Below are 144179 nucleotides of genomic sequence, written 5' to 3'. Positions count from 1 at the left end.
CTCCTGAAGTCACAAGTCACATCTTCCTTACCATAAGGGCAGGAAGTGTACACCAGGAAGTTCCCCCCGTGCCGGGTAAAGATCCTGTCTGGCGTTGTGTTGTCATCACTGTCACTGTCAAAACAGTCCTTGGGGATTGGTCCTAACAGTTAATTTCCTAAATCAATGGAGAAATGTCAGTCATCAACCGCCATTCCAATAGGGGTGCCTGCGGCTAGAGTAATACTCTTTAAGTCGCTGTTATCCACCTCTATTGGAATGGTGTCATGTTCTATGTTGACTAATGGTGCTGGGTTTACCCCCAACCCTTGCTGTTGGAGAGAAGCATTTAGATGATTAGAAGCATAAGTGTTTTTCAATTTTTGTCCTCTTTTAACTTTCACTTCCAGGGAGAATTGTCGGGTCCTTTCTGGGATGGTGACTTCCTCTTTAACCTGAATTTCAACTGCATAAGGTAGCAATTGAGCTGACCTAAATGCTTTTTCTGGATCATCAAAGCCCATGGGATTATCCGCTAATCGGGACCAAGCTTTGAAGTTTATTAGGTCCAAACTAATGGCAAAGCGATTGAGAATGTCACTGCCTAAGTAAAAGGCGGCAGTGACGTCTCGCACGACCCAACAATTATGGACTATGCTCTTGTTGCCAATGGAGATTTTGAGCATACACCTGCTTGGCAGCAGATTTTTGGAATTGGGTGCTTCCAGGTCCATTTCCCATTTGTCTATCAGTTTGAATGTTGGTATGGCTGGATCTTTTGGGAGTTGGCGGAACATGGCTTCGCTGATGAAGCTCTTACAGTTGTACACACACACTCGGGCGAGAACAGAGTACTTCTCATCATTTAACTGAACAGGGATGAACAACTGCTCTCCAATTTGCTGAATATCAGCCAGGCTCTGAGCTGATTTCACATCTTCTGGACTATCGGAGTGGGAATGTCTGATTGTGGATTAGTAAAGAATTTCAGAGTGTTTCCTTCCAGTGTGGAATAGCACCTTAAACTGGAAGGAAGGTTGATTTTCAGAAATAGAGAGGACCCCCCATCACCAGTCTTTTGTCCTACTGCTATTACTGTCACGTCTGGAATTTGGTTGTTCTGGAAGTGAAATTCTACTTGGTCAGATTTTTGTTCAACCATGTGGCAGGTACCGTTTAAACTAACATGGTTGACGCTCTGTTTTAATTTTATTGGTCGGCTAGCCTGGGTCCAGAGAACCTTGTTTATGCAATCGATTAGGGGTGACAACCTTCTCAGGAGGTCATTCGCTAGTAAACAAGGGGTGCCCTCTGGAGTCACTACTATGACTGGGTGTTTCACCTTGTGTCGCCCAATTTTGATGTCTAAATCTGCAGTCCCCTCGACGGGAATTTCCTTCCTGCCAAAGTTCTGAAGTTGTCCCGGAAGAGAGGTGAGAGGAATACGGTAATTCTCCCCCCTTCCTGCATTTAGTTCATCAAAGGCCCTTTTGGACAGAAGAGTAGCTTGGGATCCAGTGTCCACCAGTGCCAACATTGTACCCTGCCCCTGTACTTGTACTGGGGCATAGTATCTTCCCTCCATCTCCTCAAGGTGGCACAGATAATGCACATTTTTGGACAACTGGCGGGCTAATTTTCTGGTTTTGGACATTGAGAGAGAAGAGATCTGGGCAGAGTTCGGCAGGGAGTTTTGGGAATCTGAAAGAAAAAGTTGGCAATCGGATAAGGATGCGGTTCTGGGTTCCCCTGGTTCCGGTTCTGGGCGCCCCCCCCTTTTTGGAGGCAGTCCTCAGGATGAGTTTGAACCAGGGGTTTTCGGTATTGTTGGTTCTGGGATAGAATGATAGGCGGCAACAGCTCAATCCCCACATCTACCCAGTCTGGGTTGGAATCCCTTGGGACCCATTTTTCCTTGGGAGGAGTTCCCCCATCTCTGAAGGAGAAGATCCTTTTCCCAGGATCCTCTGAGGATACCTCTCCCTCAAATTGGAAGATCTGTACCTCGTCCACAAAATGGGTCTGTTTGGGTCCTTTGTTTCTCCTACCTCCTCTCTGCTCCTTGGGTGGCAGACTTTCAGGGGTAAAAGATTTTGTTTCTGGTTCCTGGGTTTCCAGGGGCTGTTTACAAGTGGGGAAGGAAGCTTCCTCCAAGGCTTTATACCCCCCTTCCCCTTGTGCTTCCTCCGTGGGAACCGGTGGGTTATCGGGGTGCTGCCCCCATCATTGTTCTGGAGCACCAGGCCCAGAGTTCGGTGCATTCTGTGCCGGCATGCCCATCTGAGGGTTCTGTTGAGCCCTTAGGACGCGACCCAGCTCCTGTGCCATATTTTGGACCTGGCGCTCAAGTTGGGAAACCCGCTCAGGCTGATACGGGGTTCTATTCTCTCCCCTGAACTGATCCTGGGAAGGGTAGCTATCCCTTCTCTGGTAGTACCCCGGGTTGGGAAGATTTGAGTACCCCTCCACCCTTGGCCTCCCCTCTCCCGGATTAGGTTGTCTGGGCTCTGGGAATTGGGGAAAGAAGGATGGATGATTTTGGGGCAGGAAATTGGGTGGATACATGGGAAAAAAGTTCTGCCCAGGGTTTGGTGAAATTCTGCCCTCCTGTGGGAAGTTAGGAGGGAGGTTCCCTGGGTTGGGTGCCTTGTTGGATCCCCCCCCCTTGGGCTGGAGGAGTCCGCACATACCCCAGGATGGGTCTGTTTCCCTTGTAGCAGGGACTTACATAATCAGGGGAGCGAGGGACCCCATTTGTGGGACTACCTCCTTGACTCCCTGTCTGTGACTGGCCCGAGGGCCTTCTGGGCTTTGAATTATTTGGTGCAGGCAGGTTTTTAGGTCCCCCCATCTCCAAATCTAAAACGGGGGCAACCTTTACCTCTGCTACCTTGGCAGCAGCAGGGGCGCTGTTGGTTTTGGGGTTTTTGGGCTGATTCTTATTTTCCACCGGTTTCTGCACCTCATAGATGCGGGTGGCTTGCTCAATGACCCAGTCTAAAGATCTTTTCTTGCGAAAATCTCTCACGAGCTGGGTCATTATGTATTTGGGTAAGGCATGGAAAAACGTATTAACAAATTCTTTACTGTGCGTGCGTACCCTTTTTGTAGTCTGCGCAATTTCGTGTGGGGCCTGATCCTCCCCACATTGCAAATTGTAGGCTGCCTTGCGAGCCTCTTGGGGATTTCTGTGAACAGAAAAATGTTTCAAGATGGCTGCCCTGTAGGTGGACCATCTTGAATGATTTTGGTCCTCCAGCCCCGCAAAGAAACTGGAGTATTCTGGGGAGAATGTCCATTTCACATACTGAATGCAGCTACTGCTGTCCTTCAAATGGAAAGTCTCCATCATTTGCTCATAAAGCTCCAAGTGTTCACAAACAGAATACTTGGCGTTCTTGTGATAAGGCGTGATGACACTCCTTATTACCTTAATCTGTTTTAAGGGATCCTTAAGCAAGGCCCTTTTTGCCTTATTGGCAAAAATAAGCCAATAAGGCAAAAAGGGCCTTGCCCTTCATCCTCTGAAGGGCAAGGCCCTTTTTGCCTTATTCATGGTCCATTCATCCTCTGACTCAGAAGCACTGCTCCCAGAGGTGCCCGTCTGGTCTTCCAGGTTTTCCCGGATTCTGCAAGCCTGGGAATGGCTGTCAGAATGTGGGGACCTAGTCTCCTGTGTCCTGCGCCGCTCAGAGGAGTCTTCAGATCCCTCCTTGCTGCCAGGATTTGATGGGTACCCCCTCCACTGACCTAACTGGGCAAATGTTTTCAGGATGCCCTTAGTGGGCCTACTCTCCTTGGGTTCCCCACTAAATTGCACTGTACTTAGGTGCCCATACCCGTATGCCCGCCCATCCATTCCTGGGTGGTACTGGCCTATGAGCCCCATACTTTTGGCTGGATAGTAATCCGCCATCCCTGTGGCCCTGTGTTCATGTGCGCCAGGGGCCATGGGGGTGGCCGAGTCGAAGGACTGGGAGAGATGAAGGCCTCTGGTACTAGGGCTCCTGAGGTTATGCTCAGGTGTTTCCCTTTCCCAGCGAACTTCATCTCTGTCAGCCCCTGCTCCCTGTTGCAATGCAAGAGCCTGCGCTTTCAGTTCCTCAGTTAAGGCCTTGCTAGACTCTATCAGTCTCACCTGCATGGCTACCTGTTGCTGGAGCCTATTATTATGCTGACAGAGAGCCTCATTTTCTCTCTGCGCTTCCTGGTTGGTCCTGGAATACTGGGCCAGTCTTTGCTGCAGGAGGGTTACCTCCTGAGTCCCATCCCAACTGGCCTGTTCCTTTCTTGCCAGAGCATCTTCCACCCTCCTGGTGTGCTCTAGCAAGTCCTGATGCTCTTTTTGGAGGTCACCCAGCCCCTGGAGGGCCCGGTTATTTTCTTCAATTCTTTCTTTTAATTGGCAGACTTCCTGGCCTAAGGTGTCCCTTTCCTGACTAAGAGCCTGCATCTGTGCAGCCAGGTCGTCCCTCTGCCTTTTAAGGGCCCCAGCTTTCTGGCGCTCTTATTCAAATTGTGCCTGGGTATCCAGGTCTTTCAGAATCAGTTTATTGCTCTCCTCTTTTTCTCTATCCAATTGGCTTTGCAGGGTGGCTACCTGCTTTGTGCATGCCCTGTTGAAATCTATCTGTTGCTCCAGCTTTTTCTGGCTCTGCTGTAGGGAGTCCAAACCTTCTTGGTACTCCTTCTGCAAGGCCAGAAATCTGGTATCCTGGTCAGACTTTTCCTGTTGCAGGATACCCATATCTTCTTTTATTTTAATAATATACTGCCTACTATCATTTTCTGACTCCTGGCTCCTCTGCAGCCTCTGCTCAGAAGAGACCAGGTCAGATTGGGCCTTCTCTAATGCCATCAGTTGCCTATTTGCCAGATCTTGGCCTTCAGCACATTTGTCCTGTATGGCTCCCATATATAAATATAAATATGCCGCTACCCTGGCAATCTTGTTGTGCTCATCCTTGGCCTTAGGGGCCATATATAGTTCACTCAGGGCCACATGTAAGGGACCCTGATCTCTCCATATATCTGACCCTGTTTCAGTGATGTGGGGTGCGATTGCCTGCAACCAGACCGCCTGGTCCTGATGAGCCCACTCACCTCTCACAAATAGCTTATGTAAGAGGTGTTCTCTGGCTATTTTGATATCTACCAAGGTCGTCATTCTGGAAATTGATTTCCTTCCTGAATTACAGAAGTTTGTATTTTATTTTATAAAACAGACCGTTTCCTTAGAGCGTTCCTTTGAGGGGTGTTTTTACAGTGTAACACGGCGTGGTGATCCAACGGGATTTATATATCCTATCAGCTAGCACACTGTATTAATCTGCACAAGTGATATGTCTAATCCAGAATCCCCGGCTCGAGCCCCCAATCTGTTAAGTGACTTCAATTCAGCAATCCCACTAAGTCAGTGCCTCGTCTGAGACGCCCAAGGGAAGCCCTTATTTATATATTTTTATGACAAGTTATACTCTGGATGATAAACCCTTATATAACGCCCCTCTCTTTGAATCCCCCTGACCTCACTGAGCCAAGAAGTAGGTGTGTTTTGCAATTTAAAAGATTTATTGGAAAAATTAAACAATATATATATATATATCACACTTTTATAATAAATTAATATTTGATATCACACTTAAGATATGACAGTGATCAACAATGGATAATGTTACACTAGCACACTGATTTAATTACTTAGGAGTTAGTATAGGGAGGATAAGGTAGCTGAGAATACTTTTATGATTTCAAGGAAATGCAATGATGGAAAGAATGCAGTACAGAAATAACTGATAGGGTTTCCCAAGAGATAATATGTTCACTTTTCCCCTGGTGGCAATTCACTCCCCCCCTATGCAATAGAAGGAGATGGAATGAGAGCACACAATTTTCAGGAATACAAACAAAATGCAATACAAAGTTACAGTTCCCCCCAGCGAGCTTAGAAGAAAACAGGTATGATTTTAAAGCAGGCAAATCCTTTTAAATGTGGTGGCAATGAAGTAAAATATGCTAAAAATGCTTTTAATTCCCTATAGGAGGTTCAGGGTAGGAGATAGCTATTTAATATTAGTTCAAGTCACACTTGCAATGCTCAATGAGGGATTAGCAGGTTGAAAGCGAATTTTAGCAGTTCAAGCAAAAGACGGCTATCTTTGACAGGAGTTAATTTTTCAATTTGCGGCAATTTTTCCGAATGCTTCGGAATATCTATATGGAACATAAAGTCTTGGAAAGCTTAGATTCTTAGCTTTAAAATGAAAGTTAAATCTCGTTCCTAGCCCACACGGTTCCAAAGATACGGACGATTTTGTGGAGATAGATTTTCAGAAATGAAATTAAAGTTTCAGAATGACAGATGCGCTGTGGAAGGTTTTGGATCAACAGGATGGACACACAATTCTATGATGCAGTTCTAGATAGGTGGAAATGGTTTGAATTAGATTATTTTAAACTAAGGGATTGGTTTGCACAGTTCTGGCTGACTACTCACACTATAAATCTGAAATAGGCCGTCAAGGTCTGATCAGGTTTGGACTGGACTCCTGGCGGGTGGTTCTGAAGTCAGAGCTCTGTGGGTCAGCTCTGCTCTGCACTTCACAGCGGTCTGGCTCTGGTTCTGGCAAAAGTTCTTGGCACTGCTGAAAAAGTTCTGAAGTCTGGATTCTAAGTTCTGGAGATGGTCCTTCTGGATATTGTCTGGTCTGGCAAAATGCTTCGCAAGAAAGTGGAAAGTGAATGTCTTGCCTAGCCAAAGCAGTCTCTTTTTATGTGTTTTGAAAATGGGTGTGTGCGTGGGCATAACTAAGCCTGCCCCTCACAACTTATCATTGGCCAAGCTCTCCTCTCTCCCTTGATTGGGGGAAGGAATGGAGTGTCATCAGGCATTAATTTTATGGCATACAGAAAGAACACTGCCCTTGTCAATTTGCACCCAAATCTATTTTTGATCCAAATACATATTAATCTATGTTCCATTTTTCTAATATTATATGTCCAGTTAACATATTTTCTGTAGCACCAAACATTCCGATCCCTGTCTTTGTAAGATGTCGTGTCCACTTATCACAGAAGTCTGCCCTTTTCATCAAGAACACAACCTTTAAACTTTTCCAGAATTTACACAAACATGCACAAGGAATATGGGCATCAGATGATTAGTCGATTCATGGAATTAATGTGCGCCGAAAATTCCCACGCAGAGGTGCCAAAAAGTGCGATTCGCAGTAAAAGTGCGAAAATCGCAGTGCAAGTGCGAAAATCGCAGGAAAACCAGTGCACATCGATTCATGGAAGTTCGTGCGTGAGAAAAACATTGGATGTGCGCTAAAAATGTGCACCGCGCACGCCGGCGCACAGGTCATCCAACAGCGTGCGCCACGGCCACTGCGAAATCGCACATAGCGCGGCGCACATCACAAAAGTAGGCGGAATACGGGGCGTAACACTCGGAATGGGTAACAACGCGTGAAGTACAGGAGGCAAGTGCGCGGAACGCCCACACGCTCGCCTACAAACCGTATTCATAGGGCAAACCAGCGCACGGTCAAAGACGCGCACAGGGCCAAACAAGTACGCCGCAAGAAAGCAGGCGGTAGCGCCCCTGCGCCTGACAAAAATGTGCGCCAAAATGTGCGCTAACAAAAAGCACCCATATACAGCCATGATGAATGGTCCATACAGTGGCCCTCTAGGACAAATGAGGTGCAAAGGGGTACCGACAAACACAGACACCCGCTGTGTGAAAAATAGCGTGTGTTCCTGGGTGCAGGGAAGTTCCACACGCGACTGGCCTGGGTATGTGTACTTCGGGGTGCGCGGGAAGTTCCACACGCGATTAGCCTGGGTACGTGTACTACGAGGTACGCGGGAAGTTCCACACGCGATTAGCCTGGGTACGTGTGTTTCGGGGTGCGCGGGAAGTTCCACACGCGATTGGCCTGGGTACGTGTACTTCAGGGTGCGCAGGAAGTTCCACACGCGATTAGCCTGGGTACGTGTACTACGGGGTGCGCGGGAAGTTCCACAGGCGATTAGCCTGGGTACCTGTGTTTCGGGGTGCGTCGGAAGTTCCACACGTGATTGGCCTGGGTACGTGTACTTCGGGGTGCACGGGAAGTTCCACACGCGATTGTCCTGGGTACGTGTACTTCGGGATGCGCGTGAAGTTCCACACACGATTGTCCTGGGTACGTGTACTTCGGGTGCCGGGAAGTTCCACACGCGATTGGCCTGGGTACGTGTATTCTGAGGTGCGCGGGAAGATTCACACGCGATTTCAGCAGGGTACATGTATTTCGGTGGTGCCGGGGAATGCTACACGTGATTTGGCCGTGTGGGTCCTCCCAGGTGTTCCCTCTACACCCTCCACGGCCCCTGCAGGCAGCCCACACCACAGGGGACTACCCTGCACCCCTGCTCATGTCCCACAGGCAACCCATCCACCATGGCCATGCCCACCAGCCAACCCACATGTCACCTTGCACTACTGATCACCAACGCATGTCCCCCTGCATCCCCACCCCCCAGCAGTCAGGGGCACCCTCCACCAGGCCCTCACTCATGTCCCCCTGCGCCCCCACCCACCAGCAGTCAGGGGCACCCTCCACCAGGCCCCCACTCATGTCCCTCTGCACCCCCACCCACCAGCATCCAGGGGCACCCTCTAAAAGGCCCCCACACATGTCTCCCATCACCACCACCCCCCAGCAGTGCAGGGCACCCTCCACCATGCCCCCACTCATGTCCCCCTGCACCCCCACCCACCAGCATCCAGGGGCACCCTCCACCAGGCCCCCACACATGTCTCCCATCACCCCCACCCCCCAGCAGGGCAGGGCACCCTCCACCAGGACCCCACTCATATCCAACTCATGTCTCCCACCACCCCCACCCCCCAGCCACCAGGGGCACCCTCCACCAGGCCCCCACTCATGTCTCCCACCACCCCCACCCCCCAGCAGTGCAGGGGCACCCTCCACCAGGACCCCACTCATGTCTCCCACCACCCCCACCCCCCAGCCACCAGGGACACCCTCCACCAGGACCCCACTCATGTCTCCCATCACCCCCACCCCCCAGGAGTGCAGGGGCAGCCTCCACCAGGACCCCACTCATGTCCAACTCATGTCTCCCTGCACCCCCACCCCCCAGCCAACAGAGGCACCCTCCACCAGGCCCCCACTCATGTCTCCCACCACCCCCACCCCCCAGCAGTGCAGGGGCACCCTCCACCAGGACCCCACTCATGTCTACCACCCCCCCACCCCCCAGGCAGTGCAGGGGCACCCTCCACCAGCCCCCCACTCATGTCTACCACCACCACCACCCCCCAGCATCCAGGGGCACCCTCCACCAGGCCCCCACTCATGTCTCCCACCAGCCCCACCCCCCAGCAGTGCAGGGGCACCCTCCACCAGGACCCCACTCATGTCTACCACCACCCCCCAGCATCCAGGGGCACGCTCCACCAGGCCCCCACTCATGTCTCCCATCACCCCCACCCCCCAGCCACCAGGGGCACCCTCCACGAGGCCCCCACTCATGTCTCCCATCACCCCACCCCCCAGCAGTGCAGGGGCAGCCTCCACCAGCCCCACACTCATGTCTCCCACCACCCCCACCCCCCAGCAGTGCAGGGGCAGCCTCCACCAGGCCCCCACTCATGTCTCCCACCACCCCCACCCCCAGCCACCAGGGGCACCCTCCACCAGGCCCCCACTCATGTCTACCATCACCCCCACCCCCAGCAGTGCAGGGGCAGCCTCCACCAGGCCCCCACTCATGTCTCCCACCACCCCCACCCCCCAGCCACCAGGGGCAGCCTCCACCAGGCCCACACTCATGTCCAACTCATGTCTCCCTGCACCTCCATCCCCCAGCAGTGCAGGGGCACCCTCCACCAGGCCCCCAACCATGTCTCCCACCACCCCCATCCTCCAGCAGTGCAGGGGCACCCTCCACCAGGACTCCACTCATGTCTACCACCACCCCCACCCCCCAGCAGTGCAGGGGCACCCTCCACCAGTCCCCCACTCATGTCCCCTATCACCCCCACCCCCCAGCAGTGCAGGGGCAGCCTCCACCAGGACCCCACTCATGTCCAATTCATGTCTCCCATCACGCCCACCCCCCAGCCACCAGGGGCAGCCTCCACCAGGCCCCCACTCATGTCTTCCACCACCCCTACCCCCCAGCCACCAGGGGTACCCTCCACCAGGCCCCCACTCATGTATCCCACCACCCCCACCCCCCAGCAGTGCAGGGGCACCCTCCACCAGGCCCCCACTCATGTCTACCACCACCCCCACCCCCAGCAGTGCAGGGGCAGCCTCCACCAGGCCCCCACTCATGTCTCCCACCACCCCCACCCCCCAGAAGTCCAGGGGCACCCTCCACCAGGACCCCACTTATGTCCAACTCATGTCTCCCTGCACCCCCACCCCCCAGCCACTAGGGGCACCCTCCACCAGGCCCCCACGCATGTCTCCCACCACCCCCACCCCCAGCAGTGCAGGGGCACCCTCCACCAGGACCCCACTCATGTCTACCACCACCCCCACCCCCCAGCAGTGCAGGGTGTTAGGGAGAATTCTCTGTTTAGGCTGAATTTCCTAACCTAGTGAGTCCCCCAGCAGCTTTGCTGGATTTCTGGAGTTAGTTTTTTTTCCATCCTGCCAAGAGTGAGACTCTTTTCCTCCCACTCTTGGACATGAATGTGTGTAATTCCTTTGAATGTCAATGTGTTCTATGGGCTATGGGGTCTTTTACTCCATAGGGTCTCATATGTTTTTCTATGTGTGTTACACCGCACCCTAAGTGCCGTAACACTGGGGGATCCTAGCGGACCTCCACCATAGACTCCATACCCGGGGACTGACTACTGTCTTCCCGGGCATGTAAAGTCACCATTGGCTTTACTAGACCTAAATTTACAGACAGAACTATGACAAACCATCTTATTGTGGACGTGCTAGTAGGGGTAATTCGATTACTCCTAGATCTGTTACTCGAGGTGGCACTGTCCCGTCCCCCCTCGTCGAGTTTTGGCTGGTGGCAGTGGAAGCTACTTGTTATGTTCAACCCCGAACATAACCCTATGGGATTCGTCCCATTGTTGGAGATTGATACTTTTCCTCGTTAATCTCTAACGTACCACCGGTCTACTTATCTTAAATAAGTTTATCGGATGGTATTTTCTGCCAGAACTCAGTTTTTAAAATGGCGTCTGTGTTCGTCTCTGTGAATCCTAAACCAAAGGTTGAGCCCTTTGTTCCACTTTTGGCGGGCCTCTGTACAGAGACCCTCCAAAGTGGTGCCATTCTGTCTGGGTTACCACAGGGGTGTGGGAGGGAGTTTAGGCACCCTGGACCGAGTTGCCTTGCCAACTCTGGTCGCACTCTGGTGTGATTGGCCCAAGTGGTGAGCCTCCCAGCTCACCACTTAGCGAGTGTTGATTGACAGCTAGGCTGAATGAATGGGGGTTTTCTGCATAAAAGCAGGGCTTTTGGGACTGGATCTTCAGAAGTCGCCACAGGACCTAAGAATCCGACGAGAGTAACGCTGAGCCGACCTGCAACGACGACACCTCCGGTGGAGCCCTGCTGAAACGACTCACCACTTCCCGACGACAGAGGAGATCTCCCTGCCCGAGAGTCTCTTCCCCTGACTGGTAGGAACAACCAGTCCCCTTTGCTTTTTCTTCGCCTCAGGATGCAGTGGTCGAATTGCCCGTGCAGAGCACCCCGGCAACCGGATAGCCACTACCCCTGTACCGCGACCAAAAGGTGGTGCCTTGTGACGGAGCACTCCGCGGCTGGTCTCTTCCCTGGTGGTGCACTGGACTTCACTTTTCTTCGACGACGAGATCATCTCTACTCTTGGCAAAGACCCGACGTGCATCCACCACCAGGAACAACTGCCCCCGCCGGAGCTGTCTCTCCACAAACAAGGTACCGTGTCCGCCTGGCTTCCCTTTCGATCGGTTCGAGTGAGGTGTCTTAATCCTCTCCTTTCCGTTGGGTCGCCTCCAAGCTTTTTCTAACGTATTGTTCTTAACTGGTTCAATCTGCCGATAACAATTTGCTACAAAGACTCGAACGCATTTCCACTAAGAGACTTTTTGGGACATATCGCCTTGCCTCTCTCCGAGTGGGCCTGGCCTCTGAACTTTATGATCTATTGTGGTTCTTGCATTCTTGCCTTGCATTTTTCCCGTGAAGTATTGAACTGTGTTGATTTCGTAACCTGCCTATTTTTCTCTCCCATCCTAACTGATATTAGAGTGCCATCTAGGTTGAGGTATACACCTCTGTCTGAAAATAAGTGATACCGGTAGTACCTAGACTTGTCGAAATATTGTTAGGGGGATTGATCGTTTTCTTCTTCGTAGAGTAATTGTAATTGAAGTGTTTGCAGTGATAGTGCCATAGTGTTTTCGATAGATGTTCCGTTATAAATAAATACCTTAATATCTTTACACTAAAGCCTCGTTGCGTGTTTGCTTGTCTTACTGTGAAGAATTGGCCTATATTGTATACTCCACATACTGCTTAACTCTTCTTGAGAGAAGTCTGACTGCTCAGCCACAGCTACCAAGTGAATCTGTGTGGTACAGACTGCTACCAAGTGGGTTTACTGCCAAACACCTGTAGTCCTAAATCTTTTGAAGTGGTCCCAGAGGGAACTGCACAGGTTTCCGCCTAACACTGGTGTACAGCGGTGGGATTTGTATCGAGTATACAGTTTAGAGTGCTTTTCGACACTTTAGGATAACTAACCACGAAGCTTAGCACTAAGAAAGCAACTTTCAAAAACATGTCTACGATGGAAACTTACAGTCAAGAATCCTTGTCAGGTGAAAATACTGAGAGTTTGCGAGCTCTCTGTAGGCAAGAGAATCTTTCTGTAAGAGGCAAGAAGTTAGAACTAATAGAGAGATTGCCGGCGAATCAAAGTCTGGGTACTGGTTCAGAGGAACCAATTTCTCCAGCAACTGTAGATAACAGTGATGGTGTTGATCTGAATCGTAATTCTGATGATAGCGATGAAGAGGCTGACGAGGACGGAGAGGCTAACGAAACTGTCTCTACCTGCCTTACCAGCTGTGCCTACGGGGCCCATACCAGGTCCCACAAGTAACCCTGCTTATTTTGAACTTGAAAAAATGAAGCTCGAATTAGAATACAAACGGTTCTTGGCTCAATCTGAACAAAACCAAGAGCTCGAGTTCAGACGGATGAATGCCCAGGCTGAGCAGAAGCAAGCTGAGTTAAGATTCAGGGAAATAGAACTTAATCACGAGTTAGAAATGAAAAAGTTGTCTATGGAAAATGCTTCTCTCTCCTCTGGTTCCTCTAGGAGCTCCAGTCCCAAAAGACCCCGGATGCCAAAGGAATTAGTGGGTATGTATGAACCGAGATTGGATGTGTTGGATTGGTTAAAACTGTTTGAGTACAATCATGGGCTCCAGGACATCACCGGGAATGATTTACTTCCCTGGTTGTTCTCTAGGCTCCCTCCTGTTGCGACTGATGTGGTAATGGAGTTGGGGGAGGCGGATAAGACGGATTACGAAAGTGTGAAACTAGCTTTGATAGCTAGATTGGGGAAGACCCCTTCCCAGTATCTTAAGAGGTTTAGAACCCTCAAAAAGCATGATGGTACCCCTTGGGCTACCTGGGTGAGTGAAGGGTTGAAAAACTTAGAGGGATGGATTAAGTGTTACAAAGTGAACACTTATGAGGGTATGAAGAATCTTTTTATGTTGGAGTTGATTTATGATGCCTGTTCTCCTGAGCTCAGACAGCACTTGGCTGATTCAAAGGAATTGGATTCCCGGACGCTAGCTAAGGCTGCTGACTTGTGGGTTGCCAACAGGGCTACTCACAAGGATTCTGGGGCAACTCAGAAAAAGGATGAGGGAAAACAGCCTAAAAAAGACTCAAAAGAGAATTCGAATAACTCAAATTCCAAAGAGGGCCCCAAACAAAACCAAAAGGGTAAGCCACCGAGAAAACCACAGCAGAATAGTGTGTCTTCTGGTGCCAAACCGGAAGGAGGTCAGAACAAGCCGCCATTCCAAAAAGCATTCGATAAATGCTTTGTTTGTGGCTCGACTGACCACGTGAAAGGAGATCCCAGATGTAAGGGTAAACCTTCAGGGGTCCAGCTTGTCTCCTTAGCCTTCGCTCCAGAGGAGGAAGTCCAAATGGCAAGTGGAAACTTTCTACTGCTAGCTGACGAACCCATTGGAGTCTCAGCCAGCATTTCTTTAGTATCTCTGGGGTTGTGGGAACAACAGAATTTAGATGTCTATAATTCTATCCCCGATAATACTAAAGAGTATTATAAGGACAGTGTCCAGGTGTATGGTCAGGAGACTCCTGCCGTTAGGGACACTGGGGCCAGCATAACTGTGGTGGATAAATTGTTTTTTCAGGCTGAGGATGTTGCTAAGGCACCCAAATGCCTCACCAAGTTAGCTGGAGGGCCTGTGCAGATGCTTCCCCAATTACCAGTTCTCATCCAGTGTAACAACATGACTGTGAAGATACCTGTCAGCATACAGAGTGAGGTACCAGGACGCGTACTGTTGGGTAATGATTTGAAAACTCTCGGAGTTGTATCGCATACTCCCAGACCTCCTAGTAAACGGTTACAGGAGCTAACCAGACCCGCAAGAGAGAGGACCATGCGCGGTACTCTCCAGGAGATGATGAAGAAAGAAATCACTCCTGCTCCACTGGAATTGTCGGCAGCTGTCTCAAAGAAATCAGAAGCGAACGGGAAACCTAAGACTTCGATCCCGAAACTAGCAGCCAGCATTTCAGTGCAGCCAACACGGACTTCCCCGCGGTTGTCCAAAGTTACACCCGTAACTCCACCTCCAGCTGAGGCTGAGAGGGAGGTACGACCCTGTGTGGTAGTATTGGACTCTGAGGAAGAGCTAATGGAAGGCCAGGAACTCATTGGAGATCTGGATCCTGTTGACCATCCTGAGCTGCAGTCTTTACTGGCAGAAGGTGGACCCAGCAGGGCAGACTTCAGTAAGGGACAGAGAGAATGTCCAACTCTGGAAGGTCTTCGCCACCAAGCAGAAGCACAGGCTGAAGGGCAAGAACCTTGGAAATACAGGTTGCACTGGGAAGATGGCCTCTTCTACAGTGAACCGACCGAGTCTGCACCTGGAGACTACAAACGACTTGTAGTACCCCAAGAGAACAGACCACAGTTCTTGCAGTTAGCCCACGAGATTCCTTTGGCTGGTCACTTGAGCTTCAAGAAGACTAAGGAAAGGCTCTCTCTCTACTTCTATTGGCCGAAGATGGGGGCCGAAGTAGAAAAACACTGCAGGAGCTGCCACACCTGCCAGACCTCTGGTAAGGTTGGCTCCAAGAATGTGGCACCTTTAGTGCCTCTCCCAGTTGTGGGCGTCCCGCCTGAGAGAGTAGGGATTGACATTGTTGGTCCCCTTGATCCTTCAACCTCCTCAGGCAACAGGTTTATACTTGTTGTAGTAGACCATGCTACTAGGTATCCTGAGGCAATTCCTATGAGGACTGTTACAGCTCTGGCTGTGGCTAAGGCCCTCCTTGGTATTTTTACAAGGGTCGGGTTTCCTAAGGAAGTAATCTCTGACAGGGGGTCAAACTTTATGTCCCACTACATGAAAGCCATGTGGAAAACCTGTGGAGTTACTTACAAGTTCTCAACAGCTTACCACCCACAAACCAATGGGTTGGTAGAACGGTTCAACCGAACCATGAAGAGCATGATAGGTGCTTTAGAAGAACCCCTTAAGCGTAAGTGGGACCTTCTACTGCCATGCCTTCTCTTTGCTTATGGAGAAGTCCCTCAGGTGGGAGTAGGTTACTCTCCCTTCGAACTTCTCTATGGTCATCCCGTCAGAGGTCCATTGGCCCTGATTAAGGAGGGGTTGAAGAGTGCTCCTTCCCCCAAGCCAGTCAGAGTGACTGACTACGTGATAGGTCTCCGGAGGAGAATGTCGCACATGATGACGGAAGCAAGCGATAACTTGAAAGCTGGACAAGCATTGGTCAAGCACTGGCACGATCAAAAGGCTAACATGGTTGAGTTCGCTCAAGACCAGCTCATTCTCGTTATGATCCCAACAAGGCAGAGGGCCTTGCAAGATAAATGGATGGGACCCTTCAGAGTTGTGGGTAAACTCGGAGAGGTTAACTATCTGGTGGACTTGGGCAATCCCAAGGAGGCTCCGACCGTCTTCCACACCAACCCCCTCAAAGCGTATGTCTCACGACCTGATGTTGGAGCATTGCTTCTAGCATCATCCGAGGAAGAAGAAGAGAGTGATGCTCTTCCGGATCTCCTCAGAGGCTTACCTTTAGACGAAAAAATTGAAGGAGTAAATCTCTCCTCCAATCTGACACCTGAGCAACAAGAAGAGTGCAAATCCATGTTGAATCAGTTTGCCTCCCTGTTCTCGCTCTCACCAGGCTTGACCCCTTGGGGCCAGCATGACATACTCACTGGTGACTGTCTGCCAGTCAAAAGCAGAGGATATAGAATGTCAGAAAACGTACGAACCCACATCAAAGGTGAGGTCAGCAAGATGCTTGATCTCGGGGTAATAGAGCCCTCTACTAGTCCATGGTCTAGCCGAGTTGTGTTAGTACCAAAGGCCGGATCTAAAGAGCTTAGATTCTGCGTGGATTATAGAGCTCTTAATGCAGTCACCAAGACTGATGCCCACCCTTTGCCAAGAACAGATGAGCTGGTGGATAAACTTGGCCCCGCCAAGTTCCTTAGCACATTTGACTTGACGTCAGGCTATTGGCAAATAGCCCTGACAGACCATGCCAAGGAGAAAACTGCATTTTCTACCCCGTTGGCTTATACCAGTTTAAGGTAATGCCTTTCGGATTGAAGAATGCACCTGCTACGTTTCAACGGATGGTAAAACAGGTTCTGAATGGGATGGAGGACTTCTGCATGGCATACTTGGATGACATTGCAGTGTTCAGCAATTCCTGGGAAGAACATGTAACCCACCTAAGAGATGTTTTGCAGGCTCTTGGACGAGCCAATCTGACCATAAAGGCGAGTAAATGCCAAATTGGACAGAGTAAGGTAGTCTATCTTGGACATGAGGTAGCAGGTGGAGAAATAAGGCATTTGCTCAGTAAGATTGAAGCTGTGCAAAATTGGACAACACCTAGTACTCAAACCCAAGTGAGAGCCTTCCTAGGCCTCACTGGGTATTACAGGAATTTCATAGAGAACTATGGGACCATAGCTTCTCCACTGAATGTCATCTCCTCGGCCAAATTTCCTAAAAAGGTTAAATGGAACGAGGAGTGCAATCAGGCTTTTGAAAACCTGAAAAAGGCTCTTTGCCAAGCCCCAGTACTCAGAGCTCCTGATTACCGCCAACACTTCATTGTGCAGACAGATGCTTCAAATGTAGGGATAGGTGCCGTACTCAGTCAACTGGATGGGAAAGGTAGGGAGCACCCCGTTTGCTTCATCAGCCGCAAGCTGAAGGATCCTGAAACAAGGTGGGCAACAATCGAAAGAGAGTGCTTTGCTATCGTGTGGGCTCTGAAGAAGTTTAGGCCGTACTTGTATGGTTCGACTTTTGTCATTCAGACTGACCACCAACCCTTGAGATGATTAATACAAATGAAAGGGGAAAACCCAAAACTATTGAGATGGTCGATCTGCTTGCAAGGGTTTGATTTCACCATTGAGCACAGGTCAGGATGTCACCACCAAAATGCTGATGGTCTCTCTAGGATGTATGTCATCGACTAGAGGTATGAGATTCATCCAGGAGTGGATTAAATCCTCCTGTCCCTTAGTCTGGGGGGGGGCGAGTGTTAGGGAGAATTCTCTGTTTAGGCTGAATTTCCTAACCTAGTGAGTCCCCCAGCAGCTTTGCTGGATTTCTGGAGTTTGTTTTTTTTTCCATCCTGCCAAGAGTGAGACTATTTTCCTCCCACTCTTGGACATGAATGTGTGTAATTCCTTTGAATGTCAATGTGTTCTATGGGCTATGGGGTCTTTTACTCCATAGGGTCTCATATGTTTTTCTATGTGTGTTACACCGCACCCTATGTGCCGTAACACTGGGGCGTCCTAGCGGACCTCCACCATAGACTCCATACCCGGGGACTGACTACTGTCTCCCCGGGCATGTAAAGTCACCATTGGCTTTACTAGACCTAAATTTACTAACAGAACTAGTACAAACCATCTTATTGTGGACGTGCTAGTAGGGGTAATTCAATTACTCCTAGATCTGTTACTCGAGGGGGCACTGTCCCGTCCCCCCTCGTCGAGTTTTGGCTGGTGGCAGTGGAAACTACTTGTTATGTTTGACCCCGAACATAACCCTATGGGATTCGTCCCATTGTTGGAGATTGATACTTTTCCTCGTTAATCTCTAACGTACCACCGGTCTACTTATCTTAAATAAGTTTATCGGATGGTATTTTCTGCCAGAACTCGGTTTTTAAAATGGCGTCTGTGTACGTCTCTGTGATTCCTAAACCAAAGGTTGAGCCCTTTGTTCCACTTTTGGCGGGCCTCTGTACAGAGACCCTCCAAAGTGGTGCCATTCTGTCTGGGTTACCACAGGGGTGTGGGAGGGGGTTTAGGCACCCTGGACCGAGTTGCCTTGCCAACTCTGGTCGCACTCTGGTGTGATTGGCCCAAGTGGTGAGCCTCCCCGCTCACCACTTAGCGAGTGTTGATTGACAGCTAGGCTGAATGAATGGGGGTTTTCTGCATAAAAGCAGGGCTTTTGGGACTGGATCTTCAGAAGTCGCCACAGGACCTAAGAATCCGACGAGGGTAACGCTGAGCCGACCTGCAACGACGACACCGACGGTGGAGCCCTGCTGAACCGACTCACCACTTCCCGACGACAGAGGAGATCTCCCTGCCGGAGAGTCTCTTCCCCTGACTGGTGGGAACAACCAGTCCCCTTTGCTTTTTCTTCGCCTCAGGACGCAGTGGTCGAATTGCCCGTGCAGAGCACCCCGGCAACCGGATAGCCACTACCCCTGTACCGTGACCAAAAGGTGGTGCCTTGTGACGGAGCACTCCGCGGCTGGTCTCTTCCCTGGTGGTGCACCGGACTTCACTTTTCTTCGACGACGAGATCATCTCTACTCTTGGCAAAGACCCGACGTGCATCCACCACCAGGAACAACTGCCCCCGCCGGAGCTGTCTCTCCACAAACAAGGTACCGTGTCCGCCTGGCTTCCCTTTCGATCGGTTCGAGTGAGGTGTCTTAATCCTCTCCTTTCCGTTGGGTCGCCTCCAAGCTTTTTCTAACGTATTGTTCTGAACTGGTTCAATCTGCCGATAACAATTTGCTACAAAGACTCGAACGCATTTTCACTAAGAGACTTTTTGGGACATATCGCCTTGCCTCTCTCCGAGTGGGCCTGGCCTCTGAACTTTATGATCTATTGTGGTTCTTGCCTCCTTGCCTTGCATTTTTCCCGTGAAGTATTGAACTGTGTTGATTTCGTAACCTGCCTATTTTTCGCTCCCATCCTAACTGATTTTAGAGTGCCATCTAGGTTGAGGTATACACCTCTGTCTGAAAATAAGTGATACCGGTAGAACCTAGACTTGTCGAAATATTGTTAGGGGGATTGATCGTTTTCTTCTTTGTAGAGTAATTGTAATTGAAGTGTTTGCCGTGATAGTGCCATAGTGTTTTCGATAGATGTTCCGTTATAAATAAATACCTTAATATCTTTACACTAAAGCCTCGTTGCGTGTTTGCTTGTCTTACTGTGAAGAATTGCCCTATATTGTATACTCCACATACTGCTTAACTCTTCTTGAGAGAAGTCTGACTGCTCAGCCACAGCTACCAAGTGAATCTGTGTGGTACAGACTGTTACCAAGTGGGTTTACTGCCAAACACCTGTAGTCCTAAATCTTTTGCAGTGGTCCCAGAGGGAACTGCACAGGTTTCCGCCTAACACAGGGGCAGCCTCCACCAGGCCCCCACTCATGTCCCCTATCACCCCCACCCCCCAGCAGTGCAGGGGCAGCCTCCACCAGGCCCACACTCATGTCCAACTCATGTCTCCCTGCACCCCCACCCCCCAGCAGTGCAGGGGCACCCTCTACCAGGCCCCCAACCATGTATCCCACCACCCCCACCCCCGAGCAGTGCAGGGGCACCCTCCACCAGGACCCCACTCATGTCTACCACCACCCCCACACCCCAGCAGTGCAGGGGCACCCTCCACCAGGCCCCCACTCATGTCCCCTATCACCCCCACCCCCCAGCAGTGCAGGGGCAGCCTCCACCAGGACCCCACTCATGTCCAACTCATGTCTCCCATCACCCCCACCCCCCAGCTACCAGGGGCACCCTCCACCAGGCCCCCACTCATGTCTCCCACCACCCCCACCCCCCAGCCACCAGGGGTACCCTCCACCAGGCCCCCACTCATGTCTCCCACCACCCCCACCCCCCAGCAGTGCAGGGGCACCCTCCACTAGGCCCCCACTCATGTCTACCACCACCCCCACCCCCCAGCAGTCCAGGGGCACCCTCCACCAGGACCCCACTCATGTCTCCCATCACCCCCACCCCCCAGCAGTGCAGGGGCAGCCTCCACCAGGACCCCACTCATGTCCAACTCATGTCTCCCTGCACCCCCACCCCCAGCCACCAGGGGCACCGTCCACCAGGCCCCCACTCATGTCTCCCACCACCCCCACCCCCCAGCAGTGCAGGGGCACCCTCCACCAGGACCCCACTCATGTCTACCACCACCCCCACCCCTCAGCAGTGCAGGGGCACCCTCCACCAGGCCCCCACTCATGTCTACCACCACCCCCACCCCCCTGCCACCAGGGGCAGCCTCCACCATGCCCCCACTCATGTCTCCCACCACCCCCACCCCCCAGCAGTGCAGGGGCACCCTCCACCAGGCCCCCACTCATGTCTCCCACCACCCCCACCCCCCAGCAATGCAAGGGCAGCCTCCACCAGGACCCCACTCATGTCCAACTCATGTCTCCCTGCACCCCCACCCCCCAGCAGTGCAGAAGCACCCTCCACTAGGCCCCCAACCATGTCTCCCACCACCCCCACCCCCCCAGCAGTGCAGGGGCAGCCTCCACCAGGACCCCACTCATGTCCAACTCATGTCTCCCACCACCCCCACCCCCCAGCCACCAGGGGCACCCTCCACCAGGCCTCCACTCATGTCTCCCACCACCCCCACCCCCCAGCAGTGCAGGGGCACCCTCCACCCGGACCCCACTCATGTCTCCCATCACCCCCACCCCTCAGCAGTGCAGGGGTGCCCTCCACCAGGCCCCCACTCATGTCTCCCACCACCCCCACCCCCCAGCCACCAGGGGCACTCTCCATCATGCCACCACTTATGTCTACCACCACCCTCACCCCCCAGCCGTGCGATTTGCCTGGGTACGTGTATTCCTGGGGTGCGTGGGTAGTCTCCCATGCAATACCATCAGGGTATGTGTATTATGGGTCCGCGTGAACTTCCACACGCGATACCAGCGGGCTACGTGTTTTACGGGGTTCGCGGGAAGTTCCACACGCGATTGCCCTGGGTACGTGTATTTCGGGCTGCTCTTGAACTTCCACACGCGACTGGGCCTGTGAGAGTGGGGTACGTGTATTCCAGGGGTGGGCGGAAATATTTACTCGCGACTGGGCCTGTGAGAGTGGGGTACGTGTATTCCAGGGGTGGGCGGAAATATTTACTTGCGACTGGGCCTGGGAGAGCGTGCTACGTGTATTCCTGGGGTGGGTGGGAAGATTCACACGTTCGCCTACGACGCGCCGAAAAATAAATGGTCCAATCCTGAAACACGTACGCCAGCATGAAGCAGGCGTACGCCGACCCGCGCAGCATAAAAGTGCGCACAAACAACAAACAAGCTCAGACGCCAGGATGAATATACCGTTCCCAGCAGCAGTGGCCGTGGGTTACCAAAGGAGGAGGAGGAGGATAGGGAGGGCCCGAATTTTCACTCCCAGAACCAGCCTTTTTGGGACGCCTGATGACCAGGTGTATGGGAGGTACAGGTTTCCACCACACATAATAATGGACCTGGTCAGTGAGTGGGAAGATGACCTCACATCACCCACCCTGTGCTCCCAAGCACTCAGCCCCCTGGAGAAGGTCCTCAATGTACTGCACTTCTTGGCCACAGGATCATTTCAGCGGACAAGTGCCATAGTGGGTGGGGTGTCACAGGCCACGCAGTCACGCTGCCTACACCAGGTCTTGAACATCATCACTGCACGCCCATCAGTCCGTAGGCACATATACCTGCCCAGGACACCTGCAGAAAGGCAGGCTGCCACCCTCGATTTCTACGGTGTGGCACAATTCCAAAAGTGCTATGTGCCATTGACTGCACCCATGTGGCACTACGTCCCCCCAGGGCATCTGAGCACATCTATAGGAACCGCAAGCACTGGCATTCCATCAACGTGCAGGTAGTATGTAATGCCAAGGGAATCATCACCTCATTATATGCCAACTATCCAGGGTCTACCCACGACAGCTTCATTTACCGAATGTCTACCCTAAGCCGGGACGTAGAAGCTGGGCGGCATGGCGATACAGGGCTGCTTGGTGAGTATGAATGTCACTGCACATGCATGCATGTCAGATGCAGAGTTATGTCACTACCCCACTAATGATACCCATCACCTCCTCACCAGGGGACAGTGCCTACCCTCTGAGCACCCACATGATGACGCCAATTCGGAACCCCATCACGCCTCCAGAGGTAAGATACAACACAGCCCATATTGCAACCTGGGGCATAGTGGAGCGCACATTCGGAGTGCTCAAGTCACGCTTTCGCTCCCTTGACCGTTCACGCGGGCAGCTGTTATATGCGCTCCCAGTAGTGTGCAGGATCATAGTGGCAGCATGTGTCCTGCACAATGTTGCAACACGCCGGGGCCTGGCTGTGGACATGGTGGGGCCCCCACATCCCCAACCACATGCACACCTGCTGTGCATGGGAGGGGAGAGGGCACGGGTGAGGCAGCCCATACGCAGCTGGTGGCTAATTACTTCACATAGAAATCACACCCCTGGGGAGTGCACACAGCCCTGGCACATACCATCTGATAAGCAATGATGACTCGACCTGACAATTATGACGAACAAAGGGACAGTCAACTGTCAGAACCATAGCAGCCTGAGATTGTTCATGTGGAAGTGTCACAATGTGTGCATCCCTACCTACACAAACACCACCAATGCAGTGTCATCAAAAGACACACTTCCATTGTGCAGAAATGAATACCCACTTGCAAAATACTACATGAAAACAGTGCCATGTCACCCAACCCCTCCCCGGCACGGCCACACAACACACCATGGCATGTCATGCAATGTGAGAGGAAACAAATTAATCCCCACAACATGCCCCAAGTGTCACCAGCTACAGTGTCCCTAATGGAAACATGGCCACACATGAAATGCTCACAGTAATGCAGGACCTACAACACACATTACCAAATACTTACCAAGAATACCAAACACCTACACAACCTCCAACCTACCTTAAACATGACATTACAGACTTAAAAATTTGCTAGCCTCACTACCTGATGATTCCAGCACTCCGAACACTTCCAAGTATACAGTGTTAGCGCCACGCAAGAGTGTAGGTGCACTGCTTACAACATGGACTCCAGTTCCAAGGTGGACCGCCTTGTGAAGACATGGGAAATGGACCTGCAAATTAGGAGTATGAGATGGATGCAGAGGCACATATCAATACACCATGCAGTGTACAATACAACAACAATATGCACTATGAATGTATACACAGTATTGACTACAGACTGCCCACACATCGAATGGGAGTCCAATGTCACCATGTACGTCAATGTCACTTGGACACACCCTTTGCAAGCCCATGGAAACGGGAAGCAGGAGGGGTGTGTGTCACAAAAATCCAAGCATCTGAACCAAATTCATGACAAGGCTGCATGTGCCCAGCCACAGTGCAGCGTATGCCCACGGGAGCCCCACACAAGGCAACACACTGTTCAAAAAAAAAAAAAAATGGCCATTAATAGGGGGTGGAGGCCACCCAGGAGGTCCGAGGACAGGGTGCACACCAAAACCCACCTGTGTGGATCTTGCGGAAAAAAAACACCTCCATGAGCTCATGGCCTACACGGCTACCCTATTGTGGGAGAATCACTGCTGTCGCTCTCCTCACCCTCTGCAGCTGCATCAGGAGGTGGTGGCACTATGGGAGGCAGCCCTTGCAAAGCCCTAGTCTGTTCCTCCATGGCTGCAAGCATGCGGGTGTGGTAGGCCTCGTTCTTGGAGATAATTGTGCGGAGGTCCCCATGCAACAACTCACGGGATGCCCGGACCTCCGCCCTAGTTGCCTGCATCTCAGCTGAGAGCGTACGGGTGAGACGCTCCAGCTGCTGTACTGTCCTTCTGTTTGTTGAAGCCTCAAGCTCAACAAGAGTCGTCCTGAGGTGAAGGAGTTCCACCCTCAGGGCTTCCCTGTGGCCCTGGGACTCTATGGAAATGGCTTCCTGCAGAGTCGCCAGTGCCGCCCGCCTGTCCCTGTCGGACGCCAACATGTCCTCCCTATGTGACTGGCAGATGGAGTCTGTTGCCTGCTGTAATAATAATAATAATAATAATAATAATAATAATAATAATAATAATAATAATAATAATAATAATAATTTGGCATTTATATAGCGCTACGAACCCTCAGGTATCTGAGCGCTGCTTATTATTACCCACGGTGTGTGGTGCTCATTTATCGACCTCGGAAGGATGAAAGGCTGAGTTTGGCCCTGCCGGGATTCGAGCCTGCGTTAGCAGGCTCTGCACGGGTGTCAAAGCGAGCGCTCTACTCGCTGTGCCACTTGACCGGCATAGTAGTCGCTCCATCAGCCTTTCGGGGGGACAATGGAAGTGGCCACCCTATCCATGGCCTGAGCCATCATCTCTGATGATGCTGCCTGTTGGGTTGCCATACCGTATATAGATTGCTCCCATGCGGTATTGCCAGGTGGCTGACGGCCACCACGTCGGCGGGCACCACACCTGTCTGGGGCAAGGCGAACTGCGCCTTGCTGTGCCGGCACTGCCTGAGGCTGCAGGACTGCATTCCCCCTCTGATCTGCTGGCCCAGGAACAGGATCAGATGTCGCAGAGTGTGACCCTGCATCCGTAACCACCAAAGGCGTACCTGCCAACACTGACATCCCCATTGAGCCTAGCAGTGGCATCACACATTGGCCAGTGATTGGCAGGTCAAATACACATGCCATCACACAGATGGCATGTACCCTAGCCATGAAGTGAAGAGGGAGAGGAGGGCACCAATTGTTCATTCAGTCCAGTTTGCTCATGAAATTGATTTTTACATTGAAATGGTTCAAATGTTTAACCTGGAGCTGCCAGTCCAAAATGGTCCTATAGCACAGGGACATGTCTAAACAAATCATGTTCAGGAAACAAAGCCAGTCCACTGTACCATAGCCATGTCAGACATGTGACCATAGGACTGAGAAATCCCGAGTAAAAGTGGTGGTATGCAAACAATCTGCCTGAATAAACAGAGGTAAATAAGCAACAATGTTGTGGCAAGATGACACTCCAAGGGCAACTGGCGTGGTGTTGGGCTGGATGTCTAATGTTGGCAGAAGGGATGCTGCTATACCCAAATGCTTGTGCGCAGAATGTATAGGATGAGGCACATGGGTGACCCAAACCACTCATGCACACACACCCTCACCTGGCACCCAAACAGAAGCCCTCCCACACACACCATGCACATGGATGACACACACATGCATGTGCACTCACCGGACAATGCCTCGTAATCTGCCAGTTCTCCCACGCCTTGGATCTGTTCCTCCGTGACGTAGGTCCCAGCAACCTGCTCATGTGGAGTGAGTTCTATGTCCTCTGCTGGAGACCCACCTCCAGTCACTAGAGTTGCGGCATGACTTGAGGCCAGTTTATTCTTTGCCCTGCGCTTCAGGTCATTCCAGCGCTTGTAGCATTCAGTAGCTGTGTGCCTCACGATTCCAAGGGCACTTATGATGTCCGCAATGGTCTGCCAGTGTGCCTGACGTTGTGCAGGTGGGGTCTTGGATCCTGCAACAATCACCATTTCGCGGTCATGTGCGGACACATACTCTATGTGCGGACTCAAGTGCATTCAGTTCGGCCTCATTGAAGCTGGGCTTCCTTGACGGTCCGGACTGTGTAGCCGTGTCTGGGGCATCAGCCTCTACTGGACAAGCACTCTTCCTCTTCCGCTTGGAAGGTGGTGGGGATCCTGAGTGTCCTACGCCGCTCTGGACACTAGGGGCAGGAGCCCCAGTGGACTCTGTACTAGGAGTGTGGGATTGCACACTCAGCATGGGAGTTGGTGCAGGCATTAGCTCAAGTGTGATGGTGTCAGGGGGAATGTCAGAATGATGGACTTGGACCGACACTGTCCTGGCTGGGTGTGTGAGAGGTGGGGTGGATGGAGCCGCAGCTGCCCCTGCAGCCTCCCCAGCCTGCCTACGCGGGGCAGCAGATGACCTAGCTGCCCCTGATCCACGTGGCCTGATGACACCAACGTTCACCGGCGCACGTGGCCTAGACCTGCTGACCTGGAAGTCAGCCATGGAGTCACCCTGTGCCAGGTCTGGTTCCACAGTGGGCTGGTCCAACAAGGGCTGAGCATGGATGGTGTCAGCCACGTTAACCTCAACCAGGCGGGGGGGGCATGGGTGTCCCTGACTGCTCCTCCACACATGGGGGGCTAGGGGCACCCTGCAAGTCACGGCCACGTCCCCTTCCGGATCCACCACGGCCACCACTTGGGGCTCGGCCACCTTTGCCACCCTTACGGCTTGTTCGCCTCCCAGCCATGGCACTGATGTTATTGTGCGTATGGGAGTCGATGTGAACTATTGTCCTGGGCAATTGGGGGTGATAGGGGTTGGGTACCAGATGGTAATCGTACCCTAGTGCTCTAGCAAGGCTGTATGTCACCCCTGGGGAAAGATGATGGGTCACGCAACGCACAGGCTCCCCAAAAAAGGGAAGTAAGGTGCACGCAACCCCTCCTAGACCACGTGCGTGGAAAAATAAACCTGCACTACGCTGTGGCACCCAGAAACACAAGAATGAACGTATGCGTGTCACACACAGCCTAGAATGACCTCTGAAGGGGTACGCGACACACGGGGCAAGCACAGATGTTAAATACGTGCGCGACTCACCGTCTGCCAGGAACAAAAGCGTGAAAAATATGCGCGTGTGCGCATTGGCAACACCCCCGCCAAAAGAAGAATTGTATGCTGTCTGAGGAGACAGGACAACAGTAGAAGGGAACGCTGTTTGAGGAAACAGGCCCAGGAAAAAGAGAAAAAGAGAAAAAGCTGTCAGAGGTAACAGGGAGTATGAACTGGAAACGCCGTGAAGTAAATCGCGTGTGAACCGACAAGAAGTACAGATTTCACCCACTCGCTCTCCACGAAAAGCACGTACAAGGAAATGGCGTTCTACACGTACCTTTTATACACACGTCACAGACGCGCATACGCGATGAGGCCATTTCCACCAATTACATGCTTTGACACTCGGACGTGTATCTTTTTTTTTTACACGCGCCATTCTCTACGGCCATGCGCGTGACATCACAGCTGCGCATGGGGCCTTTGGGCCAATGAAATCGCGTATGCGTGCAGACGCACTTACGTGCTAAGGGCCTTTCCTCGAATTACACGCAGACGTGCAGGACTTTTCACGTGCCAAATCACTCTGTATCAAGCTGGCCACGCGTAAGCACACGGAAGACCACGCTCCTGCCCAGAAAGCTGATTTACTGCCCCCCAGAGCCCTGAGCATGCTCCCACCTGCCATCTGCTGCTGCTGACTGCCAGCTGCCCACGTGCCCTGCCATTTGCGGCCTGCACATCAGCCAGGGGTGCTGTTGCTGTGACCACCCCTGCTGGAACCGAAGACTCCCGACTGGGATTCCATCGCTCCACAGCCCAGCCCCAGGACCCAGTTGCCCACCCACTCCTGCCTCTGGGGTTGTCATGTCGGGCACTGCAACATCTGGCACCACTGACAACCCCCCGGCCAGAGAGGCAGAGGGACACCAGCTTCAGTGCCAGGGAAGTTGGTGTCCTGGTGGAGCAAGTCCTGGTGCAGTATGATGCCCTCTACGGAAGGGTGCGCGCCGACAAGGAAGGACGGACTCGGATCTGGACGGACATCGTGACTGCCATCAACGCGGAGGGGGTGGCAGTCCGCGACTTCCAACATGTCAAGAAGCGCTGGGAGGACTTCAGGTCCAGGACCCTCAGCAAGGCCTGGCGCCTCTTGAAGGCAGCGGATGCTAAGGGGCGCCGGGGCCACTTGTCGGAAGATCAGATGAGGGCCCTGGAACGCATATCCCCAGCGCTCCACGTCCAGGTCCTTGAGAGGCAGACCCGTCTGGAGTCGAGCTGTAAGTGTACATGCATCATGATTGTAAGCTCTGCGTGTGGTGATGTGCCAGTAGTGTGCCGGTTGCACATCTGTTTGTATGGGGCCGAGTATGGGTGGGGGTGTACAGGGCCGTGAGGCTAACACATGCGAGGGCTGTCATGTGTGAGACATGGATGGTTCTTGTGTGTGTAGGCTTGCATGCCAAATGCAGTTGTGTGGGCACACATGTTTGGATGAATGTGTATGTAAGTAGGCATGTTTGTGATGTCACGCATGTATGTTGTTTTCAGCTGCATGTATCAGCACTGTGTACATGTGCATGTGTGTGTATTTGACAAGGGTGCAATAGTGATGCAACATGGATGCATGTGATAGCGGGATGTGGAAGCCTGATTGGCAGATGTGACATGGATGCCCATCGGAATACTGCGACAGTTGGCTGAGGTGTACACATGCATGCAAGTGTGGTGGTGTGCGTGCATGTGTAGTGCACTCCCTGTGTTGCATGTGATGTCTGGCTCACCTTTGCCTGCTCATGCTGTTCTATGCGTATGGATGGTGCTGGCAGTTGCGATGTGGCTGTGGTATGGCTCATGTGTACATGTAGAAATGACATGTGTGTTGCCAATTGTGATGCCATGTCTGGGGTTTGCCAATGCCACTCATGTGCAACTGTCATGTGTGTATGTGTCCATTGTACAGTGCCCTGATGCCTGTGTTTTATTTCTCCCTGTCTGCAGCGTCAACTGATGAAGAGGGCGGAGAAGGTGCTGTGGAGCACAGCGGCGGGGATCGCACTGCCAGCCGGAGACGCAAGGCCCGGCTCCCCTCCCAGGTTGTGATCTCGTCGGGGAGTGAGGAGTCCGGTGCCGCGTCCCAGGCCGCAGCTGCCGGGGGGAGGTCCAAGAGGCAGAGGTTGGAGTTGGACTCCTCGGCAGCAGAAGGGGCAGCTGGGACCCCACAGGGCCCAACGGGGGAAGATGGCACGGAGTCATCCAGGTTGGTGGGGGGTTTGGTTGAGGAGGAGGTCGTGCAAGCAACAGAGACGGGGTCTGGAGTTGGGGATTCCACTGGTGCTAGTGGTGCAGTGCTGGACCAGGGACAGGAGGCAGCACAGGTCGCCGCGGAGGTGCCTGTGTGCAATCCTGTCCCTGATCCTGTCACTGCATCATCTTGCACCAGCACGTATGCCTACGTCCAGACCCGTTTTCAGGCAGGGGATGAGCTCACGACAACTTGCCTTCCTCTGCCTGCGGACGTGGCTATCCGGTTCCGGGTTGAGCCTGTCCTGACTGGTGTGGCGTTGCGTCAACGGGCCATGCGAGGTGACCTGCAGTCTTTTCATGAGGAGACTGCACGTCATCTCGAATGGCTCGTTGACTGCGTCGGCCTACTGGGACAGGTCACCCAGGCCGGATTCCTCCGTTTGATGGGGCTTGCTCAGACCCCCTCCTCAACTGAACCCCCTATGCGCCAGTCGTCCTCCGTGCCATCTTCCCACCCATCAGTCACCTGGGTGCCCTGTGGAGCTGCCTCTGACAATGCGGCCAGGCTGGTGGAGGAGACATCCCTGCCACAGTCGGGAGTCGGACGTCCAGCAGGGGTGGCCACATCAACGACTGCACCCCAGCCAGCGGAGGATGTGCAGGCAGCAGGAGGCAGTGCACGGGCAGAGGCGCAGCAGCAGCAGCAACGTGGTGGGAGCCATGATGGCTCTGGGGCCTTCGACATCGGAGGGGCAGGCATCGGCCGGAGGGCAGAAGGACCCAGGACGGGAAGTGTCTTCCGTGTGGCAGCGGTTGGGCCACGCCATAGATGCAGAGTGGCAGCGGGCGGAAGAGGCATGGCTCACGATGGTCAGGGCGGAGAACTCCATGCGGAGGGCCCTGAGGCGGGCCGAGTGCCTCGAGGCAATCCGCAGGGAGTTTGGGGGGAACATGTGGACGGCCCTGCAGACCCTCGGGGCCATGGAGGAGGAGCGCCTCTGGGACATTGAGAAGGAGTTCGTGATGCCCTGTCCCGGAACATCCCGAAGTGAGCCGTCGGATGCCCTCTGCCCTTGTAAATAGTTCTGTAGTTAGTGTTAGGTTTCCTTTGGTTTAGCATTTTTTTTGGACCTTTTGGACAATGGGCCACGATTTTGTATATATATTTTTTTTTAGGTAGTGTTATTAGATAGGTTTCATTTCTTCGGTTGGGATCATGGACCATGGATTGTTTCTATGTATATAGTTGACTTTTGGATTTTCATTTTTTTTTATGATTTCCCCATGGAGCAATGGTTTTCGATTTTAATTTTCCATTGGATTTACTTTTGTGGACTGTGACTTTGGACACCTTTCGTTTGCATTATGATTTGTGGTTTTGCATTATTTCACGTACCTACTGGATTTTTTTGGTCAAATTTCCATTATTGTTTGTTTATTTTTGATTCAATTTATGTTGCGTTTAATACATATTTTTTCTTCAAACTTCAATGTGTAGTATCATCTCATTGGTTTCATGCATATCATGATATGGGTTTTGACATTCACTGACACCCATTGGGGGTATGTGAGGGACATGTGTTCATTTCAAAACTTGCAATTGGGGTTATATCATGTTTTTGCCATTTCTAAGTGGGTGGATGCAATACTCAGGTGGGTGTTTGGCATTTGGAGGCTGACCATAAGGGCCAGGGATCTAGATTGTGGTGACATGTTGGCTGGGGGACATGAGTGGGGGCCTGGTGGAGGCTGCCCCTGCACTATTGGGGGGTGGGGGTGATGGTAGACATGAGTGGGGGCCTGGTGGAGGCTGCCCCTGCACTGCTGAGGGGTGGGGGTGATGGTAGACATGAGTGGGGGCCTGGTGGAGGCTGCCTCTGGTGGCTGGGGTGTGGGGGTGCAGGGAGACATGAGTGGGGGCCTGGTGGAGGCTGCCCCTGCACTGCTGGGGGGTGGGGGTGATAGGGGACATGAGTGGGGGCCTGGTGGAGGCTGCCCCTGCACTGCTGGGGGGTGGGGGTGATAGGGGACATGAGTGGGGGCCTGGTGGAGGCTGCCCCTGCACTGCTGGGGGGTGGGGGTGATGGTAGACATGAGTGGGGGCCTGGTGGAGGCTGCCCCTGCACTGCTGGGGGGTGGGGGTGATGGTAGACATGAGTGGGGGCCTGGTGGAGGGTGCCCCTGGTGGCTGGGGGGTGGCGGTGGTGGGAGACATGAGTGGGGGCCTGGTGGAGGCTGCCCCTGCACTGCTGGGGGGTGGGAGTGATAGGGGACATGAGTGGGGGCCTGGTGGAGGCTGCCCCTGCACTGCGGGGGGTGGGGGTGATGGGAGACATGAGTGGGGGCCTGGTGGAGGGTGCCCCTGGTGGCTGGGGGGTGGGAGTGGTGGTAGACATGAGTGGGGGCCTGGTGGAGGATGCCCCTGCACTGCTGGGGGGTGGGGTGATAGGGGACATGAGTGGGGGGCCTGGTGGAGGCTGCTCCTGCACTGCTGGAGGGGGGGTGATGGGAGACATGAGTGGGGGCCTGGTGGAGGGTGCCCCTGGTGGCTGGGGGGTGGGGGTGGTGGGAGACATGAGTGGGGGCCTGGTGGAGGCTGCCCCTGCACTGCTGGGGGATGGGCGTGATGGGAGACATGAGTGGGGGCCTGGTGGAGGCTGCCCCTGGGGGGTGGGGGTGGTGGGAGACATGAGTGGGGGCCTGGTGGAGGCTGCCCCTGGATGCTGGGGGGTGGGGGTGATGGTAGACATGAGTGGGGGCCTGGTGGAGGCTGCCCCTGCACTGCTGGGGGCTGGGGGTTATATGGGACATGAGTGGGGGCCTGGTGGAGGCTGCCCCTGCACTGCTGGGGGCTGGGGGTGATGGTAGACATGAGTGGGAGCCTGGTGGAGGCTGCCCCTGCACTGCTGGGGGGTGGCGGTGATAGGGGACATGAGTGGGGGCCTGGTGGAGGCTGCCCCTGCACTGCTGGGGGGTGGGGGTGATGGGAGACATGGGTGGGGGCCTGGTGGAGGCTGCCCCTGCACTGCTGGGGGGTGGGGGTGATGGTAGACATGAGCGGGGGCCTGGTGGAGGCTGCCCCTGGTGGCTGGTGGGGTGACGGTGCAGGGAGACATGAGTGGGGGCCTGGTGGAGGCTGCCCCTGCACTGCTGGGGGGTGGGGGTGATAGGAGACATGAGTGGGGCCCTGGTGGAGGCTGCCCCTGCACTGCCGGGGGTGGGGGTGATGGTAGACATGTGTGGGGGCCTGGTGGAGGGTGCCCCTGGTGGCTGGGGGGTGGGGGTGGTGGGAGACATGAGTGGGGGCCTGGTGGAGGCTGCCCCTGGTGGCTGGGACGTGGGGGTGGTGGGAGACATGAGTGGGGGCCTGGTGGAGGCTGCCCCATGCACTGCTGGGGGGTGGGGGTGATAGGGGACATGAGTGGGGGCCTGGTGGAGGCTGCCCCTGCACTGCTGGGGGGTGGGGGTGATGGGAGACATGAGTGGGGGCCTGGTGGAGGGTGCCCCTGGTGGCTGGGGGGTGGGGGTGGTGGTAGACATGAGTGGGGGCCTGGTGGAGGGTGCCCCTGCACTGCTGGGGGGTGGGGGTGATAGGGGACATGAGTGGGGGCCTGGTGGAGGCTGCCCCTGCACTGCTGGGGGGTGGGGGTGATAGGGGACATGAGTGGGGGCCTGGTGGAGGCTGCCCCTGCACTGCTGGGGGGTGGGGGTGATGGTAGACATGAGTGGGGGCCTGGTGGAGGCTGCCCCTGGTGGCTGGGGGGTGGGGGTGCAGGGAGACATGAGTGGGGGCCTGGTGGAGGCTGCCCCTGCACTGCTGGGGGGTGGGGGTGATAGGGGACATGAGTGGGGGCCTGGTGGAGGCTGCCCCTGCACTGCTGGGGGGTGGGGGTGATGGTAGACATGAATGGGGGCCTGGTGGAGGGTGCCCCTGGTGGCTGGGGGGTGGGGGTGGTGGGAGACATGAGTGGGGGCCTGGTGGAGGCTGCCCCTGCACTGCTGGGGGGTGGGGGTGATCGGGGGCATGAGTGGGGGCCTGGTGGAGGCTGCTCCTGCACTGCTGGGGGGTGGGGGTGATGGTAGACATGAGTGGGGGCCTGGTGGAGGCTGCCCCTGCACTGCTGGGGGGTGGGGGTGATGGTAGACATGAGTGGGGGCCTGGTGGAGGCTGCCCCTGCACTGCTGGGGGGTTTGGGGTGATGGTAGACATGAGTGGGGGCCTGGTGGAGGGTGCCCCTGGTGGCTGGGGGGTGGCGGTGGTGGGAGACAGGAGTGGGGGCCTGGTGGAGGCTGCCCCTGCACTGCTGGGGGGTGGGAGTGATAGGGGACATGAGTGGGGGCCTGGTGGAGGCTGCCCCTGCACTGCTGGGGGGTGGGGGTGATGGGAGACATGAGTGGTGGCCTGGTGGAGGGTGCCCCTGTTGGCTGGTGGGTGGGAGTGGTGGGAGACAGGAGTGGGGGCCTGGTGGAGGCTGCCCCTGCACTGCTGGGGGGTGGGAGTGATAGGGGACATGAGTGGGGGCCTGGTGGAGGCTGCCCCTGCACTGCTGGGGGGTGGGGGTGATGGGAGACATGAGTGGGGGCCTGGTGGAGGGATGCCCCTGCACTGCTGGGGGGTGGGGGTGATAGGGGACATGAGTGAGGGGCCTGGTGGAGGCTGCCCCTGCACTGCTGGGGGGTGCGGGTGATGGGAGACATGAGTGGGGGCCTGGTGGAGGGTGCCCCTGGTGGCTGGGGGGTGGGGGTGATGGGAGACATGAGTGGGGGCCTGGTGGAGGCTGCCCCTGCACTGCTGGGGGGTGGGGGTGATGGGAGACATGAGTGGGGGCTGGTGGAGGCTGCCCCTGGTGGCTGGGGGGTGGGGGTGGTGGGAGACATGAGTGGGGGCCTGGTGGAGGCTGCCCCTGGATGCTGGGGGGTGGGGTGATGGTAGACATGAGTGGGGGCCTGGTGGAGGCTGCCCCTGCACTGCTGGGGGGTGGGGGTTATAGGGGACATGAGTGGGGGCCTGGTGGAGGCTGCCCCTGCACTGCTGGGGGGTGGGGGTGATGGTAGACATGAGTGGGGGCCTGTTGGAGGCTGCCCCTGCACTGCTGGGGGGTGGCGGTGATAGGGGACATGAGTGGGGCCTGGTGAAGGCTGCCCCTGCACTGCTGGGGGGTGGGGGTGATGGGAGACATGAGTGGGGGCCTGGTGGAGGCTGCCCCTGCACTGCTGGGGGGTGGGGGTGATGGTAGACATGAGTGGGGGCCTGGTGGAGGCTGCCCCTGGTGGCTGGGGGGTGGGGGTGCAGGGAGACATGAGTGGGGGCCTGGTGGAGGCTGCCCCTGCACTGCTGGGGGGTGGAGGTGATAGGGGACATGAGTGGGGGCCTGATGGAGGCTGCCCCTGCACTGCAGGGGGGTGTGGGTGATGGTAGACATGAGTGGGGGCCTGGTGGAGGGTGCCCCTGGTGGCTGGGGGGTGGGGGTGGTGGGAGACATGAGTGGGGGCCTGGTGGAGGCTGCCCCTGCACTGCTGGGGGGTGGGGGTGATAGGGGACATGAGTGGGGGCCTGGTAGAGGCTGCCCCTGCACTGCTGGGGGGTGGGGGTGATGGTAGACATGAGTGGGGGCCTGGTGGAGGCTGCCCCTGCACTGCTGGGGGGTGGGGGTGATGGTAGACATGAGTGGGGGCCTGGTGGAGGCTGCCCCTGCACTGCTGGGTGGTGGGGGTGATGGTAGACATGAGTGGGGGCCTGGTGGAGGGTGCCCCTGGTGGCTGGGGGGTGGGGGTGATGGGAGACATGAGTGGGGGCCTGGTGGAGGGTGCCCCTGGTGGCTGGGGGGTGGGGGTGGTGGTAGACATGAGTGGGGGCCTGCTGGAGGGTGCCCCTGCACTGCTGGGGGTGGGGGTGATAGGGGACATGAGTGGGGGCCTGGTGGAGGCTGCCCCTGCACTGCCGGGGGGTGGGGGTGATGGTAGACATGAGTGGGGGCCTGGTGGAGGGTTCCCCTGGTGGCTGGGGGTGGGGGTGGTGGGAGACATGAGTGGGGGCCTGGTGGAGGCTGCCCCTGCACTGCTGGGGGGTGGGGGTGGTGGGAGACATGAATGTGGGCCTGGTGGAGGCTGCCCCTGCACTGCTGGGGGGTGGGGGCGATGGTAGACATGAGTGGGGGCCTGGTGGAGGCTGCCCCTGCAGTGCTGGGGGGTGGGGGTGATAGGGGACATGAGTGGGGGCCTGGTGGAGGCTGCCCCTGCACTGCTGGGGGATGGGGGTGATGGTAGACATGAGTGGGGGCCTGGTGGAGGCTGCCCCTGCACTGCTGGGGGGTGGGGGTGGTGGGAGACATGAGTGTGGGCCTGGTGGAGGCTGCCCCTGCACTGCTGGGGGGTGGGGGTGATGGTAGACATGAGTGGGGGCCTGGTGGAGGCTGCCCCTGCACTGCTGGGGGGTGGGGGTGATAGGGGACATGAGTGGGGGCCTGGTGGAGGCTGCCCCTGCACTGCTGGGGGGTGGGGGTGCAGGGAGACATGAGTGGGGGCCTGGTGGAGGCTGCCCCTGGTGGCTGGGGGGTGGGGGTGCAGGGAGACATGAGTGGGGGCCTGGTTGAGGCTGCCCTGCACTGCTGGGGGGTGGGGGTGATGGTAGACATAAGTGGGGGCCTGGTGGAGGCTGCCCTGCACTGCTGGGGGGTGGGGGTGCAGGGAGACATGAGTTGGACATGAGTGGGGTCCTGGTGGAGGGTGCCCCTGTACTGCTGGGGGGTGGTGCTGGTGGTAGACATGAGTGGGGGCCTGGTGGAGGCTGCCCCTGCACTGCTGGGGGCTGGGGGTTATAGGGGACATGAGTGGGGGCCTGGTGGAGGCTGCCCCTGCACTGCTGGGGGCTCGGGGTGATGGTAGACATGAGTGGGGGCCTGGTGGAGGCTGCCCCTGCACTGCTGGGGGGTGGCGGTGATAGGGGACATGAGTGGGGGCCTGGTGGAGGCTGCCCCTTCACTGCTGGGGGTGGGGGTGATGGGAGACATGGGTGGGGGCCTGGTGGAGGCTGCCCCTGCACTGCTGGGGGGTGGGGGTGATGGTAGACATGAGTGGGGGCCTGGTGGAGGCTGCCCCTGGTGGCTGGGGGTGGGGGTGCAGGGAGACATGAGTGGGGGCCTGGTGGAGGCTGCCCCTGCACTGCTGGGGGGAGGGGGTGATAGGAGACATGAGTGGGGCCCTGGTGGAGGCTGCCCCTGCACTGCTAGGGGTGGGGGTGATGGTAGACATGTGTGGGGGCCTGGTGGAGGGTGCCCCTGGTGGCTGGGGGGAGGGGGTGGTGGGAGACATGAGTGGGGGCCTGGTGGAGGCTGCCCCTGCACTGCTGGGGGGTGGGGGTGATAGGGGACATGAGTGGGGGCCTGGTGGAGGCTGCCCCTGCACTGATGGGGGGTGGAGGTGATGGTAGACATGAGTGGGGGCCTGGTGGAGGGTGCCCCTGGTGGCTGGGAGGTGGGGTGGTGGGAGACATGAGTGGGGGCCTGGTGGAGGCTGCCCCTGGTGGCTGGGGGTTGGGTGTGCAGGGAGACATGAGTGGGGGCCTGGTGGAGGCTGCCCCTGCACTGCTGGGGGGTGGAGGTGATGGTAGACATGAGTGGGGGCCTGGTGGAGGCTGCCCCTGCACTGCTGGAGGGTGGGGGTGATGGTAGACATGAGTGGGGGCCTGGTGGAGGCTGCCCCTGCACTGCTGGGTGGTGGGGGTGATGGTAGACATGAGTGGGGGCCTGGTGGAGGGTGCCCCTGGTGGCTGGGGGTGGGGGTGATGGGAGACATGAGTGGGGGCCTGGTGGAGGGTGCCCCTGGTGGCTGGGGGGTGGGGGTGGTGGTAGACATGAGTGGGGGCCTGGTGGAGGGTGCGCCTGCACTGCTGGGGGGTGGGGGTGATAGGGGACATGAGTGGGGGCCTGGTGGAGGCTGCCCCTGCACTGCCGGGGGGTGGGGGTGATGGTAGACATGAGTGGGGGCCTGGTGGAGGGTGCCCCTGGTGGCTGGGGGTGGGGGTGGTGGGAGACATGAGTGGGGGCCTGGTGGAGGCTGCCCCTGCACTGCTGGGGGGTGGGAGTGGTGGGAGACATGAGTGTGGGCCTGGTGGAGGCTGCCCCTGCACTGCTGGGGGGTGGGGGTGATGGTAGACATGAGTGGGGGCCTGGTGGAGGCTGCCCCTGCACTGCTGGGGGGTGGGGGTGATAGGGGACATGAGTTGGGGCCTGGTGGAGGCTGCCCCTGCATTGCTGGGGGGTGGGGGTGATGGTAGACATGAGTGGGGGCCTGGTGGAGGCTGCCCCTGCACTGCTGGGGGGTGGGGGTGCAGGGAGACATGAGTGGGGGCCTGGTGGAGGCTGCCCCTGGTGGCTGGGGGGTGGGGGTGCAGGGAGACATGAGTGGGGGCCTGGTTGAGGCTGCCCTGCACTGCTGGGGGGTGGGGGTGATGGTAGACATAAGTGGGGGCCTTGTGGAGGCTGCCCTGCACTGCTGGGGAGTGGGGGTGCAGGGAGACATGAGTTGGACATGAGTGGGGTCCTGGTGGAGGGTGCCCCTGCACTGCTGGGGGGTGGTGGTGGTGGTAGACATGAGTGGGGGCCTGGTGGAGGCTGCCCCTGCACTGCTGGGGGCTGGGGGTTATAGGGGACATGAGTGGGGGCCTGGTGGAGGCTGCCCCTGCACTGCTGGGGGGTGGCGGTGATAGGGGACATGAGTGGGGGCCTGGTGGAGGCTGCCCCTGCACTGCTGGGGGGTGGCGGTGATAGGGGACATGGGTGGGGGCCTGGTGGAGGCTGCCCCTGCACTGCTGGGGGTGGGGGTGATGGTAGACATGTGTGGGGGCCTGGTGGAGGCTGCCCCTGGTGGCTGGGGGGTGGGGGTGCAGGGAGACATGAGTGGGGGCCTGGTGGAGGCTGCCCCTGCACTGCTGGGGGGTGGGGGTGATAGGAGACATGAGTGGGGCCCTGGTGGAGGCTGCCCCTGCACTGCTAGGGGTGGGGGTGATGGTAGACATGTGTGGGGGCCTGGTGGAGGGTGCCCCTGGTGGCTGGGGGGTGGGGGTGGTGGGAGACATGAGTGGGGGCCTGGTGGAGGCTGCCCCTGCACTGCTGGGGGGTGGGGGTGATAGGGGACATGAGTGGGGGTCTGGTGGAGGCTGCCCCTGCACTGCTGGGGGGTGGGGGTGATGGTAGACATGAGTGGGGGCCTTGTAGAGGCTGCCCCTGCACTGCTGGGGGGTGGAGGTGATGGTAGACATGAGTAGGGGCCTGGTGGAGGGTGCCCCTGGTGGCTGGGAGGTGGGGGTGGTGGGAGACATGAGTGGGGGCCTGGTGGAGGCTGCCCCATGCACTGCTGGGGGGTGGGGTGATAGGGGACATGAGTGGGGGCCTGGTGGAGGCTGCCCCTGCTCTGCTGGGGGGTGGGGGTGATGGGAGACATGAGTGGGGGCATGGTGGAGGGTGCCCCTGGTGGCTGGGGGGTGGGGGTGGTGGTAGACATGAGTGAGGGCCTGGTGGAGGGTGCCCCTGCACTGCTGGGGGGTGGGGGTGATAGGGGACATGAGTGGGGGTCTGGTGGAGGCTGCCCCTGCACTGCTGGGGGGTGGGGGTGATAGGGGACATGAGTGGGGGCCTGGTGGAGGCTGCCCCTGCACTGCTGGGGGGTGGGGGTGATGGTAGACATGAGTGGGGGCCTGGTGGAGGCTGCCCCTGGGGGGTGGGGGTGCAGGGAGACATGAGTGGGGGCCTGGTGGAGGCTGCCCCTGCACTGCTGGGGGGTGGGGGTGATAGGGGACATGAGTGGGGGCCTGGTGGAGGCTGCCCCTGCACTGCTGGGGGGTGGGGGTGATGGTAGACATGAATGGGGGCCTGGTGGAGGGTGCCCCTGGTGGCTGAGGGGTGGGGGTGGTGGGAGACATGAGTGGGGGCCTGGTGGAGGCTGCCCCTGCACTGCTGGGGGGTGGGGGTGATCGGGGGCATGAGTGGGGGCCTGGTGGAGGCTGCCCCTGCACCGCTGGGGGGTGGAGGTGATGGTAGACATGAGTGGGGGCCTGGTGGAGGCTGCCCCTGCACTGCTGGGGGGTGGGGGTGATGGTAGACATGAGTGGGGGCCTGGTGGAGGCTGCCCCTGCACTGCTGGGGGGTTTGGTGTGATGGTAGACATGAGTGGGGGCCTGGTGGAGGGTGCCCCTGGTGGCTGGGGGGTGGCGGTGGTGGGAGACAGGATTGGGGGCCTGGTGGAGGCTGCCCCTGCACTGCTGGGGGGTGGGATTGATAGGGGACATGAGTGGGGGCCTGGTGGAGGCTGCCCCTGCACTGCTGGGGGGTGGGGGTGATGGGAGACATGAGTGGTGGCCTGGTGGAGGGTGCTCCTGTTGGCTGGGGGGTGGGAGTGGTGGTAGACATGAGTGGGGGCCTGGTGGAGGGATGCCCCTGCACTGCTGGGGGGTGGGGGTGATAGGGGACATGAGTGAGGGGCCTGGTGGAGGCTGCCCCTGGACTGCTGGGGGGTGCGGGTGATGGGAGACATGAGTGGGGGCCTGGTGGAGGGTGCCCCTGGTGGCTGGGGGGTGGGGGTGGTGGGAGACATGAGTGGGGGCCTGGTGGAGGCTGCCCCTGCACTGCTGGGGGGTGGGGGTGATGGGAGACATGAGTGGGGGCCTGGTGGAGGCTGCCCCTGGTGGCTGGGGGTGGTGGGAGACATGAGTGGGGGTCTGGTGGAGGCTGCCCCTGAATGCTGGGGGGTGGGGTGATGGTAGACATGAGTGGGGGCCTGGTGGAGGCTGCCCCTGCACTGCTGGGGGGTGGGGGTTATAGGGGACATGAGTGGGGGCCTGGTGGAGGCTGCCCCTGCACTGCTGGGGGTTGGGGGTGATGGTAGACATGAGTGGGGGCCTGGTGGAGGCTGCCCCTGCACTGCTGGGGGGTGGCGGTGATAGGGGACATGAGTGGGGGCCTGGTGGAGGCTGCCCCTGTACTGCTGGGGGGTGGGGTGATGGTAGACATGAGTGGGGGCCTTGTGGAGGCTGCCCCTGGTGGCTGGGGGGTGGGGGTGCAGCGAGACATGAGTGGGGGCCTGGTGGAGGCTGCCCCTACACTGCTGGGGGGTGGAGGTGATAGGGGACATGAGTGGGGGCCTGGTGGAGGCTGCCCCTGCACTGCAGGGGGGTGGGGGTGATGGTAGACATGAGTGGGGACCTGGTGGAGAGTGCCCCTGGTGGCTGGGGGGCGGGGGTGGTGGGAGACATGAGTGGGGGCCTGGTGGAGGCTGCCCCTGCACTGCTGGGGGGTGGGGGTGATGGTAGACATGAGTGGGGGCCTGGTGGAGGCTGCCCCTGCACTGCTGGGGGGTGGGGGTGATGGTAGACATGAGTGGGGGCCTGGTGGAGGGTGCCCCTGGTGGCTGGGGGGTGGGGGTGATGGGAGACACGAGTGGGGGCCTAGTGGAGGGTGCCCCTGGTGGCTGGGGGGTGCTGGTGGTGGTAGACATGAGTGGGGGCCTGGTGGAGGGTGCCCCTGCACTGCTGGGGGGGTGGGGGTGATAGGGGACATGAGTGGGGGCCTGGTGGAGGCTGCCCCTGCACTGCGGGGGGGTGGGGGTGATGGTAGACATGAGTGGGGGCCTGGTGGAGGGTGCCCCTGGTGGCTGGGGGTGGGGGTGGTGGGAGACATGAGTGGGGCCTGGTGGAGGCTGCCCCTGCACTGCTGGGGGGTGGGGTGGTGGGAGACATGAGTGTGGGCCTGGTGGAGGCTGCCCCTGCACTGCTGGGGGGTGGGGGTGATGGTAGACATGAGTGGGGGCCTGGTGGAGGCTGCCCCTGCACTGCTGGGGGGTGGGGGTGATAGGGGACATGAGTGGGGGCCTGGTGGAGGCTGCCCCTGCACTGCTGGGGGGTGGGGGTGATAGGGGAAATGAGTGGGGGCCTGGTGGAGGCTGCCCCTGCACTGCTGGGGGGTGGGGGTGATGGTAGACATGAGTGGGGGCCTGGTGGAGGCTGCCCCTGCACTGCTGGGGGGTGGGGGTGCAGGGAGACATGAGTGGGGGCCTGGTGGAGGCTGACCCGGTTGGCTGGGGGGTGGGGGTGCAGGGAGACATGAGTGGGGGCCTGGTTGACGCTGCCCTGCACTGCTGGGGGGTGGGGGTGATGGTAGACATAAGTGGGGGCCTGGTGGAGGCTGCCCCTGCACTGCTGGGGGGTGGGGGTGCAGGGAGACATGAGTTGGACATGAGTGGGGTCCTGGTGGAGGGTGCCCCTGCACTGCTGGGTGGTGGGGGTGGTGGGAGACATGAGTGGGGGCCTGGTGGAGGCTGCCCCTGCACTGCTGGGGGGTGGGGGTGATAGGGGACATGAGTGGGGGCCTGGTGGAGGGTGCCCCTGCACTGCTGGGGGGTGGGGTGATGGTAGACATGAGTGGGGGCCTGGTGGAGGCTGCCCCTGCACTGCTGGGGGGTGGGGGTGATGGTAGACATGAGTGGGGGCCTGGTGGAGGGTGCCCCTGGTGGCTGGGGGGTGGCGGTGGTGGGAGACATGAGTGGGGGCCTGGTGGAGGCTGCCCCTGCACTGCTGGGGGGTGGGAGTGATAGGGGACATGAGTGGAGGCCTGGTGGAGGCTGCCCCTGCACTGCTGAGGGGTGGGGGTGATGGTAGACATGAGTGGGGGCCTGGTGGAGGCTGCCCCTGGTGGCTGGGGGGGTGGGGGTGCAGGGAGACATGAGTGGGGGCCTGGTGGAGGCTGCCCCTGGTGGCTGGGGCGCAGGGGGACATGCGTTGGTGGGCAGTAGTGCAAGGTGACATGTGGGTTGGCTGGGGGGCATGGCCATGGTGGATGGGGTGCCTGCGGGACATGGTCAGGGTAGGCCCCTGTGGTGTGGGCCACCTGCAGGGGCCATGGAGGGTGTAGAGGGAACACCTGGGAGGACCTACATGTGCAATTCACGTGTGGTGCTCCTCGCGCATCCCTGGAATACACGTACCCTGATGGAATCGCGTGTGATACTTCCTGCGCACCCCTGAAATACACGTACCCTGCTGCTTTTGCATGTGATACTTCCCGCGCACCCCTGGAATACACGTACCCTGATGGAATTGCGTGTGATACTTCCCGCGCAGCCCTGAAATACACGTACCCTGCTGCTTTTGCGTGTGATACTTCCCGCGCACCCCTGAAATACACGTACCCTGCTGCTTTTGCGTTTGATACTTCCGGCGCACCCCTGGAATACACGTACCCTGCTGTTTTTGCGTGTCATACTTCACGCGCACCCCTGGAATACACGTGCCCTGATGGAATCGCGTGTGTTACTTCCCACGCACCCCTGATGTACACGTACCCAGGACAATCGCGTGGGAACCACTGAAATACACGTTCCCCGCTTGGCGTTTGCTGTTTGCCAGCCCTGTGAACTGGTCCAGGGTTAGCGCAGCCCTTTGCGATGATTTGGGGATTTTGAAGGCTTTTCCTTGCGCGAGGGCGTTCTTGGGGGCGTAACTGGCGCTGCTGCAGGGTCGCTGCGCCACTCTGCGCCACGGCTGGTTTCGGAGGCTAAAATCCATGAATACGCTGTGCGATGAAAAGGATTTTTTCGCCCGCGGCTGGCGCAGTGTATCGCACGGGGACACTGTGCGCCAGCCACGTGCGCCATTTTTGTGCGAATTTCTATGAATTACCCTGAAAGTGTCAGATTTTTAACATACAGACATTCGGAGTAATACCTTATTTTCCGCTACTACCCCCAGAACATATCACAGAGTCCTAACACCTCTTAGAATGTGCACAGAAAAATCACAAGAATAATGATATTAATTATATAATTTTGACAAGTCCGTACTATGAATTATCCATCTTTTTAAAATTATGCTTTGGCCCAGAGGGGTGTGGTTTCCCAAAGCACATGGTGGAATTTCTGGTTTGTCCACTTCCTCCAACTCAAGTTGCTCACAGAGCCACTGCTCCTCCCAGTTTCTCCCAAGAGGAAGCCATTTACGACCCCCCATAATTTACCATTTGCCTGAGCCAAGGAAGGCTTATTGTTCTGTTTCCCTGCTCCCAGGTACTCCGCCCCTGATTCAATCAGAGAGGTGTAATCTCCTTTTGTTGGGAACAGCAGAAGGCAGCCAGGCCTGCGAATGCAGTGGCTGAGCAAGTTTCAACTCCTGTCGGGGGTTGTTGCCGGGCAGAATTCAATCTCTTCCAGGCTTCAGCCAAATGTCACTTTTGTTCCCAGTTTTTCTTAATTCAAATCAAACTTTCAATTTCTACACATGCAGCTAGAATGCTGATTCTAAGTTCAAAACTATGACATTTAAACAGTTGCAACCTATGTGACACTCAAAGTAGGTCACTCATTTATTTTAAACATTTCGATTTTAGTGGCTTTAAGTCCAATTTCACTTCAGCTGCTGACATCCACAGCTCAGCCAGTTTGGTTATAAACATTGTTTTAGGCTCTTCATCTTTCCAGATTTTGTATGCATACAAGACTACATTCTGCCAAATGTCTGCTGGTGTTCAGTGAGATTTTTGAATATCTTGCAATGTTTACATTGACATTTTTAGCTTGCATTTCACAGAAACAAAGGTGATTTCAAAGCGCTTTTGAGCTAACAGGCACTGCTGTTTTTCCTTTGGCACCACGTTTCACTCATGGCGCTTCTGGCCCATCACGCTCGCACTGGTGGGTGGTAGGTCAGGTGACCATTTTGGTGTGCGCAAAACTGCGCGGTTTTCCTGGATTCTGGCGCAAATGTGGGCTTTTCGGCCATCTTGGATTTTCTAAGCCCACAGCACCAAATGTGGCAGCATAATAACTTGAACGTGGGTCAAGACAACCAACAGCGCCCTGACACCTATGGCTGAGCGGTACGTTATAAAAATTATAATAAGGAATAATATTAAGGAAGAGGTTTGTGTTGTAAAGCAGAGACAGACCGAGGAAGACCACTCTTGGATCACAGACCTGCAGATTGCAACCAATGCAGACATTTCTCTAACTTGAGAGGAAAAGAATCCACATGTGAGTGTTTCTGTTACGGCAGCTGAAACCATCTAGTCAATGACGGATCGTGCCCAGCCACTGACAAAGAGTGCATGGAGTGCCATGAGATAGGAAATGTTGTGGCCATGTGTGATTTCAGATCCCGCCTCACAGCTGCAGCGATAACAGAAACCTCAGAGGAAGAAGAACTGACCTAACAACTATAGGACTTAGTTCTGTGAATCCGGGATAACACCAGACCACCAGACCTTGGCGGAGGCCTTCATGCAATGTCACAATTGATGGAGCAATGATCAAGTTACTTGCTGACTCTGGGTCTGATGTCACAATCCTGAACCAAGATAGGGACTTTATGTTGTTTCCCAGATTACATATGTAGGCATTGCCCCTGGTGCCTACAGAAGTACAAACAGATTTGCTAGACAACTTCTGCTTCAAAGACCAGTCAGCCATTCTTGAAGTCTACCTGTCGATGAACAATCCAGGAACGACCCAGCAACCTGATATAGGATGACCATGGACTGTTAGAGATACATTTAGAGTCATGCTCCACCAAGCAAGTATTCTCCTTTCAGCACATAACAGTGCCTCATTGTCAGGAGTGGCACTCTATTAAGAGTGGCACAGGACACCCAGGAAGGGTTTCGGTGGTTGTGCCAAATAAAGTGGACAGATAAGAACACACACAGCGGAAAGGAAAGAGAACGAAGAGTAAGCAAGAGTAGCAAGGGAAAAGATACAGAATGAATACCCTCTTGGGGTGTATGCAGATATAGGAAAAGAGTATTCCACGAACCTTGGAAATACTCTAGCCTTCTGCACAGTTTGCTATAACAGAGGCCCACGCTGTTTGCTCATGACTTTGAACAGCAGCTCTGGGTGTCTGTAATGTAGAAACAGGACAAGGGAAGGGGCAGAGGTTGACTGATGGGAACCAACAGACAAGCTCTGTACAAAAGGGTCTACAAACAGTACAAGAGAAGATACTACAGACAAATCCAGGTAAGGAGGTGATAGCAAACTAGCAGAAGGAAATGAAGGGAAAGTCGTGTAACAGGATAGGATAGCAGAGGACAGTAAGGAACAAGGTTGAGAGCAGGAAAGCAATGAGTAAGCCCACAGGAGTAGGACTGTAAGGTAGAAAGCCCAGAGGAAAAGGGCTTAGGGCAGCAGAGTAAAGCAGGCTGCACAGCAAGGATCCCATAAGGGCCGGGCAGTAAGGAGTGAACCCTGAGGGACAGGGCCGCTGAACGTAGAAGGTAGCAGAGGACTGTAGAGGGCTGCTAGGCTGAGAACCCAGCGGAAAAGGTAGGTAGTAGGCAGCGGAGCGTGATAAGCTGCAAAGTAGGAAGGCCCAGAGGACAAGGGCTAAGGCAGCCAGAGAGAGGTAGGCTGCAGAGCAGGGAGCCCCAGAGGACAAGGGCTAAGGCAGCCGGAGTGAGACAGGCTGCAGAGCAGGGGAGCCCAGAAGACAAGGGCTGAAGGCAGCCGGAGTGAGGCAGGCTGCAGGGCAGGGAGCCCAGAGGGCAAGGGCTGAGGCAGGAAAGCAGCAGAGCGTGATCAGCTGCAATGTGGAGAGCCCGGCAGGGCAAGGGCGGAGGCTGGAAGGCAGCAGAGCGTGATCGGCTGCAATGTGGAGAGCCTGGCAGGGCAAGGGCGAAGGCTGGAAAGCAGCAGAGCGTGATCGGCTGCAATGTGGAGAGCCCGGCAGGGCAAGGGCGGAGGCTGGAAGGCAGCAGAACGTGATCCGCTGCAATGTGGAGAGCCTGGCAGGGCAAGGGCGGAGACTGGAAGGCAGCAGAGCGTGATCGGCTGCAATGTGGAGAGCCCGGCAGGGCAAGGGCGAAGGCTGGAAAGCAGCAGAGCGTGATCAGCTGCAATGTGGAGAGCCCGGCAGGGCAAGGGCGAAGGCTGGAAAGCAGCAGAGCGTGATCGGCTGCAATGTGGAGAGCTCGGCAGGGCAAGGGCGGAGGCTGGAAGGCAGCAGAGCGTGATCGGCTGCAATGTGGAGAGCCCGGCAGGGCAAGGGCGGAGACTGGAAGGCAGCAGAGCGTGATCGGCTGCAATGTGGAGAGCCCGGCAGGGCAAGGGCGAAGGCAGGAAAGCAGCAGAGCGTGATCAGCTGCAGTGTGGAGAGCCCAGAGGAGCAGGGCTGTAAGGCAGGGAGCCTGGCAGGCTATGGCTGGAGGCAGCAGGGTGGAGCAAGCAACAAGGCAGGGTCCAAGCAGGAGTGAAGGTAAGCAGCAAACAAGATCCGTAGGAAGAAGCAAAAGGTGGAGGAAGGACTCTCAGATGCAAGAGGCTGAGCCACTGCAGGCAGCAGCCTTTATACTGCCTAGCCCAGCACAGAGGCAGGCTAATTGGTTGCACCTGGCTAAACACACCTGCAGGCAATCGGCCACCTCCCTTTCTGTTCCTGGGCTGATGGAAGCAGGGCAAGTCTCTAGGGCTTCTGGGGGGTGTAGTTCCATTGATAACCAATAGGAACAGCCAGGAATCAATGCTTGTAGCCAGGTGCATTATGGTATGTGTAGTTTGTTGGAAATAATAATTAAGCAGCAAAGTCTCGCAAATGGGAAATAAAGTTTCCAAAGTAAATATAGATAGATCCAAGAGTCTGTTGTAAATAAATGATAAACATATAGTCCAAATTGAGCGTAAATGGATGCGCCCATGGCGCGGGCATGACACTCATCTCCTCATTAGCCATTAAAATGTGTTCCGCAAGGCTTTGGGAGATGCCGCAACAGTACATACACAATGAGTATATGCTAGTCACAAAGCACACCTCGTTTGAATTCAAAATATCGCAAACTGTTTCTTGACCATCTCCTACGACAAAACATCATCAAACCAGTAGAAGTCACTGAATGGCTCATCCCTGGTTGTCTCAATAAAAAGCAGGATGTGAAACCGTCTTTGCGTCAACCTCTGCAAATTTAGCATTAACAGTCACGGGCTCATACCCACTGCCGAACAGCAGAGAGTTGCTTGTATTGTTCCAAGAAGTCAAGTTCTGCTCAAAGCTGGACCATAAAAGGGCATACCACCAAGTCAGACTCGACCCTCATTCGAAGGTGTGTTCGTATTTCATCACACCAAAAGGTACATTTCAGTACACCAAGGTGCCACTTACACTAAGTAAATATGTGGCATCATATTCTTTCAGGACAATATCCTTGTCCATGGTCAAGACAGGGAGTGTCACTGTGTCACTTTGGGTAGAGTGCTACAGAAGAATGAAGACCGTGGTCTAACGCTCATGAAGGAACAATGCTCGTCGAGTATCTGCCAAACATTTCCTTTGTTGATCCCATTGCCAAAGCTCCCTGTCCCACAATGAATGACCCGCCTCCCGGGTTGCAAGCATTTTTTGACAACCAGCGCCAGCCGTACGACACTCCCCCTGGCTTCTGACCTCACCATTGGTCTGACACAGCGTACACACCGCCGTCACGTGAGCCGGTCTATGGCCTCTCATTGGATATTCCACTCTCTGGAGGCATTTTTTCCTCCACATCGTTGCCTGACGTATAGCCTGGTTGCTCGGACAACCGCTACCTTGCCTCTACTTCACAGCTACAGCCTGCATTTGTGCTGCCGGCGCCCGTGAGGCCTGACGTACAGGGACGACTTCACCCTCCCTCACTTCATGTGAACACCAGCAGACCTGATACATTCTGCTTACCCTGCACAGGTAACAACGTGGGTCCCATGACACGTTTCCAATTCGGCCCCATGTTTTCGTAGAATTTTGATAACTTATTTCCTCCTTGGTTCACTGTCCCGCCCCATCATACAGCCACGCGCCCAGGGATCACCACTTCGAGACGCACCGACCAAGGCAACCCTCAGGCGGACATCTGTTCTTCTGGGCTCTGCTCTCCCAAATCTTCTGTTTTCCCAACGGCAGACTGCCTTGACAAGACACCCCAGCAGGTAATCATTCACGCGCCTTCTATGGCCCCAAGGGTAGAACAATATTTATTACTTCTGCACCAAGTTCTGAAGCCTTTCTTTTCTATTTGACTTCTCCAATATAGGCATATTTTCTGCCCATATCGTAGTCGGTCCATTGGACCTACGACATGAATCCATGAACTTCACGAACATCTTGAGAAGAAAATTTTGAAATCTTTGTGACCTAATACAACCACCCATCTTCACGTGCTCCACAGAGACACATTTTACCACAACAATAGCCTTCCAGAATCACTCTCAATCGATGGAAGCCCATTGTGGTGAGTGCCTGTTCTATCACATCCCATCTCTCCTTCCTCTCTCTCCCTCCTCTCTCCTCCCCCCTACCCTCCCCCCTTATGTACCGCCGGACCGTCAGGTCTACACGGAGACCCTTGCATTGCATGTCCGAAGGGGACCCAATACCAGTATCTTGTTGTGTTTTTAGGAGGGGTAGTTCCATCAGCATCATCTGAGGACTCCTTACATTTATAAACATGTAGACCTGGTAATGTGAGACAAAAGGCAGACAAGGCTAATGTCTTCTGCTCTGCCCATATTTTAGCATGACACTCTAGTCTATATGCAGATTTTTGATGTACAAATTTGTTACCCTTTACTTGTTCTTACAATTCTGTACAACACCTTTATATCCTGTCTTTTTCTCTCCATTTAACTGGCTCTCCCCCTTTTCACAATTACAGGGTCCTGCTATTTATTGCCCTGACGAAGGCGGAGTTTTCTCTCCAGACATACAGATCATTATTCTTTTGAAGTCTGTACCGCCGAAACACATTGCTAACCAGAGGGGATACAAGGTCCATCACACAACACTGTGACATCTAGGACCCTTTCTTGTTTGTAACCACCAATCGAAGGACAAGGATACTTTTTCTATAAAGCTCCTTTTTTGTCAATTTGTTTTTGTTACTTCTTCCCCCTGATGCGTAGGCAGACCCAATCCAAAAACTAATTTATTTGTTTTATCACAACTGTACAACAATAAGGGGCATCTGTTTTCCTTATGACCAACTAGCAAAAAACACAGTTTATCATTAACACAACTGTTTTTTCAACTTTATACTTTCATTTGTTCAGATTTCATTTGTTATCCAAAAGTGACGAAGAACAAATTTATGTTAATGTTTCCCATTAAGTGTTCTCACTCTGTTAATGAATCTATACCAAATAATTTGTATTTACCATTCATATTACTGATTTCATATGTTTTTACATGTTAGACCTCACCATGTATGTTATTTTTTATTTTGTTTTTCTCGACATAAAACTTTTACTTTGCACTTTCAAGAATGTTTATGTCTCATTTGTGAAGGAATGACTTTGACTTCTAACCGCATGTAATATGTACAAATGACACTAGCTATTTAGGGTTTGGACCACATAAATAATTTTAATTCATTTATACCTTATATAGGCTAACCCTTTGATGCACCAGGACCTTGTTTTGTTGTAACATATAGACGTTTCTTGACCCCCCTGGTGTGTCACTCCTGGGTCAGACCACTGCTGCTACATGGTAGCATTCCTCTCTGTACACCCACAATGAATGAGCAGCTTTGCACATTCAGAAGATTTCCAAAGTACTACACCAAGTTCATTAAAGTGTTATCAGACAAGACAGAACCGGTGTGATGTACCCTCAGGAAGAGGGCTCCCTACAAGTGGTTGGAACACTGGCAAGTAGCTTTGAAAAAATCCAGGAAACAGTCAAGAATAACATCCTGGATGTCCAGATACTTTGCCCGTTCATTCCTGAAAAATCCATCATCATCACAGTGGATGAAAGTACATTCGAACACAGCACCACCAAAATGCAAAAGGTTGAAGTGAAGATTCTGTAGTGCTGTTTGCATCCACAGCCCTCACTGACCTTGAAAAGAAGTACTCAGTGAACAAATAAGAAATGCTTGATTGAGTTTGGCTCACAGAATATTTCAAGAATGTCATTTGAGGCAGATGCTTCACGTTACGCCTGTATCACACACTTATCACACACTTCTACTTCACATATTAATCCTGGGTGGCACCACGAAAGCTGCATGAGTACATGTTTCACGATGGTAGAACAATAAGTGCAGGATTGTCTAGCAAGTGGAGCCTCAAGCTAATGTAGTTGGGTCCTCCGCAGTGACATTAACATCTATAAATGCCCAAACAGTGATGCTGAGTGGGAATTTACAGATTATGGGTAGGCCTTGCCCTCTGTCTACGCCTCTGATGCCTGTTGCGGTTAACCGTGCCAGTTTCACACAACGATGAATGGAATACTGATGAAAGTGTTGTAGCCACTGTACAAGACACAGGAGAAGGCATTTTCACATGCATATCACCAACACAAGGCGAACATTTTCTCAAGGAGACCACAGGCTACAACTCCATGCCTCGCACACTAAACAAGTATGGCCACCAGGGAAAGACCCGCCTCCAGCAATACGTCCATTTGGAAAATTAGCTCCAGAAATTACAGAGGAGGATGGACGGCTCCACAAGAATGGCAAATTAATACCACCTTTGACCCTCATCAGATTATTTCTGTCCTTGGCACATGAAGGACATCCTGTCAAAGCGCTAGCTCACAGAACAGTACAGGTGGCCCAGTATGGGCAGCTACATTGAGAGACACATAACTGCATGTTCGGCTTGCCACAAAGGAGATACATACTTCATCATCACATGCACCCCACCAGTGGAATGGACAGGAATCCCATGGCAGAAAATAGGCATCAACCTTATCAGCCTTTTGGGAAATATGCCTTTTTACCCAAGGTACGCCCTAGTGTTTGTATGTTACTTTTCAAAATGGGTTGAGGCACACTTTCTGCTTACAATGACTACTGCAATAACTATAAAGACTCATCAACGCGCTTCTCAGGGAAAGGTGTTTGGGAACATTAGTGTCCGACAACAGAGTCCAGTTTACTTTGAACGAGATGATAGGTTTCCTACTGAGAAATGGGATAACGCATAATCATGCAGCCCTGTATTATCCCAGAAGAAACAGACAAGTAGAAAGGACAAACAGAACGATCAAGGAAACCATTCAACAGTCCAATGCAAATGGCACTGACTGTCACAAAACTGTCCAGAGGACGCTCTTGGCGCACACAGTGACAACAAACTCAACTAGGAGACCACCCCATTCATTCAAATGATATGGCACATTTGTTGCACCAAACTCAACCCTCACTGGACACACACCCACACATAGAATCAAGACTCTGGGAACTTGGAGAGCCGATTACAAGCACAACATGTTCAGAGGAAGCAAAGAGAAATATTCAATAGAACAAATGCTGTAATAAAGAGACAAGTATAGACAGACTACCAAGGAAACTGAGGTTCAACAATAAAAGCCACAAGGGGATCCCAGTTACATGTGGCAAGGAATCACAAGTGAAAGACCAGAACATCAGGTATAGAACAATCACAGCTGAAAGGGGAAGCCTAGTAAGTTAGACCACATCAGGATGTAAGAAGTTGCAGCGAGTGACTCTGTCTCACATATTGAGGAGGGATAAGAAATGTCTAACCCTCCGAATATTATGGACCAATCAGAGAGAAAGACATCTGTACTGTGAGTTGCAGCCAGTCGGAACTAGATGGAATTGATAAAATGAGCTTTTGTAGCATCAACCCCTTTAAGGGGTGTGTCCACGGCACATCACAGCACATGGGCATCTTTCCCTGCGCTCGTGAGGACATGATTAAAGGGAGTGGCAGAGCAGTGAGAGACGCGAGCAGTGAGCGCAGGGCACCCAGTGCGGAGCATAGCTCCATTTATTGGGACACTGGGTGCTGGTGAGAGAATTAGCATGAGAAATAAATAACGCCAAGAGTGTGCCTGCATTCTATATTTCCTGATCTCCACCATTAAATCTAAATGAACGTGCAGTGCGCATGCAGATGAAGATCAATTCTACTGTGAAATAAGGGACCAATTTGGCTATGCCACATTAGTAGTTAAACTGGTGCTTTAAAGTAATGTTTTTGAGGTTCAGTTCATATGTCTAGGCAAATGACATGGAAATTCTGCTTAATCCCGTGTTTCGAGTCTATAGAAGTGAAGGGGCAGTTAACCATTGAGAAAACAAGCCTCTATAACATATCAGGATTACAATAGTTTAGGCTACTGTCAGATCGTTAGTCAGGGCTATGCAGCCCGCCCACATCGTTGTGTGGGCAGACCGCCGTTGTGGTCTTAGTTCCCGGCAAGGGAAGTGACGTTGGGCTAGGGAGGGGGCGGGACATGGGAAAGGCAGTTGTTCCTGTTGTAAGGGATTAAAGAGGTCGCACTGTTCCCCGGCTCCCGTGTGACTTATTACGCGGTTCGGGGACCCGCGTAAAACCCCACATTTGGCGACGAGGGGTACGCTGTACCCACTCGCAACCCCAGGAACCCGCAGGCGAGCGGGTGCTGCGCATCGGCGCAACGCCTCCACTCAGGCCAGGAGCACCGCGGAGGTCCGCGGTCGAGCGGCGTGGCGCGTCGGCGCACCTCCCGTAAACAAGAACCCGGCGGAGAGGCCGCAGACACGAGCGGCCGCAGCGGTCGAAGCCGCGGGGGAGCGGCTGCATTTGCGCCTGCAAAGGCGAACGCGGGCCCGCAGGCAAACGGCCAGGGTCCCGCCCTCCCAGGGCTGGACTGGGAACCAAAAGTGGCCCTGGACATTTTTTTCAAAGTGGCCCCATAAGAAAATGTTGAATAAAGTTAGTCAAAATGAGTGCATTCAAAGCAGGTTTTAAACATATATGGGGTAAAAAGATATCTTTTAAATATGTTCATGATCAAACAAAGATTATCTTCAATGATAGAGGGACAAACCACGAGTGCAATATCAGTCTGAATAACTTCAATCTTGCCCAGGTTCACTTCAGTTGCCCTCCAATACTCACACCTCTTTGCTTCCCTCCTGGCTTTACTTCTTCCCCTGCCTGCCACCCTCCTTCATCCCATGCATCTGCCCTGCAACCCATAACTCCCGCCCTAAAGCACATTCATGCACTGCATGTGCATGTACTGTTATAAAGGCACGATAATTGCATTCCTGGAATAATCATTCCAAATTGGGGGCAACATCGGTGAATTTTCAATGCCTACTTCCAAAGATACATTTACCACTGAATGAAGGAAAGTAAGAAATGCAGTGATTACAAAATCAGACTGCCTGTCAATCCCTCGCCTTCTCAGAATTCAACCACATCTCACTACCCTTTAAGCCAATTCACTGGCTGCTGCCAATGGAACATTGACAGGGGAATGATTGAAAGGGTGGGCGGGGAGGCGACAGCTCATTCTTAAAGCAGTCCTTAAGAGTCTGGTTTCAGATCACAACTTTGAAGCTGCACCAGAACAGCCTCATTAGATTGTGTAAAGAAGTTAAATGCCCCCACGCACGCTCCCCCGCCCCACCCCACACATTCTCTGAAGTTAACCCTGTTCCCAAAATATGAAGTGTTACACCCCCCACCTACCCTAGAAAGAAGGACTGAGTACACCAGACCCCCGTGATGCCCTAAACTCACATGCTCCATTGAGGGCTTCAAACGTAAAGAAGGCAAAAGAAAGTAAGAAGCAGATTTCTCAGAGCTCTGAGGATTTCTGATTTCTGGAAATGCAGTTTCAGAAGAATGATATTTGTGGTCTACAGTGTTGTGCATGCTATTCAAGTGTTTTAGGCCTTTCTTAAAGTGTTTCTTCCAGTTTAGGGGCAGTCAGTATAGCATTATTTTGATAATTTCTTGTTTGTAGATCTTGCAAAGCTGCCGGTTTGCCGCCAGCATGTGATTTTCAAGCTGGCGGTAATGCCTGCTGTGGAACCCACCTAGATGTACCACCTGGTGGAAGCAGGCGTCATTCCCTAGAAATCGATTGTAAATGTGGCCTGCAATTGGGATTTGTAGAAGGCAAGTATAGTGGTCCTACACTGTTTTATCGAAATTACTCAATTCAATGCGACAGAATTACTTTTCCCATATCCCTTTACCTCCCCCACGACCACTCCTAGCCCCTCATATCCCGCCATAACTCCTAGCCCATCAAAAATAGGTATATTTATTTATTGGGTTTTGATAATGTGTCTATACACAATGGGCCCGATTCGTGGAAATTTTTGCACGGTTCAAAGTGACTTTGCACTGCTGAAAAGTGACTTTGCACTGCTGACACAAACAATGATTCATGGAACTGTGCCAAGTGTATTCTTGCAGTGCAAAGTCTGCGCAAAGTCAATTTGTACTGAAAAAATGACTATGCACTGACATTGCACAGACTTTGCACTGCAAAAATACACGTTTGCACAGTTCGATGAATCAGGGATTTTGTCGCCAGTACAAAATCACTTTTCAGCAGTGTAGTCAATTTTCAGCAGTGCAAAAAATTCCACGAATCAGGCCCAATGTGTTTACATTTACTTCCGCAAGAAGTTATTCTGTTGAAGTGAATTCCAACGGTAGACCTTTACACTTTTCCAAAGCAGAGTGGAAAACACTCACCATACCTTGCAGTCCCATTTTTTATTTGCTTAAAATTCTCTTGTTTAGTCTCCAGGTTTGCTCCGACTGCCCCCACCCCAGCTCTTCCTGCTCTATGTCAGCGGACCTCTCTGTGGTTCTGTCCCACTTCGTTAGGTTATACGTCATACACAACCTACGGGGGTGAATTTCGAATCCCCTGGAGCGCAAAACGTGGTGGCAAAACAGGTGTAAAGTGGTACACCTGTTTCATCACCACTTTTCCCACTCCAAGTGGCAAAACAACCAACATCTCCTAGGCGTGGGCTCACAAAACGGGGTGACCCTGTCTGCTAACCCCGGAAATGTTATACCTGCATTCATATGCATACAGTGTTAGGCAACTGAAATCGTGATGTGGGGTTAGTACTTGCATGCCAGGGGAGAGGAGACCGCTCATTCTCAAAGCAGTCCTTAAGTGTGTGGTTCCAGACTTAAAGGAGAGAGTTAACTGATTGTAACATTGAAGCTGCAAACAAATAGTCTCATTAGAATGCACACAGAAGTTAGATGCCCCCCACACAAATACGTTTGCCCCTCCCTCATCTCTGAAGTTAGCCCCTCTCCCAACATTTAAAGGAGTCGCCCCTCCCACTCCCCCAGGCGCAATGTAGGTTGTGTTTCGCCCCTGCTTAGGAACATTTGTAACTGCATTTCACACGCATACGTTTGCACTTCCTTGCAGTATGACCCTGGATCTGCCACTTCACAGTGCAAACAACGAACACTGCACGCAAGTGTGTACGTGCACACTTCAGGCTTCCCCTCCATGCAATGTACACATTTCAGATACATGACCCCATTGGTGTCTGCCGGGGGTCAAGGCCAGCCCTCCACCAGGCTCCCAGGAGCAGATGAGTGCCGGATGGGTGAGCTGTGGCCGGGTAAGGCCCCGCGCCCCGGTGAAGCTGGTGGATACTGCCCAGGGACACAAGATTAACCAGGCAGTTGGCTGGCAGCCTGGCATCCCTTCCCTTTGCTCGTGGACCCATTACAGGTCCTAGGAGCCCTCACAACATCCTCAAAGCGCCCTCTCACTTTTTTCAATTTCAAAATGTAAACAGTGGATGACAGAACGACTCACAGAGGGGAGTGAGGGACACATGGGGCCCATTCCAGGAAGCGATGGGCGTCATGTTCATTCCAGGGAGTGAGAGCGGCAGGGCGCTCATTCCAGGGTGTGAGAGGGACGTGGAGCTCTTTCCTGGGAGTGAGAGAGACGTGCAGCATTTCATGGAGAGATGTTGCGCTTGGCACGCAGGATGGGGGTGATCTTACTCTGCTTCCGGACGTCCCTGTATGCGCCCAGTTAGTTGGAGCTGCTTTTAGGCACTCTCGGGTTTGCCTGAGGATAAAAGAGGCTCAGATGGATCAGCAGATCGCCCAGGATCACACCATGCAGGGCAATAATAGATGCTGGGATTAGGGCTCCCAATTGTGTCCCTCCCCAGCCCCCACGCACGCGCATCTCTTCCCCGGGGTCAACCCCGTTCCCTCTTATGGCAAGGAGTCCCAAATGCCCTCCATTCTACCGCCCCCACTGGCAACAGACCGGGGAATCCCCACTCGCTTAGACTCACCTACCTGGCGGTTTCCGGCACCCCACTGTGCGTGGTCCTCTGGGGCAGTCCTCGGTTTGGTGATCACCTTAAATTGAGGGGTACTTCGGCCAGCAGAATTTTGCAGACCCCGTATGGTCACAGGGGGCTGCCATCCTGCCTGACACGGCGACACCCACTTCTATTTAGATATCTTTTTGTGCCAGTAAACGTGCTGAGTTCAGAGCCGGAGACTGTATAGCCAGTGTAATGCCAAGTCACTCACTGCTTGTTGCTTGACGATCTGTTTCACTTTATTCCACAGCCCTTCGGTTAATTTAGCAAACTCGGATCACAGTCAGCCTAGTTGGGCAGATTAACAAAAGTGACTATTTCCTATGATCCGTGTGGACAGGCCGGTTGAGCTGTGTCACTTGAGTGATTGTGCAGCCTGTCACAGCCTATACCGAAGTTGGCACTGGGCGAGAATCAATGCCTTAATCAGAAGCAGCTCTGGGCCACTCCGATGCATCACACGCAAACAGGCCTCTAATTACATTTAGGGGATACATATCATATACGTAAAATATGCCATAGATATCGGGCAGTGTTGGAAGCCATCATGCGGGATAAGCATAATTCCCCCAGCGGCCCTGGGCCTTGACATGTTCAATACGTGCGCGCGAGGTGTTGCGAGCAGCTGCGAGCAGCGTTATACGGCTGATTGAGTTATGACAGCTCCAAAGGCAACAGGGGAGCCATCACTATGGCCTCGAAAATATGGGGGGACAGCGTCCACCTAATGATTTATGTATGCTTCTGCCAAAGACCGAAGCAAGAAAAGAGGCCCTATGCCCCGAGGCCCACCGGGGGAAGTCCCGGTGTCCCGGTGGGCCAGTCCAGCACTGCACCCCCCCTCCCCCCCACATCAACCCGCGATCGGCGGGCGGCCCGGAGTCGGCCCCAAGGCCCAAGACATAAGGCCAAATACAAGCACCTGTCCAGGGAGGACCCGAGACGGCCAGTAGGTCCAGGAAACAAGGCCAAGCACACGCACCAGCCCGTGAGGGGCACAAGGACAAGCCAAAGCCAGTGAAGAGGCTGCTCACCGCCTACACGTGCCGCGGGCTGCCACATTGCACAACACAAAGCGGCACAGAGGTGCCTGGTGTCCACCACCGTCGCACCGGACATGTCGGCCCCAGCGAGCCCCGTAGCCTCCTCGTCGGACGGATCTGGAGCCGCGAATGATGGCAATCAACAGGCACCAACGTCAGGTACCGCCGCTCATAATTTACCACTACCGGGCCCCTTTGATGTGAGAGACACATCCAACCTAGGACCCAGATGGGTCATATGGCTCAGGGACTTCAAATTCTACACGGGGGCAATAGGTCTGACAGACAATGCGATGCTAAAAAACACCCTCTTCATGACAGTAGGCCCCGCTGTCAGGGACATCGCAGGCGAACTGATGAACGTAGACACTGTCACATATGCGGAACTACATGGGAGGCTATCAGAATATTTCACGCCCCATACAAACATTGACTACGAGCGCCACGTCTTTCACACTACGAGACAGGAGAAAGGAGAGTCTCTCGACAACTTCGTGATGCGCCTACACATCAAGCTAAAGTACTGTGAGATCCATAGGTACTCTAATGACGAGGCACTAAGATCTCAAGTCATAGCAGGCTGCATCTCACAGCCATTCAGGAAACAGCTTCTCCAGAAACAAAGGTCCCTGGAGGAAATCCTTGCACTTGCCAGGATGGAAGCAGCAGTTGAGTCGCAACTCGACAGTCTAGGCAAAGTCACCATTCAACACCCGCCACCGACTGCGGAGACCATTAATAAACTGTACACCGCGCCCTCACCGAGTGGGAAAGGAACAGACGCCACGTGCTACAGATGTGGATTTGAGTATCCGCACGCGGGTGACTGCCCTGCGGTAGGACAAAAGTGCGCCGCATGTGGCGGAATGGACCACTACAGAGCCGTCTGCAAAAATCCACCGGGACAGGGACCCAGCAGAACGAGACAACAAGAGAGAAGGAGGAGCTCGCGATATAGCCCACCAGCAGGCAGAGGAGATGAAGACCAGCCGGGACCCAGGATAGAAGAAAAACCACGAAGGAGCGCCTACGCCAGAGACGACAGAAGGCCTTCGGACGGATCGAGGGGATCGCAAAGAAGACGGTTCGTCCAGTACATTGAGATGAGATCCCCATCAGGCAGTGAATCCCAGTCATCAGAGGATGATCAACGGAAAAAAGGGTACGTGTGGGCTCTCAACAACGCCACAGCCACCCAGCACAGTCCAACGCTCCTGCTCCAAGTCAACAGCACACCGTTAGAATTCCTCATAGACACGGGGGCAACTGTCAATATAATAAGCGAACAGGCGTACAACTCACTCCCCAGCCCCCCAAAGATCCGAAAGGCGTCAGTGGATATATACCCCTACGGCGCCACGACCCCGCTGCCATGCAAAGGAACTATATCTGCATGGTGCGTGCATAAATCGCACGCCGCAAAAATCACGCTACACATCCTGAAGACGGAAGCCAACAGCGGGTGCATTCTCAGTTTTAAGACAGCCGTCGAGATGGGTTTGGTGCACATCCTGTATCAGTTAATGGCCCATAAATACTTTGCCAGACCGGATGCCATCGAGCAAACATTCCCCAACCTATTCAAAGACCTAGGAAAACTAAAGCACCGGAAGGTACAGTTGCACATAAACCCGATGATACCACCCGTCGCCCAGCACTACAGGGGCATTCGGATAAATATACAACACCAGGTCGAAGAGGAGTTGGACAAGCTAATCAAACTCAACGTTATTGAACCAGTCTCAGGGCCCACTCCATGGGTGTCCCCCATCGTTCCCGTCCCCAAGAAGTCACCGGACGGATCCATACGCCTGTGTGTCGACATGAGGAGAGCCAATGTGGCAATTGAAAGGGAAAGACACCAGGCGCCCAGAATCACCGACATGATACACCTGCTCCACGGGGCCCAGGTCTTCTCGAAACTGGACCTCACCAAAGGCTATCATCAGATTGAGATCGCGCCCAAATCCAGGTACATCACGACATTCGTTACACACCTGGGTCTGTTCCAATATAAAAGGCTTAGTTTTGGGATATCCTCCGCAGCAGACATTTTCCAGGAGGAAATACACAGAGTCATCAGGCACGTGCCCAACTGCCTGAATTACTCGGACGACGTCCTCGTATTTGGAAAGACCAAAGAAGAGCACGACACTGCTCTCCACAGAGTGTGCGCTGCACTGCAAGAGGCAGGACTAACGCTCAACAAAGCCAAATGCGAGTTCGGTAAAGGCTCCCTACGATTTTTCGGCCACATATTCTCGGACAAAGGGATGCGACCAGACCCGGAGAAAGTGGCGGCACTCAACTCAGCCACACCCCCAACGAACACGACGGAGCTTCGCTCTTTCTTGGGACTGGCCAGTTACTGCTCCAGATATCTAAAGGACTACGCAACCATCAGTAACCCGCTGCGCCTCCTAACGTGCAAGGATCAACCCTACACATGGTCCACAGACTGTCAGAAGGCATTCGAGGCGATACGAGACGCCATTTCCAAGGCAGAGGACATGGCATACTATGACGCCAAAAGGCACACCGAGGTGATAGTGGACGCCAGCCCCGTAGGTCTGGGCGCCATACTAACGCAAGTTGACCCACTGGAACCGGCAAATATATACGTGGTCGCATACGCCAGCAGGAGCTTAACCCCGACAGAACAAGCCTACTCACAAGCAGAAAAGGAGAGCCTAGCGGTGGTATGGGCATGCAAGTATTTTCATCTGTTTGTGTACGGCAAGGAGTTCACCATCATCACCGACCACCAGGCACTGACCACAATATATGGAGACCCCAAGTCACGGATGCCGCCCAGAATAGCCAGATGGGGCCTACGACTGCAGGACTACAAATTCGTCATCAAGCACCGGCCTGGAAAAGAAGATAATCCAGCGGATTATCTGTCACGCCACCCGACCGGCCCAGCCACACCACACCCATCCATCGCTGACGAATATCTCAATTACGTGGTGCATCACCTGCAACCGCTACCAGTAGGATGGGCAGACATCATTACACACTCAGAACAGGACCCGGCTCTACGCATCGTGCGACACTGCATACAAGAGGACAGAAGGGCGCACATGCGTCAACAGGCACAGCACGAATCGGAAGAGGTCCGAGAAGACGTCAAACTGATAGACCATGTCCGGGACGAACTCTCCATTGTCGATAACCACGTAATACTCAAAGGGTGCAAAGTGCTCCTCCCGAAGTCGCTACGCACCAGAACAATCCAGGTAGCACATGAAAGTCACCGAGGAGTGGTGGCCACCAAGAGACTACTAAGGGAAAAAGTGTGGTTCCCCAAACTGGACATGATGGTTGAGGAAATCATAGGACAATGCACGACGTGCGCACAGGTAGCACCGCCTCCGCACCCAAACCCACTCCACATGTCGCCACTACCGAGAAACGTATGGGAAGAACTGGCGGTGGACTTCTTTGGACCCCTAAGAAATGGCACATATGTGCTAGTGCTAATGGATGAACACTCCCGATTGCCGGACGCCCAAATCGTGGACAGCACAGCAGCATCCAGCGTTATTCCGGTACTAGACCGTATGTTGTCCACATATGGAATACCCAGGATCATAAAATCTGACAATGGAGCGCCATTCATGAGCACAGACTTCGAAAACTTCGCGAGGTATATGGGCTTCCACCATCGGAAGATAACTCCGCGATGGCCTCAGGCCAATGGAATGGTCGAGAGATTCATGGCCAACATCAAGAGAACCCTGCAAATAGCGACCATCCTCCACAAACCTTTCGAACAAGCACTGTATCAGTTTCTCAGGGACTATCGCCACACTACTATAGTGTACGTGTAGGCTACGTTTGGATCTGCAAATATTATAAGATTATGGAGATGAAGGAAAAACAGTTTGCATTGAACCAAAAGCATCAGAAAATCAGACATGTCCTCAGGCTTTCAGAGGGTAACACCAGGCTCTAAAGGCAGTACTTCATAACCTCATATACATTTAGGGAAGCCACCGTCCCGTCAGTCTCATCAGAGAAAAGACTTGTAAGATGTTGTCAGTGTTCACCAGAACATTCTTGAGTACCATATTGTCTTGTGCTTTACAGTGTCTGGACAGGTGAAGACAAACACGATGAAGCAGAAGCTGTTTGTTATCCCAAAACCTTTGTCACAGTGGTGGTTACTTCATCAGTGGCAGGAGCACAAAATCAGAGGGATTAGTGGGGCTGAGCTACCTGGCTCCTGTAGAGGAGGTCCCAGATATGACCTGCACCCCTGCCCCCCATTGCGAGTTGCCAGTAAGCTACTCGCCGTGGTACCTGACGTATGAGGAGCAAATGAACCAACAGAGAGCCGCACTGGGACTCTGCCCCTTGTACGTAAGTAGATCAATACCGGTTGAAGCAGCCATAACGCGACAACCCTGGGCAGCACCATACCCTATCAGACAGCCATACCAGCCACTGATAGGAAATGAGGAATACCTGCACACGGTCCACGAGGAGACCCCTAAAGCCTTAATGGAAGGCCAATGAAAATAAACCAAGGGCCCGAGCAGCCCGAGAACAAACAGAATTGGCTACTGAAAGCACGAATGCCAGTACTAGTAACTGCAAGGATAATGATAATGGATGCAGGGGAGAGACACTGTTAAAACGTAAGAGAATGGCGCCATAAGACAAGATGTAAGCAACCGCCCTGTTGAATGTGTGTAAATAAGCTTGAAATGCAAGAGGCTAAGAAATCGATACTGCTTGCAATGCCTAGTAGAATAGTAGAGTGGCAAGCGCCAACCATATATCTACCTCAATACTGAACAATGTACATGTGCGACTCCATTTTGTGAAAGCAGAAATGTATCCAAGCGGCCAAAGGCCTGACAGGCCGAGTTAAGAAACCCAGCAAAGACCAGAGAAGGAGCAGAATCGAAACTCAACAAAGAGAGGCTTATGCCGGGGAAATCGAGGTCAACCAGAGAAGGGGAGGTGAGCATGAGCTCAGGAGACTTAAACTACAGAGAATACCAGCCCGCCTGTGAAGGTCAAGAGAAGAGAGGCCCATGCAGGTGGCCAAGCGCACACAGAATTAAATGCACAAAAGTTTGGAAACTGAAGCAGATTCACAGTGAACCAACACGTGACCAGACAGGCGCGAAGATGTACCACTGCCTGATGTCATCCAGAACCAGGGGGTGCCATAACTTTTCCTGATAAGAGACTACAGATCCGAGGCCATACCCAGCCAACTAATTGACACACAGCCCTAAAACACTGATTGATGGAAGGGAGGAAGGGTGAATCTTGGGACACTATGCACCTGAGTGTCTACTCTAAAGCTGCTAATTAAAATGGAGATTTATGTTTAGGGGTGTAACTTGCCCAATCACATGGGACCATGTAATATAGGGTCCTATAGACACTGTAACCAATGAGACATCATACTTGCACTGACGTCAATTACGTGTGGTGTAGAGGGAAGGGCATAGACGCCCACCCGATAAGAGTTATCCAATCCACTTGCATTATTTCCATATACAGATATAGCACCTATACTTAAGTTACCTTTCCCAACCAATTGTATTGCATGATGATTTTTTGTAGAATTAGACGTCAATGATGACGGATTTTGCCCATAAAAGAGGCTGTTGTACTAATGTTCGAGGAAGTCTGGGTGAGGCAGGTGTTCGCGATGCTGCTGATTTCCATAAACTGATGTATGTATCACTAAACGGACTTCCCTTAGCCAATTTACTGAGTCCTGATTATTGAACCTTGCCGGAGTATGTGAATCCTGCACTCTGTCCTCGCATGGTGCAGCTATCTTGTATTACTAGTTTTCGAGGGTGAGTACTGACCAATGGGCCCGTCAGTAATTTCCTCTCCTCATCAACACTTGGTAGCAGAGGATGGTTTCGGCCATCGATTATAGATTATCGATTGATATACTATAAGACACCTTTAGACCAACGGCACGAAGTAACTCTGGGCCTTCGGTTACATCACGAGTCCTTTCGTTATTCCGGCTGAGTAGGCTGAGAAGCTCCCCGTGGACAATGATAGTGTAATCATTCCCAAAAAATCTGCAGTGGGTCTGAAGGAACTCGCCTTTCCAAGCATAACCCTTCTCATTCCCACGGGCAGCGGATCGGACGAAAACCATAAAAGCAGGAAGAGGAAGGGGTGGTGATCCTGAAGTTCCAGAGAGGAAAAGAGGCGATCGGTGAGTGAAAACAACGAAACTCGTTACCTTGGCAAATGTCTTATAGGCCTTAGAGTAAGAAGGGGAAAGGTAACGGAGGGTGGTGGAGAAGATTAATACAGTTAAAAGTAGGAAAGACTGTAGAGATATAAAGTGTAAAAACCCAGGCACCTGAAGTAATTGGGAAAAATACCGGGGGTGCACCCGAGAAAAAAACTGTAAGGAATACCAGGGGGGGGGGGCACCCAAGAAAAAAAACTGTAAGGAATACCGGGGGGCGGGGGCACCCGAGAAAAAACTGTAAGGAATACCGGGGGGGGCACCCGAGAGAAAACTAAAATTCGCCTTGTTCCTGCACTTTAAAGAGTGGTCAGAAGGAACTTGAACCCAGAGCCCACAGAGGGTGGACTTTAGGCTACGATGACGTTTAAAGACGTCATAAAGGGGTTAGTTCAAATCCCATTACGGGGTAACAATTAGAAGGCAGGTATACGTATGACCAGCTGGTGCCCGTCTAGTCTGTCAAGCGTCTGTCCTATATGTCCTGTGTATGCTGAATGTGGAATTATTGTGTTTTTAATTGATGGCAATGTATTTTTGCTTTACGCGATTCTGTAAATTAGAGGGAATCGCCACTGAATTGATGTGTTTTGAGTAAAACTGTTGGTATAAAATTTTGCGGGAACATTGAATTGGAGCTTGCGTATGTGGTGCTTGCTCATAATAGCGTAAAGTAGAAAAACTGTATAAACATTGTTGATGACAAAATTAAGGATGGAAGAAGTTACCCCACTTGCACACTTATGCCAGGAGTGGGTTAAGGGCACCGCAAATAAAATGTTTATGCCATGGCCCCAAAATGGGTCATTGTCAAAGGCTGTTTTACAGCACATGACCACCTTCCTACATGCCACATACAGCGGGAAGAAGCTCGAAAAACACCTTGCTGTTCTCGAGCTTTGGAAAATGTTTGAACAAGCAAAAGACGAAGAACCCCCCGCAGACTGGATATTAAATATATATACGGAGGGGGGTGAGATGCCTACCGCGCCACCTGCCCCGTCGGAACCAGTTGTTGAGGGAAGTAGGTCGGAGGGTCTTTAACCACTAAGAGAGCTTAAGGCAGTCACAGGTTATAGCAACCCTGCATATGAGTCACCTACGTGTAACAGTGATGAGACGAAAGAGAAGGAACAGGAAATTGACTCGGCCTCCACAGTCCCATGGGGAAAAGAGAGGCGAGGTGAGGAAAGGAAGGACCAGGCACAAACGAGTGCACCTCTAGATAGGGAGAGAGAGGGAAAGAAGCAGAAAGGAACCGATGAGTTAACATGTACAAAGGACAAATGGATGGGAGGGCAGATACTGTTGAAGTTAAATGGAAAAGGAAATGATGGTGCAAAGCCGAGTGGACGGTCTGATGAGGCGCAAAGAAAGGAAAGGGAAAAATAAGTGGACATAAGAAACAAAAGGGCAAGAAAGAAGGATAGGTTGCGGCAAGGACAACTATATCGCGAAGAGCAAGGTATACCGCTCAGTCACCCGCAATATGCACCTTATGAAAAGTACAGGCAGAACATGCTTAGGTTAGAAGAAGAGAAGAGAGTGCACGAAAGAAAGGTAAAAAAGTGAGAAGACGAGGAAAATAGAAGGACAAAGGATCGTAGAGATGAACGGATGAGGAAAGTTGATAAGGCTAGAAAGGAAGCGAAGAAGCGAAGAGAAATGGATGAGGAAGCAGAACATAAACGCAGGCAAAGGGTGCGAGATTTAGAATATTTGCAATGGGAAGTGAAAAAACCCAATCCTGTTGTAGACTGGGAAGACATAGAAGAGTTCTTCCCTACAAGCGATGCGGTACCAGGTACAAGCGGGACAATTATTGATGATGACTTCGACACCAGAAGCATTGGGGAAGCGATTGATAAAATATATGATGAGATGGGACTAGAACGAATCTCGCAAGAGGGAAGGGAAGATGAGCGCTTAGAGAGCACTTAGCTATATGACACTGAGGATATCACCCAAAGTAGTGGGAGTAGGGGACGTTCCCTAGATAGATTAGAAGTTGGGCAGAATGAAGTTGATGCAAGAAGCGGTGTAAACTGGGAGTATTCAGAGTCAGACTCCGATGGAGAAGCGGAGGAAGTGGCGTATGACGAAGGGAGGCGGTGCGAAAAGCAGCACCCAGGAACCTGAGAGATACGATGGTCAGATGCAAGTGGGTCCATAGATAGGACACCGAAGTCCGCTGAACAGTCCAGCCGACATGAAGAGACACCCCACGGTCGAAGAGGTGCATCGGTACCTGCCTATATAGATATGTTAAGGGCATTGCCAGGAAGAAGGCAAGGCAGGAACGCCGCCCAGGCAAGAGACTGAGGAGGGATAGAGAAGGAAAAGGAGGATTGCGCATTCCAATTCCCACTGTTAGAAAAGGGGGGAGCAAGACCGCAGTTTATTCCATGCCCACACATGGACCGAGAGAATCTTAAAAATAAGCTTCCAATGCTGACCTCGGGAGCCGGAAATTGGATACATGAGCTAGAGAAAATGACGGGGGGCGTCACTCTAGCCATAGGGGACATTAAGGGTCTTCTAATTGCTATACTTGGTGAAAGAGCAGACGACGTGTGGAAAAGGGCAGGATACCCCAGGGTAACCATAACAAACACCTCTCATGATGGAGCGCCATTTAACAACTGTAGATCAGCAGTGTGGAAAGCACTGCGTACGCTATATCCAGACACATCTGATATGGGAGCTATAATGACTTGAAAAATGAAGGAGTCAAATGATCCTTTGCTTTATATCCAGAATTTTCAAGACACCTGGGTGCTCGAAACACATGAGTCTTGGACAAAATCTATTCCTGCATTCTACCATATATTGTGCCAAGGGTTGCCTGAACCAGTGCAGAAACAGCTAAAGAAATTGGTAGGAGTAGAAGCTAAACCATGGGCTGAAATCCAGTTGACGATTGCCCATTACTGTAGATTGTTGCAAGAAAAGAATCGGAAGAAAGAGGCAACACGTAAGGGAGAGGAGGCGAAACTAGTGCAAAGGAAGCCCTCAAAGTATGCTCTCGAGGGAGCCATGCTAACAAGCCCAGCCGAATCAAGTGTACAATGTGCAACTAACCCGCCGCAGACCAATTAGGGTAACGCGGGATATTACCCGAGAGGAAGGGGATTTGAAGGAAGAGGATGGCAGAGCAATCAGGGAGGCTTTTGTCATGATGCCTGCCCCCGGGCAGCTGGACCAAGCCCATCCGCTCCGGAAGAAGGCATCCAGACATTTGTTTAAACCTCAGAAGCCCCGGCTAGGGGTTATCTGTGTTCAGTTCTGGTGCCTTAGGAGCCAGGCTCATAGTTGGCATCAGTCCTGGCGCCTAAGGCGCCAGGCTCATAGTCATCACTTACCTCAGGCAGACCATGCTGCACATGCATCCAGGCCAACGTGAGACCTGGAAGGGACTATTTTTCCACGAGGACTACTTTTCACTCGGGTGTGGTTCTAGGGACTTCTTACCTGGGACTACTTTTGAAGCTATTTAAACCACGCCCTATCTACAACACACGCTTTGCGTTATTCTGCATTTAGCAGCGTAATGCTCACTGTGCCTGCAAACCTGCATCCAGTCTTCTGCCACGCCCGTCTCGAACACGGATTGTGCACACACCTGCTACCCGAAAAATCCCTTGAACAAAGGCCTGGCAATAGTCACTACTCCAGTCGTGCAGTTACCTCAGGAATACCAAGAATTCCAGGACGTTTTCCAAAAAGAACAGGCAAATACCTTAACGCCACACAGATCATACGATTGTCAAATCAACCTCATACCCGGTGCACAACCCCCATGCAGCAGGATCTACGCCCTCACGGAACCTGAAAACCTGCACCTACGACAATATTTAGACTAATACCTTGCTAATGGCTTCATTCGTCCATGCAAGTCCCCTGTTTCCTCAGCTTTGTTCTTTGTACCGAAAAAGGAAGGTGACCTTAGAACATGTATAGACTACCGCGCATTAAATCAGATTACTGTGAAGAACCGATACCCATTGCCTTTGATCCCCGAGTTACTATACCAGGTAAAGAATGCTTGCATTTACACTAAATTAGATCTCAGAGGGGCGTATCGTTTGGTACGTGTAAAGAAGGGCGACAATTGGAAGACTGCCTTTCGCACCAAATACGGATTGTTCGAATATCAGGTGATGCCCTTCGGGTTGTGCAATGCACCAGCAGCCTTCCAGTATTTTATGGACGATGTCCTTCGTGAACTCATCGATGTTTGCATAGTCGTTTACATTGACGATATTCTAGTGTATTCTTCCACAGAATCAGATCATGTTGAGCACGTTCGAGCAGTCCTTCAGAAACTACGTCAGCACAAGCTATTTGTAAAACTGGAAAAATGTGTTTTTCATACAACAGAAGTAGAATTGCTAGGATTTATCTTGACTCCAAAAGGAGTTTGAATGGACTCTCGAAAAGTGGATGCAATCCTCAAATGGCCATCATCCAATTCAGTTAAAGGAGTACAATGCATGCTCGGATTTGCTAATTTCTACCGCAGATTTATTCCAGATTTCTCACAGGTCGTATACCCCATCAGAGCACTTTTGCGAAAAAGCAAACGCATCTTGTGGACCGAAGAGGATGAAAGAGCCTTCCGAGAGTTGAAGTCGAAATTCACATTAGCACCTGTCTTGAAGCATCCACGTCCCGAACTCCCATACATAGTCGAAACAGATGCGTCCAGTTTAGGCATGGGAGCTCTCCTGTCCCAGAAGGATCCCGAAACCAGTCAACTTCATCCTGTAGCCTTTTGGTCCAGAAAGTTTTCGGTCCCCGAATTAAACTATGCGGTTACCGATAAAGAATTGTTAGCCATCAAATCCGCCTTCAAAGCTTGGAGACATTACTTCTCGGTGCTAGGCACACCATCACAGTAATCACTGATCACAGGAACCTGCAGTATTTAAAAACCGCCAAGGCCCAATCATCCCGTCAACTTCGATGGGCGCTATTCTTTGCCGAATTCGATTTCGTGATTACTTATCGACCTGGTTACAAGAATGGTAAGGCAGATGCCTTATCCCGAAAAGGAATGGGAGAAGCATTTTCGGACCCAGAACCAGTACCCATAATTCCAGGACAAAGAATCCTCGGCGTAACTACTTTACAGACTTTGGAAGATATTCATTTAAAGATCCAACAACCTTTCGATCCAACAGCCCTGCAGGACTGGGTAAAAAAGGGCCCAGATTATTCAGTCATTAATGAGTTACCTCACTATCAAGGGCGTCTGTTTTTTCCACACAATGAACTGCAAGAACTGGTAATCTCCAATTACCATGATGCTTTGATGGAAGGACACCCAGGTATTGCCAAGACTGAAGCTAAAATTAAAAGACAATTCTGGTGGCCCACCTGGCGAAAGGACGTAAAGTCTTTTGTGTTGTCTTGTGGGATCTGCGCCCAAAACAAAAGTCAGAAGAAGAAACCAGCCGGTCTTTTACAGCCTTTGAATGTTCCGCCCACACCTTGGCACATTTTGTCCCTAGACTTTATTACAGATCTACCTCCATGTAATGGGTTTAACACCATTCTAGTAGTTTTTGACCTTTTTTCCAAGATGTCTCACTTTATTCCTTTAAAGGGATTACCTTCCGCTTCAATTTTGGCCAAGGAATTCCTCGAAAACATCATTCGAATACATGGATTTCCTTTTGTTTTGGTGTCAGATCGAGGTAGTCAATTGATTTCGCAATTCTGGAAGAAATTTTCTCAACTAGCGCACATCGACGTGAGATTATCTACTAGTCACCATCCCCAAACCGATGGTCAGACGAAAAGGACCAACCAGACTCTGGAACAATACCTACGTTGCATGTTACATCAGACCGAGGGCAATTGGAAGAATATATTATGGATTGCTGAATACGCTCAGTACATTCAGGAACCGGACAAAGCCCCTTTTATACCATTTATGGTCATCATCCTCGAACCTCAGAACTTGATTCACCCCAGCACTTGGAAATGCCGGCAGTGACCCATCTGCACTCTACTATTACTCAAGGCTTTAAGAAAGCAAATAAACATTTGAAAAAAGCAAAGGAGAAATACAAGAAGAATGCCGATCAGCATAGGAGTGACGCTCCCCATTACCAGATTGGAGATCAAGTTTGGCTGGCTACCAGACACATACCTCTAAAAGGGACTCAAACTTTTAATCCAAGATATTTGGGCCTTATACCATTAAAAACATTATCAACCCGGTAGCAGTTAAATTAGAATTGCCCTCTAGTATGCGGATCCATCCCGTCTTCCATGTTTCACTTCTAAAACCAGTTCAACCCGGAACAAGATTAGCCAAACCACCTGACCCCATTCTAATAGATGGAGAACCTGAATTCAAGGTAAAAGATATCCTGGACTCTAAGATGGTTAAATCTAAACCTTTTTTATTTAATCAATTGGAAAGGTTACGGACCACAGGAAAGGTCATGGGAACCCAGTGACCTCGTCCATGCACCTCGATTAGTGAAGAAATTCCATCGGAACTTCCCAGACAAACCAGGGCCCAGAGGAAGAACAACCTTAGGGGGGCATTGGGGGGGAGTGCTGTCATGATGCCTGCCCCCGGGCAGCTGGACCAAGCCCATCCGCCCCGGAAGCAGGCATCCAGACATTTGTTTAAACCTCAGAAGCTGCGGCTAGGGGATATCTGGGTTCAGTTCTGGCGCCTTAGGCACCAGGCTCATAGTTGCCATGAGTCCTGGCGCCCCGCAACATTGATGTGCCTGCCTTTCTTAATGATCCAGCAAAGAATGCCCAATTGAACAGGCTCCTAAGAGCTATTACATCACAACTCAGAAGCAACTATGGACATCCACAGCTAAGAAGAGCCTTAGAAGGGGGCGTTCCAAAATAAACTTTTTTCATCATCCCCAGCCGGGGACAAGGCAAGAAAACAAAGACACAGTTCTTCATGCTTCCAACATAGGACAGATCGAAAAGAGCAGAAACAAGGATAATTACATCCGTTCTTATTTTTCTTGTTTTGTGTTTTCTATTTGTTTATCATTATCGCGCAGGAGAATAAATGGGTGAGAGAGAGACTGTTCATCAACTCGACCTCAAACGACCAAGTGAAAGGAACTGAGACACGAACATCACTGCCGTGTTTACCTTTTTTAACCTTTTTCTTATTTTTTCCTACCTTTTCATATGTTCACTTTTATTTTTATTTTTATTTTTATATTTTCAATATTTTATTTTTGCGGGATTTGTAGCGAATCCATCTTTTCATGGTGTCACTGCAAACATTGTCCTGCATATCCTCAGGGCCATGACGAGTTGAAAGAGTGCCCTGGGAATGCGGTTCCCACAACAAATGCAGGATCAATGTGATGTGCTGAAAACGGTAGTCTAACCTTTTCCCATAGTCTAGCAAAGGAACTGTACTCCATACTCAGAGACTATCATCATCACTCACAAGAGGGGGGACATTGAACAGCACATGTCACTTTAGTATTTGCTGAACTTTGAACAACGAGATCAGAACAAGGAAATAAATAAATAGTGGACTATGGACTTGATTGAAATGGGGGCCCAAAACAGTAACTTAGTCATGCCACCAGCGGAAGGGTGGCCCCGGTTTCCCGGAAGGAGATGCTGTAAACTATTAGAACTGCATTTTTTATTGGTGCACGAAGCGTCCCAATGTCTGTGCATCCACCAGGTAATGAACATCTGGGGCCCACAAAAGCACCCAGACCTTATATTGTCATCCCTGTTCCAAGAAAAACTGATGATAAAGCAAACGATTTACAGTTGAATGTAATTAGCAGTAACACGCATACACTTGAAGTAATGAATGGTGAGAAAGGCTGGAGACAGGGTCAGCACGGAATGAATGATAGCATAGCACTGTCCACGGCACGCACCCATACACTGAGTGCACACGAACAAGGGCAAGTGCCAATGGCTATGAAACCGCAGGCCAAACCAACTGAAAGAGAGAAATCACCTGTGGAACAAGCAGCTCCAGAAAGCAGGGAGCAACATGAGAAACCGAATCAAAGTGAAATAGCAAAATCACTCAATAGAACAGAGGAAGCAACGAAAGAACTCACTGAGAAAACACAAATGCGGTAGTTGAGTATGTGTTTCCACTCATACTTAAAACAACCACCACAATTGTGATAGTGAGCACGCCAGCTCCAACGCCAGAAGTAACTACCGAGCCTATGACACAGCCACGTGTTAGAAGGATGAAAAATCACATGCGGTGGGTGGAGGTCTACAAAAGAATGCAGGAGGGAAGGAAAAGTAGCGCAAAACCTCCCCCTAATACTTCAGGGCAGGAAATGAAACCTGCCCTTCCAAGGATAACGCCCGAGAGTCTGCCTGAATGAAAGAGCAGTACAGACGCATTCAGAGACATAGTGATGCCAACCACAGAAAAACGCTAAGGATCAAGAGAAGTCCATATGAAACCGATAACGAGTTAAACGATTACTTGGACAGCACGGCCCATCTTGGAAACAACATATGGTACCAGCACATGAATGAAGTTGGATGAAGGCAATCAGAAGGAGAATGTTTCATCTGTGCACTCCTGCCGTACAGCACGGGCAAGTCCAAAATCTTTGTGGCTGTAGAAATAGATGTCCCCATAGCAGACTGCATGTCACATGTGGCAATATGTAACACCAGAGGACAAATCATGGGGAGAGACGCCTTGTTGATATGGGCCAACGAAAAGCACTACCCTGATGAAGACAGATATGTCCAGGACATCAAAACAAGAAACAGGGCACACACCAAGAATCACGTGATTAGATATGAAAACCCTGATGTCAAGGGATCAGAAATAAGGTGGGAAATAAACTCAAGACTGAACGTCCAAGGGAAAAGGGCAGAAGAAGCTCAAATATGGAAGAACTGAGGACAAATGCAGATCTGGGGATCAGTAGTCTCCCCAGACGGATGGGAAGAAGGAGTAGTAATCTGCCGAGCTTGGATGGTCCTTGGAGCCTGCAAAGAATTTATAGAGAACTCACAGAGACTGTGCAGACCATTGTGGCCAAAATTGATGAAGCTGTTGACATGGGTCGAAGACAGAGGAGGACCCTTGCAGATAGTACCGTTTGAAAACCCGTAACTATGCTTTAGAAGCAATGGCACAAGGAAAATGGGGGAGAATCAGAACTGTGAACGAATATATGAAGCCCCAGGGATGATGCAAGGAACCGCAATCTTAATGGACTACTATTGGGCATGTGGATCCAAGGCATACATAAGGCTACTGAGGAACTGGGGAGGCATATGCACACTGGTGAACGTTCACGTTTCAGCACTAGTGATTCCAAAAAATGAACTGAATTTGGACAGTTTCCCAAAAGCGGATGCTCACCTGAGGAAAAGGAGGTCTGTGGGAATAATGTCAAAGATGAAGAGAGAGAATTACTTCTCCGCCAAATCAGAAGACGCATTTTACGCCATTCCCTATGAACACAGGCTGTTCAGCCTAACTTCATCAGTATTTACAACAATACCTTGCTGCATATCCAAGTTGGTGCAAACACCAAGTGGTTGCAGATAATGAGATGGGAGTTACTGCAGACCATCAACACCACAATAAAAGGATTCAATGCGATCAAAGAAGAGCTGAGAGCAGTCAGACTGATGACCGTCCAGAACAGATATGTGCTTGACATGATCACTGCAATGGATGGAGGTGTTTGCACAAAAATTGGAGAATCATGTTGCACATTTGTTCAATCACACGACCAAGAAAATGCAACTCTCACAGAGGCCAGAGACATGTTAACAACCCTGAAAAGCCAGAAGACCGATGAGACAAATGAAGTGGACGACGACAGCTGGTTTGGGAACTTATTCTCATGGGCCCGCAATGGATGGCAGATATATTCAAGTTCCTGTGAGCTTTGCTAGCAATGGTGCTGCTAGGAGTCTGTGTTAAGATAATCATCACACAGTGCCAGAAAACAGCAAAGAAGGCCATTGGGATGACAATTATGGTCGATGTCGAGCCAGGCTGGAAGCCCAGAGACCTGACAGATGAGGAGATAAAGGACTTTGTGAAGGCCAGTGAATTTGCACCAGAAGGAACAAAATTCACTTATCCCAAGAAAAGAAGAAGGCACAAAGGGAAATGGATTCACTGCAGTCCAAATGGACAATGCCAGTTGATGACCTGGAACAAAGATGAGCAAGTGAGAACAGCAGGAAGCTTGAAAGGGGTGATAAAGATATGGACACCAAAATTGCATACTTTCACACCTTTTTGTGTAAACCCAGGAGACGATGAGCAAGAAGCTGAGGAATCAAAGACACTGAATATAAAGGAGGAAGCTGGAGTGGTCGATGAACCGACCAGAGGAGGGGAGTGTAGAGGAGGTCCCAGATATGACCTGCACCCCTGCCCCCCATTGCGAGTTGCCAGTAAGGTACTCACCGTGGTACCTGACGTATGAAGAGCAAATGAACCAACAGAGAGGCGCACAGGGACTCTGCCCCTTCTATGTAAGGAGATCAATACCGGTTGAAGCAGACATAATGCGACAATCCTGGGCAGCACGATACTCTATCAGACAGCCATACCAACCACTGATACGAAATGAGGAATACCTGCACATGGTCCACGAGGAGACCCCTAAAGCCTTAATGGAAGGCCAATGAAAATAAACCAAGGGCCCGAGCAGCCCCAAGAACAAACAGAATTGGCTACTGAAAGCATGAATGCCAGTACTAGTAACTGCAAGGATAATGATAATGGATGCAGGGGAGAGACACTGTTAAAACGTAAGAGAATGGTGCCATAAGACAAGATGGAAGCAACCGCCCTGTTGAATGTGTGTAAATAAGCTTGAAATGCAAGAGGCTAAGAAATCGATACTGCTTGCAATGCCTAGTAGAAGAGAAGAGCGGCAAGCGCCAACCATATATCTACCTCAATACTGAACAATGTACATGTGCGACTCCATTTTGTGAAAGCAGAAATGTATCCAGGTGGCCAAAGGCCTGACAGGCCGAGTTTAGAAACCCAGCAAAGACCAGAGAAGGAGCGGAATTGAAACTCAACAAAGAGAGGCTTATGCCGGGAAGATCGAGGTCAACCAGAGAAGGGGAGGTGAGCATGAGCTCAGGAGACTTAAACTACAGAGAATACCAGTCTGCCTGTGAAGGTCAAGAGAAGAGAGGCCCATGCAGGTGGCCAAGCGCACACAGAATTAAATGCACAAAAGGTTGGAAACTGAAGCAGATTCACGGTGAACCAACACGTGACCAGACAGGCGTGAAGATGTACCACTGCCTGATGTCATCTAGAACCAGGGGGTGCCACAACTTTTCCTGATAAGAGACTACAGATACGAGGCAATACCCAGCCAACTAATTGGCACACAGCCCTAAAACACTGATTGATGGAAGGGAGGAAGGGTGAATCTTGGGACACTAGGCACCTGGGTGTCTACTCTAAAGTTGCTAATTAAAATGGAGATTTATGTTTAGGGGTGTAACTTGCCCAAACACAAGGGACCATGTAATCTAGGGTCCAATAGATGCTGTACTCAATGAGACGTCATACTTGTAGTGACGTCAATTACGTGTGGTGTAGAGAGAAGGGCGTAGATGCCCACCCGATAAGAGTTATCCAATCCACTTGCGTTATTTCCATATACAGATATAGCACCTATACTTAAGTTACCTTTCCCAACCAATTGTATTGCATGATGATTTTTGTAGAATTAGACGTCAATGATGACTGATTTTGCCCATAAAAGAGGCTGTTGGACTAATGTTCGAGGAAGTTGGGGTGAGGCAGGTATTCGTGATGCTGCTTATTTCCATAAGCTGATGTATGTATCATTAAACGTACTTCCCTTTGCCAATTTACTGAGTCCTGATTATTGAACCTTGCCGGAGTATGTTAATCCTGCACTCTGTCCTCGCATGGTGCAGCTATCTTGTATTACAAGTTTTCGAGGGTGAGTACTGACCAATGGGCCTGTCAGTAATTTCCTCTCCTCATCGACACTCCCACAGAAGCTCAATTCTTAGAAGACTGAGAGTAACCCACACCTGCCTACCCCACCAACCCTACATCATGCCTGCCTATCCCCATCCCGCAACCCAACTGACTCTATTCCACACCCGTGTACTCCGCCCCACCACCCTCTCACACACCACCCTCACACCACACACTCCCACCCAAACTTCCCCATTGTATACATACCATGTAACAATCCAGCACCTGATTTAAACCCCATTCACCTTACCACATCCACTCCTGCAGTCCCCTCTCTTCTGCCTACCTCAGCACACCCACCTGAGGTCTTTTCAACCAGCAGCCCACCCAGCCTAGATTTACTTGTTCAATCCCCTGTTGGCACCTATAGCTCACACCTGCCGACCCCTCCTGCCCGGTAAACTATCACCCGATCTCCATCACTTATTTCCTGGGCAAACTCTGGGAAAAGCTGGCCATTTCCCAGCTTAATCTTCACACTGAATTTGTTGGTTGTCTCCATGACCATTAGTCTGGCTTCAGAGCAGCCAGAAGCACAGAAACTGCTCTCCTGAACATCTATGAAGACCTGCTCTCTAACCTTGATTCTAATCTCCCCTCTGTCCTCATCTTACTCAATCTCTCTTCTGCCTTTGACACTGTCAACCATGCCATCCTGCTCAATCATCTCCGTGATAAGCTGGGTATCACTGATCAGACCCTGGCCTGGCTGACCTCGTTCCTCTCTGATCGACCCTCCCAGGTTCAACTTGGGTCCTTCCTTTCCTCTATCTCACTCTCTACCTGTGGTGTTCCCCAGGGGTCTAATCTCTTGCCCCGGCTTTTCAACCAATACCTGGCACCTCTCGCCCACCGCATTGCTGCTCTCTGCTCCTATTTTCAGTGAAATGCAGATGACACTCAGCTTGTTTTCAGGCTCCCCTCTGCCACCTCTTCCCATTCTTTCATCTCTGACTGTCTGTCTGCTATGCAGGAGTGGTGTGCTTGCAACTATCTCTGCCTTAATGCCCGTAAGACTGAGATTCTCCTCATTGGCACACCTGCAACCTCCTTTCTTGCGCTCTCTTGTCGGCCTCTCTTGGCCCTCTTCCTGCTCCCACCTGTGAGGCTAAGAACCTCAGGGTAATCTTAGACTCCACATTCCTATTTTCTCCTCACATCTCTGACAGCTCTAAGAAGTCAAACTACCAACTACACCTCCTCAGAGGTATTCTTCCTTTCCTATCCTTCTCCCAGAAGGTCACTGTCTCTAGAGCTCAGAGCTCTGGTTCTCTCTAGGTTGGACTACTGCAACAGCCCTTTCTAAATCTGCCTGCTTCTACTCGCCGCCCTCTGCAACTCATCCAAAACAGGACTGTGAGACTTTTCCTTGGTCTCAAGACCAGGGATCATATCTATGCCGCACTGAAATCTCTGCATTGGTTCCCAGTAGCTGCAAGGATTAAATTCAAGACCATATGCATTGTCCACAAAGGCCTTCGGGGGCCAGAGGCCTCAATACGTCCAACTCTCTCTTTGGAAATACCTTCCTACTCGAGCTCTTCGCTCCTCCACCTCCAACTCCCTCAGGGTAATTCGCTTCTCCAAGCAACAAGCTGGTGGTAGATCTCTTTCTTCGGCTGGGGCCTCCCTCTGGAACAGCCTCCCTGCCTCTCTGAAACTTGAGGAGAACCATCTCCGGTTCGGGAAGCACCTCAAGAACTTTCTCTTTGCTTCTACCTTCTCTCTTCTTCTCCCCTGCTGATTTCCTGTCTGATACTGCACTGGTCACCTGGCTACCCTCTGATTCGGGCCCAGGTCCCTGCCTGCCAGTTGCACACCAGCACTGCCTGCTGGCAACCCTTGCACTTGGGTCTGTATCTGTAACCCTACAGTCCCCCTAACTGTACTTTTGGACACCTGCTGTCTGAACTTACCCTTGCACCTGCCACCTGCTGGCCGAACTTCTTGTTATTGTTTTGATCCCATGTACTGCCCTTTCCCCTGGCACCTTTCCCCAACCTCCTCCCCTGCACTTTCACGATCTCTATGTCTCTTGGCCTAATAAGATTGTTGTCTCTGCCCTCTCATCGTTAAACTGCCACATATAAAAATCCTGTTTCCACAAAAACTAAGAACCAAAGGCCCATCCCATTGATTACCTTATGAAGAAAAAAGAAAAGCAGTATTCATTTGCATGTGCCACATAACAGAATGCTGTGTTTAAATAAAGTGGAATCTACAGACTGATTGTGCCTTGAATGGCATTGTCAGAACTAAAAACTCAAGAGATACCTTTGATTAAAGTGACTGATGAGAAAGTGGTGCATTGTCAGACTGCTGGGAGATAGATACATATTATGATGGAAAAATGAGCACTCGTAGCAAGATGCAATTAGAAAAAAATATTCTAAGGGCTCATGCCCTAAAAACAATCTGCACACCCTACAAGTGGTTAAAAATAATGCTGTGCACATTATAAAACAAGCACCTTGCGGCTAAAATATGACCTTACATCGAAGGAATCTTCATTGGCTCCCTGTTAAAGCCAGAATTCAATTTAAAGTAGAGGTCCTCACCCACAAAGACGTGTACGCCACTGCCCCAAAATACATAAAGAATAGAATCACCATGTACCAACCAACTAAAACCTTACGATCAAGCAACGCTATGCTGCTAAACTGTCCACGGCCCAAACAGATGAAATCAAATGGGAAATCATTCCTATATATTGCAACTTCTCTTTGGAACATGCTTCCAATGAATCAACAATTGGACGGAAACCTGGCTTCATTTCAAAAGGGATTGAAAACGCATCTGTTTGAATAGTTATTAACATATCCTCACTTTGCTACACAACTCTAGGCTCAGTGTAACTTGTTTTGTTCTGTGTGTTTTATGTGTCAGGTCTTTGGCGCGTAATAGAACTATGTAAAATAAAATAAAATGTATGATCAAAGTGTTATTTAAAATGTGAGGTTTTCATGTGGGGAGCTTCCCCAGCTCAAAAGACATATTCAAGGGAGATTCAAAAACATTCTATGTTCCCCCTCACCAGATGCTAGTTGAAGCTCGGCTCTTGTCTTTTGATGCTCCCAGCTGCAAGTTTTATAAGGTGAATAAGTGACCCCGTAGATAAACAGAAGATCCATTAATGGGAGTAGAGGCTTAAAAATAAAAGGATTAAAATTCATTTCATGGTGAGCCTAGGACAAATGCCAAGTTACATGATGTGAAGAGGGCAGAAAGTTGAAGCACATGGTGTGACCAATAAGATCGTTTCAGCATCCTTTAACCGAGGGGTTGACTTCACAAGAGTGATTGATCAGTTTATTGTAGGCTAAATCAACATTGAGCCCAGACACTGGAGCGGATGCTCTGGACCACATGGTTTCAAGGAAATGGAGAAGTTAAAGTGAGCAAATCTATGTATCAATATATGGCCATTGACTTACATTACAAATGTCATTTTATTCCGTAATCATTGAACCATGATACAAGATCTAATTTTAAAGCTGTTTTCAATGCAATGGTTGTGGATGTGACTGTCATCCAAATGCGATTTGGTGAATTTTAGTTAGAACGTAAAAGGTGTTTCTAGCTTCCTGAATCTTATAGTTGGGGAGCTGATGACTTATTAAATTAAATATCTTGGTTGATAGTGGCACATTCCCAACTATATTAGTTTTTGCATAAAGGACGAAAGACCGTAGCTTGCACGTGCAATAACTTGCTGAAACAAAAATAAGTCCCACATATCTGTCCTGATTAAATGAACATTAATATCTATGTATTATGGCATTCTTTGGTAAATTTCTAAATGTTGCCATATAGGGACTTTTTGAGTGCAAAATCTGTTATGTAAAAGAACTAAATAACAGAAGGGGTGTACCTCTTCACTTCACCATAATCGTACAACTCCAAGGGCCTCTGCCTATCAGCAGAGAGTGGTTGAATCTTGTGGGTAGGAGACAACTGCAGAAATCCAATGAAAATTCAAGGCTAATAAGTTAACACCTGCTTATTTTAATATTTCGTGGGAGAGACTTATACATTAAAATGCTCTTTCTCTATGGAGTAAGGGACAGACAAACCTGCCTAAAACATATTTGATGGAGAGCCGCTAAAACAGTTTGAAGGATTCTTGGGTATAATCAACCTGGGGAATCCTGAGACAGCTGCTTGACCTTACTTGGGTGGAGAGGCCTTAACCTTGATGGAGCCTTAACCTTTAATGGGAGACAGAAACGGGTAAAGCCGAAGGCTGACTGGGCCCTGTTATTAAGTCACGTGGTATGGGTGACTATTTTTTACAGAAGCCTTTTGCCAGACCTGTGCTGTTCCCCAAAGAGGAGCGTTACTGTCTTCCCTTAGTTACCCAAAACAGAGGTTTCCAATGTAAGTAGCTTAACCCAAATGACAACAAATGCCAGGGGATCTGCCTGCCTTAATATCTTCCCATCTTAGTGGGTGGAGGGGCAAATTGTGTAGACCCTTAGTATATTTGACTGAATATTAATTTAATTAACTTCCAAATAGATTGATGCAGGGGGGAGCTCAGATGAGTTTGAAACCTCTGCCCTCTTTCCTAGCGGGAAGTTAAGTTTGTGTCATTCAAGTAATTGGGTGCATTTATTTTTCCTGTCAACCTCAGACTTTTCTAAAGAACAGAGGTGCCCTTGGCCCGAAATGACACTTCCGACTGTCATCACTCCTTAAACCTTGCCTTGAAACCAAGGGATGTTCCTTTCCCAAAACAAAATTCCCAACTGTAACCACTCCTTAAATCTTGCCTTTGGACAAAGGGGTGTTCTTGTCCTAAAATGAACTTCCTAATTGTAATCACTCCCTAGACCTGGCTGTTAAAGAGAGGAATGCTACATATAACTGATGCCTGGGTTTTGGGGGCAGGGGAGAGAAGTGCTTTACAAAGTGAAACCAAGTGTAACTCTCCACTGAAAAATATGCACTCTTTTCTGAGAGTAAGTGACCCTGATAGCAGAACAATTTTATATTGCTTTTAAGGTGAAGAAAAAAGGTTCTAGCAATTAAAAAGTATCTTTAAAGTCTGTGTGTTTTCAAAACGGCTAGCCTTTTCAGTGTGCAGGGAATTGACACGTCCAAAGCACTGCATTATATTGCACTTGCTTTGACAACTGATACTGTTCTTTTTTTATATATGTATACCTTATTAAGTGATATTGACATGGTTATTACAAAAAGGAAAACATGTGTTTTACATTGAATCTTTGTTTTGTGCCACAGAGAAGGTGGCGTGTGTATCCATTGAGTGCACGATTGATTGAACCTATACTTTAAATAAATATATATTCTCTCTATACCCCAGCCTGGTTCTTGGCTCATTGGTGGCATGGATGGTGGGGAGGGGGATCTAGGTGGCTTTATATGAGTCATTGATAGGGCTAGCTGAACCCTGGAATAAATGGTTTATTATGGGCCATTTTAGTTGGTGGGGGAAGCAACTCCCTATGTTAGCGTGGTCTCCCAATACATTGTTACAGTGTGGCTCAGCTAAGCATCGCGAGGAGGAGAATTGCTGTTCAAATGTTGCTCAGGCCTGAATGGATTTAGGAGATCAGATTTATTTGAGAAAGAAAGAGGGATAATATTGGGTTATTAAACCAGAAAGAAACTGGTGCAATAAATGCAAACTGGTAGAAGATTATGTTCCACAATTAGCTCATCTCAGGGGCACTCTATGTCATTACTATATTACACACTTTATCATAGGATTTCAAATCATGTCTTCATTATCATAAAATGGATTTTATTAAACATATATGCACTTGATCATAAAAGCACATATACAAAATATACAGTTAAAAACATACAATAGACAATTATTTCATCTCACACACATATTTTAAAACCCGAAAAATGTGTCAATTTGCACTGTTTTTTCTCAGGTTTTATAAGCCAAATGCACGCAATGTGCAGATTCTCGCTCCTTCACAAGCCCAACTTGTCCAAGTTTCTGTCCTTCAAGATTTGTTACGCTGGACATTCATCAGGGGCTGACATTTTTTTGTATGTATGTTGTGCTCAATTTGTTCAGTGCATCCCAAACTTAGCGTTGTCCCTTGAAATACATAAAACAGTTTCATTTAGTTACTAAGTCTCCAAATGACTTTCTCATAACTCTGTCAATATTCCCTTAGAAACATGATACAGGAAATGAATACTTCATATCTTACCACTCGGTGTAAGAGTTCTCTTTACGATCACCTTCAACTTTAAATGTTGACCATGCTGGTGCGTACTTTAAACTTTGCTAGTCTGCAAAAAAACAACAGAAACCCAATCCTCATTACTCAAATTGATTTTATAATCACATATCTTATGCAGGCATGCACTTGTGAGGATTTACCTTAAACGATCAGTACCCCCATTTTAGTTTCTGTGCCATAGGGCTGTTTAGCGCCGGCTCTTGCTCTAAAAGTAAGCCGTGTGACCTACAGGGGAATAGGTTATTATTAGGCTGGAAAGTAAAGAAGGGGGCCACGGAGTAGCCTTCCATTGTAGCTACCTTACATATGTTCCTCAGATGTAAGCAGGTGTGTCAAAGATGACTTGTTTAACACCTTGCAGGGACTCGATATTTCACCCATAGTCCTCCACATGCGCAGGACAATCCACCATGGTCGCCGCCATAGAATTATCTCTAACAGCACCACGTGACGTCACTGCGTCTAACAGGGACGTAGTAATATCACTGCGTTAGCATATCCCTGTTCATTTCCTTTAGGCTTGTCACCTTACACTCCATGTTGGAAGGGTTAAGTGTGTCAGCCATGCAGAAAAAGATTATGAAACCCTGCTACAATTGTGTAAGGCGCATATTTCCACCTTAACTACTAGAGGGGCTCACTGCCTTAGAGTCTTCTCACTCCATTCCCATAACTCTGCGCGTATAGGCTGACTACCAGTTCACCTACCACAATGCCTGTCCAGATACTAATATTTCCATTGTGATTATAACATCAAACTCAGGCAAAAATGTAAACCCATGCAGCAAACACTGCACCTTGATGTTTAGCATCTTTGCATTATTTTGCGCAAATAAACAACTCTGGGGCAGTAAATATCCTCCTAGGAGCATGCCATATTCCCCATCATAATTCCTACATAGTTCAGTAATTAATATGAAATGCATAATGCATTAATGTCACTTCATTCCCCACGTTGTAAATCTTGATTGATAACAGGGTAAGACTAACGAGACCAAAAGAGCATGGAAGCTGCCCGTCACCTACTATCTCTTCTAGGTCAAATTATGCCACTCAACAGAATCATTAAGTCCAATCAAATGGCTCTCAGTCATAAGGATCAACCTCTGTTCCAAATGTAGGAGTTTTTTTTATTAATATCCTCCTGAGATACCCCTCTGACCTTTTTTAAGAATACCCACTGTAGGTATGTAAAGGTATGACCGTGTTCTCTATAGTGCTTCACGAGGAGTGCCTGCTCAATCCTGTTTTTAATGCAGCTCCTGTGCTCTATTCATCTCATTTTACACTTTCTATTAATCTTTCCAATATAAGTTATGCTTGCATAGGCAAGTAATCAAATAGATGACATTCACTGAATTACAATTGGTATGTTAGCTCATTTCCCATTCTTTGGTTAACCCAATGTTCACAGTCCTTGTTTTTTGGTAAATGGACACATAATGCAATTGCCACAAGGGTGGTGCCATATTACCAGTGGGAGCCCCACAGGTTGTCTTGTTTCGGCCCCATTTCTTGTCTAGCTGCAATATCATTCCTCATTATGATATTCCTATTGTTGGCACTCCTCTTAAAAGCCATCACCGGCATTGGCATTGATTTAGGGAGTATTTTCCTCCAATTTCTACTTATAACATTCCTAATTGTATAGGATAAATTGCTAAAAGTATTGACAAAGACCAATTTTGCATCCTCTTTTTCCTTAGCTGTTGTTCTAGTAAGGCCTCTCTATTGTTTTTGAAAGCTCTCTTTGCAGATTTCTTCACCAGTTTAGTCGGGTAACCTCTATTCAAGAGTTTATCAAAGAGCTTATTGGCTTCTACCTCATAAGAGGTTCTTGTTCTGCTATTGTGTTTTAAGTGGAGGAATTGTCCGAAGGGTAGGTTATCCCTCACATGTTGCGCATGATGGCTCCCGTGATGTTACAGCACATTTCTATCTGTTGCCTTCGTAAATGGTTTTACCAACAGAGTACCTTCTGAGTGAAAAATTGTGAAATCAAGATAGTTGACATCAGTATTGCTGAACGTGGTGGTAAATTTTAGATGTCTATTTTGGTCATTGAGCCAATTAACACAGTCTGTACATTGCTGAACGTGGTGGTACATTTTAGATGTCTATTTTGGTCATTGAGCCAATTAACACAGTCTGTTGCTGCTCTTTGTGTCCCAGAGCACAACATAAAAATGTCATCTATATATCTCAGCCAACATTTAATATGACCTCTGTAGGGAATGATCTCAGAATATACAATAGTCTCTTCGAACATGTCAATTTAAAGGTTTGCCAAGTTAGGAGCCATGGCTGACCCCATAGCTGTCACTTCAATCTGAGCATAGAAATTACCATTCAATTGGAAGAAGTTTTGAGTTAGTACTAACTCTGTGCACCACATGATACAAGAGTTACTGACTGAATGGTCATCATTGCATTTAAGAAGAGTCTCCACAACTACTTCCGGGGTCGCCCTCTATGGGCTATTAGTATATAAAGATTGGATGCCCAGACACATAAGTATTTTAACACATGTCATTTATAACAACTATTAATTTCACAAAGTGATATATGTCAGATTTGCCATAGGTTTTATGATCCACAATGGTTCTTTGGATGCATTTTAGCAGTGATATTCCTTTTGGTAATAACACCAAACTCTTTTACTGCTACTGGAAGGGTCTGCCTGATTTAAAGTAATGTAGGCCAAATTATTATTCACCATTTTGGAGTCTCATTGGTCTCCACAAGGGAAATGCAATATTACTCCACTGCACTGTACTAGCATGGAGAGGTAAATATAACACGTTTTACCGCTACGTCAGTACTCGGAATGAGGCCCCTTGACTTTCTCTTTGGCTACCTTAGCCACAGTCATATTAATTTTACCGATCCCTCGACAATTTAGAATGCAGCTCTCCTTCTTTCCATACACGCCCACTTTGCACTTTGGGAAGAAACGCCTTTTGGTGACAGAGCATGTGAAGTTGCAGATTTCTTTTGAATAAACAGGGCCAGAATCGTTTTCTTGATTATATTGTGTATGCACCGGTATTTTAGGGTTGTAACTTGTTATGGACCGCGGAACACTTGCATATGTATATAAAAACATGTTGCCAGAGCTGGGGCTCACCACTGGTTTTCTCTGCACAGGTGACTTGCAGCAGCGCCCTTAGCATTCTGCAAGCTACTGCATGTGGCATGCGGCCGCTTCTACTTCACCACATTTACTTGAAAAAAACAAACTTTGGAAATCAGGTCATTTCATGTTAGAATTGCTCTGCCATTGTTTGCTTGGTGCATTGCAGTGCCTATGTTCTCATGATGCCATACCCCACATGGAATGTTCTGGCATTCCCAGCTCATTATAGCGAACGCTTTTTACAGAGGAAATGAGGAAATGTTGGCGGTGATCGTGATAAACAGAATTACACAACAAATAATTAAGATTAACTCCTTTGTATTTTGGCTGTTTGTTCAATTCAGGTATAAAATAGCTTAGCTGGTTGAGCTGCTGGATCTGATCTGCAGGTCGCAGGTTCGAATCCCTGCAAAGCCAGCTCAGCTTTTGATCCTTCTGAGGTCGATAAATGAGCACCAATTTCGGTTGGGCGATGTTGTATGTAAATATGTGCTCTGCACAGTGATCTGTGAGTGTAGAATGTAGCCAGTGTATTGAATATGGGGGAATGTAGAATGAAGCCATTGTATGGAATCCAGGTGAATGTAGAATGTATCCAATGCATTGAATCTAGGTGAATGTAGAATGCAGCCAGTATATTGAATCTAGAAGAGTATAGAATTGTGGCCAGTGTATCGAATCTAGGCGAATGTAGAATGCAGCCAGTATATTGAATCTAGAAGAGTATAGAATTGTGGCCAGTGTATCGAATCTAGGCGAATGTAGAGTGCAGCCAGTATATTGAATCTAGAAGAGTATAGAATTGTGGCCAGTGTATCGAATCTAGGCGAATGTAGAACGTGGCCAATGTACTCAATCCAGGTGCATGTAAAATGTAGCCATTGAATTACATCTAGGTGATTCTAGAAGTGTGGTGAATCTAGGCAACTGCTAGAGCAGTAGCCAATGTATTGAAGCTATCACACACCATGTTTATGGAATTTAGACAAAGGCACGGCCGCTGACTCATACACATATGCTATCATATACTACTCTAAGACACTTAGCACAACTTTGCCATAAGAATGCAGCTACCCATCATGCCAAAACATCGATAGGTAGCTACACACATAATGCCTATTGTGCTCTTACACACCCCCTCTAGACTACCTCTCACCGCCTATCCATGTGCCAGCTAGACATGGGTGGCTAGCAGGGACTTGACCACCCCTTCATAGCCACGTATTGGCCAAAATTCACACACGCATACTAGCACTTCCTCGAATTTCCCATACCTGTACTTCGATCCCTCTTAGGGCATTCAACCTACACTGTGTTGTGACTGTACCAATGGCGAAAGGTGCTATACAAATGACGCATTACATTACTATAAGTCTAGAGGACCCTTGTTGTCACAGATGGCCTAAAGAACATGCCAACTCAGAGAGATTGCTCATCAAGACATTTTATTCACATTTTGGCTTGGTGCTAAAGGCCGCCCCTTACTCTCTTATCTAAAGTCTAAAGTAAGCAGTTTCCATCCTGGCCCAGCAGTCCCGACTTCCCTGGTTAGGATATATAGATAATTGGCCCCTAGTTGCAAAGTTCTACCTCGCTGTAAGTGAGGGCATAAAGGCAATCATCTTATCTGTCTAATCTCCCTCCAGGACTTCCTAGGCTAGACCTACCCAAACATTCAGGTTAGTTCTAAGTGTTTGTAAGGTTGTGTCTCCTAGACAGTCAAGTCCCACTTGGTTTTCTTCCTCTCACACTCTAATGTTCCTCTCCTTGTATGTATTACTCTACCTTCCTTCTGCCACTCTCCTCTCTCCAACTCCATCCACTTTCTCTACTGCATCTTCCTCCTCTGTGCCACTGATGTCTATATCGCTCCTTCTACCACCTCCTGCTCCTTCAATGTTACGCCCTCCTACCACTCTCTCCTCTCCACTCTGCTCCTATTCTCCCCTCTCCACACAACTACTAATCTCCCCTCTCCACATCACTACTCTCCCCACTCCACCCTACTAGTCTCCTCTATACACACTACAATTAATTCCACTCTCCACACTTCTAATACTCCTCCTCCCCCTTCTTCTTAGTCACCCTCCTTTCACTCTCTCAATAGCTGCTGACACTTCCTTTACTACTGTCACTCACCCACCTTTGCACGCACACTCACTACACAGTACCACTTGCCCTCTGTTCGGTGTCCTGACCCACGTTTGAGCTATCATGCTGCAACATTTGGTGATGTGGGCTTAGAAAATCCAAGATGGCCAAAAAGCCCACATGTACGCCAGAATAGGAAAACTGTGCATTACTGGCATGGAAAACATCATGATGGCCAGCACTTCCCAGAAAATGCACAGGGAAATGCATGAAGAATAGGCTGCCACCCATTTTTGCCTAGGTTGTGAGCACAGGAGGGCACTGCCTAAAACCACCATTGGGCTACCCACACAGTAGCCTGAAACCATTGGGAATGGCAATGCTGATTGCCAAAAGCAACCTAGAACTGTGGGGAATTCATTTTCTTAAATCCCAAAAATGGTTGCATTACCAGTACTCACCACTATCAGAAAGCCGGCGTTTTAAAACCACCAGACTTTTGTGTAAAACTGAACAAATGAAACAAAACCAGACCAAGGAAAGACTTGCTAAGAGGTGGATACAATGTAAAACTATACTCTGAAATGACTTGAAGGAAGTAATTATTTAATGTGTATGTAAACATCGTAATAGACTTAAACTGGGGGACAAAAAGTGACATTTAGCTGAAACCTGGCTTAATGAAACTGAATTCTGCCTGACATCTACCCCCACAGGAGTTAAAACCTGCTCAGCCACTCTTCCCCTTGCCAAAAGGAGTTGTCACCTCTCTGATTAGATTAGGGGTGGACCAGCTACAGGGAGTTGAACAAAGGCCTGTCCTAGGCCCAGGCAGATGGTTTATTGGGGGGATCGTAAATGGCTTCCTTTTGAACAAAGCCCTTCCTTGACTCAGGCAGAAGTTATATTGGGGGCGTCGTAAAAGTGGCTTCCTCTTGGCAGAAACGGGGAGGGGCAGCCCCCTCTGAGGACAGGCTGAGCTTAAAGAAAGTGGATAGACTGGTTTCTCCACCATGTGACCTGGGAAGACACACCCCTGTTGGCCAGAATATGATTTTAAGAAAGATGTATAACTCATAGTGCGGACTTGTCAAAATTATCTAAATGATACCATAATTCTTGTGATTTTTCTGCCCACATTTTAAGAGGTTTTAGGACCAGGTGGTATGATCTGGGGGGTTGCTAGCGGAAAATAGGGTTTCACTCCAAATGTCTGCATGTTAAAAATCTGACACTTCATCAATTAATGTCCACACTCCTTGCGCACATGTGTGTAAATTTGGGTAAATGTCCGATATTGCAAAACCAGTTAAAAAGTGCAAAATGTTGCCATTTCTGAATGCAAGCACCCAGGAAGAGCAGAGTTTGAACAGAGTATACCTCATGTGATATGTGATGGGTGAATGTAATTTTAAACAACTGTGTATCTGTGCAATATGTATTTGAATCAAATATAGATTTGTGGGCAAACTGACCAGGGGAGGATCCTCTGACCCATAAAACCTACAGCATCACTCTGACTCACATTTCCTTCCCCCAATCATGGGAGAGGGGAGAATTGGGCCAATGACAAGTAGAGAGGGGCAGGCTTAGCTAGGCCCAGGCACACACCCATTTTCAAAACACATAAAAAGAGACTGCTGGGACAGGTAGAGAGATTCAAATACAGTTGCTGCAACGCGCTCTGCCAGACCACACAACATCCAGAAGATACCAGATCCAACACTTAGACTTTAAAACTCCAAAGAACTTGATTCAGAACTCAAAGCAAGGGCCTAAACCCACAAACTGAGAACTCTTCTCAGCAGGCCTCAGCATCCAGCAAACCTAACAGCGGTAGCAGCATCCAGGAGCCGTGCAGATCAGCGCTGTGTCCAGAGAAAGCTGTGCAGAAAGATCCAGGAGCTGTGCACAGACGCTGTACCCAGAGATCCAGGAGCCGGGCCAGGAGCAGTGTCAGACCAGACCAGCAGAGCAGAGACCAGACGCTGTGCGCAGAGACCGTCTGGGGCGAAACCAGAACCGAAGCCATCTTGACCCGATCCGTGAGACCTAGACCTTCCAAATACATTGTGAGTACAGCTAGGACAGTGTGAAACCAAATCTCTTAGTTTACAGTGATATAATTCAATCTATTTAATCTAAGTAGAACTGCCTACTAACTCACTTGTCAATTCTGCAGCCGCATAGCTGTCACCTGTCATTTTTAAAAGCTGTCACCTGTCAATTTGAGTTACTTTAAATTCGAAAAACGACCTTTACAAAATCGTTCATATCTTTGGAACCGTTTGGGCTAGAAACGTGGTTTAACTTTCCTCTGAAAGCTTAGGATCTTAGCTTTTCAACGAATCTAGAACTTGCTATTCCTTATACGTTTGCCGTAATCGTGATTTACGCATTCGCGAATTTTGCCGCGATTCGCGATTTGGTTAAAAATCCAGCCACGTGTGAAAACAGCAGCTTCCTTGCTTTCCTTTGCCAAAAATTCGTTTAACCTGCTAGTTACTCCTAGAGCATTGTTAAAGGGAGCCTGAGCTCATCCCAAGTATCTTTCACTCACCCTGAACCTCCTAAAGGGAATTAAAACCATTTAATTAAAACCATTTTCAGCATATTCCTCACTTCATTGCCAGCACATATAAAAGCATTTTGGGCCTGTGTTTCAACTTCTATCTGTAGTCTAAGCTTGCTGGGGTGAACTGAATTACATTTGATTGCATGTCTGAGAACTGTGTGCTACTCTTCATTTCCTTACATTGCATAAGTGGGGGGAGTGGATTGCCAGAGAAAAGTGATTACATTGTTTTGTTGAAATCATATTGAGTATTTTCTGTACTGCATTTTCATTCAACATTGCATCCATCTGAACTTATATAAAGCATTATCTACCACCTTATTCTTCTGTTACTATTCACAAGTGTGCTACCTCATCCTTATACTACTCCTGGGTAACCAAATCAGTTTACTAGTAGGACATTATTCACTGTTGATCACTGCTCATGTTTTAAGTGTGATATTAATTATTAATTAATTATAAAAGTGTGATATATATATATACTGTTAATTTTTTTCAAATAAACCTTTTAAACTTGCAAAACAGAACTACTTCTTGGCTCAGTGGGGTCAGGGGGATTCTAAGAGAGGGGTGTTATATAGGGGTAGTGAAGTGGGAGAATGGAACAAAAGGCTCCCACCAATCCCCTCACGCCCCTGGCCTAGAGGATCGCGGCCCAGACACCCGCCACGAGACGAGTTTGCCTATCTACCAGACGACCAAATACCCTGGTACAGGAACATACGGATGTGCCCACCAGCCTGCCCACCAGCCTGCCCTGCCCATGCCGACACCTGCGGCATGGATGAACTCGACTGAACCATTCAACAGTAAATGAACACATCGTTAGAGATGCCATGACGACCTAGCCAACGGTCAGCACACCCGTGCAAACATGCACACTGGACACTCCCACACCAATCCACACGAAGAACACATTCAGTGCTATGACGTAGGTGACGGACACACCCACTGACGCGCATCTTTATTATTTTTCACATTGGTTTTTCAAAATGCAGAAACGCAAGACGCACAACAAACTCATCTAAAATGCTTGCTGACGCTCCTCCTACCCCATGCATTGCAATGATACATATAACGAAGACATGATACTGGGGATAAAGCAATATGATACCATAACCTAAAGCACCGTGCATCAAACGTCCCCACCTATGCACCAGGCCCAAGTAGGCCGCAAGCAAGAGCCTCCATGAACATTGAACGAGCAAGAGTACAATTGCTGACCCTGCAGAATGAGCCCGGCGAGAACAGACAGTCAAGGGCACAATGTTGCAAACTTGCATGCCACAAGCCGAAGCCAAGGTCACACCTGCAAACTAAGCCAGACACACAGTGGAAGATGCAATATTAAATGAGCAGAATTCTGCCTCAACCACAGTCCCTCCTTACGTGACCAAGTCGAACCTGACAGGGTGCCAGGCCCAGGAGGAGGGAGGCGCCTGGATACCACGGTTTTAGACACAGGCAGCAACAATTAAGCGACCCAATGGACATCTGCGGCAGTGGGAGTAGTCTGCCCTCCAGCATATGAACAAATCCTTGCATTGTCTGCACATACCCATAGTTATACATTGTTGCAAATGACAGGGGCACCGCGAGCTGGGAACAGCGATGGTCCCAGACTGGGGGGCTCGCGAGTGGACCAATCAGAACATGGGGCTCTTATCACTGACGCCATTAACATTAGCCAATCCTCAGGGGTCTTCATGTAACAATTTTCATGTATCTAATTGAAGGGACAACCCAAGTATACCACCTGACTGACCCTCAACCACTAACAACGTTCTCTATACATATGCTATACTAACCCTACCACTCGAGGAACCAATCCAGAGTGGCGATAGGTTTTTTTTTGCTAACTTTCCCAGGTGACGCAAGTAGCGCGTCATACTAAGGTAAAAAGGGCCTGCGAGCCCCACAGAGAGAGAGTGTGTCAGGACGGACGCGTACGATCCTTGACCCATCCCTGCCGTTTGTTTAATAAACAGCAGAATCACCTTGCTTCTTGGGTGTGCCTCATATTCATTTTTGGGATACGGGGGAGGAGTTGGGGCCTCCCTGCCCGAAGGTCCACGGACGGCCCAGCCGGCCCCGGGAGAATTTCCCCCCGACAAGTTGGAGGTACTGCTGAGATGTTTAAGATCTGATTTTATTTTATTTTCCGAGTGCTCCCGTTGCGAGGAGGCCCGGCGGCGCAGCCCCCTCTGCTGCTGCCCCCTTTTGAGGACTACAGGACCATCGCGGAACTGCGAGACGACCGGACAGCACAATCCGGATATTGGCCTTCGGGAGCCGGTTGAGAAGTATCCCGCCCGTGGTTGGCGAGTGTCCAGACGTGGTCCAGACGAGGGGAGGTGGCGAGCCGCTTGGAGGGGTGCACGCAGTCGAGCGGCCCCGCATCAGGAGAACTTGGTGAGTATGCCACGCCCAACAAGCAATGTGAAATTATGAGGGAGGGGGGAGGAATAGAATACGGGAGGCGGGAGGCATTACACAGGTGCGCGGCGAAGGTTTGATAAATTAGTGTTGACGGTGAAGTGAATGGTAGCTGGACAAGTGCGAGAGCAGTCTGCTACGTTACCGAAGAGGAGGGGGCGGAGCACGAAAACATCACGTGTGGTCGCTCGTAGAAACTGATTGGCCTAGGTCGCGCCCAGGTGTAAGGGTGTGTGTGTGTGCGGTTTCCTACGATTTGGTGATTATTGATCAATGAGTAGATGAGGATCCCTATTGATCGAGCAGGAAACTCGATAGATAGATGACGTTTCCCTGTAGGCGGTAGCTAGCTGGTTGCCTAATACGGAAGATAATTGGCTGGTTAAGCCCTCCTGTCGAGGGGCGTATCACACGCGAGGCGACGCAGCATGCGTAGTCCGATTATATTGTTGATTACCTTGTTCCAGGCGTGACAGGAAGACAGCTGTGGGGTTTACGGGGGTAGATTAAAAGCGTATTTTGAACTTTCAAAAACATGAAAAGAACTTACCAGTAGTTTTGGAAGAGATCGTGACGTCACCAGTAGGGCTTTCATAGGATATCTCGAACGCGAGGAATTTTTCGGAGAGTGGTGGGGAACAGAATAATGGTAAGGGAATGGAGAAGGAGATAAACGGTAACGAATAGATCGGGGTAAGGTGAAAAGGGGGACGTGGCTGCGCACGGAGAACGCCGGTCACGACAAGTGAAGAAAGAGGAGGAGGGGTAAAAGAAAGTGGGACGGCTGTACAAGAACGTCACACGGGGCACGCAGCCGCAGGGGGCTACGTGCGCCTCGGCCGCAGGAGGCCGTAAAGGTGTTCGGTAAAGGAAAAAAGGAAAGAAAAGAATATACAAATGCAAATGCTATATTTTACTATTTTGTTTTAGCGGACAATCGCAAGCCCCCAAAATTACGGGGCCAGGTAAGGATCTGAAATTGTATAGCGTACACTATTAGCAAGATAACCACTACTATATAGAGGGAGAATAACAATTGAAGTGCTACTATGTCACACGGGACAGGATCGGGAGGGTGGGGAAACACCCTCACTACCCCGCTGCAGCATATATGTAAAACACTGTCACCCCATAGGGAGAAACTGATCAAATACAGCATAGAATGGACACAGGGGACGGACAACAAAATGACGACACCATGGCCGCCTAATGGCAGTTCCGATCCATATACCCAACATTCACTATTAACCCATCTGCATAACACATACAAGGGGAAGAAGTTGACACACCACGTGGAGGTGTTTAACTTATGGAGGATGTTCCAAGGGTCCCGACCGGGACCAAACGGAATGTTCATTGTGGGGGAAACAACGGAAGAAAAGGAGATTAAAGAGGAAAGGGAGAATAGGGAAAAGGAGAGTGAAGGCACACAGAACAAGGGGAACGGACAAGAGGGAGGAGAAAAGAGTAACAGCTCAAATGAAAATGAAATAAAAAAGGAGCAGAGCGACGATATAACCCTAGCCAAGGTAGTGAAAACGGAGGGAGGGGGGTTGTATCCTTTAAGAGAACTAGGAGAAATAGCAAAAGAACAATTAAGGGCGGCCGAGGGGTACTCAAATCCGGCATACAGCCCGCCACCATATACAGCTACAGGTGGCCACACGGGAGGGGAGCGGACTAGTACGACGGGATCAGCTCATAGGAAGATGCCCACAGAGGAGGGGAGGACTAGAGAAGAGCAGATAGCGGAAATAGGACATGATGAGTGGGTAGCTGCGCAGGTGCTATTAAAATTACGAGGTTCATTAACAGGAGAAGAGAAGGAGGTAGTAAGGAAAATGGACGAGGATAATACCAGGGAGAGTGAAATGAAAGGGGAAGAGGGGAAAAGGAAGGAGGGAGAGCTGTTACGACAAAAGGAAGAGATTTTGGAGGAACGATTAGCAGAATTAAGGGATGAGCAGAATGCACTGATCAAGCAGCTCGAGAGAGAGGAAAGAGAGAGAGCCCGGGAAAGGAATGAAAGCAAGAATGAGTTGGACAAAATGAGGGAACGAACTGAGGAGCAAAAGAGAGAAGCCGAAAGGGTAAAGGCAGTAGCAGAAAGGGTATTCAGAGCAGCACTGCGTGACAGGAAAAGAGAGGAAGAAGAGAAAGAAAAGGAAATGGCAATATGGAAGAGGAGATTACTATCAGAAACAACAAGGAAATACGAAGAAGGGAGGATGATAGAGAGTATATTAGAACGGGAAAGGGCGAGATGGGAAAGGAAGAAAGAAGATGAAAGGATATTGGAAAAGATGAGTAGTGAAGTAATGGAGGAATTAAAAAAGAAAAGAGAGGAAATTGGTAGAGTAATAGCTGAGAAAAATGAAGGGGAAAGAGAAGATAGGAGAGGGGAGAGTGAAGTAAGGAGGTATGTACACAGAGACACAGAAGTAGCAACAACATCAGCACAAAGGGGAGCAATTGGTAAAAAAGAAACGGGAGGAACGGATCTAATAGACTTAAAAACAGTAACGATTAGGGGGGAAAAGACAGATTGGGGGTTGCCATTCACGAATGACTTTTGTAGTGAGGAAGAAGAAGGAATGGAGAAGGAAGGAAGAAATAGTGAAAGGGAAAGCCTAGATAAATTATACAACACCCGGACAAATAGAGACTCACCATGGGCCTGCAGGAGAAAGGAAGAACTGGAAGAAAGTGAGGGGGAAGAGCGAGGAATGGCGGGAAGGCAGATACGTGCAGCTACACCCTCATCATCCCGTCCAACATGCTCCACCACCCCACACTCATCACGTACAACATGCCCACCTAAACTCGCACCCTTCTCCCACAAACTGACACCCTATGCAAGCAGGCTTAGAGACCTCCGTGGACGCAGGCAGGGAGAACGAATACACACGCCCACATTAAATAAAGGGAATGATGAAAGAAGGGGAAGAGATGGAGGAGAAACAGTAACGAGCAGGGGAAATATGAACACAATTGACGATGTAGAAGAAACGGAAGAAGAGGAGGGGTGCGCAGACTCGATTTTGTGGAACCCAGGGGGTCAACCAGGACACAACTTAATGCCACTTCTGGAAAGGGGAGGGGTTAGACCACAATACGTCCCTTGGAAGCATGCAGACAAGGAAAATATAAAGTGCAGGCTCCCATCATTAAGTGGAGGTGCGGGAAAATGTATATATGAAATGGAAAAACACACCGCAGGACAGAAACTGGCAGTGGGGGATGTAAAGGGCCTTCTAATATCAATATTGGGGGATGCAGCAGATGACATCTGGAAAAGAGCAGGCTTCCCCGGGGTCACAATAACAAACACATCACACGATGGGGCACCCTTTGCAAACTGCAGACATGCATTATGGCAAGCGCTGAGGGTACAGTACCCAGACACATCAGACATAGGAGCAATTACCTCACGCAAGATGCGTGACAACGAAGATCCTGTTGATTATATCCAGGAAATCCAAGAGAAGTGGCGTATGGAAACTAGAGAACAATGGGACAAAACACCAGCAATATTTTATCATATACTAATACAAGGGCTCCCAGAAGCAGTTCAGAAACAACTGAAGAAGGTAGTAGGGATGGAAGCAAAAGCATGGCCAGAAATACAACTGACGATAGTACATCATTGTAGGACATGGCAAGAAAAAATGAAACAAAAGGAAGAAGATAGAAAAGCGGAAGAGGCTAAATTGGTACAGAAAAAACTTACTAAATACACGATGGAAGGTGCACTAATAACTACACCTGCAACAATGACTCAAAACCCCACACAAGTAGTGGCTGCACAAAATCCCTCCCAAATACAATCATCACAGAATGTAGCACAACAGCTGCCACCACCCCAACCATACACGACTAACATGGGAGGAGGACACTCAACGCCAGGAGCTGGATATTATAATTATAACAGTGGAAGGGGAGGAATGATGAGGGGGAGGGGATACGGCTATAACACACAACAGCAAGGGGGAGGATTAAGAAATTTCTACCCCACCGGGCAACCAGTATACCAGGACAATTCAGGGAGCTTTCCATGGCAGAACAGGGAACCACCGGTATGTTGGATTTGTGGATTACTAGGGCACATGTCACGCACATGTAGAATGAGACCAGGCACACCATCATGGGGAGAAAAGGGACAACAAGGGCCTACACAGGAACAGCAGGGCATCCAGCAACAGCAGGCATTGCAACCGGAAAATGGGCAGCAACAACTAGTAACACAACAACAGCCACAGACATATTCACTGCCACAACAGCCGGTAGCGATAACACAACAACCCCAAGTGCAGGCAGTACAGCAACCTGCCCAAATTCAAGACCATAACATAACCTCCACCAATACACAACTACAGCAAACACAACTGGGAAGGGTGACGGTCCTGGGACACAACCCTTACACAGGAAGTGGTCAATCATTATACCCACAATAGGAGAGCCCACAGACGGCCTTGGTGTGTCCCATCCTGTCGGTAACACCTAATAGTGCGGAAGAACCACGCATAGAGGTAACGATAGGTGACAAAAAATTGTCATTCCTTGTTGACACCGGGGCGACCCGGTCTTGCATAAGGGAAGGTAAATTTAAGATGTCAGGTGAAGCCATGAACACCCAAGGATTCTCTGGGGCTAGGGGGTTGGTTCCCTTTACTGATAACATTCCCTTATCAATAGGGGATTATGACATGTCCGTCCCGCTTTTATATTCTAGGGCCTCACCAGTAAACATACTGGGGAGAGACATAATGAGAAGGTTGAATATGACGATCTCCTTTACGGAGGACGGCATAATTTGCTCCACTCCAGGAATAAACATGCTCACTGCACGACAAATTATGCAAGCATATTGTGGACAGACAGTGATTAGGGCTGAGCCAGTAGATGGCGAACTATTCCAGTACGGAACAGACATGGCATTTGCATGGATGCCAGGAATAGAAAGAAAGATCTGGAGGAGGCCAACAGCCTATTTGTTCAGACCAGAAACACCAGCCAATGAACCAGAAGGTAAGGTGATTTCAGTGAGCATAGAGAGCATTATAGCAACTGCTGATTACATCGCAGTACATGCCCAAGACAGAGAAGGAAGAGCATGGAGGGCAGTGATAGCCCTAGCAGAAGGATGCAGGCTCACCCAGGTGTCAGACGAGGAGCTCTTCTCAGAAGAAAAGGAAGAAGGTGAAATGGTATTTATGATGAGTGTAGAAATATGGCTAAGAGTGACATACAAACAAGTGGCACAGAAAATTGCAATGGCACTTGAAGCACCCACATCCACTCCAGTTCCCTTCTTTGAGGAGGATATGGCAAAAGTACCAACATCATTATGGACTACTAGTCCCTATGACGTGGGGTGCATAAAGAGCATAGGGGGAGTAAGAATAAAATTGAAAAAAGGTGCAATACTCCCTAGAGTGAAGCAATACCCACTATCAAAAGAGGCAGATGAGGGCATATATGAAACAATAACGGCCCATATAAATAATGGCATATTGGTACCATCAGAATCACCATGTAACACAGCTGTATACCCAGTGCGCAAAGCTAAAGGAGGGTCTTGGCGTTTCATCCAGGACCTCAGGCCCTTGAACAACATAGTGGAAGCAGAATACCCCATAGCAGCAAACCCGGCCACAATATTGTGTGGCATTCCAGCAGAGGCATCACGATTTACAGTGATTGACCTCAAAAATGCCTTTTTCTCAATACCCCTGCACCCAGACTCACAAGATCTAACAAGCTTCACGTACAGAAACACAAAATGGAAACACACCAGATTGCCACAAGGGTACTGCGAGTCACCCTCAATTTTCAACAGAGTAATACAGATGGACTTGGGTAACATCGAAGTGGAAAGCACAGTGTTGCAGTATGTTGATGACATAATAATTTGCAGCACAAGCGAAAAAAGATGCAGAGAGGACTCATTGAAGATGCTGACAATATTGGCTGAAAAGGGTTACAAGGTAGACAAAGAAAAGTTACAGTACTGTCAGGAACAGGTACTATACATTGGTCAGCTCATATCCCAATACAGAAGAAAGATTGCACCGCAACGAGCACAGGCCATATCGAAAACGCCGTTGCCCCAAACAGTGAGGAAACTGCAGCAGTTCCTGGGACTGTGCAACTACTGTAGAGCATGGGTATTTGATTACAGCTCATACATAGGACCCCTACTTGAGGCATTAAAAGAAGCTAACAAAGAGGAGAAAAAATTGGGGTGGACAATGGAAATGAAAGAGGCCTTTGATGAACTGAAAGATGCAATATCGACTGCTCCGGTACTGGCCACCCCAGATTATGAACGACAATTCTTTATATTTTCACATTGCGACTCAGCAGTAATGAAAGCAGTGTTGGCTCAAAAAACAAGCATGGGTTACAAACCAGTAGCATTTTACAGTGGTCACTTGGATCCTGTGATGTTAGGACATTTCTCTTGCGAACAAGGTCTCGCCGCAGCTGCCTTTGCGGTAGAGAAAGCATCATCAATCACAATGGGGTGCCCAACCACACTATTTGTGGAACATGCACTATTTGCAATATTGAACAAGCCTAAGTCCACACTAACCACGCAGAGGGCGTCAGGTTATGAGATCATCTTATCTAGACCAGAATTATCAATTGTTAGATGCAGCACAGTTAATCCTGCAAGGTTTATAGCAGAAGTAATTGAGGAAGGAGACTATGCACATGATTGTACACAGACTACCGAAATGTACTCATGTACTAGAAAAGTTGAAGAGAACGCACTAGATGGAAGAGAGCTCTTGTTCATTGATGGGTCATCAACAATAGACCAAAGTGATGGGATAAGGAGAACTGGGGCAGCAGTGGTAAAAATGACAGAGGCACCGGTGTGTGTGGCGGTGAAATGCGTACAATTACCACAACATTACTCTGCTCAAGCAGCAGAATTGGTTGCACTGATCTTGGCGTTAAAGGAAAGCCTTGACAAAAGAGTGACTATATATTCTGACAGCGCATATGTCACGTCTACTGTCCACTCAGGATTGTCCAAATGGAGGAGAAGAGGGTTTAGGAGAGCTGACGGCACCCCAGTGCAACATTCTCTCTTATTAGCTGAACTAATTGAAGTAATAAATGACCCACAGGAATTAGCCTTGGTCAAATGTACCGCACACACTAATGGAGAAGATAATATCTCAAAAGGAAATGCAGCAGCAGACGCACATGCGAAGTATGCTGCATATTTTGGTGAGATCTGGAACCCCCCAGAGTCAGAGAGAGGGAGGGGGATAGCTAAAGAGATGTTGATAAGAGAAGGGTACACCCATCTCCCAGCCACACAGATAATGGAGTTACAAGCGGCTGCACCAATGGCAGAGAAAGAAATATGGGTAAAAAGAGGATGTACAATGCCACCAACTGACGCACTATGGCGCCAGGGTAACACTGGAAAGATGGTAATGCCATTGGCACTATTGAACACCGCCCTGAGCCAACTCCACCACCCAGCCCACACAGGCAAGGAAGTTATTGCAGCACGAATAAGGGAAGATTGGTTCTGTCCCGAGTTAAATTCCCATGTGACAAATTTTATCAGCAATTGTCTCACATGTCAACAGTTTACGGCCGGTCACACGCTGAAAGTGATAAAAGGTACTATACCCCGGCCAGAGGGACCATTCCTGCACATCCATATTGACTACGTTGATATGATCAACGTATGTCAAGGAAATAGGTATATGATTGTAGTAGTATGCCCATTCTCCAGGTGGATTGAAGCAGGACCCTGCTCGCATCCAGACGCATTTAGAGCAGCTACATTTCTAGTGAGGGAGGTTTTCCCCAGGTGGGGAGTGTGCGAGGTACTGCGGTCGGATAATGGCCCGCATTTCGCTAATGAAATGTTCCAGCACATCACATCCTTACTGAACATCAAGCATAAATTTGCATGTGCATATCACCCACAGGCCAACGGTATATGCAAACGCCTGAATGGCCTACTGAAGGAGGCAATCGCAAAGATACAGCAAACAACAAAGAAGAGTTGGTTGTATTGCCTTCCGCTAGCTCTATTTGAGCTGAGGAATAGATCAGGCTCCGACCACCACCTCACTCCTCATGAGGTGGTGACCGGACCACAAATGCGCCTTCCTCTAACGCCAACATCAAGGGCATTCACAGACTATGAAAACACTGCAACTGTTCTTGGTGATGAAATGTACCAATATGTGTCTTCTTTGGTTACTAGTGTAGTGTTTGTGTCTCAACAGCTCGAGCGCACGCGGGTCGGGTCTAAGAGTTGCCAACAAGAAGAGGAGGACCAAGGACCGGAAAAGGAAAAACTGTGCAGAATTGCTAAAGGTGACCACGTGCTACTCCGCAATTTCAATAGGAAGTGGAACAGCCCACGCTTCACTGGTCCCCACCTGGTAGAGGAGGTATCTACGAGAGCAGTAAAGTTGCAGGACAAACGTGCTTGGAATCACCTACACGACGTAAAGATCTGCAAACTCCAGACCCGCCCTAGCGTCACCGACAGGGCCATTGGAAGAACAGCAACAGCATCACCCACGGAGGAAGAAACTTCTACCACAGCTGACGACCTAAGTGTCTCCATACCCTGCCACCCCCCAGATTCCCCAGAGACAACTACTGAAACTGGTCATTCCTATACCGCCCACCCCATGGTCACACGATCAAAGAGTAAAGAGACTTCCGCCAGTTGAACCCCAAACCCTCTGCCCTTCGACCCCCCACTCACTACAGTAACCACCCAATTGAAGGACATTGTCTTGCACATATACACATGTAAACACTTGAATGTTCTCTTTTTTTTTCTTTCTCGCACATGCAGGTACCGCGTATTATTGTATTGCTAAGAAAACAGATAACTAACAAAGTTCATTGCCCAGGAGTAGATGCTACCCTCAGACGATAACTGCCCTGAAGAGCTATCACACCAATTTGTCTATCACATAAAAAGGCCAAAGTACCTGAAAAGAAGGAGGATACGTGTCTACTACACAGCATTTATCTTGGCCATAGAACAATCAATGCCCCATCTTCACCAACACTTGCCTGCCCTAAGAGACAGATCACTTAGATTGGCGTGGGAACAGCTCTTCGCCTGGGCACTGAACGACTACTTGATAGGGAGAGCTTGAAAACAACAACTAACACTAATAACAAGCCTATTGAGAATTTTCAGGCGGGCAATTTTAATGTCGCAAGAATAAGCTGCCGGACTGCAGCAAGGTAAGAGCAAAATGCCGGTGAGACTAACTTTTGTAATAAAGATGATAGGGATTTTGATGATCACCGGATTTTTGGCTGCCTCTGTATGGCAGAAAAGTTATGCTATCAATATTTTGGCTGTACCCAAACCTAATATACCCCCACCCATGGCTGCAACAGGTGTCACGTCAGGTGGTACTAGCAAGATCACTCATAAGGGAAATAAAGTTAAACGCAGCACATAATCAGATAATAAAGGTATTGATAACTACATAACAGATTCAGCACACGTCTCCAACAACATGTGGTACCAACACATGACCCAAATAGGTAAGCAGACAACAGAAGACAGCTGCTATGTCTGCTCATTGATCCCATACGCCATGAGCGCTTCTCGAACTTTCGTTGCCACGGAAATAGATGAAAAGACAGCACGATGTATAGTATACTTGGCACTGTTCCAAACGAAAGGGAGATTTCAAGGGACGGTGGTGAACTTGGTGCGGAAAACGCGAGACACATATCCATATGAAAACAACTTCCTCAAGAGCTATTTGAGTTACCACAAGAGCAGTTTGTATGCTGAAGCATTCAGATACATGACAAGTAGCCCTGAAAAGGGAGAAACAAAGAAAGTAACACTGCAATACCTACCATGTGACTGGTACGCCACTGAAGTTCCTGGTAAACAAGGATGTTGGGAAAGACCACTGGTAACAATAACAGGGAAGGTGTACATGGACAACAAATGGGACACAGGAGTGGTTGGCAGAAACATGGTACCAAGAGAAAATATTACAACTATTGCCGAACACAATAACAGATGTTGGACGATTTGGATCAAGTACGTACCCATGCTAACGTGGATAGAGAAGGATGAAGACCCAATAAGCATACTGCCGCTGTCTGCACCTAAGATATGCTACCAACATAGAGGAGAAGTGGACGTGGGATACAACACCAACTGTGCAAGCGTGACAGAGTTACCTGAGGGGGGAGCAGGAACAGCAGTATTAATGGACCATTACTGGGCCTGCAGAGACAAGGCATACCACACACTGCCCCCTCTGTGGAATGGTATATGCACAATGGTACACGTTAATGTACCATCACTAGTGGTGCCCCAGAAACATGTGAACATGGCGAACTTCCCTAAAATGGATGAAGTAAACAAGAGGAAGAAGAGATCTGTAAAACCTCAGAAGGGACAGGAGAACGAAGACAACAATAACAACAATGTCCTGAATAGAAAGAAAAGACAAGGAGAACCTCTGACAGGAAATTACCTATGGGGAAGGTTGGAAACAGCACTCACTTCAATCCCACCAGAACACAGACTATTCAGCAGAGCAGCAATGTTCTTCTCATCAATAATACATCCGGGACTACAAGCTTACGCAAACGCAAAATGGCTCCAGATAACTCGATGGGAGCTAATGATGACAATTAATTCTACAGTAAATGGATTCAACGCAATAAAAGAGGAACTGCGAGCAGTGAGGATGGTAGCACTACAGAACAGATATGTATTGGATCTCCTTACAGCAATGGAAGGAGGAGTTTGCGCAAAGATAGGACAATCATGCTGCACTTTCATTCCTGCTAACGATGCTGACAATGGTACACTGACAGAAGCAGTATCCCAACTGGCCCAGATGCACTCTCAAATGATGAATGAAAGTAAAGGAGTGAAGAAGGATGACAGCTGGTTTTCACTGTTATGGTCATGGATGCCATCTTGGCTGTCGGACGGACTGAAGATTATAGTTGGATGCATAATACTGGCTGGAGCTGTACTGATCATAATAAGATTTTGGAAGCCCCGGAAAGCACGCACCACAGACGAAATGATCGAAATGGTTGGTATGCACCCCTTGATGCCGGCAGATGATGGCCAGCACACAGGCACAATAATAAAAGAGAGAGAAAAACTGCGCAAACAGATCATCACCAACCACCTGGACCCACCATCTGTGAAGCTCGAAAACCCAAGAAACCCAAGGAGCTACATAGGGAAATGGGTATACTGCACACCTGGAGGAACCTGTGTATATATGTACCGGTCATTTGAAGACCATGTCAACCACTATGGGCATTTGGGAGGAGTAACTAAAATATGGAGAGTAAGAGGAGATAAGGAAAAAGATATGTTTGTGGTCGACAAGTCGACCAGAGGGGGGACTGAAGTGGGAGAATGGAACAAAAGGCTCCCACCAATCCCCTCACGCCCCTGGCCTAGAGGATCGCGGCCCAGACACCCGCCACGAGAGGAGTTTGCCTATCTACCAGATGACCAAATACCCTGGTACAGGAACATACGGATGTGCCCACCAGCCTGCCCACCAGCCTGCCCTGCCCATGCCGACACCTGCGGCATGGATGAACTCGACTGAACCATTCAACAGTAAATGAACACATAGTTAGAGATGCCATGACGACCTAGCCAACGGTCAGCACACCCGTGCAAACATGCACACTGGACACTCCCACACCAATCCACACGAAGAACACATTCAGTGCTATGACGTAGGTGACGGACACACCCACTGATGCGCATCTTTATTATTTTTCACATAGGTTTTTCAAAATGCAGAAACGCAAGACGCACAACAAACTCATCTAAAATGCTTGCTGACGCTCCTCTTACCCCATGCATTGCAATGATACATATAACGAAGACATGCTACTGGGGATAAAGCAATATGATACCATAACCTAAAGCACCGTGCATCAAACGTCCCCACCTATGCACCAGGCCCAAGTAGGCCGCAAGCAAGAGCCTCCATGAACATTGAACGAGCAAGAGTACAATTGCTGACCCTGCAGAATGAGCCCGGCGAGAACAGACAGTCAAGGGCACAATGTTGCAAACTCGCATGCCACAAGCCGAAGCCAAGGTCACACCTGCAAACTAAGCCAGACACACAGTGGAAGATGCAATATTAAATGTGCAGAATTCTGCCTCAACCACAGTCTCTCCTTACGTGACCAAGCCGAACCTGACAGGGTGCCAGGCCCAGGAGGAGGGAGGCGCCTGGATACCACGGTTTTAGACACAGGCAGCAACAATTAAGCGACCCAATGGACATCTGCGGCAGTGGGAGTAGTCTGCCCTCCAGCATATGAACAAATCCTCGCATTGTCTGCACATACCCATAGTTATACATTGTTGCAAATGACAGGTGCACCGCGAGCTGGGAACAGCGATGGTCCCAGACTGGGGGGCTCGCGAGTGGACCAATCAGAACATGGGGCTCTTATCACTGACGCCATTAACATAAGCCAATCCTCAGGGGTCTTCATGTAACAATTTTCATGTATCTAATTGAAGGGACAACCCAAGTATACCACCTGACTGACCCTCAACCACTAACAACGTTCTCTATACGTATGCTATACTAACCCTACCACTCGAGGAACCAATCCAGAGTGGCGATAGTTTTTTTTTTGCTAACTTTCCCAGGTGACGCAAGTAGCGCGTCATACTAAGGTAAAAAGGGCCTGCGAGCCCCACAGAGAGAGAGTGTGTTAGGACGGACGCGTACGATCCTTGACCCATCCCTGCCGTTTGTTTAATAAACAGCAGAATCACCTTGCTTCTTGCGTGTGCCTCATACTCATTTTTGGGATACGCGGGAGGAGTTGGGGCCTCCCTGCCCGGAGGTCCGCGGATGGCCCAGCCGGCCCTGGGAGAATTTCCCCCCGACAGTAGTCATCCAGAACTCATGAACTGGACATAAAGATATATCAATAAGGGTTTCCATTCAGTATCCCAGACTAGACATTGACTTAGCTGTAGTGTTGAATTGAATCTTCTTACACCTCACACCTCCACACCCCAGTCCACCATGCTTCCTCCTGCTTGTTTCTTGGTCTGTCACTTCCTCCTATGAACTAACCCGATTTAACCCAAACCTTCCTGTTTTCTGATCCCCTTTCTTATACTCCCCTTCTAATCCCATTGGCCTTCTTCCCCTAGCCAATCCTGCCCTAGCTTCACCTCCCTGGAGGAGTCACAACTATTGAACTGCATAACAAGAGGTGTAAGCCCCACCCACTTTTGTGATGAGGTTCTGCCATGCCAGAAGGCAGGTGGCTCCCATTGGTGAATGTTGCAGTTTGTGTCAGGGAGCCATGCCAAAGCTTAGTCCATGGTAATATTAGTAAAGTCTCTCTTGTGGGACTCCATTGTTGCAGCCGGAGCATGGCATGTGCTGATGGAGTTTGGCGGCATGCCATGCTCCTTAGTACTGGGAAGAGCCTCTGCAACTTTATTTGGCAGCTGTCTCTTTCTCCGCAGATTGGAGATCTCTGACGACTGTAATGTTGTGCCTGTAGGCTCTGATGGGTTACATTCCTGCTGGCCATCTGCCTAGGCTTCTGATTTCTGTGGTTACCTGGAATGACCAGAAAAGGACTGGCAAGCATTTGTTTGACGAGGCATAAGGTAATACAAAATGGTACAATTCATGTACATACAGGCACTGTGGCCCTCTCAACTGCCATCATCTCCCTCTGGGTTAGATATGGTTCTGGCTTTCACCCTGCTGGGACTCCTACGCCAGGCTAAGAGGGGTTCCTGTTCCCACTTGGCAAGGTCAGATTACTGACTTTGTCACACTGACCATCCAGTATTATAAATGTTATGTTACGTTATCTGTATTTATATAGCACACATATGCTGAAGCATCATGGCGCTGAGAAGAAGTGCAACAGTTTAGAGGCTGATAAACATGATAAATTAGAAAAGGTTGCGCGCCTAAAGGCAAGATGATTACTTGTGGCAAGAAGAGTAAATGGAATAGAGTTCCATAATTTTGCAGCAGCCACTGAGAAGATTCGGCCCCCTACCCACTTGAAATGGTAGTGAGGCACTGGGAGGTGCCAGGCGTCCTTGCAACAAAGCACACATGCTGGTAGGTAAGCGCAGAATTTGTCCTCCAGATGTTCCGCTCCCAGGCCATAAAAGGCTCGATGTACCATGGCAAGTGACTTGAACTGCACTCGTTGTAGTACAGGTAGCCAGTGCAGCGAACGGAGGACTGGTGAAATTTGAGAACCATATAGGGTCCCCTTGCATATCCAGTCAGCATGATTCTGAAGGAGCTGTAGTTGATGGAATAGATATAGTGGCTGTGCAAGAAATAGAGAGTTGCAATAGTCTAGTCGACTGAGAACCAATAAGGCAGTAACCACAGGCCGAACATGGGCCAGGAGAAAAGGTAAAACATTGAGCAGGTCTCTAAGTTGGAAAAACCCAGCCTTACAAATGGCACCCACCTGGGCACAGCTGGACAACGAGGAAGAGAACTTGAAACCCAGATTCTTTACCTTGAGCACAGGTGTGAGGCAGGGACCAAGCTCAGCAGGCCAGAAGGCTGAGGACCAGACAGGCACAGTAGGTGATGGAATAGAATTAGGACCATAAGGTAAATGACTGTATCCGAGCCTTAAACACAATACTGTAGGGGTTTAGAATGCCTCATTTAGATGGACAGAGAGAACCTCAAACAGATAACCCTTTTTAAAGAGGTCCACAAAGAATTGTGCCATTTCTGTTGCAGATTTTGGTTAAGGTGCCTACCTTTCAACTCCAAGCTTACATAGAAGAACACAAATTGCTGGGGCATCATCTGCCCAGCATCCGACCCTCTAGGTGTACTAGGGAACGAGTTGCCCTTATTGATGTTACAGATTTCATGCTTGAGATCGTTGATCAGGGAAATGCTGGCTTGTTAATGTTATTTGACTTCTCCATGGTCTATGAGACCCTTGATCAATCCGTTCTGATTCACTGAATTAGGGAGGTAAACGAGGTGGTAGAATGGATCAAAATATTCTTGAGTAATGGCATTTCTAGAGTAAAGCTTCGGACTGCCCATTCTATTTATTACTTACTTTAATCATTTTCATGATTTTTTGTTGGATTTATGTTTAAGATTTCAACACTACGTCAATGATGCCCAGATTATTGTCAGACTAGACGCTGATTTCCACTTTTCTCATATTCAGCATATCGTTCAGCACATTGAGAAGTGGACGAATAATAACTGGCTGGGTCAGAACCAGCTGATAGCACAATCGTTGGTGCTCTCTACACCACATTCCCTGGAAAGAATATTTCAAAATGATTATGACATCCCCTTGCTGAGTACAGTGAATAATCAAATTAACAAGGGGGGTCCTGGGAGTCCCTCTGCCAGACATTAGTCCTGGTTATGAGAGACTTACCCAGAGTACCGTGAATAAGACACAATGGGGCTCATTACACGGTATGCGGTAAGGGTTTACCGGTACCGGTAAGGGCACCGGTAAACCCTTATCGCCTTACTACGAGGTCCCTTTGCCGGAACCGACCTCAACGGCTGGTTTTACCAGCCCTTAAGGAACGGGCCCGCAAAGGGACCTTGGTGCTAATTACGGTACCGCAATTTGCGGTACCGTAATTACCTCCTTCCCCATTCCCATTGAGCCCTATGGGGGCAAAAATGGGAATGGGGAAGTGCCTTGGTGAATGGGGAATTACTGGCCCCGCTCACCTTGGAGTAGGCCGGTAATTCCGCCATCCACCAAGGCGGACACGGTAAAATACCGGCAGCAACCATGGCGCTAACAGCGCCATGGTTACCACATACTGTGTAATGAGGCCCAATGTAAAGTTACATCTTTAGATGTTTAACGTTAGATGCTTCTTTATCTATGAGTACTGTGAGAAACCTGAGAGTATCCTCACTCCTACTCCCCCTGAATCCTCTTCTCAGGTGGACAGGGAAAGGTGATTTCTTCTGGATCCTGCCCCTGGGGGTGGAGAAGCGATGGAGGATCACCAGGGTAGAGGGTCCTTGGGGATTGGGAAGAGGGTACCCACAGGTGAGACATGATATCCCCCTTTCTCTTATGAGAACCAACCTAATCCTTCCCTGGCCTTTATGGGCTATTGTAAAACAGCTCCCCTAAAGTTTCCTCATTCAACCTACTACAGTACTGGGACGAGGAAGAGGCGACTAGGCGTAGTGAACACAAGTAAGTCATTTCATCTCTCTAGTACTGGGATGAGGAAGATGCCTGCAGAGCATTGTAAAGATCGGCATTTCCCAAGTTCTACTCTAATTGCAGCCAGGCACTTCCAATTGGGAACTCACACCTGTAACCTGTCAAGTGGTTGCAAGTGTTTAAGAATGGTGGAAACCAACAGCGTTCAGACCAGTAGGGAGTCCTTTGTGCGATTAGGCAGCCATGGTGGGTCCAGCAGAGAAGGCAGGACGATGGCAGACGATCTTGTGGAACTGTGGAGCCCAGTAGCATGCCGGCGATAAGGAAACCACAGGTGTGGGAGCCTCTGTGGTCGGAGATAAGCCGCAGGAGCTGCGGGCGAAGAATAGGAAACAAAGAAGAGGGCAGCATCCGCAGAAGGGAAACAGAGCTGCCAGCGAACACAGAAGAACATCCAAAGTGTGAGCAGGGCTTGCGGTTAAAGGAAAGCCAGCAGGCGAAGCTGAAACCAAACAGCACAGCTGTCCGGAGGGAAAAACGGAGACCGGTGAGTGAAGGGAGAAAGTCACTTGAACCGAGGCGCTCCTGGAGCTGTGGGGAAGCAAGGCAAATGCCGAACAAACAAACCAGCATTTGAATAATGAAACAAACCCAGAGGCGCTGATAGGGATGAAAGTTAAGCGGCAAAGCAAATGATTGCAAATATTGAATACTATACTGAATGAAACCTTCATGGGCAAGTTATGAACAAATGACAAATGAATATGAAGTGCAGGTATTGCTGGTGTGAAAGCAAAGTAAGAGGCAAGAGAACAAGAGTGGAAGATTGCGAGATAGCATGGCCGAAAGGTGATAAAAAAGTCAAATCACCACAAAGTGAACGCTATGCATCAATACATATTGTGGCAAAGCCAAAAGACTGACAAGGATAAGCCAAGTGAGGGTGCGTCCTTCGCATAAAGCTAAGAGAATGACAAGGAGAAGCCAAGTGAGTGTGAACATTCACACAGGGGCAGATACGTAAGAACCTGTGTGGGCCAAAGAGCCTAGGGTTCCTGGTTGCATGACCTGTAATGGGTGGACCGTGAGGTCTAACAACTGGGCCTAGGAGAGGGAACCCTCAATTGTGAAAACCAAAGATCTTTTTAAAGCAAACCAAGAAGGAGTACGCTGATTGAGTTGCTAAGATTATCCAGAAGGAGTGTTAAGTTGACTTGGAGTTGCTTTTGAACTTTGAAAGACTGAGTCCAAGCATAGGTTGGCAAGAAAAGTCTTGGGGAAGGGAACCCTGAGACTCGAACTTTAATGCGGCCTTGAGGAGGGAGCCCTCAAGACCCTCTTCTTTGGAACTTTGTTGCCTTGAACTTGGGGAAGGGAACCCGAAGGATTTGTGGAACTGAGACCTTTGAGGAGCTTTGTTGAACTTGGGGAAGTGAAGCTGAAAAGTAAGCTAGGAGCCGCAAGATGCTCAGAACTTTGTTGCTGAGATCCCTACACATTGTTTAGCTTTAGTTGTGAGGGCAAGGATAGGTTTTGGACACAGACAGATGTTTAATTTGAACTCAGACTTTCCATAGTTTCGTTCAGGTAGGAAAATCCCACTCTAGCATAGGGCAAGTTAGGCCTTCAACCATCCTGACATTTGAGTTAATAAACCATTTCCTTTTGAACTTTGAATCTGTTGTCTGTCTTATTTATTTATGTATTTATTTTTATTTATTTTTCATTTATATGAGTGCACAAAACCGGGGGAATCTAAGCGCTGGTTACAGACATATTAGGTACATTTTCATAAGGTTAATTGAAGAGATGGGTCTTTAGGTGTTTCCGGAAAGTGAGATAGGATGCCTTCACTTCATGAGGCCTTCACACTACCCGTATTAATTCCATCCTCAGCTCTGCTAACTGTTCTATTTTATGTTGCTGAGTATAATATGAGGTTTCATCATCACCACTTAGTTTGTTTACATTTAATTCAACTCAGTTTATTAGTACAACCAAAAATAGTTTGTGTGTGTGTGTCTGTGGGTGTGTGTGTGGTGTGTGTGTGTGTGTGTATGGTGGGTGGGTAGGGATAGTGGAAGAAGGGGACATGGGTGGGAGTTCCCTATGAAAGAAAAAAAGGTGTTCAAATAAAAAGAATCAAACAAAATGAAAAAAACGAACAGGGGGTGATGAAACCATATAGAAGCACTGCTGAGGCCCTAATGTCATCTTCTCTCAGACGCATACTGTGAGCCCTTATTGGCTCCAGGATAAATTATTGCCAAGTATTGTATACAGCATGCCCAACTACATGGTTCAGCATCTTCAAGCTTTACAGAAAATGGCCACACATATTGTAGCAGGTTTTCCAATGAGGGTGCATGTTACACCCCCCATTTTTCATTGGATCTTTATTAACTACAGAATTTCATTGAAAAGTTTCATTATCACTCACAAGGCCCTTTATGGCAGCTTACTCCATATCCGAGACAGAACCTTTAACCAAGCTCCTCACTGCAGTCTCAGAGATCCAGTAATAGTAATAAATTCCATGTTGTGCCTTCGAAATTCACTAGAGCTATATGAAGCACCTATACAACCATGACCACAAGGACATGGACTTCCCTTCCTGCAGCTTTAACCTCATACAACAGCTTGTTACACACAGCCCTGTAACAACTCGGACTGATCCTCATCAGGCCAGGTATTGTAAGTAGCAGGACCTACACCTCCTTCTGGATATATAAATACCTCAAGAGCACTACCAGCCCATAGAGTATGGATCATTCCAATCTGCATGCGTCTACTCAACAGCAAATCAATCTTACCCTATGATTTGTGCTCCTGTTAACCAAACCCAACACATTTTTTGACGGTCCCAAAATGCCCAGATACCATTAAAATTGTCCACAAAGTCTATGCCTGCGCTTCTGCTGATTTATAAGGTTTTATTTTACATAGGAATTTAGCATTGTTTAATTTTCAAAATACTTATCTTTATGCTGAATATATTTTTTAAAAGTGATAAACACCCGTAAAAAACGATTATGGGGATTGTTAACGAAAGTATATTGTTTGAATTTGAATTCAGAGTTAGCAAATTTAATTTAGAATGAAAAATTCATTTTTCACACACAGAAAAAAACTTTTCAAATATCCTCACGACTGATTGGAAAAGACAATCTAAAACCAAACTGAGATAAGCAATTTAGTCACTATGATCTAACTAAACCCTAAAGTTTAAAAATAAAAGAATGAGAAACATGTGTAAACTTAAAAGGTTGATGCAAACATCAGCATCAAACCAGTGTGAGTCAAATTCAAATAATACGAGCAAGAGAAAAAACATATGCAAAACATCACATATACGTGTTTCAGCATTTCTGAATTTAATTTAATATGCCTTTCTTAGGACCATCGAGGTCAATTAAGAGTCCTATTCAACAAGTGGGACTGTTGTTAAACTTGTGTATGATCAAGAAAATAAAGGTAAATTATTAATTATTATGGGATAAAGGACCCCCTACAATTCGTTATGAGGATATTGGAACTCACCAAGGAGTTCGGCAACCAAATAGAGATGAACTTGCAATACTATTTTTATGTATGGTTGGGGTGTTTTATTTGTTATAATACATGGCCACATACTGTCATTTTCTTTAGTACCTGGCCTCTTGCTTAATATAATGGAAGTGATCTTCCATTCGCTAATCCTTATCTTAATAGAGAAAAAATGAAGCCAAAATGTCTGACAAGCAGCTGCACTTCTTTGTGGACCCTTTATGCATTCAAAGTAATAAATACTGTTTACTATGTAGAAAGGTTAACCATTCATGTTTTGAAAGGTAAGGAAACCCAAAATATAATGAAAGACGGTGGTGGAGTAAGCACATGGAGCTAAACAGCTGTCAGTAATAACATAAACAGAGCTTAAAATCCCACTAGCTGCCTTCTTGATGCTACCAGGCTATGATCTTCACGTGGCCCCCCACCCTGACAGGCCCTGGGGGTAGGCCATCTGCATCTGAGCATGTGCTGCATGGTCCTGGGCCACCCAACTCAGACTCGGGCTGGGTGTCCCTGTGTTCACCAAGGCCACCATCTCCTTTGGTCCTGGTCCTAATTTGTCTGGGTCAGCCAGAATGGCCTGGTTTATCGGGTTCTTATCGAGTTCTTATAGAGTTCTCAATTCCCCTGTGTTAAGTATTCCAGACTGCAGCCACCGAGCAAGCTTATTGCTGCGACATCTGCTCCCTGCTGTCCCTCAATCCTTCAACCGTTATTGTCAATGTTTTTCTCTCACAGGATTTTCCCCCTTCAAGGTTTTCTGCAGCTGTGTCCATTCCGTCAGGCTAGAGGGTTGGCCTGTCTATTGTCATTCTGCCCACCATTCTAAGTGGCCCCTCCGAGGGGGATAATGGAGCAGTCCAGTCCTTGGAAGAAAAACAGGTAAGTCTCATGGTTACTTATGAGCTGCTTAACCCAGAGGCTACACTATGGAAAATCGACAATCTAGGAGAACCATTCTGTAATATCTGTAGAAAGGTCCAATGAAAAAGCAGATAATAGACCACATTTGCCTGTAACCAGAGCTCAAGTTGAGGGTACACGCGGGGGGACGGAGTCCACCCACTTTATTCAGCGGGTGGACTCTGTCCCCCCCCAGGAGAAGCATTGATGAATTAAAGCCGACCTCAGGGATCAAACCGCAGTCAGCACCACTGCACTATATAATCTGATGAAAAATAACAAACAACTAAAGGTGAAATGTCCCATTTCGGTTCTGCAAGTCCCAGGGAACACTTTTGTATTGGTTCTTGGAGTTTAAAACATGCACACTGTTTAAAGTTTCAAAACACTATTAGAACAAAATATCCATTCTTGTTGTGTGTGTGTTGATTTTATGAAAGGGAAATGCCATTCATCCTCTTCAATTTGAGTGGTTATGCAAAGCCAATTTAATGAAATGCGCATATTTCATCTTGAGATGCTAATTTCTGGCGACATCACATCCTATTGCGTTTGTTGATGAGTTCCCCCACTTAAATTTTTAGGACTTGACCCATGCCTGTCACAATGACACATTTTACAAAACAAACAAGCTGTAAGTGATTTCACCCGGCACTTCACACCTAAGTCAATGCCTAGCGTGGGATGCACAATTGAAACCCTTAATTATTTATTTATGTCTATAAGTACTTTTATTTCTGAACGATATACCCTTATATCACGCCCCTCTCTTTGAATCCGCCCCCCCACCCCGGTCACACTGAACCAGGAAGCAGGCTGTTTTGCAAAGTTAAAATATTTATTTATGGATTTCACAATATGTATAGATCACACTATTTTAATGGTTATACAATGATGACCAATGGGGTGATGTCGCAATAAGTCTCTAATCACATGGAGCAATGATAGGAAAAATAATGCAGCATAGAATAATACTCTGTGCGGGTTCAACCAAAATGCAATGTGATCACTCTTTCCCCCTGCACACTACTCAATCCCCCCAATATGCAGTATAAAGAGATGGAAGGAGAGAAAACAGGTTTCAGGAATACAGAATTCAACAACACAGTATCAATCCCAATCTCCTCCAGCAAACACAGAGAAAAACAGGAATGATTGCAACTTTTCAAAATGGTTTTGAATGTGTAAAAAAACACTGAAAATGGATTTAATTCACTAAAATGGATTTAATACTAGTTGGAGCCGCTTTGTATAGTTTCAGATAAACACTAGCAATGATTATTGAGTAACTAGCAAATTGAAAACTTAATTCTGAGTTCGGATGCAATGTACAGCTGTTTCACACGTGATAGATTTGAGCCAAATGAAACATTTGCGGCAAACTTTTCCGCGCGCGGTAAGCGCGATTGTGGAAAAACTATAAGGAGTTGGGATGCAGTCTTAGATTCATTGGAAAGCTGAGGATGTTAGCTTCAATTTGAAGGTTTTTGTAGAGGTCGTTTTTTTACAAAGAGTACAAATTTGTAAAACAAGTTTGCGCTTTTTAAATCGCAAACAAGATTTCTTTACACTAGGGAGACTATGAAGCCACAAACTACACGACAGCACAGCAACCAGCCCGGCGATGCCTCTGGATGGTTTTTGCCCGCCGAGACGATTGCCTTTCTTCAGTAAATATATTAGCGCAACGATGATTTTAACACTACTATTAGCAAAGGACTATAGGGATGAGAGAAAGATTCAGGTAAGACAAAAGATTTTCTACAATGCAGTTCTGGATATAATAGAATGGGTTTGGATAGGATTACTTATGGATAAGATATTTGCTAGGGACAATCCTATGCCATGGATACTCACTACCACTGTTTGGAATGGACCCGTCAGAGATCTGGTCAGGGATACTTTCTGGACTGGAATTCTGCTAGCACACCGGACTGGACTCAAGGCGCTCTGGTTCTGCACTCAGAACGGCACTCTGGACACTGCATGGTGGGATTGGACTGAATCTGATGGTTTGGATCTCTGGATTCTGGCAAGAATTCTTAGCAAGAAAGCAGCACAGCTCAGCCAGGTTGTTCTTTTTGTTGTTCCCCTTAGAGGTCTGGGGTAAAATCTGGTTTCAGGATTTATTAAAGGCCAAGCTGAGAAGGGTTCAGCTTTGGAAATGGGCCTTTCTGCTTTAAAAATGCTAGAGTCTGGAATATGGATTTCTCTTGCAAAGTGCTCCGCCAGCAATAGGATGATGGGTGAATGTGTGTGTCTCTCTAGGTCCTAAGATATCTCTATTTATGTATTTTCTAAAAGGGTGGGTATGCTGACTTCTACTAGGCACACCCCCTTGATATTCTATTGGTTAGGGTATTTCCTCTCCCTTGATTTGAGAAGAAAACAGAGTGTCATAATGACGCTGTATTTTATGATCCAGGGATAACCTCCGTTATGTTTCTGCACATGAAATATTTTTTTCATACAACACATATTTACAATTTTGCAACCTTAGTGCTAATAGCATATTTATATCAGATATTTGTTGAAGCAAGTATTCATCCGAGCCCCATCACGGTGAGAGCTTGGGACTAGATTTGGACATTTTTTGCACTTTTGGTCCAGTACCCAATGTCAGATGTGTCCACATATTCACACATATGTGCGTGCGCATGATATCTTGCATAATCATGTGAAGTTTCATGTTTCTGGCATCACTACAATTGCTACAAAACCACAAATTCTGTAGTCATGTCCCTGAACATAGCTCAGAGTTCTGAGTAGTAGTATTTAACAATACTGTCATTTTACAAATTTTTACAATTTTGCACAGTCCTCTGTCAGTCCTTTTAAAAAATTATACTTTATTGTGCTTTAAGAATGCACATAACTGTCTGTCCCGCCCCCAAAGTTTTGGTGGGCCAAGAGCAATCCCTGCCTCTGTCCTCTGGCAGGGGTTTCTGTTGACAGTTGCATCTGCATATCTTTTCAATCAAGGGAGTCTTTTGTCTCTCCCAGGAGCAGTAGGCCAAAATCTCCTCCCCTCTCCATTAACACCTGAATGGGAGTTCCTAGGGCAGAGAGCAGGAGGAAGGTGCCTTTTGTTTGGGGCACGCTGTGGAATTTGCTTTGAAGTTCTGTGATTGGCATCAGAGGTTGACTTTAAAAATCCACTTTGTTTAAAGTTTTCTTTAATAAAATAAACTTACATTTTCAAAATAGGCAAACAACTTTAATTCCAGTCTTTTTAAACATAAAGATTAAATAGTTGCAACCTATATTGCTTTTGATGGCAAGTCACTTCATTTCAACCATGTGATTTGAACTGCACAAGTTAAACTTCCAATGTAATTAACTGACAGCTGTCACACAGACGGCCAGCGGTACTGCGCCCATGTCTGACAGATTTTACAGACCAGCACGCTTTTTAATGTGGATATTCTTGTGATGGAATCTGCTTTCCATGACATTTTTGTGCTTATGTGGATTGTTTAAATAAAGGATGTTGGATCTTTTCTGATGTTTGGGAACCATTATTTTATAATTTCAGCAACCAAGGAAAAACGGATTTCAGAGCACTTCTGGGTTTCCTTGCAATGAAGCACTGCCTTTCATGTAGTTTCCCTTTTCACTCTGTGGGCAGTCCAAAGACAGATTTTAGCAGTGTGGTCTCCTGTTCCACTACTGACACAGGCAAAGTAGATTGGCAGCCATCTTTCTGGTTTCACAGTGCAATTTTCATGGGTTTAGCGTGCATAGGGCTTTTTGCAGACCCTAGTGGGTCAATGCATCCCACAAGCCCCCCCCTGACCCCCCTCGCGATTTGGCTTTTGACCGTCTGTCAAGGTAAGTCGCAAAATTGAGATGATCAGATTCTTTTCTTTCTGGTCCAAATGTCAAAATTCATCAGCTTCTCCCATCAGTGGTGGATCGACCGGTTCTCCTCGCCGATTCCTGATGAGAGTATTGAGCGATGCCCCGGGCCCCTTGGATCTTTGCTTCTGGTCCCTGGGTGGTCCTCCTTGGTTTTAGTCTCCATGGTTTCCAATTCTAGGATGACAAAGCAAAAGCATATTTGTACAAATTTCCCCACCACTATTTATGTAGTGGGGCAGATACAAACATTTTGACAAATCAGGACACTTTTTTTCTATTGGCAATTTATTAATTATATAGATGGAATATTTTTATAGTTGGAATTCTAGGGAGCTGGAGTGACCCCCTCTGAGGTTCCAGGAGAATCCTCTAGTTGCTACAGAGTGTGCCTAGGATGGCAACACTTCAGTTGGTTGATATGGACCCACTTATCTTCCCCCTCTGCCAAACTGCCTTTGGGGATGTGAATTTTGTAGGCGACTGGTGAAATTTTGTCTACAATTTCAAAAGGACCTCTCCAGCTAAGCAAAAATGTGCGCTGTTTGGCCTGGTTTCTCTGGAAATTGTATAAATAGACCCGGTCTCCTACATGGTATTCTTTTCTAGTCGTCTTTAAGTCATAGTGGGTCTTCATGCTGTCTGCAGATCTCTCTAGATTTCGCTGAGAATAGGCAAAAGCATGTTGAAGGTGTTTTCTCAGATTTTCAACATACTCATGAGTTGTGGAGGCATTGATCAATGTCTGCTCTTGGGTTGTGTAGAGCAGATGATGGGGAAGCACCATCCTGCGTCCAGTCATCAGCTCAAATGGTGACATTTTAGTTGCAGATGAAGGAGTAGATCTGATGGCCATCAGGACAAGGGGTAATCGAATATCCCAACTTGGCCCAGAATCTGCCACAAACGTTTTTAATGTGCTCACAATTGTCTCGTTGTATATCTCCACTGCACCATTAGAGGCTGCCGGTAGGCAATGTATAGTTTCCTTTTGACCCTATGTATCTCCCACATCTTTGTCATTACTTCGCTAGTGAAGTGGCTACCTCGGTCTGACTCGATCCTTTGGGGTAGTCCAAAACGTGAGAAGATGTGGTTGATCATCAGGGCAGCTGCTGTTTCTGCCTTGCAATTTGGGGCCGGGAGACATTCCACCCATTTAGTGAACAAGGATGTCACGGTCAACATGTACTTGTTCCCCCTAGAGGAGCGAATCATGGGCCCGATAAAATCGACTTGCAAATATGACCATGGCAGTGTCATCCCCCTCTTTTGGAGAGGCGCACGGTTTGTGTGAGGGATGTTGGCTGAAATTGTGCACACACAAGACACCCCTTCAAGTATTGGTCGAGGTCCTGCGCCTTGTGTGGCCAGTATGCAACCTCTCTTAAGATTTCAAGTGTTGTATGAAACCCCCTATGACCGGCTGTGGCTGCATCATGGGCGTGACTTAAAATCAGGCTTCGGAATGAGGTAGGGACCACCCACTGATCATGGCCAGCTAGGGATCTCCTTACCAACAAACCGTCTTGGATTCTGAACATTTTTGGACATTTCATCAACACTCTGAGGTCCTCTTTCCCTATGTAATCAGTATCTGTCAGGGGAAATTTCTCAGGGTCCTCAATGTGTTGATAAAACTTACCAATTATTTGATCCCCTTTTTGAGCCGTAATCAAATCAGCATCTGGGGTCTCCTTACTCCATTGTGCAGTTGAGAGTTCATTGTGAGCATTTGTCTGGGACCTAGAGATAGCAGTGACCTGGATTTCCCCCAACATGGAATCGATCTCAAGTAGATCTTTTTCCAGTAGATGGTCATCCCATTCGAGGTGACCAGATCATCAATATTTTGGAATAATTTTCCATGTTTCAAGGGTTTGTTATTAGCACATAGCATGCCTCTGGTTTTCCAGTTAACCAGGTGCTCCACGAACCCGTTCCGTACATAATCTGAATCTGTGATTATGACCAGTTCATGGAGTTGGTGTTGGACAGCAGTGAGGATGGCTTGATGCACAGCCATCAACTCTGCCACTTGACTACTTCGGGGACCAATCTTGTACCCAGCAGAAGGTTCTGGGGCGTCATTCACCCATGCATTCCCTATGTCGGCCACAAGTTCTTTTTCAAAATTGTTGTCAACATGGTAGGAACATCCATCCACATAGACAGTGGGCATTCCCTCACACTTGTCTTCTTCAAAGACTTTGTGTGGGGAATTGAGGTATGCCTCCATGTTGTCCTTAATTTTAAGACTTTCGCCTTCGAGACAGTTTTCTCTGGCACAATCATGCAAGTTAGCCAGACCTTGCGCGAGGGGACTCTTCTTGTTTTGGCCATATCTGACCTCCACAGGAAAGCCTTGCATTGACAGAATCCTGGAAGTAATTCGGGAATTACTCACATTTCCGGGCAGGATTCTGTCACTTTGGAGATATTTCAGAGGCTGGTGTGGAGTCTCCACTAGGTTATGTTCCCCTTGGATAAACGGGTGGTAATTCTTCAATGCCCACACCGTTGCCAGGAGTGCCTTCTCACAATCGTTGAATTTTTCCTCCACAAAGGATAAAGTTTTACTCGCATAAGAGATTACTTTATTGACCTTGTCATGCTTTTGGTATAATACTGCAGTCAAGCATGTATTTTAGAACCCTGTCTCCAAGAAGAACTCCTTGTTTTTGACAGGGTAAGCCAGGCAAGGCGCTTGTGAGAGGCTTCTTTTGAGTTGTCTTACTGCCTCGGCTTGTTCTTGACCCCACTCCCACTTGACCCCCCTTCAAAAGATGGATCAGGGGTCTTGTGATCTCTGTGTAGTCCTCAATGAACGTTCTGCTGTAATTAATTAGTCCAAGGAGGCTCCTTAGTTCCCGTAGAGTTGTGGGGTCTTTTAATTTCTGGAGTGCTTCCACTTTCTTTTCCTGGGGACAGAGACCCTGAGGAGTAATCTCATGCCCTAAGAAATTGACACGGGTTCTACACCACTGTGGCTTTTGAAAGGAAAGTTTTGCTCCGGCAGCCCTTAACTGAGTCAGAACATAACGGGTCTTCACTATGTGTTCCTCCACAGTTGAGCTTTTGACTAGAACATCATCTACATAAGCCAGGTTACCCCTTTCACCCAGGTCAGGCATGGCCTTATGTAGAAAAATGTTAAATTAATTGCCGGAGTTGATGTATCCGAAGGAAGTCCGGGTCCATGTGTACTGCTGCCCCCAGAAGGTAAAGGCCAGCTTGTATTGGTCCTCCCTACTGACAGGCACAGTCCAGTACCCATTGGTCAGGTCTATTGCAGTGAATACCTGTGACCCCTGGATCTGGGCCAGCCCTTGGTCTATGTAGGGAAGAGGCCATCGGGAAGTATGGACCCATTTGTTGAGCTCCCTTAGGTCGGCGCAGAATCTCCACTGGGCGTCTGGCTTCAAAATCCCCAGCACCGGATTATTGAAGGTGCTTTGGACTGGACAGATTATCCCACGGGACTCAAGGTTCTTAATTATTTCAGTAAGGGACTCCATTGATGCGAGAGGCAAGTGATATTGCTTCACAAACACTGGTGTCATGCCAGGGTCCGTGGGAATTGTTGTTGTGTGGATGTCGGTGCAACCACAGTCATATGTGTCCACCGCAAAGAGATCCTGAAAATCCAAGAAAACTTGTTTCCATTTTTGCTTCTGCTCCAGAGTCTCACAGGCATCAGCTAGGTTGACTTTCTCTTCAACCATCTGCTTGAAGCCTGGAAAGACTTCTGGTTTCGCTATCTCAGCGGCCTCCTCCAGCTGGGTGGAGAAGTCCCTGGTCAAAGTGCTGATTTGGACTGGTGGCTTCAGGTGGGGAAGGCAGTCCTTGCGGACTTGGAAAATCACCTCATCCCTCCTGAAGTCACAGGTCACATCTTCCTTCCCATAAGGGCAGGAAGTGTACACCAGGAAATTTCCCCCATGCCGGGTAAAGATCCTGTCTGTTGTTGTGTTGTCATCACTATCACTGTCAAAACAGTCCTTGGGGATTGGTCCTAACAGTTCATAGCCTAAATCTATGGAAAAATGTCGGTCATCGACCGCCATTCCAATAATGGTGCCTGCAGTTAGAGTGATAATCTTTAAGTCGCTGTTATCCACCTCTATTGGAATGGTGTCATGTTCTATATTGACTGGTGGTGTTGGGTTTACCCCCAACCCTCGCTGTTGGAAATAAGCATTCAGATGAACAAAGGCGTCAGGGTTTTTCAATTTCTGTCCTCTTTTAACTTTCACTTCCAGTGAGAATTGTTGGGTCCTTTCTAGGATGGTGACTTCCTGTCCAATCTGAATTTCAACTGCTTAAGGCAGCAGTTGAGCCGACCTAAATGCTTTCTCTGGGTCATCAAAGCCCATGGGATTATCTGCTAATCGGGACCAAGCTTTGAAGTTTATTAGGTCCAAACTAATTGCAAAGCAATTGAGAATGTCACTGCCTAAGTAAAAGGCGGCAGTGACGTCTCGCACGTCCCAACAATTATGGACTATGCTCTTGTGGCCTATGGAGATTTTGAGCATACACCTGCTTGGCAGGAGATGTTTGGAATTGGGTGTTTCCAGGTCCATTTTCCATTTGCCTATGAGTTTAAATGTGGGAATGGCTGGATCTTTTGGGAGTTTGCGGAACATGGCTTCGCTGATGAAGCTCTTACCGTTGTTCACACATACTCGGGCGAGAAAAGAGTCCTTCCCTTCATTTAACTGAATAGGGATGAACAACTGCTCTCCAATTTGCTGAATATCAGCCAGGCTTTGAGCTGATTTCTCACATTTCTGGACTATAGGAGCGGGAATCTCTGATTGTGAATTTTTAAAGAATTTCAGAGTGTTTCCTTCCAGTGTGGAATGCCACCTTAGACTGGAATGAAGGTTGATTTTCAGAAATAGAGAGGACGCCCCCATCACCAGTTTGTTGTCCTACTGCTATTACTGTCACGTCTGGGATTTGGTTGTTCTGGAAGTGAAATTCTACTTGGTCAGATTTTTGTTCAGTGACCACAAAAGTGATGGGTGCAAGGTTTTGAATGAATCTGTACCACTGGCATTGCTCTGGGCAACCTTCCACACCACCATTTTTTTGCCCGTCTGCGCCATTGCAAAAGGGGTCCAGCCATATGCAAATCAGTCTGGTACTGCCACCAATGGTAGCAGCCCAGCCCGAACTGCTAGGCCAGATCCCCTCTGCACGGAAACACAAGCATCCCCAGGCATGTTTCGGCCTTGTTGTGCCTCCTCAGTGAGGTGCAGCTTGGTTCCCTATGGTGCAGTGAGCAAGGGACCCACGTCTGGGCATACCCTCTCTCACATAGTGAGACAAACTGTGACCACAAAAGTAATGGGTGGAAGGTTTTGAATGAATCTGTACCACTGGCATAGCTCTGGGCAACCTTCCACACCACCGTTTTTTAGCCCGTCTGCGCCATTGCAAAAGGGGTCCAGCCATATGCAAATCAGTCTGGTACAAATTCTACTTGGTCAGATTTTTGTTCAACCATCTGACATGTACCCTTTAAACTAACATGGTTGACACTCTGTTTTAATTTTACCGGTCGGTTAGTCTGGGTCCAGAGGACCTTGTTTACACAATCTATTAGGGGTGACAACCTTCGCAGGAGGTCATTCCCTAGCAAACAAGGAGTGCCCTCTGGAGTTACAACTATGACCGGGTGCTTCACCTTGTGTCGCCCAATTTTAATATCCAAATCCGCAGTCCCCTCGATGGGAATTTCATTCCCTTCGAAGTTTTGAAGTTGGACAGGAAGAGGAGCGAGAGGAATTTGGTAATTCTCCCCCCTTTCCGAATTCAGTTTGTCAAAGGCCCTTTTTGACAGAAGGGTAGCTTGGGATCCAGTGTCCACCAGTGCCAAAATTGTACACTGCCCCTGTATCTGGACCAGGGCATAGAATCTTCCCTCCTTCTCCTCACGGGGGCACAGATAATGTACATTTTTGGACAACTGGTGGGTTAGTTTCTTGGTTTTGGACACTGATAGAGAGGTGATTTAGGCAGAATTCTGTTTGGCGTCTTGGGAATCTGAAAAGAAAAGGTGACAGCTAGATATGGGAGAAGTTTCGGGTTCCCCTGGTTCTGGTTCTGGGCTGCCCCACCCCCTTTTTGGAGGCAGTCACCAGGATGGGTTTGAACCAGGGGATTTTCCTGCTGATGATTCTGGGGTTGGATGATGGGCAGCGCTAGCTCAGTCCCCACATCTACCCAGTCTCTTTTTGGATCCTTTGGACCCATTTTTCTTTGGGAGGAGTTCCCCCATCTCTGAAGGAGAACATCCTTTTCCCAGGATCCTCTCAGAACCCCTCTACTTTAAATTGGAAGATTTATACCTCCTCCTCAAAATTGGTCTTTTTGGGCTCTTTATTTCTCCTACTCCCCCCCCCCCCTTTGCTCCTTGGGTGGCAGACTTTCAGGGGCAGGAGATTTTGGTTCCGGTTCCTGGGTTTCCAGGGGCTTTTTACAGGTGGGAAGGAAGCTTCCTCCTAGGCTTTACACCCCCCTCCCCCTTGTGCCTCCTCCCTGGGAACCGGTGGGTTGTCAGGGTTCTTCCCCCGTCATTGCTCTGGAGCACCAGGTCCGTAGTTTGAGGCATTCTGTGCCGGCATGCTCATCTGAGGGTTCTGTTGAGCATGCCTCAGCATGCGACCCAGATCCTGTGCCATGTTTTGGACCTGGTGCTCTAGTTGTGACACCCGCTCAGGCTGATACAGGGTTCTCATTTCTCCCCTGGGCTGATCCCAGGAATGGTGGCTATCCCTTCTCCCAAAATGCCCTGGGTTAGTGAAGTTTGGGCACCCCTCCACCCTTGGCCTCCCCTCTCCTGGATTGGGTTGTCTGGGCTCAGGAAATTGGGGAAAGAAGGATGGATGGTTTTGGGGTTGAAAGTTTTGCGGGTACCTTGGGAAGAAGTTCTGTCCAGTATTTGGGAGATTACTGCCCTCCTGGGGGAAGTGAGGAGGGAAGTTCCCTGGGTTAGCTGCTGTTTGGTTGGATCCCCCCCTTGGGCTGTAGGAGTCCACACATAACCCAGGATGGGTCTATTCCCCTTGTAGCGAGGGCTGATTTAGTCAGGAGAGTTAGGGGTCCCATTTGTGGGATTGCCTCCCTGGCTCCCTGTTTGTGACTGGCCCGAGGGCCTTCTGGGCTTGGGGTTGCTTTTATTCTGTGCAGGTAGGTTTTTAGGACCCCCCATCTCCAAATCTAAAATGGGGGCAACCTTCACCTCCGTCACCTTAGCAGCAGCAGGGGTGTTGGTTGATTTGGGGCTTTTTGGATTATTTTTGGTTTCTATGGGCTTTTGCACCTCATAAATTCATGTGGCCTGTTCAATGGCCCAGTCTAGTGATCTTTTCTCGTGAAAATCTCTCACTAGCTGGGTCATGATGTACTTGGGGAGAGCGTGGAAGAAAGTATTCACAAACTCTTTGCTGTCAGTGTGCACCCTTCTGGTGGTCTGCGCAAAGGCACGCTTTGATTCCTGAACAAATTCTTGTGGGGCCTGATCTTCCCCACATTGCAAGTTGTAGGCTGCCTTGCGAGCCTCCTGAGGATTTCTGTGTACAGAAAAATGTTTCAAGATGGCCGCCCTATAGATGGACTATCTAGAATGATTTTGGTCCTCCAGCCCTGCAAAGAAGCTGGAGCACTCTGGAGAGAAGGTCGATTTCAAACATTGAATACAGCTTTTGCTGTCCTTCAAATGAAAAGTTTCCATCATCTGTTCAAAGAGTTATAGGTGCTCCCAAACTGAATACTTTGCGTTCTTATGATAGGGCGTGATGACGCTCCTTATCGCTTTGATTTGCTTTAGGGGATCCTTGAGCAAGGCCCTTCTGACCTTGTTTGCTTTTTTGGTTCGGGTGACCCTGGTCCACTCCTCCTCTGACTCAGAGGCACTGCTACCAGAGGTGCTCGTCTGGTCTTCTAGGCTCTCCCGGATTCTGCGAGCCTGGGAATGGCTGGCAGAATATGGGGGCCTAGTTTCCTGTGTCCTGGGGTGCTCAGAGGAGTCTTCTGATTCCTTCTTACTCCCAGGATTTGATGAGTAACCCCCCCACTGTCCTAGCTGGGCAGAGGTTTTCAGGATGCCCGTAGTGGGCCTACTCTCATGGAGTTCCCTACTAAATTTGACAGAACTTGGGAACCCATACCCAGATGCCCGCCCATCCATTCCTGGGAGGTGCTGGTCTATGAGCCCCATATTCCTCATTGGATTGAAGCTGCCATCCCCGTGGCCCTTGGCTCATGTGTGCCAGTGGACATGGGGGTGGCAGAGTCCAGGGATTGGAAGAGACGAAGGCCTCTGGTACTAGGGTTCCTGAGGTATGCTCAGGTGTTTCCCTTTCCCAGCGAACCTCATCTCTCTCAGCCCCTGCTCCCTGTTGCCATGCAAGAACTTGAGCTTTCTGTTCCTCTATCAAGGCCTTGATAGTTTCTATCAATTGCTCTTGCATAGCTACCTGTCTGTGGAGCCTGTCATTGTTCTCACAGAGAGCCTCATTTTCTCTCTGTGCTTCCTGGGTTGTTTTTGAGTACTGGGCCAGTCTTTGCTGCAGAAGGGTAACCTCCTGAGTCCTGTCCATACTGGCCTGGTCCTTCCTTGCTAGAGCATCTTCCACCCTCCTGGTGTGCTCTAACAGTTTTTATGGTCTTTTTGGAGGTCACCCAGTCCCTGAAGGGCCAGGTGATTTTCTTCTATCTTCTCTTTTAAATAACAGACTTCCTGGCCTAGGGTGTCCCTTTCGTGAGCAAGAGCCTGCCTCTGTGCAGCCAGGTCGTCCCTCTGTCTTTGGAGCGCACCAGCTTTCTGGCGCTCTTCATCAAATTCTGCCTTGGTGTCCAGGTCTTTCAGAATTAGTTTATTATTCTCTTCCTTTTCTTTGTCTAGGCAGCTTTGCAGGGTGACTACCTGCTCTGCGCATGCCCTGTTAAAATGTATTTGCTGTTCCAGCTTTTTCTGGCTCTGCAGTAGAGAGTCCAAACTTTCTTGGTACTCCTTCTGCAAGGCCAGCATCTTGGTATCCTGTTCTTTGTTCTCCTGCTGCAGGATACCAATGTCTTCTTTTATTTTGGTTAGGTGCTGCCTACTTTCATTTTCTGACTCATGGCTCCTCTGCAGACTTTGCTCTACAGAGTCCAGATCAGTTTGGGCTTTTTCTAATGCCTGCAGTTGCTTGTTTGCCAGATTTTGGCCCTCAGCATATTTGTCCTGTATTGCTCCAATATGGAGGTACATATATCCCGATATTTTGGCAATCTTGCTTTGCTCTTCCTTTGCCTTAAGGCCATATACAGTTCACTCGGGGTCACATGTAATGGACCCTGATCTTGCCATATGTCTAATCCTGTTGCAGTGGTCTGTTCTGTGACTGCCTGCAACCACACATTCTGATCCTACTCTGTCCATTCACCCCCTACAAATAATGTATGCAGTAAGTGTTCTTTAGCCATATTGATTTCTACCAAAGTCGTGATTCTGGAAATATTAATTTCCTTTCTGACTTACAGGAGTTTATTTTATTTTTGCAAAACAGACCAATTCCTTAGAGCGTTCCTATTGAGGGGGGCTTATCACAGTGTAACACAGCGCGGTAGCCCAACTGGGTTTATGTACCCCGTCAGTTAGCACACTGTATTAAGCTGTTACAAGTGGTATGTCTAATTCAGAAATCCCGGCGCACGAGCCACCAATCTTGTAAGTGATTTCAACCCAGCACTTCACCTAAGTCAATGCCTAGCGTGGGATGCACAATTGAAACCCTTAATTATTTATTTATGTCTATAAGTTCTTGTATTTCTGAGCGATATACCCTTATATCACGCCCCTCTCTTTGAATCCCCCCCGGTCACCCTGAACCAGGCAGCAGGCTGTTTTGCAAAGTTAAAATATTTATTTATGGATTTCACAATATGTATAGATCACACTATTTTAATGGTTATATAATGATCACCAATGGGGTGATGTCGCAATAAGTCTCTTTAATCACATGGAGCAATGATAGGAAAAATAATGCAGCATAGAATAACACTCTGTGCGGGTACAATCAAAATGCAATGTGATCACTCTTTCCCCCTGCACACTACTCAATCCCCCCAATATGCAGTATAAAGAGATGGAGGGAGAGAAAACAGATTTCAGGAATACAGAATTCAACAACACAGTTTTAATCCCAATTTCCCCCAGCAAACACAGAGAAAAACAGGAATGATTGCAATTTGTCAAAATGGTTTTGAACGTGGCTTTAAATGAATGGAAAAAAAAATCCACTGAAAATGGATTTAATTCACTAAAATTGATGTAATACTAGTGGGAGCCGCTTTGTATAGTTTCAGATAAACACTAGCAATGATTATTGAGTAACTAGCAAATTGAAAACTTAATTCTGAGGTCGGATGCAATGTACAGCTGTTTCACACGTGATAGATTTGAGCCAAACGAAACATTTGCGGCAAACTTTTCCGTGCGCGTTAAGCGCGATTGCAGAAGAACTATAAGGAGCTGGGATGCGGTTTTAGGTTTGTTGGAAAGCTGAGGATGTTAGCTTCAATTTGAAGGTGTTTGTAGAGATCGAGCTGACAATGCCCTCCCCAGGCTTCCTTCCAGAATGTGGCAATGGCATTTCTTCCTAGGACAAGTGTTTTTTTCTATGAGTCTTGTTATTTTGGGAACTTTAAACTAACCTGCCGCTTAAGCAATCAGGGGCTTCAATGCTCAGCTAAACAGTACTCGTTCTATCCATCTCTGAAAGTATGACAGGCTAAGTTAGCACTGTAGCCCTGATGGGGTTCAGAAACTGTGCCCTAAATGTTACAGAGCTCAGCACCCCATTTCCTTTTCCTTTAACTTTGCTTATTTTTTTTGTACTCTGAGCAGGTTATTACAAATCCATCGTAATGTAAAAGGTAATCAGTTACTGCCCGTCTCCTGTATCCCACTGGATAAAAGCTAATATTTGAGAAAGATGGTGGCAAGGCCCGCTCAAACATGCGCTACCACACGCATTATAATCTGGCCTTGGGGCTGTACAGGCCAAATTAGAGAATCCTAGAAGTGATGGGATGATACTAGCACTCGGCAGCACAGCAGCTGGCAGCTACATGTTCTCATCACATTCCACATAATTGCATGTTTAGACACTGGGAGATGCAGAGATTAGTCCAGAATAACACTGTGTTGATCAGGTACTGAAGCTAGGATTTAAATGGAGGTGCCTGAGTGCTAAGCTCAGTAATGTGGACAATAGGCCCTACATCCTAATTCGTCGTCACTGGGACTTGGCTGCAGATGCCAAAGTGCTATACAAATAATGACTTTCATCAGATCACATGAGGAACCCGCACCCGTGAGGCTGCCCTTGCCTGTCAGGCCTTGGGCAGTTTGCCCCACTGAATGGATGATGACAGCCCTGCATGGATGATGAATACACATACCTTCTCCGATTTGATGACCATTCGTCTCACTCACATCAAGCCACAAGGAGGAGTGACTTGAGGAAGAGTGCCCCAGGCTCCTGGCTGAATATCCTTCTGTAGCAGGCCGGTAGTAGGAAGCAAGGTGGAAGCGCTGATCATAGGGGGCAGACAAACGTGACAGTGGCAGCGACCTGCTAACCACACACCGAGGAAGGGCAGAGCAGCCACCTCAGGCAAGTTGCTGCAGTTTCTCACCTGCATAGGAGGGGAAGCATCTGATTTGTGCCAGGCAAGCATCAGGATAGAAGCCAGGCCCTGCTGCTCCTCAAAGCATGGCCCTCGTGCTTTTTGTCTATGAAGCTTGTGCTCATTCGCTTTTGCATCCACAGCAACTACCAGCAGTCAAGAAGGGCAGAGAGAAAAGTGTCAATGATCCATCAGGCAACACTAGGACCTCGATGTCAATCATCATTACTGTTTTTTTAGTTTGGGCTATTAGGTGGCTCCATAACACCACCTATATGCCAAAACTATTGTATTAGAGTACAGATAGGTAGGAATGGCATATGAGGAGGGACACAAAGCTTGCAGGTGTTGTTTGGTTATTTGCCCACCCACTGACTGTCCATGGCCATGCTGATACCTATGGCCATTCCCACCAGTTCCCGCCCCTCCCTGCACAAAACACCTTGTCATGGGAATTCTTTGAGCTTGCTTTAATCAAGCCTTACCATCAAAGCAGTGTTCTGAGATTAAATAACTTAATTGGAGTAATAAACGTGCTACTGGTCTAAAAAAGATTTCTTAACCAAGTCTGCTTTCAGCCACTCGATTTATAAGCACTAGTTGTGTCCTTCTCTGAAGTCCTGTTCAAAACAAGCATTGGCAAAGCCAACAGTTTTGGTATTAGGTATTTGGAGGCACTGCTATTAAACGCCCAGGTACTCACACCATTTTGCACCTGCTACCATCAATGGCCAGTTAACACCACTATGCTGTGCCTGACAAGTGCCTTTGCCGTGCCTATACAAAAGCCCAAACTGTTGGCATTGCCAATGCTTGGTTTTTGTATTTGTCAAATGTGTCTGCAGGCACACACGCACAGGGCATTTGTTCTTTTCAGTCTAAATAATGATGTAAATGATAGAAAGAAAGAATGGAATCGTGGAGAGCGTGGAAAACCAATGCAGAGTGGGAAAAGACATGCCTCAGAAGTGTGGAGAAAATCAGTCAAGTGGACACAAAACTCCCGGGGCAGTTAATTAGACAGCGGATGATGTAAGATGAGGGAGTCCAGTATGCTGGCGCACGATTGGCCAATGGAAGGCCACGTCATGATCATTTGACTGGCATCAAGATGACCCCGAACAATTTAACTACGTATAAGTGTTAGTCGCTGGACAAATTGCATGTTTAATGTTTTATTTATCCTTGCCCTCTACTCCGATACTAACAACACAAGCCAGCAGCACCCTTGTCTCCCACACACAAACAAGCACATGGACACACACACTCTTAAAAAAACACACAAACATAACCGTTCTTACAAATACACACACACATCAACACACCCTCACACAAATACACACACACACACGCACACACACACACACACACACACACACACCCCGACACACTCTTGCGAATATACACAAAACACATCTTTATACTAGTTTCTCCACAGTTAGAAAAGCCAGACCTATTGGCTTTCACAATGCTTATTCTACACGAGACCTTCCTCCTATTGGCCTTCACAATGCTTATTCTATACGAGACCTTCCCCCTATTGGCTTTCACAATGCTTATTCTATAAGATACCTTCCTCCTATTGGCTTTCACAATGCTTATTCTATACGAGACCTTCCTCCTATTGGCCTTCACAATGCTTATTCTATACTAGACCTTCCTCCTATTGGCTTTCACAATGCTTATTCTATACGAGACCTTCCTCCTATTGGCCTTCACAATGCTTATTCTATACTAGACCTTCCTCCTATTGGCTTTCACAATGCTTATTCTATAGGAGACCTTCCTCCTATTGGCTTTCACAATGTTTATTCTATACGAGACCTTCCTCCTATTGGCTTTCACAATGTTTATTCTATGCTCGACCTTTCTCCTATTGGCATTCACAATGCTTATTCTATAAGATACCTTCCTCCTATTGGCTTTCACAATGCTTATTCTATACGAGACCTTCCTCCTATTGGCCTTCACAATGCTTATTCTATACTAGACCTTCCTCCTATTGGCTTTCACAATGCTTATTCTATACGAGACCTTCCTCCTATTGGCCTTCACAATGCTTATTCTATACTAGACCTTCCTCCTATTGGCTTTCACAATGCTTATTCTATAGGAGACCTTCCTCCTATTGGCTTTCACAATGTTTATTCTATACGAGACCTTCCTCCTATTGGCTTTCACAATGTTTATTCTATGCTCGACCTTTCTCCTATTGGCATTCACAATGCTTATTCTACACGAGACCTTCCTCCTATTGGCCTGCACAATGCTTATTCTATACGAGACCTTCCTCCTATTCTATACGAGACCTTCCTCCTATTGGCTTTCGCAATGCTTATCCTATGCTAGACCTTCCTCCTATTGGCTTTCACAAAGCGTTTTAAGGATTTACATTGGCATGTTAGCAATTCTTTGTAAAATGGCCTGTGGACATTTCTGCGATGCATAACAACTATACATTTGTAGTCTATCGGATGGAAAATCTTTCATCTTCAGAGATAAAGATACATCAATTGTAGTCATCTGATTAGATAACAGCAGAGGCTGTCCAAGGCATAATTGTCTAGCCATGCTGCCATTATATAGACGAACAGCTTGATTAAAACCTAATCTTTCCCTTCCTTCCTAAAAGGGCATGCTTAACATCTTTATTAATTCACAAGCTAAATATGCAAATAGTCATCTGAAGTCTCATTATCTATAGTGTGACTGGCGGCTGCAGGATGCCATGTATAATGCAGTAATTGGGCACTTTCAGCCAGTTGTCATCAGCTCTTATGCAGAGCGTGGTTTAAAAGGACAGTGGACCACTGTATGTCACCGAAAACCTTTGTTCTGAAATGTTGCTCCTTTCTTTTACATCAAGAGGCCCAGGGCCATGCCACGGCATTCATTTAGGCAAGACAGTGTGCATGTCACTTCCATCCAAATACGTACATGCAGGCCACTTTGATTGAATTAGTGCCTGGCTTCCATTACAAAGAAACGTGGCATCAAATGTATTACATGTTCCAGTGTGTGTCCATGTGGAACACTAAATCATTCATCTGTGAGGAAATAAAAAACGTAAAAAAAATCTTGGAGGCTAAAAAAACTTTTTACAATAGAGAAATCTACCGGAATCTAGAGAAGTCACTTTTTCAACCTCAGTCTTTCATGCCATCTAGGGAAGATTGCAATATGGTGCAGCAGGCGTTTGCTAATGAAATCTCGCCTGCTCGGGCCGGAATCTCAAACGTACTGGATAATGACACATCGTAAAAAACTCGGACCTGAAATTTAAGCAGACTCAGATCCTCTTCTCTCTTTCAAATCAGTATCCGATATTAAAATGCGCTTATTTCTTAAATCCATGCGCCCAAGTCACTGGCAAGGTGAGGTGCCCCCTTCCAAATTCATCCTAGGCAACCCTAGTATTTTCATACCCATTTTTAGTACGCTTTCTAAATTCTACCTTTAGTCATGGCACACCATCCCTGACGAGATCAAACAGGTAGCGATTACCCCTCTGCCGAAAAAAAACTAGCCTTCGTCCAAAAGATCCAAACAATCTACGACCTATAACACACTTGCTATTTCTTTTGAAGATCAAACAGTAGCAACATATCAACTACAGCAACACCTAGATCATTTTGATATTCTCCATCCAATGCAATCTGTCTTGCGTACCCATCATGGCACGGAAAGTGCTCTATTACATTTTCAATCGCACATGTTTGAGTTTTTGGAAGAGGGCAAATCCGGCTTATTAGTACTTTCAGATCTATTTGCCGCTTTTGATCTGCTTGATCACAAACGCATTCTTGACGCCCTACTCGCCACAGGGGAGTGCCCCAAAGAAGCAACACACCGGATCGACTCTTTCCTGAGCAATAGGAAATTCTGTGCATGTTGGGGCAATGCCGCCTCAGACATAGAGAAAATACTTTACAGAGTTCCGCAGGGAGCTTGGTTGTCACCAGCATTATTCAATTTATACATGAAGCCCCTTTGCGATCTGTTACCCACAGTGGCCGTTTAAGTATTCTCTATGCTGATGGCACTCAGCTCCTGATTGAACTAAGTGGGGTCTATAAGACTGATTCCGCTAGGATATATTCCATCTATGGCTCGGTTATGGATTTGATGACCAGTAATTGGATGTGTCTAATCACCACCAAGACTGAACTTATGATTTTCGGCTCTACACAGGCAAGAGCAAAGTTAGGCCATGAATACGCGCACATGCACTTGGAAGGTAATCACATCGGCACCTTAGACAAAGTCAAGGCACTGCAGGGGTTAATAGTATCTTAAGAAAGTATGATATAAGTACCCTGAACTTTGTCAAGAGGGGATGGGAACCCCTATCAGCCTGGGGTGGGAAGCCTACAAGGGAGCAATCCTACACCGGTCCTACCTCAGATGGGGACAGTTGCAGTTGGAAGGGCAATATTTCCTGTCCCCTCCCCAAGAGCCAGTCTATGTATGTGCAGTACCAATTTGCATTACCCCATGCCTCTGACCCCACGGGCTGGCCAAGTGTTCTCTTTCTTTTCCAGAGAAACAACAAACAAGGGAAAACCACCAACAAAATAGAAGTGTCACAATCCCATTACGGACCAAGCGCGGTCGGGCCCAGGGGAGGCGGCTTTGTGTCTGCGTTCGTTTTTGTTTTTTCCCGAACAGCACCCGGAGTCGACCGGTGAGGCTGCTCATCTTGGACATTGGTTCTTCCTCGCCGGCTCATCTTGGACATTGGTTCTTCATCGCCGGCTAATCTTGGGTCTTCCTCGTCTCTCTGACTGGTGTCATTCCCGCAGCTTCCGAGGACCTGAAAAGCAAAGCAACAATGTGAGGGATCTCATTCCGTTCCTCGACCACTGCTCGTCCCAGTGCCTAGTGCGCTCATCTGCACATTGAGCCCAGCTCTGTTCTGTCGGCATCTTATTGCGGGGTCAGCCTTCAATCGCTCAACTCCTGTGAAGAAGAAAGACAAGGACATTGTGAAAGTAAGCTCAGAACAAGTTTGCAAGCGCAGCAAGTTGGACACTCGTGTTTAATCAAAACGCACCTGTTCACCGTCGTATCCTGTGTGTCGCAACCGGCCTGGACCACGCACCTTTAGTGAAGTAACTGGAGGACGATACGTACCTGCGGACCGCGACCGTAGTCGCAAACATTACGCTGAGCAGCGCTTGCTTTGCGCCAGTCAGCCAACCGAGGGTCTGAAAGAGGAGGGGGCAGAAGGGAAGGTCCTGCCCTTATACTTACCCTGTACTTACCTTTAGGTCATCCCGACCCCCAGAACGATACAGCCCAAAAGTCCCGAAACCACCCAGGTCCCTCCCAACATCACGGTCCACTGGTAGTTAATCACTAGTCGACCATTGGGGGAAGGAGTGGCTGGTGCGAGTGTCAGGGTAAAGGTAGCCAGCGAGGGGGCTACACATCGGTACAGACCGGATCAGGCACACCTGCAGGGCACCAGAGGTAAGCGTGACAAGAAGCATCAGCAATACAAGGAAATCCATCTAAAAAGCCTGTTGGGTAAAGATAGATAGTTGGAAGGGAGCCCGAGGCACTGCTCACCTGTCAGGGACCCTACATAAGTGGCATACAGACAGCGCTGGGTGAAGGGAAGCAACAGAAGGAGAACCTACATGGCTGTTGCTGACGCTGCAAAAGTTCACATGCCAGATTTAGCCCACCCAATAATGAGGCAGCTGCGGCTCGCCCAGACAACCAGTGACATAAAACAAAACCCCAACAAATTGAGGCTGGACTTACCTTGGATGGGGGCAGGCTAGACCCCCTAACGCAAAATTGGACACTGTACAAACCGAACTGCCATTATTGTTCTGCTTTGTCCACATGCATAGAAAAGGGGTGGGGCATAAAGCATCATATTAACCAGTGTTGTATATGACACCTCGTGGGCGGGAAAGGCAGGGCTAGATTGGCTAGGAACAGAAAACCAACCAGATAATAACAAGGGGATTACAAGAGACTGCAGGAAGCAGAACGTTGTGGGTTGTTTGAGTGAGGTCAGAGCGGAAGGAGACGGTAGAACAAAGGACCACCAGGAGAAAGGATGGTGGAATGGACTGTGGAAGCAATTTCTGCAGCAGATGAGGTATTGTTTAGAAAGCTCATGGAGTACTGAGTTGTGAGTGTGCGCGAAAGACTGTTGAGCGTACTTAGAAGGGGAGTGTAAAGAGTGAATGTGAAGTGGTTGTGTGAGTGAAAGGAAGGTGCCTGAGTAGAAGGTTGGATGGAATTGTAATAGTGTGGAGGAGGGAGTAGTAGTGTGGAGGTGGAGTAGTAGTGTGGAGGAGGGAGTAGTAGTGTAGATGAAGGAATAGTACTGTGGAGGAGGAAGAAGTAGTGTGGAATAGGGGAGTAGTAGTCTGGAGGAGAGAGTAGTAGCGTGGACATGCAGGCAGGAGAATGGAGGAGGAAGTAGTAGTGTGGAGGAGGGATCGGTAGTGTGGGGGAGGCAGTAGTACTGTAGTGTGGGAGCAGTAACAATAAAAGGATGGAAGAAAGGCTTAGAAGTAGTGAGACATCAGAGGGAAAGTGGAGGAAGACACAGGGAGTGGAAGAAGAGTAGGTGGATGGAGTTGGAGGGAGGAGAGTAGTAAGAGGGACACATCAGAGAGGGAGAGGAGTATGGCGGTGTGACCAGTCGAAGAATTAATTAGGCAGCTTGTCTGAAAGGCACAACCCATTATCGTTGTTAGTCCACTAACCACTGCATTGTGTAGGGTCAGTCTAGGAAGTCCCGGAGGAAGGTTTGAAAGATAAGGCCTTTTGCCTTTAGGTTTTGACTCCATAAATTAGAACTTAGACAGTAGGGGTCAATATTTGGTACATACTAACCTGGGGAGCAGGGGCACCTTGGCTAGGGAGGATTGGTGCTTTCTAGATGAGGGAAAGAGGGAAAGCTCTAGGCCCCTGAGAAATCCTTAAATACAAACCCTTGCAACGTCTCTGAGATTTAGAGTGTTCCTTAAGTCATCTGTGACAAAAGTAACATATCACGGATCACTGAATTTTGGAAAGGATGGCCAGTCAATCTCCATGTCACAAAATACAAAAACATTTCTGTATTAAGGTCCACTCCACTTACGTGTTTTGGGGTACAATGTGTAATATGTTCTCTCAAGAATGGGTACACTTGGTGCTTTGCTTAAATGAATTTTCCTGTAAGCAAAATAGAGAAAGCAATACTGAGGTGAATGCATGTCTATCACAGCAATCAATCAAGTTGATTTAAAACGTTTTGAAGTAGGAGAGGAGCAGAATATTTATAGACATTAGTTCCCTTGGCTTGAATATCTTATATGGCAATTTGATACAGGCCACCCACAATAGATTTAACCGCACAGAAGAAAACCCCGAAGCCCCAAAAGGTGTGAAACACTTACGTCTGGCACATCTTGAACCCGCACCTGAAGTCCTTGCTGATCCTATCATCCCTCATAGAAGCCTTCAAATAGAGCTCTTTTACAGAGGTCTTTGCTGAAGCCGTTTCCCCCACAGATTACTGCTCAGAGGGCTCCACAAGCCCATTAGTCGAGACGTAATGCTGCACATTTATGATTCGATGAGCTGCTTTCCCTCTGTTTTTGCAATGTGATCTTCTACCTGGTCTTGTATTTTATAGTCACCCAATACTGTGAATTTTCCATAAGGCGAACTTCTCCCACTTTACTTAAGACAACTATTCAATGAAAGGAAGAAACAAATAGCTGTGGGTAAACTACTGACATGGATAATAATATCATGTTTTCATATAGTGCTTCATTCTTCCGGCTCAAAAGCTGCAAACATAAAATTGTACATGCACCTTACAGTTAAAGTGCATGTTAAAAGCAAATACATCTTGACCTCCTCAGCAGACTGGACTATTGTTCCAGACTCATTATGGGACTTCCTCCTCCATTCTTCTGCCCGTTTACTAAAGAAAATGGAACTATGCAACCTGCACATTCTCCAACTTGCCTTGCGAAGCTCCTACCTCCACGCACTGCCCCCATGCAGAATGAATGTACATATACCACCAGTCTCTCCTCTTCACCTTCCTTTTCCTCATCTTCAAGGCCATTCACAGACTCTGTCTCACCACCTCACGCTCTGGGATCCCAAACCCTTCCGAACCTCCCACTTCCTCGGCAGATGATTTCTCTATTAAAGCACCTCTTCTACCTCAGTCGTAGCATGACCCCACTTCCCCCCGCCCTCAGCTGTGGATAATTGATTATAATTGTATATTTTGAATTGGAACTGTAATGCCAGTCTGATTTGGCCACGCTCCATTTTCCCCACCGCACTCCCACCTCCCCCACCAATGGCACATGATGTATGTGTCCACTCGTCGTTTTGTTATGCTTTCACTGCTACAGCACTCAATCCAGGCAGTGTTATATTATTCTAATGGTTGCTGATTCTGATTGAAGCATTTTTGCTTTATTTTCAAATAACAGAAATACAAAAAAGACATAAAAGCGAAATCCATTATGGTAGCAACAGCTTCTGGGACGCATACCTAGAACACTACCTTCCTCACTGATTGGTTTAACCTCACGACCATGCTGGTGAACTGAGCAGAACAAGTTGTTAACCTTAGGAGTCATTCAAATTGGGAATGACGACTCCACAGACAGAATACCTGAAGCCTCCACTCTCAACTGAGGACACTGCCTCCATTTCCTGGTCATCCGGAACTTGAATATTTCAGATGTGGTCTTCTGTCCCCGTTCCTGGATTACTCACCACTTAGTTCTAGGTCTTTTAGCGCACACTACCCCTTAACATCTGCATCAATGTTCGTCCACATAAGAACCTTTATTAACAAAAACAGAAAGAAAAGTAACTATGGGTGCATGTTCTCATCGTTTGACTGATTCAGAAATCAATAACCTTCGATCCAGTGACCCTGAGTCCAATGCAGCTACTATGGGGCCTTCCTAAAGACTTGGGAAAAGAAGGCCTATTTAATTATGAACAAACCTAAATCTCAAACCAAAGAGGAAAATGAATGATTTGAAGGACGACTCTTTGAATTAAAAAAGGAAAGGAAGGAAAGTCAAGTAGACATGGGAAAAAAATCTAGCCTCTAAAAAATCAGATGGCCCGCTTAACCCAGAGACAGTCACATGGCGCAAGAAGAAAACATGTAACCATGTGACTTTTCCAAGGAATCAGGGTGGTGTCATTCTAACAAAAATAACCACCACATCCTTCTACTAAGAAAAGAAACCACTGACGTTACAGATGTGGCCATTTGTAGGTCATATCCAACTTACAGTTCCGGGCAAAGTTAATTCAGTGTATAGTTATAAAAATATTCCAGGAGTTCCAGGAAACTGAACACCTTCCTCCCAACAGGCAGAGTAGATGCAGGCCTTCTTGGACTATTGAATCAATCCCCTTTGATATCTGTGAGAAAGTCTAGACTCCATTGAGGCCAGTCATCCTGCAGCTTTGATTCTGCTTGACCTCTCAATGCCATAGTACTCAGTGTGCTAAAGATCTGATAGAAGCAACACTGAAGGCATGAGTGGCAGAGCATATATGTTAGAGTGATGAAGTTTTGGGCAAATAGTAATGTTTCAGCTTTTTTCTAAAAACCCATTGATCCAGTGTTGTTCTTAGGTGCATGTTCCATAGTTCTGCTGCTCGTTACAATTGGGTGAGTCCTCCTGCTTTGACTTCGCTGCATATCAATAAAATTAGGAGAATGGAATTAGCAGAGTTCTGAGAGTGTAAGAGGTTGATTTCAGCAGAATATTCTGCTACAAAAGATGGACCCTTGTGTTGCATACCCCTTGCAACCTGCAGCTGGTCTCACCTAAACCTTAAATCTTTGTGGTCGCCGGCAGTCCTAAATCCATGTGTTCACTGGCAGACAATATTTTACAGAAGGGTTGCTGTGGTATTTTTATTTTCCAAGGGACCTACTCACTTTTGAGTGCTCAATTAATTATTGTTCTGAGTTGTCTAGCAACTAGGTTATGTTAAGCTAATTCAGTAAAGACTTTCAATGAACATGCAACTCTTGGAACATGTCTCATTCTGCTTGTGGGACTCCAAGGAGAAACTATTGAATGGCTTTCTTCTTTTCCGACAGACCAAACTGACACTCTTAATATCAGCTAGGAATCTAAAAGGCAGCACTGTGGGGCTTAAAAAGGTTCATCCTTGTAGCACTATCTATTTCATGTTTGAAAACTTGAAACTCTTGCGACCGCTTATTGAAGAATTCAACCACTCTTTCCAGCTTTACGTTGATGACTCTCGGCAAATGACTCACGTAGGTTAGAACGGCTTCAACCAAAACAAACTGTGATGCTGCCTTGAACTTATTTCAATCTGGATGATTACCAGAAGTCCTGATCCTAATGGATCCAAAAAGGAGTTCTTGCTTTGTGACACCTCGTGTGATACTTCTCTCCCTTTCAATTGCCCCATATCATTGGGTCCTCCTGGTATACCTGTTTATAAAGTCAGGAAACTAGGAATAGTCTTTGATGCTCATCTATCCTCTAGACATCAAATTGTTATCTCTGATTAAAGAGGTTTGTTGCTAAACACCCTATGTCACTGTCCAGGGCTTGGTGATCCTTCTGTAGACTCTGCTCAGTTACTTCTCAACCATACCTCAAGAAATCCCTACCACATTCTAGAGCTAGGCATTGTGATGTGTCCTGTGGAGTCATCACTGAACCCCAGCCTAAAAGCTCCTCCCATATGGCCAGGGAAAGGTAACTGCTACCTGATCCTAACCCGGGGGTGCCATCAGGGGGGAGGATCAGATGAGATGAGATGGCGTCAGTGGGAGTGATGACTCCTTTGGGAGGGATGCATTATTCGTCCTCTTATGAGGATGAGGAGCCTATAATGCCCAAAAACCTAATGGGATGCTGTTTTAGCTGACAGGCTTAATCCCAAGGTCATTCCCATAAAATGATTCTAACTCTGCAATCTTCAATTCACAAATCAATCAAAACTAGATAGCCATAGAAAGACCACTATGGACTCCAAGGGCCATAATACCTATGGTACTGGGGCGAGGAAGAGGGATAATGAGTTGATGAAAATCAATGGTGTTCCTGGAGAGACCATGCAGTCTAGTTGTTTTGCTCCAAATCATCTGTGCGGGACATTTAAATGGAGAAAGCATTCACAGGTACGAGAAGGAGAAGTCGAAGGAGAAGGAGAAGGAGAAGGAGAGGAAGTCACAGAGCAAAGCCTAAGCGAAGGGACTGAAACCGCAGTGAGAATGCCAGCAGAAGCGATGCTGGAAAAAAAGGTTTGCAGTGCTGCAGAGTCCGTGCAGCAGGAAGCTGAGTCGGGAAAGGCAGAGGGAAGAGAAACCCAACTGTTCGGGAGATGTTCTCCTGACCTAACATAAGTCTCTCCAGTGTGCTGAGAGAAGCGGAGACCCAACGGTGCCTGCGGAGCACCAAAGGTTGACCGGGTAGACAGTGACAAAATGTTTGAAAATGTGGGTGTTTTGGTACGTACTCCATCTACAATAATTACGTTTCCACGCATATGATTGCATCTGGCCTTATTGGTTGAAATTATTTAATGTACAATTATTAAGGTTTACATAGCCCTGAAGATGGTGTGCACCACACCGAAATGCATTGGCTCTGTGTATAAAATAGACCACTGTGTTTAATGACTGCCTTGACCAAACCAAACAGGAATGTGAATAAAACATTGCCTGCATTTTATATAGGAATCTGTGCTTCTTATTTGGAGATCTTTTTTGCAACAACTTTAAGTATACTGAAATTGACAAACAATAACAAAAGAATTGAATGCAAATTATATGATTGAAACGGAACAATATATTTTTTGCTCTGATTGAGCTAACTGAGAGCGCCAGAAATTATGAGGTGATTTCATCTAATTTCCCCTGTTTGTAGTATTTTTTGATCTGTGTGTCACGGGATAATTTTTTCTGGCAGCCCCAGGTTAAAACAGCAATTGAGAATTTAGGATACACAAAGAATCAATTAAATTGAGTACATTTGAAGTTATAAAGTGTGGTGCCCACCCCTGTTCTGCCTATCAGTCATAGGAGGGATGGCAGCAACATCGCCAGATTGCAGAGGGTCTACCGCAGCATTCAGGAGTGACACAGAGACGCCATAGAAAACCGGTGAGTTGGCCTAAAGCAAGAGGTAACCCTGGGGCATTCCGAGGTGAACAGCTAATGATAAAAGACAATTTTAAATACCGAACAAATTGACGGAAAAGGCAAGCAGTCGGCGCAATTCTCCTTTCAAATTTGGGGAAATCTGTAACCCATATTTCCAAGAGCTGAGCAATTATAAAGAAGATATAAAAGGGCACAAGGGCGCAATTCTTCTTTCCTTAGACACCAGTTTGGGGAAACCTGCAACCCACATTGCCAACAGTCTAGAGACGACAGAAACAGGCAAACATTGTGCAAACCTCCTCACATGGTGTGGAGAGCATTGGAACAAATATTGCAACTAGTAGAAAAGAACATTTATACTTGTAAGAGTTTTATTTCCTGGCAAGCGAGTACACCAGGAAAGGGATAAGTTGGCTGTGCCAAGGAAGAAAGACTGGCTTTGAAGAAAGGTGTTTGTGGTAAGAAGTGTGGTGGAAAAGAAACTACTAATTTGTATAATTCTGACAAACTGTTCTAAACACAAAAGAAGTTTGTGCTGCCGCTCTGCTAAAAGTATTTCACTGAGAGAATAATTGTGATTGTGCAAGAAACAATTGCTTTGGATTTTGGACAAGTGTTCTGTGAAAGAGACATGGCCTCATCAGGTGTTGGGCAGAGTGGTAAAAATGCGGCGGTAATGCTATTACTGCCACATTACCGCTCTGCCCAATCCCAAGTTTGGGCGAAAAGTTGGAGATTTACCTCCAGCTTTCAGTTGTAGGTAAATCTTGCTACTTTCCACCCATTTTTGGCACAATTACCATGGCGCAATTAGCGCTGCGCTAATTGCACCGAAAACACCCCCATTGAGTCTATGGACTCATAACAAAATGGTGATTAACAGCATCGCCGTAACTTGTGATCTGGCGCTAAGTTGCAATAATGCTAATATCATTGGCCGGTATCCCGGCGCATTTACTGCCGGGATACCACCCAACAAATATTGAGCCCCATTGACTTTACCAAGGTGGAAGGTGTATTGAATGGAAGGACTTCCTGAACTGATGCAGGAAGAAGGTAACCATCCCTGGTCACAAGGGGTACTTTGTGGAAATTGTAAGCTTGATTTTATTGTACAGTTATGTTAAACTGAAACTAGAGGCATTTGCCTTATTTTCACTTTACCAGGTGGAAAGAGTTAATGAAGGGAAAAGACATTTTTGTTGTTGAACTGAACTTTGTTGAATTGATCCAGGGGAATGGAGTCACAAGGAGTACTTTGTAAAAACTATACGTTTGGACCTTTTGCACTGTTGTGTTGAACTGAAGCCAGATACATAAACCATGTATTAGTGTCAGGGTCACATAGATTTGTACACTAGGTCATCTTTCTTTAGTTTTAATTTGCTAGGTAGGAACTTCCTCATCAGGATAGGGACAGATAGTCGTTTATCTCACCCCTCTTTTACTTTAATAAAATGGCAAACATTGAGAAAACTACAACTTTGTGTCTGTCTCGCATTTCTGTCCCTCGCAGCAGGCATATAACATTCTATCCAGTCTAACATTCTAATGCTAACATGGATTGTAGAGAAGTAGAGGAGTGCAGGGAATGGTACTGTTAGTGCCTCTGAAATATTGGCCACTGCAACAGTATTCATATAGGACTCTCCAAAAGCAACATGTATAATATGCAACTCATCCACAACAGCGAGGATACTTGGCCAAAGCACTACAATACCTGCACTTTCTCCCTGTTCAGAAACACTTTATTTTTCAGAAACTGTACATTACCTATCATCAAACTGTCAGATCTATGTGACTAGAGTACATCATGTACAGTGTGAAGCACTGCACCCCATCTAGGAACTTCTGCAAACTCTTTCAACCATCCACATGAAAGAAAAAACGTGGGTTGAAGTCTCTGCGTCAAGGGAGAAGAATTCAAGGGCGAGTCAATTTATGGAATAAGGTGTCACTGCAACTCAGACGGGAGCCTGATCACTTAAAATGTAGGAAAGCTTTAGAGACTCTGCTTACATGTACAACATTGAGAAGCAGCTCTCCCAATGACATGGGGACCTCTGGCAGAATTTGCTATGTGAAGCTCTTCTGCTTCCTGGGTTCCAGGAATGCATCTTCATTCTCTGCATTTTATGGTACCTGCTTCCCCTTTTCTTCCTTTCCTACTTCTATCTGCCTTATGCTCCCAAGTAACAATTTGTTGAAGTGAATAAGTAAATAATAGGTATTATTACTATTTTTTTCCATATTTAATGGTACTCATTGTATCCACCTCAGCAGGATGAAGGGGTGAGCTAGCCCTGCCAGCATTTAAAGCTGCGGCTGCAGGTCGCACACAGATAATTTATTTACTGATCTATTTCACTGGATCATAGGTGCTCTAGTATAGCACCAATAATAGGTTCAAATGATGCAGGTCATGACTGGGAACAGACGCTGATACCCACTAACAGCTGACAATTTACTTCTGTTTAAGGTGCACAGGAGTGGAAGCAGGGCCATCTTAAGCATTTGTGGGGCCCTGGGCATGGACATCTTTGGAGCCCCCCTCCTCCAAACCAAAGGAATTAAGTGATCAAGAATATCTGTTCCCGCACCCGCCAACCATGAGCATAACCTACAGGTTGAAATGCGGCCTCGCACCATTCAAAATAAGCACTCCCTTTAAATCCCCTTACCCTCTTCTTTCTTGCTCTAATCAGAATGATAAACAAGTAGCATTTGAAGGCCAACATTAGCAATCTAGGAAGAGGTTACTTCTCTTTTAGTATAGAAACAGGATGCTTTTTATCAACAGCATCCGGGAAGGTATGCAGCCTGCAGCATTAATGCAGGACTGTATGGAAAAGGTACATGTAACCCAGAATAGGCAAATAACTCACATTAGCTGCCTCAGAGAATACAAAAGTGCTCAAGCATGGGTAGAGTCGATCAATTGTAAGGAAGGAGAAAGCTACACATAGCAAGCATGGATAGTGTATGCAGATTAGAAGCTACCAGGAAGGTGTCTCTATCCAGACAGACTGAGATTAGAAGTGGGACATGGTTTTCAAATAGTGTTGCCATTAGAGATGAAGGGAACAAGTGCCTGTGGCGTGCAGTATATCAATGCTCGCTATTATAGTGGAAGCAACCCTATAGCCAGTGAAACCATGAGTGAGGCTTTTATGAAGATCATACCCTGAGAAGTAAATCACTGTGAAGGGCTGACAATTTTGAAAGGTTTAGGGACCGGCAATTCTGAGAGATTAGGCAATACATGATTAAATTCCCAGGATCTCATTGCTTAAGGTGTGAAGCTGGGATTTGTGCCAACTCTGAAATTTCTGCACTTGAACACTTTCTTTTCCAGCTCTTACCATGTACTAAAACAATCTCATTTTATAAAACTGACTTGCAAAGTACACAAATCACATTTCCAAACCTGACCATTTTTAAAAACACAATATTACAGAAGGGTGTTAAGCAAAAT

Source organism: Ambystoma mexicanum, chromosome 5p, assembly GCF_040938575.1.
Source record: "Ambystoma mexicanum isolate Mex_15411 chromosome 5p, UKY_AmexF1_1, whole genome shotgun sequence".
Classification (NCBI taxonomy): domain Eukaryota; kingdom Metazoa; phylum Chordata; class Amphibia; order Caudata; family Ambystomatidae; genus Ambystoma; species Ambystoma mexicanum.
Note: the sequence above shows the minus strand (reverse complement) of the source record.